General features: G+C 39.2%; 3 protein-coding genes across 3 annotated transcripts; 2 read left to right on the forward strand and 1 right to left on the reverse strand.

Moving 5' to 3' along the window:
* Window positions 1–2,130: 2,130 nt before the first annotated feature.
* Window positions 2,131–7,767, forward strand: LOC122640029 (ketol-acid reductoisomerase, chloroplastic-like). The gene is made up of 10 exons (XM_043833123.1): window positions 2,131–2,442; window positions 2,557–2,649; window positions 3,089–3,154; window positions 3,295–3,435; window positions 5,723–5,950; window positions 6,076–6,193; window positions 6,276–6,415; window positions 6,528–6,695; window positions 6,899–7,054; window positions 7,191–7,767. Exons 1-10 carry the CDS (start codon window positions 2,146–2,148, stop codon window positions 7,557–7,559), a joined length of 1,776 nt encoding a protein of 591 aa, XP_043689058.1. The 5' UTR covers window positions 2,131–2,145; the 3' UTR covers window positions 7,560–7,767.
* Window positions 7,768–56,742: 48,975 nt separating this feature from the next.
* LOC122638780 (LRR receptor-like serine/threonine-protein kinase EFR) lies at window positions 56,743–60,391 on the forward strand. Its single transcript, XM_043831629.1, has 2 exons — window positions 56,743–59,455; window positions 59,976–60,391. Exons 1-2 carry the CDS (start codon window positions 56,743–56,745, stop codon window positions 60,389–60,391), a joined length of 3,129 nt encoding a protein of 1,042 aa, XP_043687564.1.
* A 13,718-nt stretch (window positions 60,392–74,109) lies between these two features.
* LOC122640563 (putative DEAD-box ATP-dependent RNA helicase 29) lies at window positions 74,110–113,032 on the reverse strand. The gene is made up of 11 exons (XM_043833784.1): window positions 112,655–113,032; window positions 110,649–111,806; window positions 110,400–110,461; window positions 108,819–108,923; window positions 106,728–106,797; window positions 100,547–100,623; window positions 100,236–100,288; window positions 95,471–95,552; window positions 95,312–95,368; window positions 82,305–82,443; window positions 74,110–74,442 (listed from the first exon to the last, which is right to left on the reverse strand). Exons 1-11 carry the CDS (start codon window positions 113,028–113,030, stop codon window positions 74,222–74,224), a joined length of 2,400 nt encoding a protein of 799 aa, XP_043689719.1. The 5' UTR covers window positions 113,031–113,032; the 3' UTR covers window positions 74,110–74,221.
* Window positions 113,033–144,179: the final 31,147 nt, after the last annotated feature.

Raw genomic sequence — 144,179 nt, forward strand, 5'->3', positions numbered from 1 at the left:
GTAGATCAAAAGGGATCAACTTAGAAGCAATGGTTTTTCCCCTTACCCCGTCAGGACCATCATCCTCTAATTCTCCAACTTCTTATTGCACACTCTACCGCTTCCTACCGGCCGATGTCAACAATACCATTGCCACCAAAGCCATTGTAAGTCATAGTCTCACTACCTTCCATCAACTCCTAGGTTTAGTTATCCGCAAAAATGGAATCCAATATGACTTCCTCCATTGCCACCCAGACTTCCCATTCCTTACCCCCTATATCATTGATAAAGAGTTTATCTTTGAAAAGAAATATCTCTGCCTATTTTGGCATTTTCTATCAGTCTTTAGGATCACCATTGGATTTCATATTAATGATACTTACAACTACCTTAGCCGCCTCACCGAAGGCCTTGTCCAACCAAACTAGCAACATTTTGGCACTTTCCTCTCTTACTTTGGATCTCCGACATATTGGTTAACATTCCTTACTCCCCACTTCAACTCTCATCTAAATTCGTTCATTAACCTTGTGTTCTATAGGCCCCCTTCTCTCCTTCTCCACCCTAACTTTTACCGCACTGTCTAATATACCCCCTCCTTTGAAGTGTTATCTGTTTTAGAGTATCACCTGATCAAAAATTGAAATGACCATTCCAAAGAATGGATGAACCAGATGCTCCACATGTGCCAACTGAATAATGGTAGCCCAACTATAGTCCTTGCATGCTTACTCTATTCCAGCATGGGATCTACAAAACACTCTTCAAAATCCACGGCTAGACCATATCATCAAAGAAAACTATTATTGTGGCTTCCTCTTATTAGAGTTCGAACATCTTGGAGGAAGCAAGACCAGTTCGTCTGACGAGGATGACTGGTGATTACTATGGGTCCCACAAAGATGGAGGTATTACTTATGTTTACAGCATTTTCATTCCATGTTTAATTACTATCTCATATGTCATTTATTTCTTAACTTTGTACATGAAGAAAATCAATGATCTTAACAAGTGAAGTAGCATGGGAGGAGGGCATGAGATGGGGGTAATGGGCTTCTTATGCAATGTGGACCAGCAGATCGCAATGTACCAAGCTTAGCAGTTGAAGAAGCAGAGAAGAAGAAGAAGCAGAAAAGCAAAAGAAGCAGAGAAGGAGCAGAGAAGGAGTAGAGAAGGAGCAGAGAAGAAACAGAGAAGGAGAAGAGAAGAAAAAGAAGCAGAGAAGGAGCAGCGAAGAAGAAGGAACAGAGAAGGAGGAGCAGAGAAGGAGTAGAGAAGGAGCAGAGAAGAAACAGAGAAGGAGAAGAGAAGAAAAAGAAGCAGAGAAGGAGCAGCGAAGAAGGAGGAACAGAGAAGGAGGAGCAGAGAAGATACAGAGAAGAAACAGAGAAGTTACCTGGACAGGTGGTCGTTGCCGGAGCAAGAAGTGTTTGCCAGAGAAGAAAATCGTCATGGAGCTCCTGCACTCTTCGTTTTTGGTTTCTCTCTCCAACTAGGTATGCAACGGTCATATTGGTTTGGTTGGGTTTTAATACAAGTAGGGTAGGGCAAAATAGTCTTTTCACTTATGAACAAATATGTGAGGGCAATAAGGTGTTTTCAACATATAAGAGTGGTAAGATGAAGGGTTAGTTTGGTCAACAAAAAAAAGTTTTTAGCAGTTTCCGTTTAAAATTAACGGAATGGACTGAAATGACCTTATGTTGTAAAGTAGGGATGTATACTGAAATTTTGGGGGGTCCAGGTAGAATTGTCAAAAAATTAGTAGTGCATGTGTCATATTTGGTCCACTTAGGGAAGTATGCGTGTTTAACCCAAAAAAAAAAGTGTCTCAAGTTCCAATTCAATGGTCACACCGTGACTTAAATGCCTCATCATGGCCCAGGGAATTGGTATGAGTCATGCGGATCTTAGGCCTTCACTTATCTTTTCAGGAAGATAAGAGCCAAGAGGCAAGAAGAATGAGGGACTCGGGTTCAGTTTCGAGTTCGAGTTCGGGTTCGGTGTCGGTCTCGGGTTCGGGTAGAGAATCAACGAAAAAAATCAGCGGACAAGATACCATCTCTTCTCCTTATAAGCTGTCATCGCCACTCGCTTCATCTCACTCCCTCTCTTCCTCTCTCTCCAATCGCTTACAGGTTTGGAGCTCTTGTGTTGTCCGTAATGGCGGCTGCAACTTCTTTCTCCCACACTGTGGCTTCTCCTTCTTCCTCTTCATCTAAAGCCTTGAAGGCAGCCTCCACCACCCCAAGTCTCAGGTTGGGTTTTCTCTCATCGGCTTCTAAGACCTTAAAACCTCTCTTAGCTCGTGTCTCCACAAGCAATAGCTCCTCCTCGACCGGAGGATCTGCCTATGGAGCTCGTATGGTGTCCATGCCTTTGATTAAACCTTCTACAACTCTTGATTTTGAGACCTCCGTGTTTAAGAAGGAGAAGATTACGCTTGCTGGTCATGACGAGGTAAACCCCCCCCCCCCCCCCCTTTTTTTTTTTTTTTTCCTTTTCTCCTGTTTATTCCAGTGCTTATTTGCATTTCTTCGGTTTAATTTGTAAATCATGGTCTTTTTTTTGCAGTATATTGTTAGAGGTGGGAGGGATTTATTCCCTTTGCTGCCTGATGCATTCAAGGGCATTAAGCAAATTGGTGTCATTGGGTGGGGTTCTCAGGTGAATTATTGTTCCTTGATTCATATCCAACATGATTTTGGTTGTTCTTTTTATCTTTAAATATTCGATTACATGATTTTTTGTTTTAATCGATTCTCAATATTTATTTTTTTACTTGGATCGTCTTGTGTTGACGTTAGAGCCTTCTGTTGTTTCCCTCTTTGTTAGTGATTCTGTTTCCTTCTTCTCTTTTTATGCTGCAACTCTGTTAGGAAGCTCTACTACCGTGCATGACATTCATTCTTTACCGTGAGCTTGTTTTCTTATCTGACTTGTGTGCAGGCTGGATTATTCTGTTCTCTGCTTTGATATCCTCTGTCTTTTCCATCTTCATTTCTAATTTATGCTATGTTTTGCTAGTTTTGATGTCTCATCTAGAGACGATCCAATATGCAGTCAACATTTTTAAGCAATTAACATCTCTTTATATTCTATCCAGGGGCCTGCTCAGGCTCAGAACTTGAGGGATTCTCTTGCTGTAGTAAAGTCTAACATAGTGGTGAAGGTAATCTTCTCTGCTTTCCAGTAATTTTGTTGCCTTTAGAATTGTTTACAGGTTTTTATCTGTTCATGTATTGATTTTGTATGACCAGCCTTGGACTCTCTAAGGTTTGTTTTGGTGGTTTATTTCCTGGTGTTATACAGGTTGGACTGAGGAAAGGTTCCCGTTCTTTTGCCGAAGCTCGGGCTGCTGGATTTGCTGAAGAGAATGGAACTCTAGGTGATATATGGGAAACCATCTCAGGCAGTGATCTTGTGTTACTATTGATTTCTGACGCAGCACAGGTTGGCAGATTGTGCACCTCTTTTTTTTTTTTTTTTTTTGTTCCTCATAGTTTCTATAAGGTTTTTTTTAATGTTTTATTTAATTGTTTCTTTGATGTGCCTATTCTAGCTTCTAGGTTAATCTCAAATTCTTTTACCTTAAAATGTCAGTAGTCCTTCTATTCAAAATGCAAAAAGCAAGACAGTAATCCATTTGGGGGGCAAATAGTTTGAAAAGGTTATATGCTATTCTCTCATCTATCCCCCCCCCCCCCCTGCGCCCAAAAATAAAATAAATAAGACAAGCTGATTAGCTTGCAGACTGGAGTTCATTAGCTTGCAATCTGAAACTATACATCACACACAATGGTTTCAATTGTTGCTTGTTTTGAGAGCAAGCAATGAAAGGGTATCTTGCTCTCTTTCCTGCGCTCTAGCAAGGGCATTAACATTGAAAATGCAGGTGTTGGACCGTATATGTAACAACCCAAGTGGGGTAAATTGAATTTCGATGATGTTGCCAGTTTTTTCGTTCTTTTCCGTTTATCACTCAAGGAACAAATAGATTAATGAAAATAACAATGCAAACGCAAAGAAGAGTAGAAGACACAGTCTTTAGAGTGGTTTGGTTTCCTAGGCCTAGTCAAGCAAACTCCTGCACTTGGATTTCAACAAACTGTATTGGTCTTCCAATGGTGCAAATAAAACCTTACACATTTTCGCGGGTTCACAACTGACCCAAATGTTTTTTCACGAGGTTCACACTCAAATCCCTTAACGGAGTTGTTTTTACGGGTTCACAACTCAACCCAACCCTATCTCGAAGGATCAGTCCTTCACACTTTCACTAAGTGAGTGATTGAAATTTTCAATTCACAATTACAGCACCTTTTTATAGGTAAATAAGAAAATGAAGCTCGAACAATAAACGCCCTCAAATCTAGGGTAGATATACAAATGAAGAACACTTACTTTATTCCCATGACAATGGCCTTTGGATACTCAATTTTAGCACATCAGTGACCTTCTCAGGAATGGATTTGCTTTTCTCTCAAAAACTCTCTTTTTTTGGGTCTCTTGAAAGACTACAATTTTTAACCTTTTTGATCATCGTTGTAAATCCAAGATTTAAACCTCTATTTATAGGCTTTAGACACAACGGACAAATTTAGAGCCGTTGAGACTGTTGCAGTCAACATTTGAAGGTCATGTTTGACCTCGGTGAGGGAGCCATTATAAGATATACTTCTATATTTAAGAATATATGCTCTCACACGGTCGACCTTTTCATACTATGGTTAACCTCACCTGTCATGCGTGGTTTGCCATGCGATTTCGCGGTCAACCTTGACCACTGGGTTCGAGACACAACTCTTTGTCATGGTTCTTCTGCATCGTGCGGTTCACCTCCGCCATTCTGGGGTTGACCATAGGCTTCTTTTGCGTGCCTAAAATAGCCTTGAATTTGTCCAATTTTTTGGCTCAACTTTAGTTGCGAGACTAGGCCATCACACATAATGATATACATATGTTTTCTAGGCCTCTTTGACTTGATCAAAATTATAATTAAACATTCTAATTTCAAGATCAAGGACCACTATAGAAAAGTCAGGGTTAACACAGTTTGTCAGGTTTGGGTACGGATTAAGCCTTTGGTATAGTTTTTGAGGTCTGGTTAAACCATTGGTAACAATGTCTGTCACTGTCATGGACGAATCGATACAACTTGGGATTCTAAGAAATAAGCATATAAATGAAAATTTGAAGTCTAGAAACCTAATTCTAGTCTTCACAACCATAATGTTGTCGAAGTTTGTTGAAGATGTAGACTGTCAGCTTCCAAATCACGTGAGCTCTCCAAAATTCTTCGACACAAGGTGTCTTCTAAATGAACACGCTTGGATATAGATTGTTGTCGCTTGAAGGTGAACAATGATTGCTTGGCTTGACTTATCATGTACTCGATACTTCAAAGGAGTTTACCAGAAAGACCTTTCTTGTCAGAGTAAATCCTTTGAGTGACGTCCGGCATATCATACACAATAGAGATCAAACTTTTTCAATACTTAACAAGCATTTTAGTCAATTACTTCAACCCTTTTCCATTTCTGATGCTTCTAGTCGTTTAGGTCCAGTACAACTAAGATGTGTCAGTGATTCAGTGGTGATCGCAGTGTAATGTATCATGAGTTGTATGTTAATTATTTATTTTTCCTCGGACTGTATGTGATGTAATTCCATTTCTGGTTTTAAATTTTGAAAAATGTTCAGCTTGTAGTGGTTCTGAAGTTACATGATGGTTTTGCAGGCAGATAATTATGAGAAAATATTCTCCCACATGAAACCAAACAGCATACTAGGACTTTCCCATGGATTTCTTCTTGGACATCTGCAGTCGCTCGGTATTGATTTCCCTAAGAATATCAGTGTAGTTGCTGTATGCCCCAAGGGAATGGGCCCTTCTGTAAGGAGACTTTATGTTCAAGGCAAAGAGATAAATGGTGCTGGGATCAATTCAAGTTTTGGTGTCCATCAGGTTTCTCTCTTCTCAGTCACTTGAGCTTTCAGTGTACTTTCCTGTATACATATAGTAGTTATGTTACTCAATCATTGTTTACCAAACCAGATTTTGTAGTCTATTCAATGCTTGCTGTTGTGCAGGACGTTGATGGTAGGGCTACAGATGTTGCTTTAGGATGGTCAGTTGCCCTTGGCTCTCCTTTTACATTTGTTACTACTCTAGAACAAGAATATAAGAGCGATATTTTTGGGGAACGAGGTGAGATCATTGGTATCCTGTCTCCACAGTTCATGGTTCACATACTATACTATCTCCTTCTGACTGCCTGTTTCATCTATAGGCATTTTACTTGGTGCCGTCCATGGAATTGTGGAGGCCTTGTTTAGAAAGTACACCGAAAATGGAATGACTGAAGATCTTGCTTACAAAAACACTGTTGAGTGCGTCACAGGAATAATATCAAAGACCATCTCAACAAAGGTTTCATTCTTGCCTTTGGGCTCCAAAACTCATGTTTGTTCTCTCTCCTTGCTGTTACTGTTTTTTGGGAATGTGCAATAAATGGATTTTTTTTTCTTTTATCTTTTGACAGGGTATGGTGGCTGTTTACAACTCATTGTCAGAGGATGGTAAAAAGGAATTTGAGGCTGCCTACAGTGCTTCATTTTATCCTTGTATGGATATCTTGTATGAGTGCTACGAAGATGTAGCCAGTGGGAGTGAAATCCGGAGTGTTGTGTTGGCTGGGAGTCGATTTTATGTAAGTATCTCTTATGCTTATCAGAATTTGGTTGAAGGTTAAAATGTTGTAATTTATAGTAAGAATCTTTTGCCATTTATTTTATGTTGCCCTGAAGTTTATATATTCGTCTGTTATTTGTAATTATCTTAATATCATTTGTTTAAAGCCAAGTATATTTGATTGAAGTGTTGAGTTGTTCCTATTATTACTTTGCCTCACAGGAAAAGGAAGGTCTACCAGCATTCCCAATGGGCAAAATCGATCAAACGCGAATGTGGAAAGTCGGTGAGCGCGTACGAGCTGCACGACCAAAAGGTGACTTGGGTCCTTTGCATCCTTTCACAGCTGGAGTCTATGTGGCATTAATGATGGCTCAGGTATGAGGTCCTTACCGTTTTCGAGTTGTTCATTTTAGATGCTTATAGGTGGTGTTGATGATAAAACATACTGTAGGTACCTTCGCCTTGCATGTTTTGTGACTGACGTTTTACGGTTTAATTGCTGATCTTCCAGATTGAGATATTGAGGAAAAAGGGGCACTCATACTCAGAGATCATCAACGAAAGTCTGATTGAGGCTGTGGATTCTCTGAACCCTTTCATGCATGCAAGAGGAGTCTCGTTCATGGTCGATAACTGTTCCACGACTGCTCGATTGGGATCTAGGAAGTGGGCTCCACGGTTTGATTACATTCTGACCCAGCAGACTTTGGTAGCAATAGACAAGGGTGCTCCCATCAACAGAGACCTCATTAGCAACTTTCTATCAGACCCGGTGCATGAAGCTGTTGACGTCTGTGCCCAACTGAGGCCTTCTGTCGATATATCAGTGACAGCGGATGCCGATTTTGTCCGCCCAGAGCTGCGCCAATCCAGCAATTAAACACGAGATCTTTTCTAGCCAGTATTTATTTTGATGGGAATGCTTAAACACAGTTCATGAATTTAGGGATCTGATAGTCTGCCTACATGGTTTACCTTGTTGAGGTCATGTTGTCTAGTTAGTGTTTGGGTTTAAACTGCGAACAAAGTTTTGTATGATTGGGGAATCTGTGCTGTTTTGGTCTTCATCAACCTGGTTAATGCCTCTTTTATAATGAGAAGTTTTTCCTTCCGAGATTAATTAGACATAGAAAGCTTGCTGAACGTGCTTGTGTCAGAGATAGGTCTAAGGTTTTGGTGTTGTTATTTTTCCTTGAATAATTTTTCGCTTTGTGTTCCTCTACTGTTTTAGCATCTCTGGTTGCTTGTGTTCCTCTACTACTGTTTTGCTTGCCCTTTACATGCTTAGACGTCATATTTCTCTAGAGCAGCCTAATTTGGTCTTCCTTTGTGAGACTAAACTGTTGAACATTGAAGATCGTTATGCTCCCCACATTTCCTTCAAAAAATATAACTCTTTGGGTTCCTTAAAAAAATATAACTCTGTGGGTTTCTGCCCTAGTGAGGGAGAGAGCACGTTCTTAAGGGTGGATTTTGGTGCTTCAGTTCTATCTTGCTCTGCTCCGGATTTTATGGAAACAAAATTAAAATGTGACTGGTCCTGAGATGAATGCTCATCTGTTGGTACGTCCAGGAGATCCAGTCTTTGGTGTGTAGTTTTTGATTTATTCCCGTCTGGTAGGGATAAAATTTGATAGGTTGCAAATTTAAAACATTTCCTAATTTGTCTAATGGTCAGAATCATTACATCTTCTATGTGGTAGAAGATATGCCCCAGCCCACCTATCTTGCTCTGAGGTTACCCCGATCAAGAAAATATTCCCTGCCATAAAGGTGTCAATTTTGGATTAAACTGGGAATTGGATCAAAACCGATCTGCTAGGAATGGGAATCGGGATTGGATCTATCGATTAAGTTATTGGTTAGGTTCTGGATCAATCGATAATGTTATTGGTCTTTCAACGGTTTTAATATTTACAGACCAATTAGGATAGACCAATTAGGAACTGTTGGAACCATAACTGGTAGAATCGATACAAATCCACATCCTCATCCTATATATTATATAATTCTTTAGACTTAAAAGGTCATGATAGCTCAATTTGGACTAGTACCTCCTGTCATGTATACTATTTTATTAGAGATTTCATTGTTAATTTAAAAGTCTATTTGGGAATACTAACTTAAAACATACCTTATGAGGATGGTGTCGTTCCTCCGTAGTAATTGAATATAAAACAAGAGAGGTTTGTGATTTGAGAAAGAAAAAAAAAATTGATGGTGGGTTGCATATCTCATGTGATTGATATTAGTGTTATTAGTTTATCAAAAAAAAAAAGAATATTAGGTTTTATTATTATTGAAAATATGTAGTATGTGTTAGGAAATTTTTTTTTTAAAAAAAAAAATTTGAACTACTTGAAACCGAATAGGAACCGGAACCGGACTATGGTCCTAGATCTCAGGTTTGAAACCGATTAACTTATAAGTTCGGTTATATATATATATATATATATATATATATATATATATATATATATGCAAGTTAGCATGGCTTCCCTTCCCGATGATTGCAATACTATTACTCTTGATCCCAGGTGCTTATCGACATACGATTTCAATAGAAAGTGGTTGAAGCACACCATTGATTATTGCCATGGTGTCAAGAATATTACAGTAATGGCACTTCCAGAGCATATCATGATGATCAGTAGCAAGTTAGACTTGGTGGGCTTTCATTAATTGTTTTAGTGCAGTATGCAAGTCGTGGCAATCGATGGCCATTGCTAGCTGCATAAAAAATACGGGGGATCCACCTGCGACCGGATCTTTATCTCTTCCAGTTCCCTACACGGCCTAGTTCCCCAGTTCCTCTAACAAGGGGGGTTGGAATGATCATCCTACCCTTACCCGAACATTCTGCTCGAGTGGGGTCCACCACCCCCTTATTAGAGGAACTGGAGAATTGGGCCGGGCAGAGAACTGGAGGAGATAAATTTCCCCTACGACCTCAACTCCCATGGCTCTGATCGATGCTTTCTTCCTTAGAGGATCATCATCCTGGGTTTTTTAGTCTCTCCCATGGCAAAGTTTTTAGGTGGAGGACTTGGGTGATGAAATACCATTTATTGGCAAAAGTACTTCCATGTCTGTCATGGCACGCACGTGACTACCCTAGATTTAGAGGAAATTGCATATAACATTCCCTTTTAACGTAACCCTTTTACATCAACCAGAAAACCATACCATATATAGATATTAACATTGAAATCAGATGGAATAGAATAAGCCATCTCTTAGGAGAAGTCCGGCGTCCAAAACTCAGCCATGTAGGCTACGTTTGGTTGCAAGGGAAATGGGAAAGGGAAGGGAAGGGAAGGGAAGGGAATTTTTTTTTCCCTTTTAAGTTGTTTAGTTGTAACGGAAGTGAAGTGAAATATATTTACCTAAGTTGTCTGGTTGATTGTAAAAAATTGATCTAAATTCAATGTAAATTTCTTTTAAAAATTTATAATCCAACTTACTTTACTAATTTGCACTTATTAAGGCTCTTTCTTAATAATTTATTTAAAAAACAAATAAATATATGGCTTTGTTTGGTTGCAAGGGGAATGCAAATTTTTTATGTAAAGTTAAATTTTTTTCCCAAGGGAGATAGTTTTAGGTGTTTGTTTATCAGGGAAATAAAGTCTTACGTTTAGGGTGATATTTTCCTTTTCATTTCCCAACCAAAATCAGAAGTAAAATTAATACCTAACACTGAGAGACTCTCAAGCTGAAGCTTGGTCTCTAGTTTGCTCATCTTTCTCTGCTCGGAGCTCGATCTCTACGTTTGCACAGCTTTTTCTGCTCGAAAGCTCGATCTCTGCCTTTTCGTTTGCAACTCTACTTCATCGGTATTCATCAGGGAATCACAACCTGTTGCTTCAATTATCCAGATAAAAGTTAGGGATTCTTGCTTCAATTATCCTCCCTCCTCATTTGTTAATTTTCTTCTTTTTCTTCGCATCCTTCGCTCATACCCCTAGCCTAGGTTTTTTTTTTCTTTTTCTTGCAACTCATTTCATCTCCCACAATGAACCCTCTCAGATGTCATTGTTCTTTCTTGTGCTATGTTGTATGATTATATCTAACCATTTTGTATAAAGAGGAATTTTCGTCCTGTGGTAGAGAGGTCTTCATGGTGGGTGGGAATTGTTTTTAGGACATTCCTCATCTGTATCAATAGAAAGACGGAAGCGTCTCATCTTTCATTGCTTCTTTTCTTTCTTTTTTCCCCCCTTAATTAGGATTATTGCTACGTTTTGTTTCAGAAATGTATACTCCATTGCTGATAGTTAACAAACATTTGATATTCTGATTGATGGACTTCTTTTATTAAATTGATGTGATTTCAATAAAATCATTGTTGGAATTTTTTCAATAATTGTGTGGATGATTTTGGGTCATTCTTTGGTTCAATGTTGGCCTGGTTTTTTGGCTAAGGGACATGTATCTTCAAAGAAACATATCCATTTGTATAAGTGCATTCATAGCACTTGGATTTGAATATTTTAATCTAATCCATTGATCCAAGAGACACACCTACACCATGGGGTATCTTCAAGAGACACTTACATATAGGTGCTTAGATTAGAATCTTGTAATCCTATCTACTCATGTCAATGGACACACCCATTCTATGAGGTATCTTGAAGGGATACATCCACCACTATAGATAGAGGTGAAATGGATAGCCCAAATCATTCAATTTATGTGGGACGATTTCAGTCAGTCAGGCATTAACGAATTCTCAATTCTCTGATAGTTTCAAGTGATTACTGTCTCTGCAAATCAGTAATCAGTCCAACCTGTTTTATCTTGGGAGGCAGATTTACTACAACCCAGTGCAATAATAGGGTGCAAATACTATCTTAAAGACAGAGCATTCTCGTTCCACTCAGGCTATCTCTTTGTCCTCTTCTTTTGATATCAGTGTTTTTCTAATAATCATCAATTGAGACTGAGTTTCCTATCTCTTTTTTTATGAAATGCTTCTGTTACTTCTTTTTTTTTTTGTGGTGAAAGAGCAGACATCAAAAGATATGCACAATTTTTAATGTCAATGGTTTCCTAATGCTTTATATTCATTTTTTAGATTAGCTCTAGATGCACTTATTATTTGCTTATTGATACTACTACTGTATTGCACCCACTATGGTTTTGAAACTCAAGTTGGTGTTGAGCATCTCTCAACCCCTTGCCCACTAACTTTATATCCTATCCTGCTTGACGTCCTCTTGTCATCACTGGTTTGGAATTGTATATTTTTAATTGTAGCTTGGGATGTATAACCTTAGAACCATTCTTCCATATGCCTGGTAGTGCACTGCAAAATGACATAGAAAATTAGACATTTTATCAACTGCTCCATTCTCTACAACCCAAACCTTGTAATTGTTGTGTAGAAAAAGGGAAGGCAAGGGAAGGGAAGGGAAGGGAAGGGAAGGGAAGAGAGGGGGGTGGGGGAGGGGGAGTTAATTTAACATACTATTACCATAAAATTTGAAACTCATGCATATTAGATCTCATTAGAACTTTGTGCTTACTAATTCAAATCAAGAGAAAAAGAAGGAAGAAAGTGACATGTGATCATGGTTTAAGGGACGACATCTGGTATAGGATTGTAAAATTACAAACCAAAATATCAACCAGATGTTGCTATTTAAATTAAAACTCAAAAGGTTGAGGATCAAAATAGGAGATGCCTCTTTATTAAGTGGAGAAAATGAGACATCTCAAATATTTATTATTGAAATGATGTTAAAATCTTTTGAATCTAATTTTTCCAACAATTATCTGTTGAGCTCAGTTTCAGGTAGGTGTTACTCACAAGAGCAATGAACTGTTCAATGGAATAACATGTGAAGCAAAGATTAAGAGAAATAGAAAGAAAGAGGATAATATGGCCAAAACTATGTCAAAAGATCCATCTCATGGCATTATACCTATTATACTTACTTTATTTTATGATAATGCTAGTGGACAATAGATCCATATTAGAGTTAGATGATGTAGTTAGGTTGAAATTTGCAAATTCATGTGTTTAAATTTACATAAGTCTCATGATAAATGTATTTTGATACCATACTCTAATCAGTTTTATCTTTCCAAATATTTTCTCATTATAATCATTACACTTTGTTTTTTTCTTGTACCTTTTATTTGTCCATGGTTGTTGGGAGTTAATCTCTTAACAGGAAACCCAAAAAATTAGCATTTTTTAATGTGGATATTGGATTGTCTTTTTTTTTTTAAGATGTGAGACAATGGTGTAATTTTGCTTTTATTTTTTTTTTACCATGGTAGACATTAGGTTGAATGGTTTTTATGGAGGACTCACATGTAGAGGGAAATGGTGACTCAGAGGAGGAACTTATTATTGACATTGCAACCTCAGTAGGAACTTATTATTGACATTAATATAGTGTTATGTTATCTAAGAAGTAAATAGAAGTAGCAATTTATATGCTTGCTGTCCAGGTACTCCATGAAGTCTTAAGTTCTTCCTATTAACCAATTGCAACTTTGATTTCACGTATAGGACTGAATGCATAGAGATAGGAGTTTCTCTTTTTGATCATATGTAGTCAAACCATAGAATCTCCAAAGAGATAGGGTCTAGGGTTCTAGCTGAAATTAGAACTCTTTTTTATTTTTATTATTATTTTTTATAGTAGCAGCTACTCCAAATCAGATCTCCTTGCTGTCCATGCAACATTCCTTTTATTTTATATCAAGCTCCTTGTTGTACTATATCAAAAATAAATAAGTTTCTATTTTCGGACTTCTTGCTATGATAGTTTGATTTTTGTTTGTTATTCTTAATCGATTGAGATTCATGATTTTCATGCTCACACACATTCATATTGATCTCATTATTTTTTTCCCTCCACTCCCTTGCGGAGGAGGTATTTACATAACTTGAATTATTTTTTTTGAGTTTTTCTCTCTTAGCTCTAAGTTTATACTGTTTCTAGTTGCATACATTTCTTAGTGGCTGAACTTTGAGTTCTCATTGTTCTCTAGTCTAACTTGAATTAATTATTAGCTTTGTTTGTCGACATGAACATTATTGTTATGCTGGGGTTTGTGATGTTTAGCACACTAAAGAAACAACTGGGGGTTGATACAGTTGTAAACTCCGAGAACCTATCTATTTGGAGATTCTATGGTTTGACTACATGTGATAAAAAAAGGGAAACTCCTATCTCTATGCATTCAGTCCTATGCATGAAATCAAAGTTACAATTGGTTAATAGGAAGAACCCAAGACTTCATAGAGTACCTGGACAACAAGCACATAAATTGCTACTTCTATTTACTTCTTAGATAACATAACACCATATTAATGTCAATAATAAGTTCCTATTGAGGTTGCAATGTTAATAATAAGTTCCTCCTCTGAGTCACCATCTCCCTCTACATGTGAGTCCTCCATAAAAACTATTCAACCTAATGTCTACCATGGTAAAGAAATAAAAGCAAAATTACACCTTTGTTTCACATCTACTTTAGCAAAAAAAAAAAAAAAAAAAAAAAAGAAGACAAACCAACATCCATATTAAAAAATGCTAATTTTTTGGGTTTCCTGTTAAGAGATTAATTCCCAACGACCATGGACAAACAAAAAGTATATGAAAAAAATAGAGTATAATGATTATAATGGAAAAATATTTGGAAAGATAAAACTGATTAGAATATGGTATCAAAATGCATTTATCATGAGACTTATGTAAATGTAAACACATGAATTTATAAATTTCAACTTAATTACATCATCTAACTCTGCTATGGATCTATTGTCCACTAGCAGTATCATAAAATAAAGAAGTATAATAGGTATAATGCCATGAGATGGATCTTTTGACATAGTTCTGGCCATATAATCCTCTTTCTTACCCTTTCTTTTAATCTTTGCTTCACATTTTATTCCATTGGACAGTTCATTGCTCCTGTGAGCAATACCTATCTGAAACTGAGCTCAACACATAATTGTTGGGAAGATTAGATTCAAAAGATTTCAACATCATTTCAATAATAAATTTGAGATGTCCCATTTTCTCCACTTAATAAAGAGGCATCTCCTATTTTGATCCTCAACCTTTTGAGTTTTAATTTAAATAGCAATATCTGATTGACATTTTGTATTGTAATTTTACTGCCCTATACTAGATGCCGTCCCTTAAACCATAATCACATGTCACTTGCTTCCTTCTTTTCTTCTTGATTTGAATTAGTAAGCACAAAGTTCTAATGAGATCTAACAGGCATGGGTTTCAAATTTTATTTATGGTAATAGTATGCTAAATTAACTCCCCCTCCCCGCCTTCTCTCTCTCTCTTTCCTTCATTTTCCTTTCCTTCCCTTTTTCTACACAACAATTACAAGGCTTTGACTGTGGAGAATGGAGCAGCTGATAAAATGCCTGATTTCCCATGTCATTTTGCAATGCACTACCAAGCATATGGAAGAATGGTTCTAAGTTTATACATCCCAAGCTACAATTAAAAATACACAATTCCAAACCAGTGATGACAAGAGGATGCCAAGCAGGACAGGACATAAAGTTAGTGGGCAAGGGGTTGAGGAGCGCTCAACACCAACTTGAGTTTCAAAACCATAGTGGGTGCAGTACAGTAGTAGTATCAATAAGCAAATAAAAAGTGCATCCAGAGCTAAGCCAAAAAAGAAATATAGAGCATTAGGAAACTACTAACAAGTAAATTGTGCATATCCTTTGATGTCTGTTCTTTCACCATTAAAAAGAAAAAAAAACAGTAACAGAAGCAATTCACAAAAAAATGGATAGGAAACTCAGTCTCGATTGATGCTTTTATTGAAATCATATCAATTTGATAAAAGAAGTCCATCAATCAGAATATCAGATGTTTGTTAACTATCAGCAATGGAGTGTACATTTCTGAAACTAAACGTAGCAACAATCCTAATTAAGGGGGGGGGGGGGGGAAGGAAGAAAAGAAGCAATGAAAGATGAGATGCTTCTGGCTTTCTATTGATACAGATCAGGAATGCCTTGTAAACAAATCCCACCCACCATGAAGACCTCTCTACCACACGACGGAAATTCCTCTTTATACAAAATGGTTAGATACAATCATACAACATAGCAAAAGAAAGAACAATGACATCTGAGAGGGTTCATTGTGGGAGATGAAATGATGAAATAAGTTGCAGAAAAAAAAAAAAAAAAAAAAAACCTAGGCTAGGGGTATGAGCAAAGGATACGAAGAAGAAGAAGAAAATTAACAAATGAGGAGGGAGGAGAATCGAAGCAAGAATCCCTAACCTTTATCTGGATAATCGAAGCAATAGGTTGTGATTCCCTGATGAATACTGATGAAGTAGAGTCGCAAACGAAAAGGCAGAGATCGAGCTTTCGAGCAAAAAAAGATGTGCAAACTCAGAGATCGAGCTCTGAGCAAAGAAAGATGAGAAAACACAGCAGCGACCGAGCTTCAAGGGAGAAAGATGAGCAAACTAGAGACCAAGCTTCAGCTTGAGAGTCTCTCACCGTCAGATTTTCAAATTCAGAGAGCTTCAGCTTGAGAGTCTCTCACTGTCGGGTTTTAATTTTACTTCTGATTTTGGTCGGGAAATGAAAAGGGAAATATCACCCTAAACATAAAACTTATTTCACAGGTGAAATATTTCCCTGGTAAAGAAACGCCTAAAACTATTTCAGCTGGGGAAATATTTTAACTTTACATCAAAAATTTGCATTTCCTTTGCAACCAAACAAGTCCTTAGTAAATAGTAACATGTAAAACTGTGAAACAAAATCTTTTCTTGGAATTGCTTTAAAGGATTCTCAACTCAGTTGCTAAATCAAAATCCAACTTCCTTATAACTTGGCCAATAAAATGTTTTTTATTTCTTCGAATGTTAAGAATAAGCCGGGAACTAAGTTCCTCATAGAAACTGTAATTAAAAAAAACACAATTGTATGAAAGACTCAAAAGATTCACAAAGAGCAGATGCTGGCCAACTGCACACCCCGCATTCAGAAGTCCTAGGCTACACATGGTAATGGTTTTCATAAAGAATGGGTGTTTTTGCTCAGAAACTTTCTTTTCCGTTTTTGGTCTGGAACAGCGTTCTATGTATGTATATGACCATTTGGCAAATCCGTTCTAGAACTGTTCTCGGAACAAATTATAGAACAAATATGGCGTTTGGTAAAACATGTTCTTTCAAATTTGACATTAATTACAGTAATGTTATTTCCTTCTAAATTATACCAAAAAATACTTGGTATAATTACAATAATGTCATCTAAAAGTTTCTTATAAATGCATCACATTTTTTTAAGCCAGAATATTAACTGGGACACTGGGAGGCCCCTAAATTTTATTAAGATAAAAAACCAATAAGAACAAAGGGGGGGAGACATAACTCGCCTTACCCCAACCCATGGAGAAAACATCACTCTCCATTTGAAACCAAATCACCTCACCCTTTTCCATTATAAAACTAAAAAACAAAATTACATACGTAAAACTGGAAGTCCGGCTTTGTCCTACCGAATAATAAAAAAAAAGATATTGAGGAATGTCTTTATCTGCAAAGAAGGTAGAGGAAGTCAAAGAGATATAAGCAGAATTAACCAAGTAATCAGCTGCCCGTTTTCCTTCTCAAAACAAAAAGAAAAAGTTTGCTCCAAGGAAGTCAATCAAATAAAGAACCTCTTGGAACCAATACCAACGAGTCCATAAAAGGCAAAATCTCAGGGTGACAAAACACACTATGGTCTGGAAATCAAAACTGATATGACAACCTGTATAACCTAATTCGGTACACATACGAAGGCCATCTAGAAGCGCCCTCATTTCCGCCTCTGAGTTAGTGCAAACTCAATAATTAGCAAATGCCTTAACAAAGGAGCCATCTTGATTGCGAATAATCCCACCCTCTCCACTAATACTAGGATTTCCTTTACTTTCTCCATCAACATTAAGCTTTATCGTATTAAAGGGTGGGCTCCAATAAACTGGGCAGGGGGGCGATGTTTTATAGAAGGAAGCTTTAAATTAAGGATCTTCAATATCAACTCATCCTTTAAGGAAAGCTTTTTGATAAACATGAAAGGATAAGAAATTTCCCTAATCCATAATTTGAGTTTTCCAGTAACTGTTGAAGTCGTGCGCATACCATTACCATGCCTGTGATTATTTCTTTCCTTCAAAAGCTCCCACACTATCAACGAAGGGACAATACTTATAATGTATTCGTAAATACCATGAGAAACCGCTTGAGAATGCTAAAACAGAATTCTCTTTTTTTACTTTTTGAGATGGAAGAAACGCCACATCGAAATGCCTATCGAAGTACTCCCACACTTTTGAAGCAATCCCTCCCATTGCCAGAACGTGGGAAGTAGTCTCCCGCCAAGAATTTCTACAACAAATGCATTTAGATGCCAAAGGAACACCTACCTTCATTAACATATCATCTGTTTCAATATTCCCATTAAGGAGCTGCCAAGTAATAAAACCAATTTTGGTTGGTACCGACGAGTTCCAAAACCATTTTGCATTGGGGACCAACGATGATCGAGTGCGAACTACACTCCAGGTTGATTTAATAGAGAACAACCCATTACTAGCTGGAGTCCAAACAATATGGTCTTCCCTATTTGTGATTTTTATAGATAACCAGAAAATTCTTTCCCGAACAACACTGTTATCATTAGTGTCCAGCACTGCATGATCCCATGAACCATCTGGGTTGATAACATCTTTAACTCGAGTATTCAGTTCTACATGATGCGCACCATCGACATGATCAATCAAGGAACCTTCTCCACTCCAATCATCCAACAAAAGTCGAACGTTACCCTTTCCAATCAACCATTTCGAATTAGCGAGAATGATATGTTTGAGCCCCAATGATCGCCTCTAGGTTTTAGAACCAAAACTATTGGCTTTGCAAAGATGAGATGATCCTCCCTAAGGAATTTAGCCTTGAAAAAAAGAGCTCCAAAGAGAGCACTCAGAGAAAATTATCCATAGGCCTTTGAGTCTCATGGATAAATTGAAGTCCTCCAATGACCTAATACCCAAACCACCCTCCCTTATTGGTCTACAAAACTTTTTTCCAACTAACCCAATGGTGTCGCTTTCCAAACTCTGAGTCTCCCCATAAGAAATTGGAGCAAATGGAATAAAAACGAAACATAACCACTCGAGGAATATCAAGGCAAGTTAGAATGTGATTAGGCATGGAAGATAGAACATGCTTAAGAAGGATTACTCTCCCCCCAGATGACAGGAGTTTTCCTTTCCATCGCACCACTCTTTTCCTCTCTTTAGCCAAGATATCATCAAATACTTTCAGTTTGCCAGAATAAAGGGGAGCACCCAAATAGGTTATAGGCAGTTTTTTCCTAACAAAATCATGTTATTTCACCAACCACTATGCAACGATGGTTAAAGGCTTTCCGACTCATTATAAAACAGCTTTTTTGCCATTTACAAGTTGCCCAGAGAAATTTTCATAACGGGAAATAAAACCCATAATCTGTTTCAGAGATGATTTAGGATCTTTAATAAAAGGGAAAATTACACAGCGACCCCCTGAGGTTTATCCTAAATATAGAGTGACCCCTTGTGTTTCTAAATTATACAGCCTCACCCCCTGAGTGGACGGTGTTAAATAATACAATGTAAAATGCCAACTATACGGAAAAGTGCCTAAGGTTTTTACGTGGGGGGCTCTGGACGCGCATCGTAGCATCGCCGTTTTCGACTAGGGTTCATGGAGGATCCTCCCACTCGGGGGGATCTGCCGCTGGCACAACAGCGGCCTGTAGCCCCTTCCTTTGCTTCTGTGGCGGCTAGGACGTTTCAGGCTGCTTGCCCAGCCATTGCGCTGAAGCCTCCATCGGTGCACCTGGGGGCGCCTGTGGTCTTCTTTTCTGAGGAGGAGATCATGCTTTCGGAGGAGCCATTGTAGATGGCGCTTGTGGCCAAGTGCTCATACGGCAGACCTTCGATTTTCGACTTCAAACGAAATTTACAATCGTCATTCCACCTCGCTGCTGATGTGCAAGTATCAACATTGGATCCCAGACACCTGCTGCTTAGGTTTTCGAACCATGCGGATTTCACACGTGTTTGGCTGAAGGAACACGTTGTCATGCAGGGTTTTACAATCCGGTTTTTCAAGTGGACTCGCTATTTCAAGTCAGGGGTTGAAGCTTCGGTTGTTCCCCTATGGATCTCGTTCCCTAACCTGCCGATAAACCTCTATGACGGAAATTTCTTTCGCTCCATTACAGGGATGATAGGAAAAGTTTTAAAGGTAGATGGGGCAACTGCTGCGTGTTCTCAGACGAATGCAGCGAGGGCCTGCGTCGAGGTCGATCTCCTTTCTGATCTTCCCGAGAAGGTGTGGGTGGGCTGTGGTAAAGATGGTTTTTTCCAGCGGGTGGTATACAAAAAATTGCCACAATATTGTACTGGGTGTTTTAAATTGGGACATTGCCTTGAGACCTACAGAAAGCACCAGGGACAGCAGAGAGGGCCAAGGAAAGAGCAGGTCGACGTTTGGGTGGAGCTGCTTCAAAGCCCAGGGATGGAAAGAGGGACTGATGGTGAGGTTGTGGGGATCAGATCAAACCGAGGAAAAGTAGGGGGAGATAATACCCCCGAAGATTGTTCAAGGCAGTGGTGGGGAGGCCACAGGGGAGGGCGTTATTGCAGCCAATGCAGGTTTTGATGAAGAGCCTGTAAGGGCGGTTCAGGGGATTGGTAGGGTGTCACGTTGCGTTGCAGTGGTGGTATCTGACCAAGTGGAGGAGACCTTGCGGGGCAGACTGCAACCAGAGGGGAGGACCGGGTGTAGATCAGAGAATGGTGGGGAGGGTGTTAGCTCCGGTGAGGAGCCTGATGTCCAGTCATTGGAAAGTGTAGGGGATGTCGCCGACGATGGGGACGATATTTTTCGAGAGTGGATAGACTCTCCTGGGAAGTACCTTACTCACTTGAAGTCTCACAACAAGAGTGAGAATGCCCAGATGGTTAAAGCGACAGTGGACGACATGGTGTTGGTAGGGCGCCGGCGGCAACCCATGCATGGAGTATCTGTTGCAGAGATTAGGGCGTCAAGCCAGGCGTTCGAAGTACGGCTTCAAGCTTTGAAGCAGCGTGTGGAGGAGGAGAAGCAAGAACCTGGGGCGCCTAGGGAGGTTGTTAAACCTGCAGCCAAGAGGAGACCCAAGAAGAAAATTGCTCTAAGCTCTTCTCTCAGTCGGCCATTCACTAGGTCAATGGGACCTGATGCAACATGCCCCAAACCTTTGTCATGAATTTGTTGTTTTGGAATATTAGAGGAATGGGCAACAAGCCATCTGTGAGGCGGTTGAAGGCTCTTATTTTATCTGCTAAGGTGGATATGGTGGTTATCGCTGAACCAAAAATTTCTTTCCTCAAGGCTGGACGTTTAATGAAGAAGATTGGGATGGGTGGTGTTGTTTCTAATGGAGAGAATAATGGCCACAGATTATGGGTGTTCCGGCGACAAGATGCTCAGGTCAGGATGATGGACACCCATGAACAGTTTATCACTGTGGAATGCAGGGTTGGGGATGAGAAGGCAGTCCTTGTCTCCTTCGTACATGCGCTGTGCTCCATCTACGAGGGGCTCTCTAGAGTGCCTTGATTGACCAGGGGGTGGAAGCCTCAACCCCTTGGGCCATTTGTGGTGATTTTAATGCTATTTTGAGCCCCGGGGAAAAGGTGGGAGGAAGACAGGTGTGCCCTATCTCTTTGGAGGATTTTGGCGCTTTTGTGAATAATGCTGGTTTGGTGGATGGGGGTTTTCAAGGGAACGCTTACACCTAGTCTAATAACCAGGAGGGTGGTGGCAAGATACTTGCAAGGTTGGATCGGTTTTTGCTTAATGCTGTGTGGCTAGATTCCTTTGGTCACAACAGGGTTGAACATTTTAATCGTGAATGCTCGGATCATGCGCCAATCTTGCTGCACTCTGCAACCCAGACGACCTTTCAGGCTTCACCTTTCAAATTCCAACAAATGTGGATTTCTCACCCTGATTTTAAGGAATGCGTTCGTCTGTGTTGGGAAGTTCAAGTGTGCGGGTCCCCTTTACAGATCCTTTACTTAAAGTTGAAAGCACTGCGCATCAGGCTTAAGAGCTGGAATAAAGCTATGTTTGGGAACATCCACCAAAATGCAAGAAACGCCGAAGACATGGTTGCCAGGGCTGAAGTTGAAGCAGAACAGTCACCTAGTGATGATTCTAGAAGGGCGTTGATGGATGCTAGGAAGAAACTCCATGATGTCCTATTACAAGAAGAGATCTTTTGGAGACAGAAATCTAGGGTGCGATGGCTCAAGGAAGGTGAGAGGAATACCAAGTTTTTCCATACCGCAGTCAATGTCTGTAGGCGTATTGAAAGGGTGGATAAAGTCAGAGATGCGAATGGAGAGTGGGTACACAGCTCTGAGGGTGTTGCTATGGAGGCAACTAGGTTTTTTGCTGAGTTATTCTCGACTCAGGGGGTCAGGAACGATCAGGATCTCTTGGATTTTATTCCTAGAGTTGTTACGGATGATGACAATGTGGCCTTGTTGCATATACCACCTTTGGAGGAAGTTAAAAAGGCAGTATTTGCTCTATCAAAGGATAGTGCACCGGGCCCAGATGACTTTTCAGGCTATTTTTCACCTCTTGTTTATAGGGGAGGATGTCTGGAGGGTAGTAGAGGACTTCTTCTCTGGGGGTTTGCTGCCAAGGGGTTATACATCGGTGAATTTGGTGCTTATTCCAAAAAAGGAGAACCCAGAGGTAATTTTTGACTTTAGACCTATCAGCTTGTGTAATTTTGCTTATAAAATAAAAGCTAAGATTATTTCTTCTCGCCTGGTTGTTATTCTTCCTAATATTATCTCCGAGGAACAAGGAGCTTTTGTCCAGGGTAGATGCATTCATGATAATATTGCTCTAGTGCAAGAAGTGGTTTATGACATCAACAGAAACACTCGGGGAGGTAATGTGGTTCTTAAACTGGATATGGCCAAGGCGTATGATAGGCTGGAATGGGGTTTTCTATATGCAGTCTTGGAGAGGTTTGGTTTTGCAGCTGATTGGATTGATCTTATTAAGAAAACTATTGAGAACTGTTGGTTCTCGGTGGTGCTTAATGGGGGACCTGCGTTTTTCTTCAAGTCATCAACGGGGGTGAGACAAGGTGATCCCCTATCACTGGCGCTATTTATTATGGCTGAAGAGGTGATGAGTACAGGGCTGCAGTTTTTGTTTAGTGAAGGAAGGGCCAAATTCTTTCAAGTCCCAAGGGGGTGTCCAGGCATTTCGCATAGTTTGTTTGCGGATGATACTATCATTTTCGCAAAGGGCCTAAAAAAACTTTGAAACAAATTATTGGTTTATTGGAAGATATGAAGGAGCGTCTGGGCAGCTTGTAAACAAAGCAAAGAGTTGCTTCGTTGTGGGGATAAAATGCCAAAGCACAGATGTCGTATGATAGAAGAGATTACGGGGTACCAAAGGAAAAGGCTGCCATTAATTTACCTAGGAGCGCCTTTGTATGCAGGCCGGTTGAGTGTCAATTTCTTTGAAGATTTCCTGGCCAGAATGCGAAAGAAAATAGCGGGGTGGAAAAGAATATTCTTATCTTCAGGAGGGAGAATGGTTCTTCTCAGGCATGTTCTTTCATCAATGCCCATCCACATCATTGCTTCACTAGACATTCCAAGGACCATTATTCTCAAATTTCACAGCCTTTGTGCCAATTTCTTGTGGGGGGAATCGGAATGGGGAAACTGGCATCACTGGGTGAGTTAGGAGAAGGTGTGTCGGCCTCTAGCTGAGGGTGGTCTTGGTGTTAGGAGATTGGAGGATACAGGCCGTGCTTTACGGTTGAAGGGGTTATGGCGAGTACTGTCTACAGACTCCTTATGGTCAACTTTTTTCAAAGCAAAATTCCAGAGAAACCAACATATGGCGGTGGTAACTACTAGAGCAACAGGTTCTATTTCTTGGAGACGGGCTGTGGCGGTAAAGGATTTATTCTCTCCAACTCACGCTGGCTTGTGGGTAGAGGTGAGGTCTCTTTTTGGTTGGATAATTGGTCCGGTTTTGGTGCACTGCTGGACCAGGTCGATGGAGCTCATAACCTCAACCTTGACCTGCATGTGAGGGACGTCTGGAATTGTGATGGAACTTGGGATCAAAGGGAGTTGCAAAAAATTGATTCACGGCAGATACAGGATTGTGTACGGTCCAAGAAGATGTTTCTTTCAGAGATAGATGACAGGCTTGCCTGGACACCGAAAAGGACTGGAGTTTTCTCAACAAAGTCTGCCTGGAGAGCTATTAGGCCTGTTGACATGGAGAGGCCTTTTGCAACATGGATCTGGCACCAGGCAGTCCCAACTAAAATTGGTTTTTTTGCGTGGCAGATTTTATGTGGAAGGGTCCCTACTGATGATTCAATCATGAGGCTTGGCGTTCCTTTGGCTTCGAAATGCCTATGCTGTGGTGCACCCAAGGTTGAAACCGCTTCTCACTGTCTAGTGTGGGGGGGGGGACGGCTTCAAAAGTCTGGGATTTCTACTCTCGGTTGATGCAGGTAGAGAATGTTGTGTTACAAGAGGTGAGGAGCAGATTGTTGTTTTGGCAAGGCATTGCGAACAGGAGAAGCCTATGTGGTGTCATTACGGGCTTAATTCCGATGTTTGTTGTCTGGGAACTATGGAGGGAAAGGAATAATAGGAGAAATGGTGAGAAGGCCCAGTCTGCCGGAACCATTGTGGATGTTGTTAGAGGGTGGATCCATGAAATACCACTAGTCCAGGGATTTAAACCTCCACCTCTTCAAGAGTCGTTGGTGCTGCAATTTTTTGGCTTAGCGTCTCAACCTATCACGGGCAAAGCCCCCGTCCCGGTCTATTGGTGCCCACCGTTTAATTCAATGAAGCTTAATACAGATGGGGCGTGTAGGGGTAACCTAGGAATGGGAGGTGAAGGTGCAATTATTAGAGACGGAGAGGGGGGTGTGGTGGTGGCCTGTGCCAAGTTTTATGGTGAGTGCACCAACAACATATCAGAAATTAGAGCTCTAATTGATGGACTCAACCTTTGTAGGGAGAAGGGCTTCCAAAATGTGTATGTTAACTCAGACTCGGCTACAGTTGTCTGATGTGTGTCAAGCAAAAATTGCAATTCATGGAAGGCTTGGTAATGGTTTCAGGAGGTTTTGTGGTTGCTGCAGGAGATCCAGGCTGTTGTGACGTTCACATACAGGGAAGGTAATAGGGCTGTAGACTGGCTTGCGAATTACGCCTGTAACAGGAAGGAAGGGTTGGGGTAAGGCGGGAATGTCCCCCCCCAGTGTATTCTTTATTCTTATTTCTTGATTTTAATAAAATTCTAGGGGCTGCCCCGAGTCCCAGAGAATATTCGGGTTAAAAAAAAAAAAAAAAGTAGAATGCCAACTTTGCCCTCTTCTAATATCATTAACCAAAAACTGTTAAATAATACAATGTAAAAGGCCAACCTTGCCCTCTTCAAATCCTCTTTCCTCTCTAACCCTTTCTTCTTCTTTATTTTCGTCTTTTCTGGCTTCTTCTCCTCCTTCGTTGCCGTTGTTGCTTTCATCGCCACCATTCTGGCCACCCAGCAGCTCTAGGCCTCTTCCAGGTACAAAGAGTGGAGCTGCTTGAACCCAAGAGCAGATCTGAGATGAGCATAGGGCGATGTTGAAGAAGAAGAATCACTCATGTTATCTTTCTTAATAATCCCCATACCATATAGAGAGATACATTATTTTATACATAGAGAAATCGCAAATCGCCTTCCTTGATATGCTGCTGATCTCCTCAATTCAAACTCTCTACTCACAGATCCAGTTCTTGTTTCTCTACCCTGATCAGTGTTTACAATATTCAAAGCATAATCTCCAACTACTTGAGAATGAGCTTTTGTTCATTGGGGGGGGGGGGTTTGAGGGGTGGGACGACGACGGCGATGCGTTTGGGGTTAAGCTCGTATTAGTCATGGCCTCTTCTTCTTCAAATCGCCGTTTCTTTCTATTTCCTTTCAATTTTATCGGATCAATTAATTCAGGGGCTCAGGGGTCAAACAGGACCTAAAGTCCACCCAAGCATCCCTTCATTGTTTTTTAGCTTTAACACACCCGTCGCTGATTCAGAGGGATGTAGAATTCTGGTGAATGCCATTTAGTGAAGATGCAGTTTCAAAGGTGAAGAACATGCTTGACGAGCACACAGCTGGGTGGGGATTGAAGAAGGAAGAATATGATCTTGTGCTTACATGGAAAGGACACAATGTGGTGTTTTTTTTACTGCTTGGGTACCTGCCTAGCTAGAAATAGAAGACAGCCCTGTTACTCACCCACAACCACCCATCGTCGAAAATACTCTGCCCTGTTACACACCCCAGCCCTGCCACTAGCCCTCTGCTTACTACGCCGCCACAAATCCATTCTCTGAATCGCAAATCCTCTTTTCTACAATCACCCCTCTCTTAGCTTCTCTTCCTTTTCTTCTCTTTCCGCAAACCCTAAACTCTGATGAAAGAAAAAAAAAATTGCACCTTGATGCATAAAATGCTCTCTCCTAATTTCTCCTTGTTGAACAAATCATCTTTCCAAAATGCTAGGTGTCTCTGAATCATTGATCTCTAATGCCAGACCCAAACGATTCAGAGGCTTTTCCTCTTGCACAAAAACCTCCGCCAAGCTCAATGGGTGAGAGATGAGAAAACAAAACTAAAGATGACTCTCCGAGGTAAACTCCGGCGACGTCGGGGATGAACGAAATTTTTATTGTATCCGATGGACTCTCCGACGTAAACTCCGGTGATGTCTAGGATGAACGCGACCCCCCTTAGTCGTTGTGCCTTCCTGTTGCAGCCTCTCTGTCGCAGGTAACTTCGACTAACAGGGGAAGGGAAGGGGAAGGGGGAGTGAAGTTCGGGCTTCTGTAAGGGCAAAATGATAAGTTCACACCCCATTAGAGGTATATTTATCATTTTAATGTATCAAAGGCCAACACATCAGCAACTATCGGGAATACTATAACACATGGGGGCTGAGTATAAGAAGTACCCTAAACTCAGGGGTATTGGGTGTATATTTTCAAAACACAGGGGTTGTTCTGCATTTAGAACAAACCTTAGGGATCATAATGTAATTTATCCTAAATAATAATGTCATCAGCAAATAGGCTATGAGAAATACCTAGACATCCATGGGGGAGGTGAAAAAAGCTAGCTCGACCCTTTGCAAAAAGGTTTGTCAAATCCCTACTCAGAACCTCTTCAGCCAGAATAAATAAACTGGGAGATAACGGGTCTTCTTGACGCAGCTCCTTGTTGATTTGAAGAAACTAGAGGGACCAGAATGAGGAATTCATTACTATTGAACAACAATTCTGAAGAGTTTTCTCAATTAGTCCAATCCAAGTCTGGCAAAAACCGAATTTTTAAAACCTCAACCAGAAAATTCCACTCAAGGTGGTCATTAGCTTTAGCCATATACAACCTTAACATGACATTCTCACCTCTGGTCTTCCTGTGAAGATCTTGGATAACCTTTCACACCAAAGCAATATTGTCATGGATATACTAGCTTTTGACAAAAGCACCCTGTTCTTCTGAAATCAATTTAGGGAGAAGCACCACCAACCTACTAGAGTTGATTTTAACAATAATTTTGTAAGAGAAGTTGCATAGACTGATCGGTCTAAAATCTAACATAAACTCAGGTGACTCTTTTGTTGGAATAAGGACAAGGTGAGAAGAAGGGAAACTCCTAGATAAAATTCCTTCTGCAAAGAAATCTTTCACCGCCGCCCAGATATCATTGCTAATAATATCCCAACATGATGTCAAAAATTGCCCAGAGAAACCGTCCGACCCTAAGGCACTTTCTTTTGATCGATAGAAAAAACATTGCATCCCTAGCCTCCTCCAATGTTGGGATTGAAATAAGAAAAACATTGTCTTTTGCATTAACAAATGCAAGAATTGCCTCAAGCAAGGATGGGTCAGGTGAGGTAGGCCCAGAAGAAAAAATATCGCCAAAGAACTTCACCGCTTCAGAATTAACACCATCTGCTCTAAAAATCAACTCACCATGGCAGTCCTTAATTTTGTCTATACCGCAGTTCTTACACTTGACGTTAACCACAATATGGAAGAATTTAGTATTTCTCTCCCCTTCTTGAAGCCATTTAATTCTTGATTTTTCCTTCTAAAAAATTTCCTCTTGAAGAAGAGTTTGCTGCAAGTGGTCACGGGCAAGTTGAAGCTGGTTAAAAGAGTTTTTAGAGGAATACAAATCATATGCTACTTCAGCCCGGGTAACCTTATCTTCAATATCTTTGACATTTTGGTGGATGTCCCCGAAGACCTCTTTATTTCAAAACTTGAGTCTTATCAGAAGATATTTCAATTTTAAAAAGAGAACCTGGAGAGGAGTTCCCACAAAGGACGTAGACCATGCGCCTGAAACAAAATCTTTGAAGTCAGGATGGAAAAGCCACATCTATTGAAATTTAAAAAAATATGGTTTTTTTGAAATTGAAGTAAAATAGGGGAGTGATCCGAGCAAGATATATTCAAATGGCGAGCTTTGGAAAATTGATATGTGGACAGCCAAATGTGATTTAGGAAAGTCATGTCCAATCTAGCCTTTACCATTCCTCTCCCTGATTGTCCATTGGACCAGGTGAATAGACTGCCTTCATAATCTGCGTCAATGAGAGCAGCGCTATTAGTAAAATCATTGAACTCTTCCGATGATGTCGCACACGGTGGCCTTCCACCAGCCTTTTCCAACGGAGATAAAATAGCATTGAAGTCTCTCCACAAAAGGCCTAGGGAGAGGACACAATTGTAGAAAAAATTTTCAAGTCTTTCCCATAAAATACGCCTCATTGAAACCGCGCACAGAGCATGAACAAAGGTGACAATAAAGTCATTACATGAACCCACCATCCTACAAGAAAGAGTAATGAACTGAGAGTGACTCTCTAGCACCTCCACCTGTAAATGATCTTTCCTGAACACCCAAATCCTACTACCACCATTGTTACCATTGAAAGAGCACTAGTGCAGTCCAATCTTTCTCATAATAGGAGGAGCTTTACTAAAAGGGATTTTCAGTTCAGAAATCGCCACCAAATCCATATTAGAAGACTTCACAATAGAATTTAACCACCTACCAGTAGGCTTATTTCCCATACCACGGCAGTTCCAGAACAGAAAATTCATGGTAAACTTAATAAACCATAGACCTTGTGATACCTAACAGTAGGTTTGTTACCTAGGGTCATAGACCTTGTAATACGCCTTTGCATCATTCCTGACTTGGTAGGTTGCCTCTTACCTTCTTCGCCATGTTTTCTAGAAGTACCCACATGTAGACTCTTAATCACTCTTTCAATCCTACCTTGCAGAGTGGACCCAAACGCTTTAGGGTCCTTGACTGTGATTCTCCAATCCTGATACTAAGGTCTGTAACATTCTAGGAATAAATCATCTCGGGAATTACTTACAAAGGATTGACTTTGTCAATCCTAACTTTGACTTCACACCATATGACCTCCCTGTAGGTTTGCCCAAATCATCCATAGTGAAATGCTTCGAGGGAAACAGCCGGCTCAAACCCTCCTTACAACCCTCTAAAATGTATCACATTCATTATATCAAAATTTGATATTAATTATAGTAATGCCATTTCTTGTACTTATTTTATCAGAGGATACTAGATGTCATCTGTCCCCTTCTGGTCTTACTCCTTTATTTCCCACATATATATTCTACTAATAAGGCTCATAATCTCATTAATTTTTTTTAATAATTCCAGAAAAACTAATCATAATAAAATAAGAAGACACAGCAGTGAAAAGAGAAAAGGGGTCATCTTAAATTACATTGTATTAGGTAGTGCAACTGAATAATTTGATTCAATTCAGAAAAACTTACATAAGTGAGCATATGTATGAAGGTGGGAACCTTTGGCCTATTTATATTAAGAAGATTCATTGAGAAATTGGAGTTTTAGAGGGACTAGTGGAAGGTACCCAATCTCTTTCAGAGCAGAAAGTTCTCTCCCCCCCTGGGTCAACTGACAGTGGTGAACCAGCTCAATTTTCTAGCTTTTACACCTCATTGCTTAATCTACAAACCCCAATTATCTTACAAACCCAAAATCATCCTCTCTCTCTCGGCCTTGAATGATGCAATGAACTCAAAAGCAGCAGCCTTTTTTAAGAGACAGGGATCGAAACAGTCTTGGGCTTAGCTGTCTCGTGGTTTGCATCATGGGGCAACCTAAATTTCCTCAAATACCTTGCCATCCTTCTCTCAATTCTGATGGGCTTCACCTCTTTGCCCTCTGTGCCTACTGCATTCACTGTAGCAGCCCTCTTCTTCTTCCTTGCCACATGTAAAATCCCATTCTATACCTTCACTTGCCCATCACCACGACCATCCAAACCCAAAACCATCAATCCCATGGTTTTCAAGCAATTTGTAGACATTACAAGAAATATACCTTGATGTTGTTGACTTCATTACATACCTTTCTTGTAAGGATTTGGATAAACAGGGAAAATACAAACATAAGCAAGTTTTATGTTTTGAGATTGTGCCAGGAAAACATAGACCGAGAAAGAAATATATACTAACTCAAAACAAGAAGGAAACTTGACCTTGTTTTATTAATCAAGACGAAAAATATATGAACTAAAGTAGAGCTTTTTGGACAGAAATATATGAACTCAAAACAATCTCAAATCAACAAGAGGCTATGCTTCAATCAAACGGATTTTTATATATGAAATTTAAATAAAAACAAGCAGTATCTCAAATAGATTTAACAACAGGCATACAGAGACCGCGAGAGAGAGAGAGAGAGAGAGAGAGAGAGAGAGAGAGAGAGAGAGAGAGAGAGGGTAATGTAGTCCTAGATAACCAAGACCTTCCTAAACAGCTGGCCGGTTGGGGCGAATTGAGAAATTAGGTCAAAACTAGGGTTAGGTTTAGGGTAATGGGGTTGGATCTTATTTAGTAAAGCTAGATAGGTTTTGATGCAGCCAGCGTGGAAGATGACAAGGTGGAAGCCACAGCATCACACCCCAAGGCCCTGCGGAGATCGGCCCGAATCAGAGAGAGGATCGGCCAGTGTGGAGACCAATCTCCTAGTCCTCGCTAATAAGGAAAACCTGATTTCCTTAATGAAGATTTTATTTTGAATAAAATTCCAATTTATTGGGTGATTTGTAGTTTCCTTTTTTTTCTTTTCTTTCTTGTAATTCTGGTCTATATGAATCATACCAGGAGGGAAAGAAAAACAGATTTGGATTGAATGAAAGTTGCTCTATTGAGCTTGGAACTCCATTAGAGTTCTGCAAGTTTCTTCTTCTTCTTGTTCGATTAATCAACTCCTTGCGACTCGATTCTCCCGATCCTAGCCTTCACTAAGGCTGCGCCATTTCTGGTATCAGAGCTGCGTGCGGAGTACGAGCGACGGAATGCCACCCCGACGACATGGAGGTCACACCATCCCTGTTGAGAAAATTAATGCAAGAGATGAGGTCTTGCGCCTGCAGCAAGAAGTTGCAGCCCTGCGTCTTGAGAACGAAGCGTTGAAGACTGCCGTCCGACGTCCGATTCCGACTGAGGAGACTTCTGAGCAGCACTCACCTTTTTCTGATGATGCGTCACCTATGCGGGAGAGGAGGACTCACCACAACAGGTTGTCCCCCAGGAACGGTGAGAGCCTGAATGGGATAAAATTGTTCGTCGTGACATTCCCGAGTTCTCGGGCACGGCATCCCTTGACGAGATCATCGACTGGCATGCACTAGTCAACGAGGTTTTTCAATACAAGGAGGTCCTTGAGCATCGGCGCGTTGGGATCATCGCTACACGGCTTCGTGGGAAGGCCGTTGCATGGTGGAGGCATGACAAACAGCTTCGTGCCAATGCTGGTAAGGCACCCGTCACGCGTTGGAGTAAGATGGAAGAAAAATTCGAAAACACTTCCTTCCCCGCAGCTATCACCGCGATCTGTACCACAAGTTCCAACACTTGCAGCAGGGAACCCGCACGGTACAGCAATATACCTCTGATTTCAATGACTTGGTGGTTCATAACAACATCACTGACTCGGAGGAGACGCTAGTACACAAGCATTTTGGGGGATTACAGCCCTACATCCAGAGTGTTCTCGAAGTACTCGATATTTGGGACCTTGGAGATGCGCACCAGAGAGCCTTGAAGGTTGAACAGGCACGCTCCCGGAAACCCACGTTTCCAACTTCAAATCGGATTACTCCCACTACGAGCAGTCCTGGCAAGGGGGACGTGCCAACCTCCCAAACCCATCTGCTGAATTGTTCTACTTCGTCGGGGGGTACCAACCAGAACCCAATTCCTGGGCTGCGGTGCTATGCATGTGGAGAACTTGGGCATCGTTCCAATAGCTGCCCCAAGAAGAAAGCTAATGGGAAGGGTCTCTTGTTGGAATACGATTCAGAGGATCACGAGGAAGAACCATCCTATCACGAACCCACTGGAGATCCGTGGTATGATAGTGAAGGTGAGCATGCATTACAGTCTGATTTCGGAGAACTGTTAATGATCCGCAAGATTTATCTCACACCGAGACAAGAAACTGGTAACCAGTGGCTGCGCAACAACATCTTTTACTCAGCCTATACTATCTCAGGCAAGGTGTGCCAATTGATTGTCGACTCCGGCAGTTGCGAGAATGTGATCTCTGAGGAGGCGGTGCGCAAGCTACAATTGGAACAACAGAACCACCCGGTGCCTTACAAAATGACATGGTTAAAGCATGGGATTGAGGTAACAGTCAAGAAACGATGTCAGGTATCGTTATCCATCTCTAATACGTACTTTGACAAAGTTTGGTGTGACATCCTTCCCATGGATGCGAGTCATTTGATTTTGGGATGCCTGTGGCAGTTTGATATGAAGACAGTGCACGATGGGTATAAAAATACCTACTCCTTTGAATATAATGGCAAGAAAATTATTTGAGCCCCATCTAAGGAGCCTCTTAAGACTCCTATTACTGAATATTCTAACCTGTTGTCTCTGAAAGATCTGCGCAGCATGGTGAATGACACACAGGTGGTCAATATTTTGTTGAACAAATCTGAAGAGAAGGCACCCGTCCTACCCGTGCCCGAGTTGGTCAAGCCGTTATTGGAGGAGTTTGGAGATGTATTTCCTAAAGAGCTACTGCAAGCCCTCCCACCCATGCATGACATTCAGCATCGGATCGACCTGGTGCCTAGGGCGTCCCTCCCCAACTTGCCCCATTATCGCATGAGCACCTCCGAGCACGAGGAATTACAACGTCAGGTCACAGAGTTGATGGAGAAGGGTTTTGTGCGGGAAAGCATCAGCCCATGTGCAGTCCCGGCCTTGCTTGTTCCCAAGAGGAATGGCGCCTGGCACATGTACATTGATAGTCGGGCGATAAATAAAATCACGATTAAATATCGCTTCCTGATTCCGAGGTTGGACGATTTATTGGACTAGCTTTCCAGCACCAGCATTTTTTCAAAGCTTGATTTGAAGAGCGGGTATCATCAGATATGCATCCAGCCCGGGGACGAGTGGAAAACTGCTTTCAAGACACGCGGCGGATTATTTGAATGGTTGGTTATGCCATTTGGGTTATCAAACGCACCCTCCACCTTCATGCGGTTCATGACACAGATCTTGCGCCCCTACCTTGGAAGGTTTGCAGTAGTTTATTTTGATGATATTCTAATTTTTAGCAAATCCGATGACGACCATCTGAAGCACCTCCGGGAGATTATCTCTGTCTTGCGCAGGGAACATTTATTCGCTACAACCAATAAATGCTATTTCATGCAAGAATAGATTTTATTTTTGGGCTTCAACGTGTCATGAGAGGGCATCTCTATCGGTGACGCCAAAATCAAGGTGATTCAAGATTGGCCGGTCCTAAGAAATATTCATGAAGTCAAAAGTTTTCATGGGCTGGCGTCATTCTATCGACGGTTTATTGCCCACTTCAGCTCCATTGCAGCACCGCTGACCGCATGCATGAAGAAGGGTCAATTTGAGTGGATTGATATGGCACAACAAAGCTTTGAAACACTAAAGGACCGGTTAAGCACTGCCCCTGTTCTAGCCCTCCCTGATTTTGCAGTTTTATTTGAGGTGCATTGCGATGCATCCATCACCGGTATTGGTGTCGTTCTTAGTCAGGGAGGCCAACCTGTTGCTTATTTTAGTGAGAAGCTCATAGGTGCAAGGCAGCGTTATAGCACTTATGATCTAAAATTCTATGCACTTTACCGTAATCTAGAACATTGGCGCCATTATTTAATTCACAGGAAAATTGTGCTTTACACTGATCACAAAGCGCTTAAATACATTGCAGGGCAGCAGAAGTTAAATTCCAAGCACGCCAAGTGGGTAGAATATTTGCAAGAATTCAAGTTTATTATCAAGCACAAGTCTGGCGCACAGAACACGGCTGCCAATGCCCTGAGTCGCAAGTGCACCCTCCTCTACACCATACGCACCACCGTTCTGGGCTTTGAGTCATTCTAGGAGCTTTACTAGGAGGAAGTATTTTTTTCGACCATTCTAGAGGACGTGCGACATAACAGATGTGCTGATTTTACCCTATGTGAGGGGTTCATTTTTAAAGGGAATCGACTTTGCATCCCTGATTGCTCGTTACGCCTCAAAATAATTGCGGAGTTGCATAATGAAGCCACTTTGGACGTGACAAAACACTGCAGCTCATGTCATCTCGCTATTTTTGGCCTCATCTCAAGCATGACGTGGAACGATTTGTCATACTCTGCCGGGTTTCCCAAATGGCCAAGGGGATAGCCAAAAACGCAGGACTTTATTTGCCGCTGCCCATCCCTAAGGCCCCTTGGTTGGATATCTCTATGGATTTCATCTTGGGATTGCCTCGCACTCAGCGTGGAATGGACTCCATCTTTATGTGGGTGCTGCTTCCCCCTAAACGCTAGCCAGTTGGGAGTTATAGCAAGTTGAATGATAAGAAGGCGGGCCCATTTGAAGTTCTAGCACGCATTAATCCTAATGCCTATCGTGTGAAACTCCCCTCCCACATGTGGACCTCTGATGTGTTTAATGTTCGCCACCTCACCCCTTACTTGGGTGATTTCGACAATGGGATTTCAAATTCGAGGACAAATTCCTTTCAACTTGGGGAGAATGATGCAGCCAGCATGGAAGATGACAAGGTGGAAGCCGCAGCATCACACCCCAAGGCCTTGCGGAGATCGGCCCGAATCAAAGAGAGGATCGGCCAGCGTGGAGACCAATCTCCTAGTCCTCGCTAATAAGGAAAGCCTGATTTCCTTAATGAAGATTTTATTTTGAATAAAATTCCAATTTATTGGGTGATCTATAGTTTCCTTTTTTTTCTTTTCTTTCTTGTAATTCTGGTCTATATGAATCATACCAAGAGGGAAAGAAAAACAGATTTGGGTTGAATGAAAGTTGCTCTATTGAGCTTGGAACTCCATTAGAGTTCTTGCAAGTTTCTTCTCCTTCTTGTTCGATTAATCGACTCCTTGCAACTCGATTCTCCCGATCCTAGCCTTCACTAAGGTTGTGCCAGGTTTATAGGAAGCTAACAATGTAGGTTTAATGATGTTTGAATGCAAATTTAAAATTTAGAAAATTAGGGTTCCGGATTTTGGGTTTTGGGGAAACTAAGAGGGGTGAATTTTAGGGTTTAGGATGGGAAGGGATGGGCTTTGGGTCAAGGGTTAGGAATAGTGAGGAGAGGATTCAGCTGTAGTATGGATGGGTTTGGATGGCTAGATAGGCCTAGATGAGTTTTTACGAAGGGATGAGGGTAATTGGGGTTGCAATGATTGGGATGGTCTAAAACTGAGGTCAAGTGGAGGGTATGATCTAGAGAGGCTATAGTGTGAGTTTGGGAAGATTCTAATGGTGGAATTGTGCTGGACAAAGTTGTGAATGTCCTAGGGTTAGATGGGTCAATGGGGGGGGGTGATTATGGCTTAGGTTTGAGGATTAGAAGAAGAAGGTTGATTGCAGAAAATTGTAAAGTATTTACTGGATTTGTAGAACTTTAATGGCAGTAGCTTTGAAGGATAAAAGAGAGCCTCCCAATCTACAAGATGCAAGGAGTCGATTGGAGATCCACCAATCCCTTCACCTTGATAGAGTCTACAAGGCAACATTCACTAGGAGCAAAGCAACAGCAACAATGGCAGCAAAGCTAAAAGCATAATTTGAAAACTTGAATTGTGGGTGAGCCTCCCACGATCTCTTTATTTAAACTTGGCCAATTGGCCTCAAACCTATTCAGCCTAGGAATTGGAATCCTAGGGTTGAAATCTATTACATAAACAAGTCTTATCTCCTTTAGAAATCATGGAGGGGTAGACAATTTAAAATTAAAGCTAAGACAACTTAATAAAAGATTTCTTAAATTGAACCATGGTTATTAAACCGGTTCAATTTAAGCTTACAAAAATAAACTAAGTATGGAAAAAGAAATCACCATCCTCCTGAGCAGAACTTAAGTTGTTGTAGAAATATCGTACCAACTTGGGATAGCATAACTCATTGAGTTCTAGCATAGGACCTCATCCTAGATTCTCAAATCTCTCTAAGATCCTAAACTGATCCAAGTCTTGTGTGACCATTCTACGCTTTTGCTCAACTGGTTTACCAGCAAATTGAGCTTCGAACCGTTCTTCTTTCTCCGAACAAGTAAACCAATAGTTATAGTACAAAAGAAAGAGACCATCATTTTCGTAAGCCATTTCTTATAACCTACAGTAAGAAGAATAACAAGGAATTTAAATTCAGCAAAAAGAAGTGAAAAGCATCTATAATAGTTCATTTAGGATCTGTAAGAAAGAAATTTTGATTAAAAGCACTGTATAGAGTATAAAGAGAATGAAGAACTATAAACTCAACAAAAAAGGAAGTAATATGAACTCATAAGAATCCATGTAAATGCATAAAAGGAGAAAATCTAGTAATATAAATAAGCCTAAGACCATGGGTAGATTAATAATGAGGGATAATAATGAATAAAGATTCATATGCATTACTAGTATAAGTTGGACAGCATAGACTAAGCTTACACCCTATGATGATTGAAGAAAAACAGAAGTTTACTATATTTTAGGGAGCAACGCCTATTATAGTAAATCCATAGTTGATGATCTACAAGAGTAAAAAAAATAAATAAATATAATACATCAAGGGATCATGGAAGTTACATGAAAATGGATGATTTGCATAGGAAATCTTTAAGTTGGCATTGATCAACCTCAAAACAAGCCAAACATTATTAGAAAGAGAACTTCCTACACAAAACAAAGATTTTCACTTAAGAAAGCTTATGAACAATCTAAGTGTTAAAAAGTATAAAAATTTAGGAATTTCATAATGAAAGACCTAGGGGTGCTAATTCAAGCATTTTATCAAACACCTTATGTGCATTAGAACAATGGACTTTCCAAAAGTTGGATTTTTATCATTCCTAGCTCTACATGATGCAAGTTACTACAAGAGAGTAGTAAATCAAGCAAATGCATGGAGCATTGTTCAAATTTAGTAACTAAACCAGGAAACAAGTAAGATAAGAGAAATAATAGCAAGAGGATGGAAAGTGCAAGGAGGAAATGAAAATGATATTGGGGAAATATGAATTTTTTATTTAGAATGAGAATAAGTGAAAGAATCTTACCAAGAGATGGTTTGATCTTTAAAACTTGAGTTGCAAAGCCTTGGTGGTGTTTAGAGTGCTTTAGATTCGAGTTCCTCAAGCTTGGAGACCTATTGGAGTCCTTTGGAGTTGAAGACAAGAGAAGACAAGAGGCAAAAAGAAGAGAAAATGAGTCTTGGACTCGATTTTTAAACCCAACAAAGAAGGGTCGGATGTCCAGGTCATCTAGCCCAGAGCATCCGGGCCTCATCATCCAGATGGCCCAGGCTGGAAATCTAAGATTTTTTTTTTTAAAAAAATTTGGGTCCCTTTGATGTGGAGCCCACACCCATAAATACCTTCAATTACCTATCAAACAGAGAAAAAAACAATCATATTCAATCTCTCACATATTATTTTATTTTGATTTCCATCTTTTGTTTTCCCTATTTATGAGAGAAGTATAGGAATCATTTAAGTTACTAATGTAATATCGTGGATACTAATTATGGATTGAATGCTCTCTTCCATGTGAGACTACTAGTACACTAATGAGTGTCACACCCCCACCCTTCAACCTAGGAAAATGTGATGGGAATACCCCTGTATTCCACATCGACCTACAGGATCGACGCTTTGCTGTGTCATATACACTACCTGGGTTCTTATTCAAGACACAAGAACAAAAATCAGAGTTGCAGCGGAATAAATATGTAATAATCAATCCGAGTATAATAGGAATTCTAAATGATAATTTCAATATATAGATAACGATTTCATTTTCCAACTCATCAGCTTAATACCACATATAGTACATAATAATATCCAAGGAAAAGAAATAAAATCCCAAAGTTATCGGCTACAGTAATCCAAAATGTTAACCAATAAGAAAGAAGTAAAGTCCCAATTATAGGGCCCCTGGCCCGAGCTACGATACTTCATGAGCACACTCATCACATAGGTAGTCAGATGCATGCTCCATCTCTGGCTGACCACCCCAAGCCTCATAATCCTCACCACCCAGATAGGCTGAGTCAATCTCCACTAGACCCGCCATCCCTACATCCATATCTAAAAACAAAGGTTCTCGATGGATGAGCTTACACAAGCCCAGCGAGTGATCAAACCAACCACAATCATACAATAATAGGTACACCATCAATGCATGCTAAAGTATGCACATCACATATGATGCATGAATGTTTTTGTTTAATTTTTTCGCTCACAACAAGATTCTAAGTCGGGTCAAGTACTACAATAACACAGGCAGCATCATCGACAAATGCTACCATAAACGGATGACAATTAACAGTGCTATAAACGGATGACAAAGAACGGTGCCATAGAAATGGATGGTATTCCGACTATGTCGACCCCATGTTACCAAGGAAACCCGCGAGACCGGACTCACTCACCGAATTGTCTGTGAGCCCCCGATACAAACCCTGTCCTGGCGTCTACCGAAACATGGTCGATGACTTCTCGGTGGGCTACCCCGAAATATGGTCGGGACCCATGGGTTTGCCTGACACCTACACCCATGTCGGAAGGGTCGTAGTACTAGGTATGTTACATCCTAACCAACAAACAACTATCGAATGCACACACACACATATATATATATAATCTCATGCGTGTAGGTGTAGCTTGGAGATCGAGTCCATAGTGCCTTAGTCGGAGGCCAGCTATCCTCTCGTTTCTCCAGCTTACACCCATACTAAGTATCAATACGACAGGTGTGATGCCGAAGTAACAGTCAACCGGTCACCACTAGAATCAAATCCATCAATCAAACATTATAAAGAATTCCACATATAAAGTACCCTACACTGTCCACATTTCATTCTCATAAATAGTATCATGCATAACTAATCATATTCATCATGTTTAATATCCAGTCCTATCAATAGTCAAGATAAAGTTGCATCAACATACACAACACTCATACAAGTCAGTATGTACAACTGGTTTGATGCCTAATGATAAACACGTCGTAGAATAGTTCAAACGTTCGATCCAGTCACAAAGTCAAAGTATAGGTATCCTTAGCTCCCATATGATGCACGCTCCTCCCGTACATGTATGTTAGCCTAACATGTCAATATACAGGTGTACAACAGATGAGAAGGGGCATGGCCAAAGGTTTGGAGCCCAAACTCCAAATCAGTACAAATTGCACATGGCGGCTCATACATCAGTCGCCTATTGCATCAGCCGTCAGAGCCCGAGAATACAGTGATTGGCTTAGTTTGCTCCCAAATTTTGACCAATGGTCAAGGGGCCTTCAAGGTCAGTGTGAGGGGTATCAATGGCCTCCAGTGTAGCCATTAAACCAAAGAGTTTGACCCCAGATAGGGTCCAATAGGTTAGGATTTGATTCATAAACCCAAAATCTCCAAGATTGAAGGTCTACAATGGGGTCTCATAGCATCCAAGCCAAAGGGCTGGGGATGGTCTGTCCTAGGGTCTTAATTGATGCTCTAGGCATCCAATTAGATAGGTAAAACAGCTAGAGGTAAAAGCCCTTTGGTTTGCTATGAGATTGGATTGATTCCAATCGATTCCAAGTAGAGATTAATTAGGAATCGTTATAGGGTGAAGAGTTTAGCAAGTGTTTAGATAAAACAGCCAAGGGAGGACCTCCTATGGCTGGAATGGAGTCCAAGTCACTTCTCCCACGAATCCCAATCTCCAAGAGAGCTCACAATAGCAAGGGATGGGTTGTGTGAGCTTATGGGTAGCTCCAATGGAGGTTGGAACCTTTCTTTCCACTCCTTGTATCCCTTTTCTCCTTCTCCTTCCTCCTTCCTCTTCCTTAACTTGCTCTCCATGTTTTCAATCCTCTAAAGGGTTGTGAGATGAGTGAAATGAAGAGAGAGTAGGGTTTTGGCTGGGTTTAGCTAAGTGAGTTAGGATGTGTTTGGATTGGGACTAGTTTAGAGTCCAAAATGGGTTTGAGTCAAGGTAGAACCCAAATAGACCATAGGTTCATGGCCTTAGGGTTTAGATAAGTCATTTAGGTCCCAAATAGCCTAAAATAGGAAATGGTTAAGCCCCAGGCTAAGGTATGGTCAACCCAAGCAGATCTTAGTTTCACAGAGAAGCATTCTAACATCTGGCGGCTCATGCATCATCCACCAGTCATTTTGTTGTAAGAGCCGCCAGCCCCAAATGATAGCTTTGAAGGTCCTACAGGGTTAGGGCCTCTTGAGTGGTCCAAACAAGCGAGGTGGGTAATAATAGACATCAAATAAGAGGGTTGGCACACCCAATTTCCCAAGGGCATAATTAGAAATATAATAATGTAAAAAATGAACATACCTTCATTCCTCCAAGGAGGGTAGTCCCAGGGGAAGGTTGACATATGCAGAGTCATTGATGAACCTTCCTTGAACCCTATCGAGGAACTTCTCCTCAATAGGTTCGCCATCCGACATATTGAAGACCCTATAGGTTGGTTTCATTGTGATGTTGCAGAGGTCCCCAACATAATAGAGGTCCGCCCCTACACAAAATTTTAAATTAGTATAGGTTTGGTTATGGATGTAACAGTGAGAGTACTTGATTTAACCTTAAGAGGCTAATAGCCGCCATCCTGCAATAAGAAATGATCGTGGTACATGAGTCTAACCCATCCCCAGCATTATGAGGTATTTGAGGAGATTAAGAAAGAGGATAAATCAACTTGAGAGATCCAAAGTTGAAGCAAGAAGTCAGTTAAGACAATACCTAAAGTATAGGTTGGTTTCATGGTGATGTTGTAGAGGTCCCCAACATAATAGAGGTCCGCCCCTACACAAAATTTTAAATTAGTATAGGTTTGGTTACGGATGTAACAGTGAGAGTACTTGATTTAACCTTAAGAGGCTAATAGCCGCCATCCTGCAACAAGAAATGATCATGGTACATGAGTCTAACCCATCCCCAGCATTATGAGGTATTTGAGGAGATTAAGAAAGAGGATAAATCAACTTGAAAGATCCAAAGTTGAAGCAAGAAGTCAGTTAAGACAATACCTAAAGTATGTTGATGCCTGTGAATTTGGAGAAAGACAATATTTTCTTGATTTAGTAGAAGAAGTTAGGGACAAAATATTCGACATAAACTATAAGCTTTACATAAACAAAAGGAATCTTGAACGATTCACATTCTAGTATCATGAGATATATAAGTCAATTAAGAAGAAGAATTTTTGCATTGAGTATAATTATAGAAGTTGCAAAAGAAACACTAAAGGAAAGTGAGGAGTCATATAAAACATGTGAAGCCGGAGAACGAGCGAATAATTGTCAAGTGATGGAAGAACAATGGCAAATAATAATTTCGCATGACCAGGAGAAATACCACCTTGGGCTAGAACTTCAACACTTGGTCTTTTGAAGCTTTCAGGGAGTATCATAGTTAGAACAAGCTTCTTCCATGATTATTCTCACCTTACTCCTCCAAAACAATGGTTCTACCTCCTTTTGATCCTCATCCTCCTATGAACACACAGTCACGCTCAAATGTGGCCTCTACTCCAGAACCTAATGATGAAGGTCAACCAACAATGGACACTAATGCACCACCTATTCCTTCCGCCCATGAAGTTACCTCCATTGTGAGTAATATGTTGGATCAACAACAGCAGGGAATGGGGGGATTGCTACAAGATATGCAACAGTAGCAACAATAGTTCATGGCCTCAATTACAGCCCAATTACAAGCGATCATGCAAAACATGCATCCTCCACCTGTGAACCCTACTGCAAATGTTCCACCTAGAGCTGTAGCAGCTCCTCCAGAAATGGTAAATGATGCTACGCCTCGACTGATGGAGAGGTTCCTCAAGATTCAATCTCTCACTTTTGGTGGAATTTCCAGGGACCCTCTCCAATCGATGAAGTGGGTAAAATAGATGGAGAAGGACTTCGAGTTCCTAGGTTATACTGAAGCACAAAAGCTTCAATGTGCTAAGTATAAACTCCAACACAAGGTAGAAGCCTGGTGGCAAACCACTAGACCTATTTTGGCTGTTGCCCATCCCGAGATGACTTGGGATATTTTTAAAGAAGCATTTTTTGGGAACTATTTCCCAAGTTCTGTTAGAAGGAGGAAGGAAGTAGAGTTTATATAATTGACTCAAGGACCTAAATCAGTCCTAGAATACCAACAAACGTTCGAAGAACTCTTCTTATTTGCCCCTAAGCACCTGATGGCTGATGAAGCCAAAGCAAAGAAGTTAGAGGATGGTTTGAGACCTTCCCTCGGTGTTGTGATGGTAGTCCACAAGGCACATGGCTACTCTGAAGTTGTACAAATGGCCAAAGCGATAGAAGACAAGCAGAGAGATAATTTCATTGGGCAGCAAAGTTCAGGGAAGAGATCTATGTCATTTTCCGATCGAATATACGAAAAGTTCTCAAGGTGCCCATACTATAATTCATCTTCTTCGTAGTTTCGAAGAAGGGAAGTTGAATCGACAAGTCAGAATCCTAAACCAATGTATGCAAACTCAAAAGCTGGAGGAGCTTCAGCAGCATCAAACAGTCAGGAAAATAAGTGTTTTAATTATGACCAGACCGGCCACTTTGCAAGAGATTGCACCAGTTGGAAGCCTCCTATATATCTCCGACAACAACAAATAAGACAAAGTAACAAGGCTCAAGGTAGAGTGTATTTTGTGACCGCAGAAGAAGCCGAAGCAAGTTAGGGAGCAGTAACAGGTACTGTTCCTATCTATTCATCACCAGCATTTACATTATTTGACACGGGTGCTATGCATTCATTTGTATCTCCTTCCTTTGCAATAAAAGAAAGATCTTGTTCAAACCCAAAGGTGAAAGAGAATTCACTTTTGTTGGTGGCAAGAAGAATAAACCAAGAAGAATAATCATATCTACACTTCAGATGAAGAAGTTGCTTGATAAGAGATGTTAGGGATACCTTGTCTCAGTAAGGAACATTGAGGATGAGGTTAGGCCTTATAAATACACCAGCATAGGGAGGATGAAATTTTTCAGTTGCCAAGTATGACAATTTCGAGGACGAAATTTTTATAAGGAGGAGGAATGTGAAACCCACCTCTAAATCTGGTCTAATTCGAAATTGTGTAATGCCTAGTTCAAGTTCAACTACTATATATGCCCCCGCGATGTGGGCATTGTCTGTCTAGAAAATGGATCAATTCCCCGTCTTACTAACACCAAACTCTGAAGAAACATCTAATATAGCCCTTGTGGAATCCAAAGAAGCTCAAGCAAGCTCCCACACATTTCCCGTACGTGCGAGGAGTGTGGGACAGAGCACATAAAGAATCTGTCTATTTTAGATTTCGACCAATAGGTACAAATCCTCTCCAGTTATTAAAACCAAATTTCTATTTTTCGTAATCTGAGTCGATCGGCCGTGTTTATCGAACTACCACTATAGACCGGTCGTGCCAGCTCAATATTTAGTTTTACCCCGCGGGTTCCGCACGTTCTAATTTTGTTAAAAACCCCCGTGTCTTATATCATTATGATCCAAATCATGCATTTGCTAGCTCTTATGGCTCATAAGAACTTAAAATCACTTTTCAAGAACTCATTCTCTTTTTAGCTCTTAACCAAACATTCCCTAAGGGCCATTTATATAATGCATTTGCTAGCTCTTATGGCTCATTTCTTAGCCTTGTTAGAAACGAGATTTTGAAGAGGGAGAGAAGGAGCTAGAGAAGAAAGAGAGAGCTTGGATGCATGCAAGCTTGATCCCTACTACTAATCTACTCTAAACTCAGTGCTAATCAACTCTTAGTAAGAATCTAACCCTACACTATGTCATAATTCTGTTCTTGGACGTCCAAATCCTCCTACATGCTACTGTCCATGAGCTACCATAGCTCTTTCTTCCTTTTCCCTTCAACTTGATCCATTTCACTAAATAATCTTATGAATGCATGTGTAAATCTCTTTGATCTAACATACATTATGCCTATATTGGTCTAATGCTACAATTAATAAACCTTAGGCAAAGCTCTAACCCATTTCTCATGTTTTAAGTTCTATTTTGTTTCTCAAACCTCCTACATGATGTTGTCCATGAGCTACCATGGCTCAACCATCCATTTCTTCTTAAAATAACCTATTTTCCTATATAAATTCATTATTGCATGTATGATCATCTTGATCATACATGCATTAATTCCATATTAACCCAACCATGATCATACATGCATTAATTCCATATTAACCCAACCTTAATGCTAATGACCTTCCCTAAGCCATTTGTAAGGTTAGATCATGGTTTGGAGACCCAACCATGAAAATTCAGCAAAAATCTGGGTTCTGTCAGGGACCCGGATGTTCATGGTCGGACGTCCGGACCTTGATAGGGCCTAACCATCTAGACCCTTGCTGACTAGTGTTTTTACCTAGTTTGGGTTGTGTTTTGGATGCAAGCCCTGTGTAGCTTATTCTAACCAATTGCAATGTCTTACTAGAGGCTTCCTACTACCTTGAATTACCTCTTTGATTTGGGGAACTCTTCTATCTACTTGGCCCATTCCAAGGACTAAGGTGAGTTGAAGTTTGACTTAATTTCTTTGTTTCTCGTATATGTATGCTTGCATTTGTATGATCCTCATGGCATGCGTCATATACAACATTTAATTCATGTCTCTCACTTTATGAGTCATGCATCCTATTTTTAATCCTAGATTCCATTTATGATTAGTTAAAATATTGTTAGTACTATGTATTTATCATTGTTGTTGAATTTATGTATTATGAGGTGATGACCTCTTGTGGATGCTTTTGCCAAGAATGATAGTTATGAAATCAGAAGTATGTTATGGTTATTGTTTGGAAGTGTATTATGTCATGATGTTTATATAGCAATTCTTGTGTCCTTGAGTGGACGTGTATATGGAACACGGTACACTCTTGGATACAATATGTCATCATTTAATAAATGCATGGTTAGGTTGGAAACCCTAAGCTACAACCCTTACCAGCAAGGGCGTAGGCACTGGGTAATCAAGCTTCCACTTGAAGTCTTCAGGTATCTTTCCCCAAGTCATCTTCGGGTTTGTCCCTATTCTTACCCTTGACTACGACTTCGAGTTTCTTAAGTTTCTCCCTCATCTTCTTTTCTATTTCAGTCTTAGGGGGTTGTAGTGCATTAACCACAACATCTTGTTCTTCCTCAATTGCCAACCCAGTTGGTGCCCTGGATGCTGTTGGGGCAGCCCTAAGTTCTGGCTCTACAAAAGTTGGTGTTGTTTCTACTGTGACTGTCTTGGCATTGCTTGTAACATCTGTGTCATGAGCTGCCTCATTTCAACCATATCAGCCTACAACTGACCTACTAATGTTCTACCTGTGTCTCAAGTGAGTTGCTACTGGATGGATCCATGGTGTCTATTCTAGAAGATAGCCTGACTGGACTCTACCTTGAGAGGTTAAACGAGGAAAGGGAAATTCTGGAGCCTTGGGTGTATGGAGGAAGTGGGGAACGGAGCGGACTAACTCGGGCTAACCGGTTGCGATGGTGGATCCACGCAGGCATTAAGAAACTTTTCTAGTATGGAATCATGACTTACATAAGCAAGAAAGCTTATTTTAGGATATAAAGGACTTTCCTATTATATATATGAGTCTTTTTTATATATATGTATAGGGAAGCAGTTTTCTGTCCGGGAGTGTAGCCTACGCCAGCACTCCCATGTGTCTATCTCTCTCCTCCTTAGAACAAGGGGGCAGAGCTATCTTTTCATATGGGGAGGAGAGATAGACTTATGCCAGCACTCCCAGATAGAGTTCTTTTTCCCATATTTATATATATATATATATGTATAGTCATATATACATGGATATATATACAAACAGAGTCAGTTCATTTTACAACACATTGTTGACCTTTTGATTCCATCTTACTCAGGTAATTGATGGCATGGTTTCGTCTCGTATGAAACATCAGAATTCATGACAAGTTAGGAAAGATTCCTCTAGTCACGGAGACCAATACTCCCAAAGTGATTGGTGTAACCATACCATGAACCCTTTGTTGTTTAATGGTTTTGGGTCAAACTTGAATCATAACATGAGAACAAGCACAATGGCTCTATTGAGAATATCCCAATAGTTTACCCTACGCTAATGTAGAGTGCCATTCATTGTGGGACAATTAGAGCTCTCTCATTGACATGCTAAACTAGTTAGTGTGACTTTTTTTCAAGGGATAATCAGAGCTTCACTTTTGGTTTGCACAATATACTAGATAGACATATCCTTTTATCAATGTACTTTCATCGAGGGGTAAGCAGAGCTTTCTTATGATAGACACATCATATTAGGAGGGTTATTCCATTGAGAATCTCGATTTGAGCCTTAAACAAACTACAAAGTTAGCTTGTGGCGTATCCTAATCATATATGGTCTAATTTCCTGCAAGATGCATACAATAGGTAGGCTTAATAGGACATAAAAGGCCACCCTTGACAGAATCGATATACATATTGGTTATAGACACAAAGCAAGTCATGGGTATGTGATTCCTTTGATATACTTGGGGAGTAGATCAGTCAATCTCAGAATGGTCAACTAGTGCCTTTTTGAGTATTTGAACGTACTCCACAGCACACTAGTGACCACACTCGCTAGTGATTCTAAACCTGTAATGTAAAGATCAATGGTGTGTCTTTCTGCGAATTACCCATGACTACACATGGGGTCCAATGACTAACCATGGGGTTGAGTGTCTCCAATGTCGCGTGTGTGCATATGTCTGTGGTACAGGAAACGACTATCATCCAATCTCGGAGTACTTAGTATGATGTACCCCACCTCCTCGGTGGTAGAGGCACAACAAGGAGCACCCTCATCGTTTGATTTCACTTTGAACACTATACACGATGTAGATACAATAATGGGTTAGCCAAACATGTTATCATACAAACAATGCATAAGGGAGAATGTTCTTGCATTTAACAAGAGCATCTAGTGTAGAAAGTTTGACCATGATATTCCCTAACGGAGTTGCCATTGTGGGTACCGTGACCTCTGGGTGAACACGTACGTTCGATTCGCCCTAGGTATATGGGCGGGGACTAAAGAGTTGTTACTTAATTGAGGTCCCTTGGTGATGGGGGGTTTGGGATCATCTTATATGTACATACAAAATAAACGGAGTCGCCATTTAGGATTCAGACCTAGTACCCAATGGGTGGAAAGGGCTATGTGATTCCATATGGTCTGGTTAGTGAGTCCAGGTAAGTGGTCAGGTTACGAGAGTGGGAAGGTATTAGCAGCCCATCTCACCTAGTAAAACCGGTCTTTCTACTAGATGCTTGATTTCAAACATTCTCCCATAATGACATGTCCTATATCAATACATAAGGCTAATTTGATATGCATCAAGTATGTGAAAAGAAAATCAAACTAACTAATTGCAAATGAAAATACTAATCATGCATGATAAATTAAATTACTTTAATAAACAAATATTAAAATAAATTGAATATACTTAGAGGGATTAAAACATGCTACTTTTATGGATGAAACTTATTATGTACACTAATGCAAAATACTTTAATTATCTACATTATGCTAAAAATGGGAAGGTCATGCTTGGCGCGTCAGTTAAATGCTCACTTGCTGAATGCTTGGTTATGGGTTCAAGTCCTGGAAACAGCTTCTCTGGAAACATGGGTAAGGTTGCGTACAATTGACCCTCCCTAGACCCTACTTAATGCGGGAGCCTTTTGCATTGGGTATGGCTTTTTTTTGTGCTAAAAAAGGGAAAATAAGAAAATATACCTATACACAAAAAAAAATTTGAAAAAAAATGGAGTACTAATTGTCTCCCAGCTCAAGTGGAGACGGACGGTCGGCTCACTTTCCTTTTGTCGGACAAGGTGAGGGTATGAATAAGGATTTTGCTATTTAGATTTCAGGCAGAATAATGGCTGTAATAAAGGTTTAGTTACTCGAACTTTGGGCAGAGTAACGACTGACAATGGGACTTTCATTACTCGGATTTTGGGTAGAGTAATGGTAGGATAATGGCCTAATAGGACTTTCACTATTGGGATTTCGGGTAAAGTATGGCTGAACAATGGGAGTTTTTCTACTTGGACTTCGGGCAGAGTAACGACTGGAAATGAGACTTTCGCTACTTAAACTTTAGATAGAGTAATGGCTGGAAATAGGCTCAAATGTGGTCAATAATGATAAAAATTGGGATTCTAAATGATTCGGGTTACAGACAAGGTAGCGGGAGTATGGACTTCAAATGTGGATGGAAATGGCTCCAAAGAAGGCTCAAAATGGGGCTTTTGGCCATAAAAAGCAAGGGAAAAGGTAGGGAGAACACGAATCCCGAGGTAGGGGTCCTCCTCTTCAAAAAATGGGGGGAGACCCCTATTTATAGGGGTTCCTGATGTTGAACGGTGCCACGAATGTTCGATCGTGATGTCATGGTCTTGGCCTGGTTACGGTGTCCTGGTCACACTTTCATGGTATGGGAGGGACGTTTCTTTGGTTTTGTGATAGTTCTAACTTTCTTTAGGATTGGTCTAACTTCGAGTGAGGTGTCGATGATTGCACGTATTCTGTTATTGTAATCGTCGAGAGGGGTGGCAATTTCAATCGTCTACACTACCCCATCATTTAGTACTTAGATTTTTACAGTATATATAGATATGTTGTGAAAAACTCTGGTATTGTCTCTCATAATTGATCAACCCAGTAGTTGAGGTTTTCCATCTTCTATCTCCTTCTTTGCCAGTCTATGATCAAGATTTTGGCAAAATCCCAATTGAATATGGACGAGCTTACATTCAAAGGAATGCAAAGTTGTACATGTGTGTGGGACTCATTGCGAAAGGGTTAAGATCGCGTGGAAGCTTTGAGCTTGTGAAGTTTCAAGTAACGATCGAAACTCTAAGTTTCGTTATGAGATTTTGAATGGTTTTTTCCATCGGTTGCAACGATTCAAATTCGGTTCCGTTGAATCATACCCATGTTTCTAACAGCGGCTACTCCTTTACTTAGAATCAGAGACATCAGACCATTCCCTTCTTAGAAGATGCAAAAATATTGGTTGTTGGTGATGAATCCCATGGAGTTACAGTTATGCAAGAATGCAGAACCAAAAAAAAAAGAGTAGCAACAATGTTTTTGTCATGGCCCGTTTAGAGTTAAAATGTTCAATACCCATTTACGACCCGTTTAGCCCAATTAAACCTCAGAAACTAACAAACCGATTATAAACCATACCATGCCTACCCAATGTAAGCCCAATTAATTAAATGGGCGGTGACGATTCAAGGAGGAGAAATGGTAAAGCTCGATTAGACCCGACCGAACACAACCAGTTGACACCCCTACCTAAGCCCTTGACTCATAGACCCCTGCAAATAAAACGTTGGTTCCAATGCATTTTATGGCAAGAGCATTTAAGGATTTCTATAGCAAGTTTTTTTTATTTTTTTGGGCATGAAAAACCCTCAAGGGGGAAATTTCATTAAACCCAAGGGTATAGCAAGGATATATATTATTTTTTTAGGAGAAAGTTTTCTGTCTGGGAGTGTGGCCTATGCTAGCACTCCCATGAGTCTATCTCTCTCCTCCCCATTTGAAAAGACACCTCTGCCCCCTTGTTTTGAGGAGGAGAGAGATAGACACATGGGAGTGCTGGCGTAAGCTACACTCCCTGACAAAAATCTTCTTCCCCATTTTATTTTTGGGGTAATGCAGGGGTATGGCGAGTTACATGGGTTACATTGAATCGTTATCACCTCCAGTTCCTGCCCGTTCCAATTCCCTCCAATCCCTCACATAGGGGTGGAAATGGCACCTTACCCACTGTCCAAACACACTGTCTAAGATGGGGTAGGGTGGTCATTTCTACTCTTATATGAGGGATTAGAGGAAATTGAAGCGGGCAGCAAATTGGAGGTGATAAAAATTCAGATTACATTGCGCCTTATTAATTTTAGTCTAAAAATTTGACTAAAAAAAGAGGTAATTTTCACCGACTTGCTATCAACCACCAATTTTTGAGGAAATTGATGGATACAAAAATCAAATCCATATATACATCCAAATTGACTAGCACTGCACAAAAATCAAATCCATATATACATCCAAATTGACTAAAATTGCACAAAAATCAAATCCATATATACATTCAAATTGACTAGACCTGCTGGGGACGTACACTGCACGCCATGAAATAAATGGAAGGTGGACGTGACGTTGATGTATATATCCACTGGACCCCTTCAGCACGTACTTCCAAGTCAATGGGACTGCCTTATCACTTAAAACTGGTAAATGGCAACTTGTGATGGAAATACAACTCATCTTGTGATTAGGATGTCATGTGTCAGGTTTTGATTGGTTAATCAGTTTATGACAGGCACATTATGTTTGATAGTGCTAGAATAATGCTTAAGATAAGCAAGTGGAATGGATTTTACACACAAAAAAAATAAATAAATAAAGATGTGAGGTATGGAACCAAGTATTCAAAAGACAATGCATCTATGCAAGTAGGCAAATTGGAAAACTATTCAATGGGAAATAATTGAATCTTTATCTTCTCATGTTCCTACTCGGTATAGTTTGTCTGATTCCTCTCATAAGGGGTAGAAATTATCACCTTACCTCCTGCTCAGTATAGTTCCTTTGATTCCTCTCATAAGGGATAGAAATTATCACCTTACCCCCTATTGAACACACTACTCGAGTAGAGTCCACCCCTTCTTATTAGAGGTACTAAAGAACTATATCGGACAGAGAACCTGAGAGAATAATTTTCCAAAGTAATTGGATCATTTCAAGATTTTTTAGTTTCTCAACTCTTACTTCTGTCAGGTAGCCATGTAAACACATGCATCATTTGAATAAAATGAACTAATTGTATTGGCCAAAAAATATTTTCTTTTTTGATAGCGTAGACTTATGGTGACTATTGCATGAACATATTATCTTAGAGACTGACCACTTGAATGTCTAATTCAACCATACGATCTAGTATTAGACTCTCCCCTTGTACATTTCATGAATTAAAACATATTGTACTAAAACATCTAATTTCTCCACCAGTTTTCAGACGTTGGTCTCAACATTTGAAGGGATCATCTTTATTTCTTCATTGGGATAAAATCCCATGCACTATAATTTGTTCAAATGTTTGAAACACTAGACAAGCTCCTTCATTCCTAATGTAGTATCTTTTAAAGCCAATTCATCATGAGCAGTGGAGGATAATAGCATTGTCAAAGTTACATTCTATTGATTTCTTTACTTAAAAGAAAGGGTACCAAATATGCTAATTAAAAGAATTTCGATAAATTTTCAAGTTAATTTTAGAACACAAATTGTTGGTAGTGTTGCGTCAAGAAACCTCGGTTGGGTCCTCTAGGTGTGGAGACCTGCACAGAACAACAAACAGACAAGGGATATGAGAGCCGGCGGGATGCCGACGAGGGACTCTCCAATGCCTAAGTTAGGTCTCTTTAACAAACAAATGAAATAGTTTAGAGTTTCAAGAGTTCAATCTCCCCTTCTGTGGGGTGTTACCTTCCCATTTATTGGGTTTGATCCCTTTGGGGCATGGCATCAAGGTAGAGGTCCTGATGTAACCAATGATGGAACCCTCCTATCACAAGGTGTTTCTCTATTTATGATGTGGAGAGTCCCGTATGGAGAGCTTTTTATTGGCATGAGGTTCCCTATTTGTGTAGGAGCTCTCTTTGGCGGACATCACTAAATGCTCATAAATGTGATGGAGAGTTTGGAGAGTGGTTAATTTCTCTTGCTGGATCACCGTTTTGGACGACCGCTGATGTGGTTAGACTGTCTATAGAACGGCTACACCTAGTGAGAGGTGATGTTCTAGGATGTGTAGAGTTGGCGCTGATAGGCGGATTGACCTGATGGGTGCGCCAGCTTCTTCTTGCTTCCATGAGGGGACTTCTGGATTCATCAGTTGATCTTGGGTGCATATTTCTATTCCCGATAACCCAAGCCGACTGGCCTTGCCGATACCATGTGTCATGCTATTGTTGGGTGATCATTATATGGTATAGCATAAACCCTCCCGCTCCAACAAATTCCGTTGTGGTATATGTTGGAGTAGAACAGACTCAGGCACGCCTTGCTATTTTGTAGTATGTATTGGCCCCAGGTTCTTTTCTGGACCTTCTTGAGATTTGGGTGTTCCCCCATTGAGTGGTCTTGAGTTGTGCGCCCCCTTGTGGTACTTTCTAGCCCAGGGCTCGATTTTGGTAGTGCAGATTGTAACCGCCTCGTAACATAAAGCATAACGGTTATATCATTAAGGCAGGAGTGATAGTTCTTATTCCCTGTTTTTGCTCTTGCATGTATCCAAGTGTTGAATCTTTAGGGAGGCCTGACGTTTCACATGGAGTCACCACCCTCTTTAGTGAATCCTCATTAATGCCTTTTTTGAAAAAATGTGGCTATTTGAGGCATTCGAAGCATCATTATTGGAGGCTTACAATGGGAAACCGTTACTTTTATTTGGACAGTTATTCTTTCTGTAGTCTTCTCAGGTGTTGGTTTGTTTCTTCTATCTGGGTTGTTGTCTGCTTCTCATCTTAGCCGTTCCTTCTTCTTTATAAGGATGGCTCCTTCATCACCTAGTTTCATATCTTCATGTCTTCCTGTTTCTATAGACATCATGGAGTTTGCCGTCTCCTTTTGTGGCACCCATTGCTCTAACTTGGAATTCCTCATTCTGGAGTGGCACTATTTGAGACATTTGCTTGTCTGGGAGAGGGTGCTGTGTTTTACCTTCATGTATGTCTGCTATTCTTTCTCTAGGGGTTATTCCCCTATGATTTTTCTTTCGGACTTTATCTTTCAATGGCGAAGTAGTCTTGGATTTTATCTTCAGATGGCGCCTGGCGCGATAATCTATTGTTATGCCCAGGCTTGCGTCCTCCCCTAGTCGTTCCACGGTAGCTTCCGTGGATCACCTCTTTGGAGGGGGAGGAGTCGTGTGTCTGGGTCCTCTATCCTTGATGCCCTTCATGGTGATCATAGACACTCTAGGGAGCCCTAGGCTGCACTAGGAACTCTTGAGGAGCTGCCCTGGATGGTGATTCACTTAGGGGGTAGGACCTAGCCACGTGGTGGGGTTGGTTGATCGGGGCTATCACTATGGTTCCCGTGGGTGTTGGGTCAGCCGACGAATAGTCACATCTTCTCGTGGGAGGCCTAAACCTGGCCACTCTGAGTATCGAGCTTCCTGGAGTGCTGGAGTAAATGTGAGTGCATGTCGGGGGCACTGCTCGTGAAGATGATTGTAATTCTATTCACAATGCACGGCGTTCCCTCTCTTTGTCGGGCACATCTCTCTCTACAAGACTGGCGCCCAAGGTTTTCCAAGTTCAAGGACCTACTTGCTTAGGTTCTGGGGCTCTCAATCTTAACCATGCGGCAGCCAGTGCATTGGTAGGAGCAACTGGATTTTTTGCTTCATCTTCCCCGGTGGGTGAGCGACTTCCGTTCTTCAACAGGCTTCACACCTCTTTGTAATGTTTTATGGACCTGAGCCCCTTGGTAATTGTCACTGCCGTTTGGCGTAATAAAAAAGCTTCTTTCTTTATATCTTCTTTGTTGGCGATGCTTGCTTGTTTGTTGCCTTACTTCTTCTTGCCCGAGGTTGGGACTATCTTCAGAGTTTTTCTAGGATTTCTTCTTTCTTTTTTAACCTTTTGCTGGTTGGTGGGAGTAACTTCTTTCTCCCTTCTGGGAGCAGCTTCGTCTAGCGTTTGGAATTGTCGGTGCCTGAGTGCACTGCTTGTTTACTTTCATCGCCACTGCCTACTGAATGTAGAGTTGTGAATTTGCAAAGTGTTTTTAGCCTTTTCTAACCCTTCTTATCCCCTCCCCCCCGTAGTCTCAATCGAGTGGGAGAACGCTGTAGGCAAGTAATGGTTTGTTGGATGGCCCCTAAAATGCTTTTCTGAAAAGGCATCATTTCTGCAAGAGGGATTGTGCCCTAGGATGTCAACGTGTATCAGGGGACCGATCTCCTTTGTTCAGTAAAATTTTACCCCATCCACTCTCGTTCTGGCAGAGGAGGCTTTGTTTCTTTCTGTTAGGGTTATTGATTTATCTACATCATCTCCATTTGCCATTGTAAGCCTGGATTCTCTCAGCTAGATTTTGCTGATTCTCTGGCTCAGGTGCTCTTGGTTGTGGGGGATTTCCGCGGTGCCCTAGTTCTTGGTTGTTAGCCAAGGCTATCCGTAGCAGTTTGGGGTGTCCGGGGGGATCCATATTATTTCCTTGCTGTGGTTGGGGATTTCTCTCAGGCCCACTAGAGTCTGATTCATCGCCTTCCTCTGCATGGAGTTGGTTTTGTTGGCATTCATGATGATGAGTTTGGTTCCCTTGTTGGCCCGCGCCCTATAGAAGCATTTGCATCACTTCCTCCAGCCTTTCTCCTATGACAGTGAATTGTTTCTGCATCACCAGAGCATCAAGATCCATCCCCCATTGTGTTGAGGAATGATTTCCTCAAGATGGTCGTGACGGTTGTCACTATGGTTGGGGGAAACAATCGATGGTTGGGGATTTAGCTATAGGTCAGTTGTTTCTGAGTTGAGATTTTCATTTCTCAACTGTAGTCTGGTTCTTCTTCCATCAGTCTTGCTTGCCATAGTTTCCTCAAGGTTTTTCCTCTGTTTACTGAATCTCCGATCTTGGCCCCACGGTGGGTGCCAATCTGTTGATGCCGGGATCTTCCTTCCTTGGTTTGGTCCGGTCTAGTGCAATCCTACAAAATAATAGAACCATCAAATAGGGAGAGTTTGCACCCCTGGAGTGTATACCCAGGGGAGGTCTCTTTGATGCCTAAGTCAGATCTCAGGTTCAAACAGCAGTTACGGGGCCAGAGATGGAGGCTTTGGTTCCGGAGTCTCCCTTCCTCTTGTGGCAAGAAAAATTGTCTAATTCCTTCAATCCCCTTTCGCTCCTTTTGTTATCCGTTATATGTCTTTGGTCATGTTCCCCGAAATGCCCCTTTACTCCTTTAGGGTTACGTAGTCTCCAAGGCAGGTTGTTCATCCGATCAGGGACCAGTAACTAAGTTGTTAGCATTTGTCAGTGATTGTGCCTCTGGTGATCAATGTGTACAGTTTGCTTGCGCATGCCTTTGGGGTGAGATTGTGGCTGAGAACCCAGGTGGGTCGTGGATGTTTCTTTCTTTGAGCCGGTTTCTCGGTTTGGCTTTGTTACACGTGTCTGGCTGGCATTGAAGATTGAATATGACCTGTATCAGGAGGTCAGTGAGTCGTTCTCTATGGGTGGAAGGAAACTTTGTCCAATTTTTAAAATCCATTAATTAATCCTTTCAATTTTGGACCTTAATTAGTTACAAATTTCAATTCGTTTAAGTCGAAAAATACAATTTTTTTAGCGTCCAGACATTCATAAACCAGTAAAAAAAATTTCCTTTTTGTTTTGATAATTTCGGCCAAAAAGCATAAAACTATAGACTTGCAAGATACTTTTCCTTTATATGTTGATCCCGTATCGGTGGATCAATGCGAACCAAGGGTAAAAAACGTATAGAAATCAGATTTTGAAAAAAAAAATAGAGGTAAATTCATCCTATCCAGATCAGTACAGGGTGATCGAGATCGATATTGGATTGATAACGGTCAAGACCGATACCACATAACAACAGCTGTCTAGCGCAGTTGGTGAGCTGTGGTGCGCTTCATGCCCATGCTCACCAGGAGGTCTCGAGTTCGAGTCTCATGGCTGTTACCTTTACCCCCTCCCCAGTCCCAACCCCCCCCCCCTCCCTAAGGCTCCCAATTCCCAAAAAAAAGACTGATACCACATCCGATACCGATTACTAAATCCCTGGCTCACAGAGGTCTGCAAATAAAACGTAGGTACCAATGTGTTTCTTTCCCCTGGTTTTATACCAAAAAACATGTAAGGGTTTCTTTAGCAAGTTTCATGAGTTACACGGCCCCTTGTTGATTTTAGTCTAAAGATTGATTTGACTCAAAAGAGAGGTAATTTTCACCGACCTGCTATCAACCACCAATTTCAAAGGTAAGTAATGCATACAAAAATAAAATCCATATATGTCCAAATTGACTAGACCTGCAGGGTACACTACATGCCATGCAACAAATGGCACAAATGGCTGGTGGAATGTTAAGGTCGTTTCTTAGCTCTATCTATAAATATGATACTTTTTCTCTCAAAGACATCAACAGAGTAGCTACCTACCCTACAGCAACTCAAAATTGTAAGCTTTGGTTCTTCATTGGCGTCCCAAAATTTGATTCTTGATGGCACTACTTCAGCTTATTTTAGTTTTCATTCTCCTCTTTGCTGGGAGCTCATCACTGAGGCTAGTAGAATCAGTCATTGGCAGTGGAACTGGAAGGATGATGATCCTAGATCGACAGAACGAGACGGATCGACTTTCTTTGTTGGAGTTCAAGAAACAAACTTATGACCCGTATGAAGCACTAAGTTCTTGGAACGATTCCATCCATTTCTGCAACTGGGAAGGTATCACATGTGGTCATCGTCATCAACAACGGGTTATCCGTTTGGATTTACAAGGTAAGGGCTTGGGAGGTAATATATCTCGTTCCATTGGAAATCTCACTTTTCTTCATTTCCTCAACATTGCAAACAATAGCTTTCATGGCAAAATCCCCCAAGAGGTCGGCAATCTGATTCGACTACAGTACATTGTTTTCCACAACAACACTCTCGAAGGAGAACTTCCTACCAGCTTGGCCAATTGCACTCGTCTGAGAGAAATTCGTTTCTCCTATAACAATCTTATGGGGAAGATTCCGGTTGAACTATTTAGATCTTTGTTGAAGCTGGAGATCATTTATATTACTAAAAACGGCTTTACAGGAGAAATACCAGCTTCTTTGGGGAACATCTCCTCCCTCCGAGTTATCCATTTGAGTGAGAATGGACTGCAGGGGAGCATTCCAGAATCCTTTGGTCAGCTAACAAATTTGTACTTTCTAGCACTTTCTCTGAACAAGCTAGTTGGTATGATCCCTGTCTCACTATATAATCTCTCATCTCTTGAAATGATTTCTCTTCCATTTAACCAACTCCATGGGAGCCTTCCAAGGGACATTGGCCTCACTCTTCCAAATCTCAAAAAACTAGCAATTGCACATAACCTTTTCTTAGGGAGCATTCCGAGTTCAATCTCCAATATTTCAACATTTGAATTAATTGATCTTGGTGCAAACAGTTTTGTTGGGCCCATCCCTAACAACTTAGGAAATCTTCAAAACCTTCAATGGTTCAGTATTAGTGAAAATCAATGTGGAACAGGGGAAGCTGATGATTTAGATTTTGTAAAGTCTTTGGTCAATTGTACAAATCTAGAGATTTTGGACCTAACAGACAATGGTTTTAAGGGTCCCATTCCCAATTTCAAAGCCAATCTCTCAACACAACTCTCAATGATTTTCTTGGGAGGGAATCAAATATCTGGAATCATTCCTACTAGGATTGAGAATCTCGTCAACTTAACCTTCTTGTCCATGGAAAATAACTTTCTCGAAGGTAATATTCCATCTAGTGTAGGGAAACTTCCAAAGCTTCAAAGATTATCCTTGGATGGAAATAGACTTTCAGGACATATACCTTCTTCTATAGGCAATCTCACTGTTTTGTACGAACTCTATTTAGATGCCAACAACTTGAATGGAAGCATTCCTTCCAGCATTGGAAATTGTCAACAGTTACAGTACCTAACCTTTTCTAATAATAACCTCCAAGGCCCAGTACCTAAACAACTCTTCCTTATCCCTTCCTTATCTATATCTCTCAATTTATCTTCTAATTCTCTTGTTGGTTCCCTACCAATTGAAATTGGTAACTTGAAGAGTCTTTCTACAATAGATATCTCCAAAAATAGACTATCTGGAGAAATCCCCTCCTCCATTGGTGATTGTAATAGTTTGGAACATCTTTATATGGGGGGTAATTTCTTTGAAGGAACCGTTCCTCAATCTTTGACTCTTTTGAAGGGGCTTCGAGATTTAGATCTCTCACACAACAATTTATCAGGGCAAATCCCGAAAGATCTACAAAATCTTTTAGCATTGTGGAGTTTGAATTTATCCTTCAATAGTCTTGAGGGGGAGGTACCAACAAAAGGAATCTTTGGAAATAAAAGTGCAATTTTGGTGAACGGAAATGATAAGCTTTGTGGAGGAATTGCGGAGTTACATCTTCCTGCATGCAAAAAACATAGATCTACAAAACGAGAAAAGTCCAATGCTATTAGAATAGGTTTGGCGATAATCGTTGTGGTTCTTGCTTTTCTTTTGATATTTTCCTTTCTTACTTTTTATTGGATAAGAAGATCAAAAAGTAAACCACAATCCACATCATTAATCGGTGAACAATTCTTAAAGCTTTCTTACAAAGAGCTCTTCCAAGCTACTGGAGGATTTGCTTCAGCTAATTTCATTGGTTCTGGTAGTTTTGGTTCTGTATACAAAGGGATTATCAACCAAGATGAAACCATTGTTGCAGTCAAAGTACTCAACCTTCAAAATCCAATAGCTTACAAGAGCTTTTTGGCTGAGTGCGAAGCATTAAGAAACATTCGGCATCGTAATCTTGTCAAGATTTTAACTTCCTGTTCAAGTCTTGATTCAAAAGGCAAAGATTTCAAAGCCCTTGTTTATGAGTTCATGCCCAATGAGAGTCTGGATGATTGGTTGCATTTGCCGATGGAGTCAAACAATCATTCAAGGAGTTTAAGCCTTCTTCAAAGATTAAACATTGCAATTGATGTGGCTTCTGCATTGGATTACCTTCATTACCACTGTTATGCGACAATTGTTCATTGTGACTTGAAGCCAAGCAATATTCTACTTGACAGTGATATGGCTGCACATGTCAGTGATTTTGGTTTGATGAGGCTACTTTTAGAACCCGACGACAATTCATCCCAAAATCGAACTAGTACTATTGGGATAAAAGGATCGATTGGCTACACTGCTCCAGGTAACAAATAAACTACACAATTTTATTTTGAGTTATCAATATATCAAACTTTGATTTGTAGATCTAATTACCTTTTACTAAATTGTTGTTATCTAATCTAATCAGAATCTGGTGTAGGGTGTTAGACATGACCCGATTGATGATTTATAAAAAGGGTCCAAAGTTAAAGATCTTATTTATGAGGGTTAATATTTCAATCCAACTATTATTGGATATTCAGATCTTGTTCTATATTTGACTGAGTTTATCAACACACTTTTCTATCATAATTAGATTGGATCATGCTTTTATCAATATTCATTTCAAATAGGAATTGGTTATACTATGAGTCCATTGGACCCTGGAATCTAATTGACTGAATTTAGATCATGTCACATATTGAAGAAATGACCATGTAACTTGCTACTTTTGAATAAGGCATTCTTAATTTCCATATTTCATACAGTAGTTTCTTAATTATATGAAAAAATATGCAATTCTCTTATGTTTATACTAATAGCAAGAGGTTTCTAAATTTTAGAATATGGCATGGGTGGAAGAGCAAGTATACAAGGGGACATGTTTAGCTATGGGATCCTTTTATTGGAGATGTTCACTGGGAAAAGGCCAACATATCAAATGTTTACTGATGACTTAAATCTCCATAACTTTGCAAAGGCAGCTTTACCCACACACGTGATGCAAATTTTAGATCCAACACTGCTACCCAAGGAAGAACAAATTGAAGAGGATGTTATCAACAAAACTGAAGGTCCTAGTCATATGACAGATAACTTGCAAGATTGCATAACATCAATAATTGAAATTGCAGTCAAGTGCTCCATGGAATTGCCAAGAGAACGTATGAACATGAACGATGTTTTGAGAGGACTACATTTAATCAAAGGAAAAATTTCTAGAAACAAGAATATATCAATAGAGAGCAACCATGCCTGATTAGAAGGTGATTATGAATTTACTACCTTTATAGTTATTGTATTGCCTTGGTCGTTTAATGTTTATGAAAAATTTGGGGGAAAGAAAATCCTTCACGATCCAACAGAGGTAGGATGATCTAGAGTTATTCACATAATGGTTTTAAAAATTGTATCATTATCGATACCAATACCAATACAAATCGGCTGTATTGGACTGAATTGGATGGTTTTGCTCTCAATTTTGATTAGAAAATCAACTTTTGGGCAGATTTACCCTAGTTAGAACCATTCTACCAATACAAGATCGGGCAAGTATCAGTATCAGGCACGGTTGATACTAATACGGATCGGCCGATACGTCTGATCCGATACCAGTTTTTAAATCTTTGATTCACCATATGATAGTTAAGGTGGCTATTCAAAGAATTTAATACTCAATTTCTACCTTACTTGAGCTGAATCTGTATCAAGGTTGTATCAGTTTTAGACAAGTAACTATATTCCAAACTCTCTATTTTTTGTTTTCTTTTTTTTTGGGGGTGGGGAGGGGGGGGAGAGGGCTGGCTTAAGAAGTCAATATTCTAACTAGAGGCATGGCCTTGAAATTAGGTTGGACACTCCTTGCAGAGGGACACTCTCTCTGGATTCAAAGGATCTAAGAGAGAAACACTTTCTAATTTCAATCCTCTAAGGCTATATTCCCCTTTAATGCCTCTCAGTCACTGTAAAGTAGAAAAAATTGTGATTGAAGTATGCTTAGTTATGTTGCAATTGGATGTTATTAAATATGGAGAACTAGGAATAGTGTTTGCTTTTAGAAAAATAGGTTTTTATCCTAAGAATTCTATAAGCAACATGCCTGATTTTTGCCGTCCTTGGGAGCCCCTCAAACAGACTGATTTAAGCTGAACTTCAATGGAGATTTTGAAGCATTTGACAAACTAAGGCTGGTATGCATTCTCAGAATAGATTCTGGGTATAAAACACAATCTGAATAGAGAAAATTTCTGTTTTTCTAGCTTTAGGAATGCGTTTTAGACCCATGATCTATTTCAAGAATGCATACCAAACACAGCCTATGGCATCATAAGTTGGATCACAAAAATTCACTTAAATTTTTTTTATCTGTGCAGTTTTTAGATTTTATTGTGTGAGTTCAAGATCAGCTGTCAGAATGGAAATTAGGGCTCTTAAATAAGGATTACAACAAGCCAAAAGCGTGAAATTGATGAGCAACTGGTGGTGTCTGATACAAAGCAAACAATGACCAATTTGTTTATTGGAAGACATTAATACAAACCGACCATGCCTCTACTTCAACCTCGTCACTTAGATGTCAAAGAGCTTGCTATATAGAACTTTTATTTGTGATTTTTGACATAATATGTAATTAAACAAGGAGTATTTTGGATATAAATGATGGGGATTTCATTGAAGTCACGACACAATAAAGAGAATGTATACCTTGGGGAGTGATACAATGAAAGTTAAAGTTGATGTTGTGTGACTAGGGAGTTCTGAAATGAAAATTTTAATATATCAATTATGTGATATTTGAATTATCAGTTACTACCAAGTAGTTAAAAGTTTAAATTATCCACTATACTACGTATATGATTTTAGTTTCTATTGTAGTAGAATGTATAAGAAATGGAAGACCAGTCATTATCACGGGCCTCCTCCCATACCTTTTACTCGGGTTTGGGGCGTGACATTGGGTTTCATAAACCCTTTCTCTCAAGAGCACTATCAAGGAGATGGAAAGAGAAGACAAGCTAAAGGGGGAGGGGGGGGGGGCAAGATGTGAATGTCTCATCCCCCTTTGCTTGCTTTTATATAAACCCATAAAGGGTTGCCTTGTTTGACTGAAATTGGGATTTCCTAATTCCATGTGCCTTACGTGTACAAGCAATGGTAGTTTTTATTCCTCGCTTGATACTAAAGAGGGAAAAGGTAGAATAAAAAAAGAAACATTATCTAGCATAATTATCTTTTATTTAATTTATTCCAATTAAAAATATGGAAGGATAATTCTTTAGCTAGATAATTTAAACCATTAAATTCCCAAAAGTTGTTCTCAAATTGTCACTAAGGTGGGGATGAATCACTGAGCACAAAAACACTTCTAAAATCCAACCTTAATTTTGACCGAGTATACTTGACACTGAAATTAATTAATGATGCAGACTGTTAAGCTATCAACCCAATTGGTCAACATGCGCAGCAGATACCGATCACATTCAATTCGTGTGCATCCCAACATTGCTAGCACAAAGTGGCATGGTTTGCCAGGCTATGCACATCTGTCCTCCAGAACCAAACACTCCAAAAAGTAAAAGAAATGTAATCACACAAAAGACACAATTTTTTACGTGGTTCGGCCAAGATGCCTACGTCCATGGAGCAATGCCTTGATTAAGCTTCTTATATTGCTCAATACTCTTACAATGTTTCAATTGCTACAATGATCTAGGAGCATCCACCCCTACTTCAATCCTTGCTACAGAAAAGGCTAGGGCTACAACCCCAATCTACTAATAGGCACCCACTTGGTAGGAAATACAAAATGAATAGGATTACAAACCCACCCCTAATACATCAATGGAGACTAGGGATTTCAGCAATTAACTATCCCAATGCGGTATGAAACTGGGTTTGTGAAGTGTTGTGTTATCTTCTTTGATGTAACCACATTTGAGAAGAATAAGCAGACGAGTTCCTCTCATTTACTCACTTCTCAGATAGTGTAGCATCAGCATTCAACACATTAATCTTCTTTCTTGTTCAATTTTCTGCAACTCCTTCACAGAGAAATCAGAAATATGAGCACTACAGCATATAACTCATCTTCACCTTCTATCTTCTGCTTCCTTCTTCAAAAGATCATCAATGTATACAAGAAGAATGTAGCGCAAATACAGCAGCCATAAATTATGTATCTCCTTTGCTTGCTTGTTTGTATTTTTGTTTTTCTATCTCATTTTTAAATTTACAGCCTCCCCCCCCCCCCCTCCCCCTCCTTATATTTTTGAGCATTTCCCATTTTTAAACTCCAAAATCTTCAAACTTGGGCAATAAGGAATCACATTTAAGTGGGAAGAGCATAATAGCAGAGATATCATTAATGATCACATTTTGGAGGAAAGAACCCATTCTCAGCTTTACTTGTAAGACTTCAACCTTGCTTGGTCCAATCTACCAGTTTAGACATGGTCTGGCAGACTGACCTCAGCTTAGTCCGGAAAGGCAGAAATCTCTCTATATAACTCCAATTGAGCTGATTCTTTTTTCATATAATAGAATACTCAAAATGCGACAAGTTTCATAAAGAGCCTTCCTCTAATTCTGCCCGGAACATGCTCAACAATTGATCCAAAGACAGATGGACCAAAACATCGTATGTTGAAAATATTACCTTATAACACTCCTAATACGGAATTCCGTCCGATCCTAATACCATGGAAGTCCTTCATATATGTGTCTCAGGTGTATTATACACTAACTATGATGGAAGCAACTCATAGACATGTTGGATTTATGTGTCCATCAAACCCGGTTTGTTTCGGTTCAGTCCGGTTTACTTTGTATTGAACCTTTTATATATTTTAGTTTAATATTATCACATGCGATATAAACTTTTTGAGCATTATATGTCCATAAGTTTTATTTAAAATAGTAGTCACGACTAGGGTTTGGGCGGGGCACCCTTATCATATGGTCGTCGCATTGGGTATGCCTAGACATGTTGATGTCAGGATACGAATACGAGTGCACATCATAATGTGCATTGGAGAAGACTCTTATTCAACGATTCCCTCATGTATTACTGTTAGATGTAGGATGAGATAGACATGTGTCACCGAGACCCTGTACCCAAGAGGACCTCATCATTGCGAAATGTGAACACATTCTGTAGATCATCAATGATTGAGATTCAAGAGAATCAAAGCCGGTGTTCTGGGAATGCGCAAACATTTCGTGAGTGAGAGAGTTACTCAACACGGTCACCACTACTCGATTGGGGAACATCAAGATAGAGATTGTTTGTGGATGGTCGGATCGAAATCTAGATCCAGTGCCGTTTTAGAATTGATTTTTGCAAAACATATTTTACATATAAGGATAGATTATATGTAGTTTTCATTTAAAATATTGTACCGTGTTTTGTGGGATCCAATCACATACACAGACGCTCTCATATGGACATGTTCTATGGAATGGGGTTTGGCAGTACATGTGTACATGCCCTAGATTCGATAATGATGATATTGATTGGTGGTGAGTTGATACATGGTAATTAATTATTATGTGAGGGTATAAATGGAATTCACTAATTAATTATTTATTTATTTAATTTATTGGATAAGGTGTTATTTTTATTTATCCATTAAATATAAAATAATTAATTAATTAACCATTCCCTATTAGATTCTGCTTCTTCACCAATTAGAAGCCCATCAAGTTTAAATAGGTTCAAGTCAAAGAGGAGAGAGAGAAACAGACTCTCCTTGGGTTTATTCAAACTAGGGTTTTAAATAAATAAAAAAACTTATTATAAAAACAATCTAAAACATGGAGGGGGAGACCACGTTTTGAACCTTGGACGGTTTCGGGTGCTCCCCCTCTCTCCCACATTTTTGGCTCTCTCTTTCTCTCTCTCTTGATCGCTTCCCTCTCATTCTTCTTGCTCTCTAGCTTTTGAGAGTTAGGGTTTTGAAAACCCAGGATTGCTCTTGAAGATTTGAAGAAGAAGATCTGGTTTTGACTTGGAGAACCTTGGCTGCACCATTGGAGGTTCAAATCTGTTTACTTGGTGTGCTCGTTGGAGGAAGAACCACTGTCTATTGGAGTAGCAACACTTGAGGCTCATCAGGTTAGCAAGTTTCTGTTAATTTTTCTTGTTTTAAGTATATGATTATTCATGGGATGTAAAAGAAACCCAAATCGATCTCTTTCCGCTGCGCATTCGGATATGGGATGGATCCTTTTTTTCATGGGATGTAAAAGAGATGAATTTTCTCTCTTTTAGGGATCTAATTTTATGGGACAAGAAAGAGAAGGATTGGGTTACACCAGGATTTCCATGGGCAACCATGGGCAACCCTAAATTTAAATACGGTCACAGTAGGGCACCCATGGGCAACCATAGGAAACCCTAAATTTTAAATAGGATGCCCTAGGGCAGCCCAGACTTTTCAATTCTTGTGAACCCAAGATGATGGTTCTTATTGGTTTCCCAGGGGAACCATGGAGATGATCCTATGGACTACTATTTGACTAACAGTATGGTACCAGAACCACCTTTCTCACCCATGGATATCACATAATTAAATTTTGATGCAAATATTATGTATAGGATGCAAGTTGTTAAAGTTTTTTTGAGTTTGGTAAGGTTGCGCATGGGTGGTTAATTGGTTATTGTAACAACCTTCCCATGTGTACATTGGTATTTACAAGGTTGTTAAAAGTTTTAGCAACTTATCCATGTGTGTTGGTTATGGTTAATCTTATGTTTTTGTAAAAACCATGTTTAATTTCAATTATTGAAAATTGTACCCAATTAGGAGCGCATGTTTCCAAGCACCCTTGCACGCTCCTCCCCTAGACCTTGCCCATAACCCATGACCGCAACCTATGGTAGTGTACGGTCGGCAGAATTTTTTTTCCTGCAATATTTTTTCCTCCAGTATTAAAAAAAAATTTACAAAACAGAATTTAGTTTTTAAACATAGTTTTGTGGTTGGAGGAAGATGGGTGAAGAGATACTTCTCTCCACCCATTTGAAATTAAAATTGGATTTTAATTTTTATGGGCTTGGGTACATGTTATCACATGTATGTGGTGGTTTCAATATTTGATTAAATCCATATGTGTTTCTTTACTTACATGGGTATTCCCATACATGATTTGCATTGGCTATGTGATTATGGGATTGGCTATCTAATAATGTGGATGGTTATTTTTTGGCATAAATTAATTTCATGGGGTTAATGAGTGGATGTGATGCTTCTCCCTCTCTCTCTCTCTCTCTCTCTCTCTCTCCCCCTCTCTCTCTCTCCTATCTTTTTTATAAACAATTGTACTCCACCCCATGGACAGCCCAAATGGTGGGTTGGTTCCTCCATGGAGGTTTCTTTATTATGGAAAAAAAAGTTTATAGAATTTTTCCTAGGTTTTCATTATAATTATAGAGGAGATGTGATTTTCGATGCATGTTGATGATGATCCACGTGTGTTCAAAGTTTATGGAGATGATGATCGCCAACTTTGAAGGAAGGATGCATGGAGGAGATGATGGAGTTGAAGCAAGCTACATCCTTGTCATGATGATGCGCCCATAAAGATTATTAGATTTTAATTTTTTAATGAGAGGGAATTAATTTATCAGTTCTATTAAAATGCATAATCACTTTCATTAATGTTGACTAATTATTATATGTATTGCCATCCATGATATTTTGTGAGAGTTTATCATTATCCCTCTTTGATTACAATACATGTATGTTATGGATTAGTCTAGGTTAGTAGTATATCCATGGCCTCCTATTAAAAGTAAGTGTAGAGGTTGTATGATGTGACCCCGCATACACTGACAGGACATTGCCAAGCTCATTATCACTTCATCATCTATATTTATCTCTATCTAGATACGTTAGGGTATAGATAGTGAGAGGTTGCTGCGACAGTGGGCCATCATTAATGATTATATGATTCTAACTAACGCAATAAGTGTATACATGACTTGGGTGTATGTCAGTCGACAGATCTGGACATGACACCTAGGCGATCGAAAATATTGGAAGCCCATAAGGTAGACAGATTAGTCCACACGACCATGGTATGTATAATGACTCCCGACAGGGTAAGTTATGCATACAAGGGTGGTAGATATCCAATTCATTTTTTGGGTCATGAGAGAGACCTAAATTATGAGAAACCATTGATATGTATGTTCAATTTTTATCGATGATTATTAATATGCATGTGGTTAACTTATACATGTTTAGATTCTAATCCAATGGTTGTCGTTAATTCCAATCTATTAGCAGTCATTAGCGAATACAAATTAAATGGAACGAATTATGTTGACTGATACCAGAGCATTAAATTGCTCTTGATTGCAGAAGGTCTCTTTTCTGTTTTTGATGAACAAATTCCTCCTGACCCCCACCATGAAGATTTTGAGGAACATGGGAGAATGTAGGATTTCCTTATGAGGTATTCCAAGGCTTCTCTCTACATTCTTGGAACATTGGAAAAGTCAGTATTGAACTCAGTGAAGGATATACGTACTGCAGACGGTAAAATGGATAAGCTTGCTGAATTATTCAGCAGACAGCTGACACATGTGCATTAAGACGTAATGAGTCAGATCAATAATTACAAAATGGCCCAAGGGACTCCAGTGATGGAATACGTCATGAAAATGATTAATCTGTTTGAAAAACTGGAATCCATGGAGACCAAGTTTGACCTGCGGTACAAGACTAGTGTGATCATGTCATCACTACCTTCTACCTTTGCTCCTGTCTGGATGTCCTACAAGATGTCAAATAAGGAGTTGGAGCTCACCGAGCTTGCTAATGCACTGGTAGAGGCAGAAACTACCTTGAAAAAGGATAAGGCTAAGGTTAATGCAACTGATGTGAATCCTTCATCAAATGGGAAGAAGAAAAAAAAAGTAAAACCCTAAAGCCCAAGGGTGGAAAGTCTGGCAATAAGAAGGCTAAAAGCAAGTGTTTTTATTGCAAGAAGGAGGGTCATTGAAAAAGAAACTATCGTGCATTCCTGACAACTATGAAAGACAAGAAGCCAGATGATAAAGAGGTTGATAAAGAAGGTACATGTGATGTAAACATTCTTTATGAGTCTAATTTGTCCTTTGAACTGACCAATTCTTGGTTGGTCGATAGTGGTTCCACTGTTCACATTTACAATGTATTATAGGGGTTCAAGGAGACAAGAAAATTCGAAAAAAATGAGGTGCGTCTTCGGGTGGGCACCTGGAGCTGAAGTCGTGGCATTGGCTATAGGAACATTTTATTTAAAATTTGATTATGTTGATTTAGTTTTACAAGATTGTTATTATGTACCCTCTTTTAAGAGGAAGGTACTCTTTGTTTCTAAACTAGTTATGGAAGGGTATAATTTTTCTTTCATTCTAAATTGATCATTCGTATAAATAATGTTTTTGTGGCATCTGCATATTTGCAAAGTGGATTGTATTTCCTAAATTACCCGATTAGAACGAATGTAATATTAAATGTTGATTTGAAACGTAAAGCAGCTCCAGTGAACTCAACATATTTGTAGCATCTAAGATTAGGTCACATTTATTTGGACCGTATTAGTATATTGGTAAGGGATGGGCCTTTAAAGAGTCTAGGAGTCGAACCATTTGCTACCTGCAACTCATGCCTTCAAGGTAAAATGACCAAGAAACCCTTTAACAATAAGGTGCTAGAGCAACTAATGTGTTAGAGTTGATACATACTGATGTGTGTGGACCAATAAATATACAAGTAAGGTATGGATTTGAGTATTTCATAACATTCACCGATGATTACTCTAGATATGGTTATAACTACTTGATGCATAAAAAATCGAAAGCCTTCGATAAATTTAAAGAATTTCAAGTCAAGGTTGAAAGACTGCTCGATAAACGCATCAAGTCCTTACGATCAAATCATAAAGGAGAATATCTATTGGATGAATTTAGGGATTACCTCACTTCACAAGAGATAGTTAATCAATTAACTAATCCAGGTACACCACAACAAAATGGTGTATCCAAAAGATGCGATCAGACTCTACTGGATATGGTCCGGATAATGCTCACTTATAGTGAATTACCTTTTTATTTCTAGGGGTTCGCCTTAGAAGCAGCTATCTACATATTGAATAGGGTTCCAACTAAAAGTCTATAGCTAAGACACCTTTTGAGTTGTGGAAAGGGGGTAAGCCTAGCATACAACACCTTCGGGCATGGGATTGCATAGCACACATGCAAAAGCAACATATAGATAAATTGGAATCCAAGACTTCAAGGTGTTATTTCTTAGGCTATCCCAAAGGCACAATTGGTTACTATTTCTATGACCTGGTTGACTAAAAAGGTCATCATTAGCAAACATGTTACGTTTTTTGAGGAAGATATATGGACCAAGAAATCTGAACTTGTAGTTTTTGAAGAATTATTGAATAACTCAGAAACTTCACTTCCAGAAGTGAGACCAATCAACATACCCACTGAAAATCTAACACCTCAAGAACCTGAACGTAGTGGGAGGACTATTAAACCACCCACCAGGTTTACTCTTCTCACCGCAGAAAAGAAAACAGCGGAAGAGTTTCACATGGTGTCAATTGAATCGAATGATGATCCGATAACATATTCAGAAGCTCTTAAGGATGTTGATGCCACTAGGTGGCTGAAAGCAATGCGCTCTAAAATCGATTCGATGCATTCCAACAAGGTCTGGACTCTAGTTGATCAACCACTTGGGGTTAAGCCAATTGGGTGTAAATGGATCTTCTAGTGGAAGAAGGGCGCTGATGGAAATGTTGAACAATTCAAAGCGAGACTGGTGATAAAAGGTTATACCTAGCAGGAGGATATAAATTATGAGGGAACCGTTTCCCCAACGACAATGATGAAATCCATTAGGATTTTATTGGCAATCGCCGCATACTATAATTATGAGATCTGGCAAATGGATGTGCAGACTACATTCCTAAATAGATTTCTTCAAGAAAAAATTTACATGCAACAGTCAGAAGGGTTCTCTTCCTTGGAGGAAGAAAGAAAAGTATGCAAATTGCAGAGGTCCATCTATAGACCGAAGCAAGCTTCCAGAAGCTGGAACATCAGATCAAAACATGGATGAGTCATGCGTTTACAAGAAAATCAGTGGGAGCGCAATATGTTTTCTAGTTTTATACATAGATGAGATATTGTTCATTGGTAACGATGTAGGGTTTCTCTCATCAGTTAACTAGTGGTTATCCACTACTTTTTCAATGAAAAACCTTGGTAAAGCCAGTTATATCCTTGGGATCAAACTCGTAAAAGATCGTCAGAAAAGAATATTAGGTTTGTCATAGGCTACCTATATAGATAAAGTGCTGGCCAAATATAATATGGAGAACTCCAAACGAGAAAATGTCCCTTTCCGACATAGAGTCAGTCTTTCCAAATCTCAACATCCTCAGTCTCAGACGGACATTGAAGAGATGAAGAAGATTCCCTATGCCTCAGCAGTAGGGAGTCTTATGTATGCTATGTTGTGTATGAGGCTGCATATTTGCTTTGTAATAGGTATTGTGAGTTGTTACCAGTCTAATGGGTGGAGGTGTCATTTTGTGGTAAAGTGCAAAACAAAAAATTACAGCCAATCCCAATTTTTAAGAACACTTTGCATCATGTGATGCGGCTAATAAGGTGTTTGGGTTAGGAAATTCCTAATGTTTCTGGAGTAATCCCTGATCTTGTCAAAGGCCCTATTCCCCTGTTATGTGACAACAGAGGGGCCATTGCACAAGCTAAGGAGCCTAGGGCTCATCAGAAAAACAAGCACGTGCAGCGGAAGTATCATCTCATCAGAGAGATTATCCAGCAGGGCGACGTGAGTATCTCCAAAGTGGACACTACTGAAAATGTGTCTGATGCCATGACAAAAGGTTTGTCTCCTGGAGTATTAGAAAAACACATTAAGGGCATGGGTTTAAAATGTATGGAAAATTGGCTTTGATGTAGAAGTGGGAGATTGTTGGATTTATGTGTCCATCAAACCCGGTTTGTTCCGATTCGATCCGGTTACTTTGTATTGAACCTTTTATGCATTTTGGTTTAATATTATCATATGCGATATAAATTTTTTGAGCATTATGTGTCTGTAAGTTTTACTTAAAATGGTAGTCACGACTAGGGTTTGGGTTGGGCACCCTTATCATATGATCATCACATTGGGTATGCCTAGACATGATGTCAGAGTACGAATGCAAGTGCACATCAGTATGTGCATTGGCAAAGAATCTTATTTGTCGATTCCCTCATGTATTACTGTCAAATGTAGGATGAGATAGACATGTATCATTGAGACCCTGTACCTGAGAGGACCTTGTCACTGCGAAATGTGAACGCATTCTTTGGATCATCAATGACTGAGATTCAATAGAGTCAAAGTCGATGTTCTGGGAATATGCAAACATTTCGTGACTGAAAGAGTTACTCACCACGGTCACCATTGTCCGATTGGGGAACATCAAGATAGAGATTGTTTGTGGATGGTCGGATCGGAATTTGGATCTAGTGCGGTTTTAGAAATGGTTTTTGCAAAACCTATTTTACATAAAATTAGTTTTTATTTAAAATATTTTATCATGTTTTGTGGGATCCGATCACGTACACAGACGTTCTCGTATGGACATGTTCTATGGAATGGGGTTTGGCAGTACATGTGTACATGCCCTAGATTCCATAATGATGTTGCTGATTAGTGGTGAGGGTATAAATGGAATTTACTAATTAATTAATTGTTTATTTAATTTATTGGATAAGGTGCTATTTTTATTTATCCATTAAATATAAAATAAATAAATAATTAAACATTCTCTATTAGATTCTGCTTCTTCATCAATTAGAAGCCCATTAGGTTTAAACAGGTTCAAGTCAAAGAGGAGAGAGAGAAACAGACTCTCACTGGGTTTTTTCGAAATATGGTTTTAAATTTTTTTTTAAAAAAAACTTATTATAAAAGCAATCTAAATCATGGAGGGGGAGACCACGTTTTGAACCTTGGACGGTTTTGAGTGCTCCCCCTCTCTCCCACGTGTTTGGCTCTCTCTCTTGATCTCTTCTCTCTCATTCTTCTTGCTCTCTAGCTTTTGAGAGTTAGGGTATTGGAAACCCAGGATTGCTCTTGAAGATTTGAAGAAGAAGATCTAGTTTTGACTTGGAGAACCTTGGCTGCACCATTGGAGGTTTAGATCTGTTTACCTGGTATGCTCGTTGGAGGAAGAACCACTGTTTATTGGAGGAGCAACACTTGAGGCTCATCAGGTTAGTAAGTTTTTGTTAATTCCTCCTGTTTTAATTATATGATTATTCATGGGATGTGAAAGAAACCTGAATTGATCTCTTTCCGCTGCGCATTTGGGTATGGGAAGGATTCCTCTTTCCATGGAATGGAAAAGAGATGAATTTTCTCTCTTAGGGATCCCATAATTTTATGGGACAAGAAAGAAAATGATTGAGTTACACCAGGGTTCCCATGGGCAAGCATGGACAACCCTAAATTTAAATAGGGTCACAGTAAGGCACCCATGGGCGACCATGGGAAACCCTTAAATTTAAATAGGGTGCTCTAGGGCAACCCAAACTTTCCAAGATAATGCTTCTTATTGGTTTCCCAAAGAATCATGGAGATGATCCCATGGACTGCTATTTGACTAACAAGACATTCATTATTATCTCACGAACATCCACCATATGACTCACGAAAGTCTAAGAGCGTTTGAAACTGGGCAGAATGTGCATCTTTCACGGAAATAGTCATCTCTTCCTCGTTCGAACTACGATTGAGCTCATTTAAATTGCGTAGGAAATAAGACTCAAAGAGCTATAACAATGCTTTGAGATTCAACAGAATCAACCACTATGATAACCCAAAAATTACCCTAAGCTGCTGCTGCAACAAAGAGTCTTCTCACACAATGTATGATATTGCCAATAATGACTTGGCTAGCAACACACCAATCATGATCAACAATCTCCCTTACTGCCCTTGTCACTGTCATAATTCACTTTTCCCCCAACCAGAGCAATTCTCCAGCACCATCCATGTGAAAATAACATGTCATCATATCAACTGTGATGTCTCTTTATGAGATTTGTTGCTTCAGTTGGGTTCTCTACTGATCGGATAGAATGTAGCACCTTCTTTTTGGGATCTTTGATCCTTCTCCACCATCTTGTGAAGTGAAATCCAAAAGTGCAATAGCTTTTAAGGGGAAAGAATACTTTGGTGATTGATACAGATTTCAATTTCTGCAAACAGACTGAATCTTATTTCACATTATTCAAGATCTGATCTGATCTAGAGGGAATCTTTGCCCAGGGGTTTGAACTTAAACAGCTTACAAGTCGATCTAAGTAGTTATTGATTTCATTAATAAAAAAAAATTAGATGAACAGATTAAAAGTAGTACCCACATCCTTCAACAGTGTCCCCTTTTTAATCTTGGTCTTCACCAGAGAAAGAAGGGTTTGACATTACTTATTAATTTACAAACCACTTCAGTAACATCAGTCTTTCCTTTTTTTTTTTTTTTTCACTTCTTGTTATTATTGACGCTGTCTGTATTATCAGAATAAATTATCTCAACACCGAATAGATTTGAAACACAGAAATGTCTGTAAAGTCTAAATATGCATCTTAGGGACAGATCATAGCTCCTTCGAAAAACCTATGGAAGAATGAAAATATGAAAATTATCTTGGATGAAAATAAATCTTGGCTTGCTTGGAAGAAGACCAAGCAAGATTAGAGGCAAAATGGATTTGGTGTGGAGAACATACAAATAAAACATAATTATTTTGTTTGCCAACCCGAATCTGAATCTGCCTGTTCTTCGCTTGCCAGAGTACCTAGGAAAGTTCATCTTAACGGAAAACTCTGGTCCCTTGGCAAAGAACTGACTAACTCAAGATTTGAATAAAACCCCAACTGGAAGCTGGAGGGGGTGGGGGGGTCAAAAATATTGGGCCTCTTCTTTTGGTGCTTTTTGAGACTCCCATCTTCCTCCTTACTTGCTCTAATCCTAAACGGCTCTATAGATCAGAATTTGCCTATAATTTTCTCACTTTGCTTTTCCTCTTTGCATTTTTTCCAAACTTCTTCCCCTTTGCAGATTTGTTCTTGGCATGAGACATTCTGCTTGCATTCTTTTGCCTTTCTTTTCGAATTTGTTCAGGATTTTTTAATTCTGAGCGGACATGAGCATTTGGCAATGAATGATGATTCTTCCCACCTTTGAACATTCTGTTATATCCTTGCATCCGATGGTCCCCTGGAAAATAGGAACACATGCAACAAACAATGTTATTGAATTTCATTCGCTAAACGGGAGATGGGTAAGAACTTTATATTTATGTTTTAATTCATACAATAATTTTTTCGAAATATTATTAACTTTAATTGAAGGTGATACAATAAGATAAGTATCAAGAGCATCCACCACACTAAAGATGCAGATCTGTAATAAGTAATGATTTTCGATCTGCATGTTGAGATTGTTGAACATTAAGAGCTAAGCAAAATAAAACAAATAACTTAGATCTACAAGCAGGCAGGACAAATGCCACAACAGTTGCTCTTAATGCCTTGAAACAAAATAATCAAAATTCAAAACAAATAACCTCATAATTACAAATAAATGTAAAAAGGACATGAAGTATGAGCAATACATATGCAAAATAACAGATTGGACCTCCAGCATTCCATAAAATACAGCAAAACTTTAGATTTGCCTTTTTTGCCCCTTTTTTTCGGGGATAGGGGGATTTTATTTTGGGGGGAGGACAGGCTGTCTTGATAGGCTGGCAGCTTTATTTGCCTGTGAGGGCTGATTTGGCCAATCCAGACCATTGGTAATGGATCAATAGGAACCCCTCTTCATGAGAAATCAAATTTCATGCCCTAGCTCAATCATATTTTCCACCAGTTATTTGACTCTTCCCTAGTATTTTCAGTGGTCCAGATGTAGCCTTTTTAGGTCAAAACAGATTAACAAAAAGAGTCACGCCACATGGCAGTCCTTATGAACTCAAGCTTGATGCATGCGTAGGGGAGGGTGCCTTACCTACTACCAGTAAGGCAAATGTTGTCTGGGTGCCAACTAAGCTACCATGAGGCAGATATGTAGCTGGTCCCGCCAAGCCCAGTGGGACTGGAAATTCCACTAACCTTGTTCTATCTTAAAATGCTACCATAACTTAAAAGTAGGTATCTGAAAGCATAGACATAGCCACGCTAATAGTGGAATCTAATGAAAGTCAATGACATACAGATTCAATTCCAGCAATTTTCATATCATTTTTATTCTAGAGAGCAAAGAGCTATTATTGGGGCTGATTTTGTTACAGGTTTTGTTCACCCAAATTTAAGTTCTGCTTTTAAAATTTTATATTATGTTTTTGTTAATTGATATGTAAGTCTCGGTATTAGCGCCAGGCTAGTAAGGGTAATTTTATCTAAGGTTTATTTTCTTTTTTTATTATTATTTTTCCTGTTTTTCCCTTAGTTAACTTATATATTAAATAGAAAAGGAGATCCAATAATATATTATATTGTGACTCCCAAGTTGCACAGCCATTGTCTCTCTCTCTCTCTCTTTTTCTCTCTTCTTCTTTTCTACTTTTATTTACATGGTATCAGAGCTATAGGCACTGTTACAGCTCTCTTTGATTATTTTCTTCTCATTTCTCAAGACGTCTATGGGTATTGAAGTGTTCGTTTCAGATTGAAGCTTTGCGCCTTCTCCTGTCTTTCGTTTGAAGGGGTGCCGCACTCTATGCTGTGTTTTGGGACTGTTTCGAGTCTAGTTCATGTTCTAAATTAAGAACTAGGTCTCTTTTTTCGTTGTTTGGTGATTTATGGAGTGAAGATTACGCTGGAACTTGAAGAATATATATCGGCAGCACCCTGTCAGGGTATTGAGATCGATTTTTTGGTGGAGTTTTTGGAATGAGTTTTTGAGTTTGCTGAATTTTTCGGAAGCTACTGCAGAGGTTATTTTTCTGTTTTGTTCAACCTATAGAGATCAATTTTAGTCAGGGTGCTTCTGGAAAAATCAATATTGGTCAGGTTTTTGGGAATCGATTTTTTTTTCAGAATTTTTTACTTCTTGCTGCAACTTCACTCCGTCCTCTGGCGGTGAATAATGTCTAAGCACTTGAAGAATGTGGTGACTGAGGTATTATCTTCATCATCAAATCGTATCACTGAAAAGAAGCTGGAGGGGATTACCAACTTTCAATAATGGAAGAAAATTGTTAAGTTGGTTCTAACCGGACGTGATCAGCAGGATCACTTGTTGAAAAATAAACCAGATTATGACCCCTTATGGGATACTATTGACGCAAGAATCTTGGGATAACCAAATTGTTGACTTGGTGACTCACATTGACACTGTCAAGGAGCTATGGGAGTATCTTAATGTTCTGTATTCTGGACAGAACAATATTTCTCGTATTTATGATCTGTTTCAAGAGTTTTATCGATCTAATCGAACGGGTCGCCCTTTGACCCAGTATTTTGCTAACTTTAAGAGGATGTACGAGGAGTTGAATTCCCTACTTCCTATCACTTTTAATGTGGAACAAATGCAAAGTCAGCGGGAACACTTCGCTGTCATGGGATTTTTGGGAGGAATCGGGAAAGAGTTTGATTCTATCCGTTCTCAAATTCTTGGTGATGACAAGGTAGCCACACTATTAGAAACATTTTCCCGAGTTCTACGTGTCTCTCGTGAGAGTTCTACTTCAGTGGATAAATCAGCCTTGGCTTCTTTTCCACCTAACCATGGACCTAATAGTGGGGCTGGTCATGGTGGTAATGGTAATAGTGGTGATGGTCGTGGTCATGGGGCTGGTTATGGTAAACCTCCTACTTCAGGTACTCAGGCTGCTTCTGAAAATTCAGGTTTGGTGAAGACTTATCACCATTGTGGTAGCCTAGGACATATCCAACGTTATTGTTGAAAACTTCATGGCAAACCACCTCAACAACAATTTGCCAATTCCATTGCTACTATTGAGTTTGTTATTTCTTCATCTCCATAGTCTGAGGGTAAGACTATGAAGATGTCTGATGAGGAGTATACTCGTTTTACACAGTTTCGGATTTCACAGTCATCCCAACCTCCAACTGCCACTTTTGTTCATACAGGTAATGCCACAGCATGTCTTTCGACTGCTACTTCTCGTCCCTGGATCATTGATTCAGGGGCTTCGGATCGTATGACTGGTGTCTCAGGTATATTTTCCTCCTTCAAAAAATAATCATCTAATGTTACTGTAGTTGATGGTTCCATAGCTTAAGTGACTGGTACTGGCACTGGTCATGTTACATCTTCTTTGTCCTTATATTCCGTTCTTTATTTACCTGACTTTCCTTTTAATCTCTTGTCCGTTAATAGGTTTACCAAAACTTATAATTGTTCTGCAACCTTTTTCTCCGACTCTTATTTATTTCAAGATCTTACGACGAAGAAGATGATTGGTAGAAGTTGTGAATCCCGCAGGGAGGGGCTTTATATACTTGAGGATATTTCATCCGTAGCATGTTCCAATGTGGCGTCACCTCACCAGATTCATTGTCGTTCGGGTCATCTTTTGTTGGAGAGTTTGAAACTTTTAGATACTCGTTTTCGATCCCTTTCTAGTTTAAATTGTGAGTTCTGACAGTTTGGGAAACTTCACCGTGTGAATTATCCTCCTAAAGTCAAGAAACAGTTTGACCAACCTTTTCTTTGTTCATTCTGATGTATGGGGTCCTTATCCAGTCGTTTCTAAGGTGGATTTTTGTTATTTTGTTACTTTTGTTGATGACTATTCCAGAGTTACCTGGATTTATTTAATGAAAAAGTGTTCAGAATTATTTTCCATCTTTTGTGCACTTGTGAATGAGATTCATACTCAATTTCAGACTCTTTTGTGTGTTCTTCGTAGTGATAATGCTAAGGAGTAGTTTTCTACCCCCTTTTCTGAATTTATGATTCAAGTGGTATTATTCATCAGTCCTCTTGTGCTGACACTCCATAACAAAATGGTGTGTCCGAGAGGAAGAATAGACATTTAATGAAGGACACCGATCTCTTTTGTTTGAGATGAAGGTGGCTAAACCTTTTTGGGCAGATGCTGTTTTGACTGCATTATACCTTATTAACTACATGCCTTCCTTTGTTCTAAGTGGTGGTATTCCTCATTCTTTGTTGTTTCCTTCTATGCCTTTGTTTTACCACCATAGGTATTTGGTAGTGTTTGTTTCACTCGTGATCATCGTCATAGCGTTTCAAAGTTGGATCCTAAAGCTCTTAAGTGTCTTTTTGTTGGTTATTCTCGCACCCAAAAAGGTTATCATTGTTACTCTTTTGAGTTACAGAAATACTTTGTCATTGCTGATGTTTCCTTCTTTGAATCCACCCATTATGATGCATCTTCTTTTACTGTTTCTGAGTTAGATGATGATCTTCCTGTCTATGTTGTTCAGTCTCTTGTTCACCCTATTCCACAGGATGCCTCATCACCGACACCTCCTATTTTGTACAAACGTCACCTACGGAAAGTATGGGCTCCCTTGGTTCGGCTGCCTCTGCTCCATCTACTTCTTTGTCTGCTGATCCTACAATAGGTACTTCTTCCTTGGAACCTTCTTCTGATCTTGATATTCCTATTGCTCATCATAAGGGTGTTCGGAGTTGTACCCAACACCCCATTTCTAACTTTGTGTCCTATTCTGGTTTGTCTTCTACTTTCCATTCGTGTTTGACTACTGATGAAAATCATCCTATCCCTAAGTCTGTTGCAGAGGCATTATCTATTCCTGGTCTTAGTTAGTAAGTTCATATATTATATGCGTATTATACGCATATCTGAACGCTTAATTCAAAAAAACGTATTTTACCATATATTTCTATTTATATGGTAAAAAACTCGTTTTTTTAAGTGCACCTATTAAACACGAATTAAACGCGTTTAATACTTTTTAAGTTAAGTTTAATTTTGTTTAAAAGAAAAACTCAAAATTTAAAGAAGAAAAAAGGCAAAACAAAACCCTCGCATAATACGATTTTGGTCTTCTTCTCTTCAAACCCTACCCGCCGACTGCCCTCATTCCATTCATCTTCTTCATCTCCGTTCTCATTTTAGTTCAGGTGGTCAGCTAGACTTCCTTTGAGGCTGAATACCCCCTTGCCCCTTCCTATTATCCGTTCCCATTTCAGTTCAGGTGGTTGGTTAATTGCAGCTGGGTAAATTAGTGATTGCAAAGGCGGGCAAGCTCTGTTCCTCTTCTTCTTTTCCGTCTCCGTTCGCCAAACGGTTGCAGCAATAATTGTAGCGGTGGCCTGGTGGGAACACTCAATCTGAGGCTCTCTCTTCTTCGTCTCTATAAGTCGTTCCTCATCTTTTTCCCTGTTTGTTTTTTTTTTTTTTCTGCTTCATCTTTGTGTGGTTTAATTCACGGAACAAAATTTTCATAAACAAATATGATTCGAGTAACATGAGTTGACAAAACTGCTATTTGATGCAATTGATCATTAACTAAATTCTAATGCCATTGGAAGACCATTACGCACAAGCTTGGCAACAGGTCATCTGAGCTCTACATATGACTATATAAATATTTAACCTGCTACTAAGGTACATGAACTTCCATTGGTGATGTTAGTTAATCTTAGAGATGAGTTCATTGATGTCAGCACATCTTAGAGATGTGTTCTAGAACACATTATGTCTTTTTTTTAATGTCTGATGAGATACTTTTATTGACATTTTGATTTGTTAAATGATAATCTTATGAGATGTAATAGGGGATATTATATTGTGTTTATTTTAGTTGTGAGGTTTCTTTTTGATAAAATCATTGTCTATATGCTATTATTTTGTTTATTAGGTGGTGCACATCTATTACATAGTGAATGTATGCCGATTTTTGCTTATAGAGCGGCCGTATTAAACACGTATTGTATTATTGCCGTATGCGCTTTATTACACTGAATTTTTGAAAAGTAATATTGCCGTCTAGTCCATTTAATTGTTGAATGTATCCGTTCCCGTTCAATTTTCGTTTCCGAACTTACTAAGTTCCTGGTTGGAGGGCTGCTATGAATGAGGAACTGTTGGCATTGGAGGAAAATCAGACTTGGGATCTTGTTCCAGTACCCTCACGTAAATCTCCTATTGGTTGTCGTTGGGTGTATGTGGTGAAGGTAAACCCTGATGGTTCCTTGGCACATTTGAAGGCCCATCTTGTGGCAAAGGGCTATGCCCAAGTATATGGTGTGGACTATTTGGATACTTTTTCTCATGTGCCTAAACTAACTTATGTTCCTATTTTGATTTCTCTTGTTGCTACTTGTCATTGGCCTTTATTTCAATTAGATATTAAGAATGCCTTTTTACATGGGGATCTTAATGAGGAGGTTTATATGGAGCAACCTCCTGGGTTTGTAGCTCAGGGGGAGTCTGGTCTAGTGTATAATTCAAGAAGTAGTTGTATGAGCTGAAACAGTCCCCTTAGGCTTGGTTTGGCCGGTTCACTGAGGTTATGTTAGAATTTGGGCTGACACGGTGTGGTAGTGATTATTCAGTGTTTTTTCGACGTTCTGAAGCAGGGAACATATTCCTTGTTGTTTATGTAAACGACATTGTTATTACAGGAGATGATGCTTCTGGTATTGAGAATTTGAAGGTACATTTGCAGCAAAATTTCAAACCAAGGATCTGGGAAAGTTGAAGTATTTCTTGGGTGTGGAAGTGGCTCAGTCAAGAAAAGGGATTTTGCTTTCACAGCGAAAATATGTTATAGATCTTCTCTCGGAGACAGGGATGTTGGGCTCTAAACCTATAGATACTCCCATGGATCCCAATGTAAAGCTTACAGCTGATGATGGTGATGTTTTAGGTGATCCTGAGAAGTATCGGAGACTAGTTGGGAAGTTGAATTATCTGGCAGTGACTCGGCCTGACATTGCCTTTCCTGTTAGTGTGGTGAGTCAGTTTTTGTCTACTCCTTGGACATCTCACTGGGATACAGTTGTACAGATCTTGCGTTACCTAAAAAAGGCTCCTAGACGTGGTCTCCTCTATAGTGATCATGGTCATGGACAGATAGAGGGTCTTTCGGATGCTGACAGCCATCGTCTCTCTCTTCTTCTTTTCTATTATTATTTACAGTTTTTAAGTTCCCCAAAAAATTTTCTAAAATGAATGACACAGACATGAGATTATTTACATATATGCAAATTTTATCCTAATTCCTAATTTGGTCCTGTTTGAAATTGAACTGCAATGTGCTCAAAATTCAGTTAAAATAAGGAAAACAAGGTTACAGCATAGTTCATATCCATCAAAAGTTTGAAATGCTCAGTTTAGAAGCAGTTCAAAAAATTGAAACCAAATCTCAAAATTCTCAAAATTGTGCTTCTCTAAAGTCTTGGTCTTACAGTCCTTGTTATGTCCAAAACGCCTCCATCTGCTTGAATACAAACAGAAATCTAGATGGGTTGGGAGAGAGAGATTATTGAGGATTCTAGACCTACTTATCTGCCTCATACCCTGCAACAAATACTGACATTTCCAGGGATAATATCCAGTCTCCCAATTGTAACCCATTTCATGGGAACACAGTAAGAGAGAGATTACTATGGTTACCCTGGTGGTAAGTTAGGCAACTGAACACTGAGATAGGTTACATTTATCTCCCCCCTACCCAAAAAAAAACAAAAAAGAAGAAGCTGGTGCCATAAGTAAACTAAATCACCATAGAAAGAAGCTCTAGTGTGGAATATTTTTAGTACTCAAAACCAAGAAAATGCCCTGGACAGAAAACAATCTACACTAGTGGTAAATTCCCATGAGGCTGAAATCCTTATCCCAAGGATCAACAACTAAGCAATGTAAGATTATTAAAAGAATCAACAAGCCATCCAGAAGGCGTTAAATGAATAAATAATACATAGTTCCAAGAGTATGGAGTCTAATAAGTCTAAAATAAAACTGGTGTGATGAGAATTTACAAGGGAAAATGTAGGGAAAGAGATGTATTTGGTAACTGTAACTTGTTATGCGTGTATAGAGTAGTTCAGTAAAACTTGAAGTAAACAAATCAAGAACTGCTTAACAAACAATAGAAGATTCCAAACATCACCTGTTGAACCAGTAGCCTCTCCAGAACCAGGTTCAGTACTCATTCCTTTGAGAGATATCTTCTTGTGTGACCTTTCTTTCCACTTCTTGTATATACCTGTCTTGGTGGCTTTCACTTTAGAGCCGCCCTCGGTCTTTACCTATACACCATTTTAGGAACAAAGAGTCAGAAGGGAATATTACGCAGACATTGACCAGCTAACCTCTGAAAATTTTTGGATTTTAGAACAATAATTCATTAGCAAAACCATTGGTTTACCCAAGGAAGTCAATATAAATAGGGAAGGAGAACAAAAAAAAGTAAGATGATGAGAATGTTCGAACTAGCAGAGTTCAAAATCATCTACAATAGTGCAATAGGGAAAATTGCAGAAGTAACCAAATTGACATAGTAGAAATGGCATGTGAGGTATCGATTGGGAACCATGGCATTACCGTAGACCAGAACAAAATTCAGAGACTTAACCAATGACAGATTTGCTGCATTCTGTGGCTTTTTATGTATTTTAATGGGAAAGCAATCTTCCATTAATAAGATTAACTTTTTTATTAGAATTTTTTATATATGATCACAAATACCTTCATACACTTGAAGATATAACTGTGCAAAAAAATTTGGTGAAACCTCATTTCTGTATCTGATGTAGATCCCAGAACTGACCAGAAGAAGAAGAACCAAGACCCATTGAACCAGCTCCAGAAGGACCAGAACTGGACCAGATGGAGCCAGCCCAGCAGGTCTTCTAGAAGGGCCAAGAAAAAGAGGCCAAAACACTGTTCATGTGACCAGTGTCACAGCCCATATTTGCCTTGTGTAGGGATGTTTTTTAGAAGATCTTGTGGGCCCATCAAGTGGAGAAAGCTTCTATCCTAATGCTGTCATAATTTTGTTTCTATTTTCAGTTTATATTAGGTAGTTTCTAATTTATATTAGTTTCTAATTTGGTTATATTTGCATGTTTAGAAGGCTGAGTTATAAAGCCTTTAGTAGTTTCTATTTTCATTAAGTTTCTATTTTCATTAAGTTTCTAATTTCCATTAGTTGCTAAGTTAGTCAAGTTGCTATTTTTTTAAGTTTCTAATTTTGTAAGCTAGCCTATTAAATAGGCACCCCCTTGTTGTAATAGTGAAGACAGAATTAATGAATGAAGTTTTGAGGCATTTTTGCACTCAATTATGGGAGTAAAACCCCTGTTCAAACAGCTGAGATAGCTGTGGGTGAGAGACCCAAGGCTGAGATAGCCCATCCCCCCTACCCCCTCCATATTCTATCTTCTCTTCTCCCAACTCGATCAACACTGCTGTGCTGTTCTGTGACTGTAATTAATCACTGTGAGAGTATACTTTGAAAACCTGAATCAAACCCCTGTCAAGTTTTAATTAGTTACTGCTGTTGTACAACCTGAGGAGGCTCTAGAACACCTGCGGCTCTGCTGTTCCTACTTTGTTTCTCCAGCAGATTTCAGACTTGAATATCTCTTCAACCAGCTATCGAAATCAGTTGAGTTTTGAAGCACAAAACACACCTACCAGGGCCTCCACTCGATCCAAGTTTCAGACTCTATTGCTGGCTGGATTGTTCTACTGAACTTACCTTCTAATTCTGAATTTTACCTTCTATTTTCAAGACCAACTCAGACCTCCACTTCTGATCAGCAGAATTGGACCAAACTTGGAGCACATATTCACCCCACCAACGCTAGCCGTCGATCAGATTTCGAGTCCATTCCCACTGCTGGTTTGCTCAGATTTGATTACTTTCTAATTCTGATTTGCTTCCATTATTGATGATCTGCTGCAACTATCAACGATCCTACTGTAGAGTGGTTCTTAGTTGAACCCCTTCTACAATAGTATTTTTCCCTCAAATAAAACACAGAGCCACTAATTAGGAGGAAAGGAGGATTTTTTACTTTTTTCTTTTCTGGATGGATAATGATTTGAGAACATCTGAATGCTGAAGGATAACAATATAGAGAAGTACAAAATCACCATAATTGAGCCTGATAATATAGAGGCCAAAACATAGCCCCAAACCTCTATGAGAGAAACAGCGAGGAAGATAGTTGATATACCTCAAGAATGTTGTCAAATCATTACGGCATAGTTATCAGAACTAAGCCATAGTAATGGCTCAGAAGAAGCTCAGGCTTCTGGGAAACCCTTGGTGAGGGAAGGGAAGGAATTGAAATACTCATGGACTACTAGTAGCGTGATCAAGAAATAATGAGACAGCTGCTGGAAACATTGTGACAGATCACAATCTTGGGGAATATTAAAAGGCCTCGACTACAATAAAGCAAGAATTTACTGGGAATTGGGAACTCAAACAAAACAGCAGAACTAATAGAATGAAAACTCTTCACAGGATGCCATGAGTAGAATTGTTGCGGTCATTTTGCACCCTATAGATTCAATAATTCTATCCTGGAAGATAATGCATTCAAGGATTCTATAAGAAATCTAGAAGCAAGAACTACAATTTTTAACAAGTATCAGTAATGAAACCAATAGGATCAAAACAGGTACAGAATTGATAGTACTTGGGAGAATTTAGAAACTCAAAAATCAAGAGTCTGATTAAATCTAAAATTCTGGTGAAACATAAAGGTTTAGCAGACCTATTAATTGACACAAGAATCATGAAAATCAGATAGGTGTTGATAGATGATTCTCTATTTCCAAGCTAAGGTCCAGAACTAAGGAATCTCAGCAAAATCTGATTAACAGTTCATTAATTATGTAATAGATCTCTACTAACCAGATTTGAAAGAATAAATTTATTTTTCCAGCAGATATATAATCAAGTCAAGAAATAGATGCATCGAGACAGAAGAAAATAGAAGGAAACAGAGTAGAGGTAGAGGAAATAGAAGAAGATTTCAAAATTAGAGAATAAGACGAACTGAAAAGGAGAGGATCAAATACACCTGATCAGAAGAAGGAGATCAAATCTGGAATAACAGTTGCATATGCATAGCTCAACAGCTTAAGAATTCTTGAAATACACTCAATTCTATTATTCAAATCATTTCTAGTCAATGTGTGTGTGTCGGTACAAGTATAAAGACCTTTTGAAAATTCCTAATTAGTCTCACAATTGGACTCCTAATCTAATGCAGGACTGGTTTGAGTTGGTTTGGTCCAGATCCAAACTTTTTTTTTAATTCAAAATCTGGTTCCATCGATTGGGTGACCACGTTCAATGAAACAGCCTTATCTAGTCAAATCATGGGTTGTTTAAGACAGGTTCAATGAACCAGTCTTATCTAGTCTAATCTTGGGTTGTTTAGGACACTTAGTTTCCTATTTTAGTTATTACTCTACTTTTTAAGAAAGGTTAGGATATTATTCCTAATTTCCAGCTTTATTTTATAAGTCATATAGGGGAACGAGCATGGAAAGAGAACTCGGTCGAAACCGCAAGATATCTCGGTTTCGCAGGTTTCTGAGACGAGTTGGCCAAGCACTTGAACAAATGCATGGTTTCGACCGAGATGTTGGTAATTTCGCAAATTTCAACATTTATGCCCATCGAAACTTGGGGGAACCTGGCTCGAAACCAGTACAGATACTTATGTATGCCAGTAACCAGGACAGACACTTATTTATGCCTAATATCATTTAAGTAAATGTTTTTGTATAACATTTACTTAAGATATTATTCATAAATAAGTAAATACCCCCTATTTGAATCCAATAAAAATACTTTAAAAAATCAAACTCCACAAGGAAAAAAGGTCAACCCCCCAATTCAAGAACAAAAAATTGGATTTTTGGCGGTAAGTGCAATTTTCAACTTTCTAATGTTGGGACTTTTCTCAAATCTAAAAATTCGATAAATCTTAATATGCTAAAACATTGCTATCAACCAAAAGTGCGGGACAATATTCATTTGTTTTGATGTCCAAAAAGTATTTTCATTCAAAGTGATTTTGACAGCATACACACACCAAATTAAGTTTAACGGGTACATAACTCCTTCAATATAAATCAGATTTAAGCAATCTTGGTCTTGTTGGAAAGCTATCAAAAGATTTGTTAGATCTGATTTATATTGAAGGAGTTATGTTCAGGTCAAAGTTAATTTGACGTGCGTGAATGCTGTCAAAATCGCTCTGAATGAAAATATTTTTTTGGACATCAAAACAAATGAATATTTTACCGCACTTTTGGTTTATAGCAATGTTTTACCATATTAAGATTTATGGAATTTTTAGATTTGAGAAAAACCCCAGCATTAGAAAGTTGGAACATTGCACCTATCGCCGAAATCCAGTTTTTGTTCTTGAACTGAGGGGTTGACTTTTTATCCTTTTGGAAGTTGATTTTTTAACTATTTTTATTGGATTCAAAACATAGAATATTTGCTTATTTATGAATAATATCTTAAGTAAATCAAATACACATTTACTTAAATGATATTTGGCATAAATAAGTGCCCTGACAACTCTCAGTACATTGTGCGTACACTAGTAAACTTGGGTCAAAATGAGTGTTTTTTTTGTGAAAATAGTTCATGCATTGTGTTTAGAATGTCAAAAATAGGCTGTATACAAAAAATCATATCAAAAAAAAACATTTCTAGGCCTCGAAACCACCAACTCGAGTTGGGTGGGAAATAATCACTAGTTTCGACCTGGTTTCAACCAAGTTTCGACCATATCTCGGTTTCTAGCTGGTCGAAACCCGAGATCTTGAACCTTGGGAACAAGAAAAACATTAATTTCTGGAATGATAGGTGGCTGTCTTCTTCAACTATTGTTGAACTATCAAGGCTGGATTTTTCCTTCTTCTAGAATTTTAAAAGCAAAGTTTCAGACTTCATTCTTAATGGTCAGTGGCTGTTTCCTACCGCCAATTTGACTTTCCTTACAGGTACTTTCAATGAGATTTCAAAGATCTCTATTCCAAGGCAGGAAATAGAGGATTATTGTGTTTGGAATCTTTCTTCTTCAGGCTCCTTTACAATCTCATCAGCTTGGAACAATCTAAGGAAACTTAGCCCAAAGGTGTCTTGGTCTTCCATTGTTTGGAATAATTATCTCCTTCCAAGGCACTCTGTCTTTGGTTGGAGATTTCTAAACCTCAAGCTGCCTACAGATGATTCCATTACAATCAAAGGAATCCCTTTGGTCTCCCGCTGTGAGCTTTGTAATCAATCATCTATTCCTGGAGTGTTGCTTTTCAAAGTCGGTATGGAGCAAGTTCCTGAAATTTTTGGGGATTAATTGGCCCATGACTCCATTGGAGATCTTCTATGGTGGAAATCTAAGACCAATTCAATTAATTTAAAAGAGCCTTGGCTGGTGGGGTTCATTCTAATCCCATTATTCATTTGGTTAGAAAGAAATACTCGACAATTTGAATGAAGAAAATCTTCAGCAACTCAAATTGTTAGATCAGTTGTTAAATCAATCTCTGAGCTTAGTTCTTCAATGAAGATTTCGGTTAGATCCTCTACTGAATTAATTTGTTCAAGAAGCCTCAGCCTATTTATGCGTCTTTACTTACCACAGCGTATCCTGGAAGTCCACTGGTACAAGCCGAATTCTAATTGGATTGAACTCATTGTAAACGGTTGTTCTATAGGCAATCCAGGAAGAGTAGGCTTTGAAGGAGTATTCATAAATAACTTGGGACAGGTTATAGTAGCTTTCAATGAGTTCATGGGAAACTCTACAAACTTCAAAGCAGAATTTGCAGGTCTTGTGAAAGGCATAATCAAAGCAAAGGAATTAAATATTGATAGATTATGGATTGAATGTGATTATGCTTCTGTCATTGTCTCCTTTCAAACAGGTTCCCTACAATGGTTTGTTCGACAGGATTGGCACTTCATTCAACCATACCTAAAAACCATTACTTGGAAGATCAATCACTGCTATAGAGAAGCCAACATAGTTACTGACTTTCTAGCAAAAGAGGCAACAAAGCATTCGATTTCGTCATCCAATATAGTTTTTCTTTCACAAATAAAGGAAGAACTTTTCTTCGATGCTACAAATAGACCAAGATTTTGATTTTGATAGTTTTTAGCTGGATTCAAGAAGAGTGTGCTGATGGCATTGCCGAAGGTGGACTCTTCTTAATCTTTTGTTCTTGTAATCAGGCAGGGTATGCCCTCGTTTCCTTGTAATAATTTTTGTTTTCAATACAAATTGACCTTTAGCGGAAAAAAATGGCTAGCAGTTATTTCTTTTATTTTGTTTTATGGCCTGTTTATGACACCCCACATAGCATGTGTATGGGAGAGTTTGGTTGTTATTAGTCAGCATTACTTTTAGGATGTTTAAGTCAACCAAGGAGGACTCTCCCAACATAGCCTACGATTGGAAGAGTTTGCCTAGTTAGTTTAGCTTGTTTATTTAATAATTATTACGAGTCCTAGTGGTCTGGGTTTTTTTTTTTTTTAATCTTTATAAATACAATGTAAAGGGTCAAAGCCCCCATTGATTTGAATGAATGGAATAGTATTTGGCTGGCTTTGTCTCTCTCTTCTACCATGTTCTCTTCTTTCCCACCACAAGCACATTATCCCTCTTTCGATCTTTGCATCCACCACGAGCACATTTTCCCTCTTCCGATCTTGCATCATAATAACTCTCTCATTCTAAGTTAAACTAAGACACTATGGCCGTATGCCAACCTAATCCCAAATATGGGATTATATAGATTAGGCCCACCATAATAAAAATATGAAACCTATTTATAAAAAAAAAAAGCCTAACCTATATTTTTTGGGTGAATAAAGAATTCATTACCAAAGAGAGAAAAGAAACAAGGAGCCCCCAAAGACAGGAAGAGGGAAAATTACAAGAAAACCAAAAACAAACAAAGCACCACCCAACTATCAAGGGGGAGGGATGGGGGGCTGCAGTAAGGACAAGGACAAACCCTAGGAACATGGTATAAAATTTCGCGATATATCGGCAATATATCGCCATATTTCGTGAATCTCGACATGTCCGATATACGAAACACTTCCGAAACAAAAAAATACAGTATCTCGTCGATATATCACGATATATCATGGATCTCACGATATATCGCGAGATCTCACGATATATCGCGAGATATTGTAAAAGTGACAAATAGTGTCACACTAGGGGCCTTATAATTCCATATTTCTCAGCTCTTGGTCAATATTTCGACCGAGAGCTGCTGAAAATCAAATTTTCTCTCTTCTTCCTCATTTTTTGCTTTTCTTCCTCCCTTCCAAGCCTCATCCAAGCATTGTTGAAGCTCCTTGTCGCCGAGAAGACGTCAGAGGGTCATCTAAGCTCATCATCCAAGCCTATTTTCATTATTTAAGGTAAATTCTATTTCTCTAAAACTATTTTTTTTAAAAAAACTTTGTACAAATGTTGTTGGATGTTGATGATATTAATATATGTTAGACACCGGAGGCCGATCTACAGTCTCACGGTGTCGAAATTTTTTTTCCATATATAATTTTTTTATTTTTTTTCTGGTTTTAAAAATTCATTTTCCTACAACTAAAATAGGAAATAATTAGGGGTAATATGACTTAGATGGTAATGAATTAAATATATGTTAGACACCAATGGCCGATCTACGGCTTCACAGTGTCGGATTTATTTTTCTGCTCTTAAATAATTCTTTTAATTTTCAAAAATTAAGAAAAATATATAAAAAATTAAAAAAACAGAAATAAATAAGAAAAAATATGAGTTTTAAGTTTAAAAAATAATGAAAAAATATGAAAGTTATTTCTATATGTTTTGAGATGCATTACATGTATATTATGTTTACTAATTTTTTGTTTTGTTATGTTAGGTCAATACTTATATTAACATTATATATAAAAAATTGGTTTTAATTATGTGAAAAATATAAAGGTTAGGGGAAAAATATTAAATAACTATACAAGTGTATTAGTAATCTAAAAGTGTCAATTGAAGTGCATCCACATTAAGTTTTTTAATTATTTGTGTTACTTACATTGCAGTAAACAAGTATCATTATGGCGGATCGTGATAGACAACGTGCGAAGGGCAAGCAAAAGGTGGGGGAAAGTAGTCAACAAAGGGGGCGGAGGGAACAAAGAGAACAGAGGGAACAAGAGAGACCAGCCAGCCAACATAGGGGTGACATTGCATGGTTACATGGTACTCCCATTGATGGGGATAAGAGAAAATCTATATGTAACTATTGTCACATGCAATTTATGGGAGGTGGGTTCAGTAGACTTAAACAACATCTGACTGGAGGATCTAAAGATGTTGTAGGTTGTCATATGGTCCCTACTGAAGTAGCCAGGGAGATTGGTGATAGTTTGAGGGGAAGAAAGAAGAGGAAGGCTGACAAGCAAAGGATAAGAGAACAACTTGAGGATACAGTGAGGAGTTCGATGGGAGGAGGAAGACGATACAATGATGATGATGATGATGATGATGATGATGATGATGATGACAGCGACTGATGACATACAAACAACGAGAGGAGGGTAGGGATTTTAGGCGGATTGTTTCAAGGAGTAAGTAAGTTTTCAAGATGATCGCGAGAGACAAAGAGTAGGGGGTAGTGGAGGAGTGGCGTTCTGGAGGTCCTAGAACTTTGAATCCTTTTAAAAGATCACAAAGTGTGAGGACAGCCCCAACACCTCTACCAAGATCCAGTACCACCTATCAACATCGATCCTAAATTGCATAAGAAGAAAGGAAGCGATCAACCCGAATCAAAGGAGCATGGAAGGGGATGAAGGGATTGGTTAAAGAATCAATAGCTAAGTGGATGCTATACCATACCATCCCAAAGAACATCGCACAAGGCCCCCATTATGATACCATGATAGATACCATTGCAGAGGTGGCCCAGGATTCAAGGGCCCCACCCCATATGAGGTAATGAATGTTTATCTACCTCAACAAAAGAGTGAGATTGATGAGTACATTAGTGAGATGAGGAATATGTGGGAGACATATGGGGTGACTATAATGGCGAGATGGATGGTGGGCCTACAAGAAAGTCCATCATCAATTTCATGGTTTATTGTGATGGGAGGACAGTGTTCCTCAAATCTGTGGATGCATCCAAAGAGATAAAGGATGCAAAATATATTTACAGATTGTTAAAGAAAGTAAGTGGAAAAAGATGTGGGTGTTGAGAATCTTGTCCAGATTGTAAGCGACAATGGAAGTAACTTAGTGGCGGTGAGAAGATGATGAACAATAGTAAGTACCGGCTCTTCGGACTCCTTGTGCAGCCCATTGCATTGACTTAATGCTAAAAGATATGGGAAAGTTAAAGTTGGTGAAGACTGTGGTTGAAAGTGCAAGACAAGTCACCAACTTTGTATACAACCACTCCTATGCACTCAATCTATTGAGGGAAAAATGTGGGGGTGACTTGGTTAGGTCTGGCATCACAAGATTTTCCATCAACTACATTGCTCTCAAAAGCATTGAGACAAAGAAGGCCGGGCTGAGAAGCATGTTTGCTTCTGTGGAGTGGTTTGAATGGAAGGGTTCCAAGACTGCAAATGGGAGGGAAGCACAAACAACGATGTCATCTAAGGACTTCTGGACCAAAATAAGCAAAGTGGTGAAAGTTTTAGAGCCAGTAGTTAAAGTTCTACATGTTGCTGACTCCGCTCTGAAGGGCCCAACCATGCCAGTCCTATATGCTGCAATAGACTTGATGAAAGATAGTGTCTATAGTGTGGCTCCTCGCAGTAGCAAACACTTCTTAGATATCATAAATGCTCACTGGGAGAATCAACTTATGCATCCACTGCATAAGGCTGGTGAGTAAATTTGTTTTATGTTTACTAATTTATAGTATTATTATTTACTAATTACCTATGCATTTGACAATACCTCTATTCTATATGTCATATTTCAGCATACTACTTGAACCCTAAGTATCAATATAACAATAGGCTTGGGTTGGAAACTCAACTTATTGATGCTGTGAAACAAGTAGTGAAGAAGTTGGAGCCAGATGGTGCACTACAAGCAATTTGCAACAATGAAGTGAGTTCATTTGGAAACTCAACTTATTGATGCTTTCACTAATAAGTAGTGAAGAAGTATTTACTAATTTTCCACAAGGGTGTAGATCAAGGTATTTAGGGATGCATTGGGAAGTTTTGGAACTGAGGCTGCGATACAAGGCAGAGCACGTGGTGATGCTGGTAATTCTTTTAAGTTTTAAATTACATATGTATTGAAATTTGAAAGTTGAAAGTTAAAACAACATTTGACACATGTCTTTTTTGTTGTAAACTTGTAATGCAGCTGAATGGTGGGTGTTGTATGGGGAATCGGCTGAAAAATTAAGAAGAATAGCAATTAAAGTCCTTGCCCAAACATGTTCTGCATCTGGTTGTGAGAGGAACTGGAGTACCTTTGCACTCATCCACTCCAAGAGGCGCAACAGATTGGGGTCTCAACGTTTATCTGACATAGTGTATGTGAACTACAACTTGAGGCTGAAACTGCAACACATACGCATGGGACATGAGGGACAAAGGAACACCATTGATCTAGCTGACATCTTTCAAGTTGACTCAGACGATGAGGACCCTATTGTGGATTGGGTGAGGGATAGAGGTAAGCCAGTGTTGGATGAGGAGGGAGGTAGGCCCGACCCTATGATAGCTTCTGAGATTGGTGCTGATGTGGACGAGTATATGGCTGACGAGGGTCAGATACATGCAAGGGAAGCCTCACCCATACCATTCCAGCCCACTGGTGGCAATGTTGCTGATGATGAAGACTGGTCTAAGTCCTCAAATGATGATGATGGTGATGATGGTGATGCTGGTGGTGGTGATGGTGATCTCTGGTGGTGGTAATGCTGGTGGTGGTGATGTTGGTGGTGGCGATGCTGGTGAAGAATTTGACGGCATGCGAGAGCGTTATGTGGTAGGCCAGGAGGCCCAGGATACGGCACCTGTAGAGCCACTCCGATTCACTGGAGAGACACAGTTTGATCATGCCACACAAGATACGGACCACGGAGCACGTGCCCCCGCACCCCCACCCTCAAGAGGCCCCCTACATACATACAACAGGAAGCGTAGGGGTCGACAAACACAGTTGCAACCTGATCACATGGATATTGATAACCTATCTAGCTCTGTTGGTGGTTTGAGTATGGGTGATAGGGAGGGAGGACCGACTGGACATTGGTGTGCCCCATCTTTTGACGCACATGCCACTCCATTGGCATCGGATTATGGTGCATCACAACCTTACGGTGGATATGGATATGGATCATCATCATATGGGCATTAGTGGGGTAGGGGACTATGACTACGATCCCGATCCCAGGACATACTTGGATCATCTTTTGTAGATAACATCTTTGCATACCCTAGCGGACCTAGCTACCAACCTCACGCCATACATGCAGCCAATGCCATCGCCTCTTGGCGGCGCCAACATCATATCACAGTGGATCATCTTCTTCACTTGATGGATCGATTGGTAACCCTAGTTTATATCCTAGGATAGGTTACCTACAGTATGTTGATGATTCCATTTACGTGACACTTGTGGATGACTACACTCGTTTCTTCTCCGATTCTATACCGTGGTCCACATATGTCCTTCAAACAGAGAGCAATGGACGTCGACTCAGAGGCATGAGTGGGATTGATCCAGGGAGGCACAAAGAACTACTATTAGCGATTTAGCACTTGTAATTTGTAACTTAAGTTGTGATTTCATTAATCTATGTGTATTTAACTATTTATACATTAGGGTCGGCGACCGTATGTCAATCAAGGGTGCAAGCCCAAAACACCAATTTGAATTCACATTTTTACAATTTTATGGTTTAAATGTGTTAATTAAGCTTAAATAAGGCTGTCCATGAAGTTTCAGGCCTAGATATGGCCAAATACCCCCCGAGATGGACCCCCGAAATATTGGTGAAAAAATACAATATTTCGGGCATATTTCGCGATATCTCGGATATTTCGGATATCTCGGTAGGCCCGAGATACCGATATATCGCGAGATATAGTACTATGCCTAGGAGACGACAATAAGCTTGTTCCTTGGGGAGTTAATAACATTATGGGAGGGTAAAAAGGAGAGCTAAGGGCTCATATCAATTGAGATGGACTTCCAAATCTTATCAAAGGATCGGGAGTTGAAGGACCATCTGCAGAGATTGCGCTCCATCCATATATGGTTGATAGCAGCACCAAAGGCAAGCTTGCCGATGACATCACATATAGAATTCCCAGCATAAGTCATATACACCCAAATCCATTCTCTCACAAAAGGGAGAATTCTTCTATTGCTTGGCCAGCATTTGCCTAAGACTCTTTTCCAAACTGCAGAGGAGAAGGGACAGGCGAAGAAAAGATGGTAAACATCTTCTGCACCATTCCAACATAAATAGCAGGATGGGGAGACGTGAATCTGCAATGAAGGAGAAATGACTACGTTGGGAGGCAGTTGGATAGGGCCCTCCAGACAGTGAAACTGTGGCAGAGGATGTGACCTTTAAACCACACAATCTTATGCCAACGAGACAGAGGCCCACAATCTCTAACAAAATCCCAAGTAGAGAAGAAGCTGAAGAGACCATTAAGAGGATGGAAGGCAAACAACCACATCACTCCCACAAGGCCTAGAGGGGAGGGGAGGCAAAGCATCCCAGATGACAAATAATGCAGGCAAGGAGAGAAATGGAGAAGCCCAATCACCTTGGAAGATAATGGAAGCAACTGATGACTACTTTACAAATGCCCGAAGGGTAGACAGCTCTTGCACCCACAACAAAAAAGAGAACACCCATAGGATACCAGTCTAATGTAATTACAAGCCCAATCTATATTATAACCTGAACTTACGTGTAGACCTCCATATGGGAACATATTGATCCAACCAGTCTAATGCAACTGCATCAGAAGAATAATTCCTCATGGGGCTACACCGTTTCATTTCAAATTACATTACACTCTCTCATTCTTCTGCACTCAATAAATGTAAAACAAAGGGATGAAGTAGGATTTCAACATCATACCTTTCCACTGGCTGTCACACGTTCACCATTGTTTAACTTGATGTACTTTTTACCCCTCTGTAACCAACATTAAAAAAACAACAACACACAACATGATTCCAGAAAAAAATTTAAAATAAAAAGAATAATGGGAAATAAACATTTGATTCTTGAAAATACCTTATCCCAATGATACACAGATTTTTGTTTCTGCATTCCACTATCGTCATCTGCAACTAAATCAAGGACAGCAGATTCCAACCTATAGAGATAGATGGAATCAATAGATGCCAATTTCCGAAAACAAAACTGAGTAGTTTTTAAATCAAAAGAATAGCAGACACAGAAGGCAAAATCAAAAGAATATCAGAAACAAATCACAAACTCCATGTCCTAAACACTGTATTAAAAGAAGCAATGTTATGTTAAAGCATTTTGGCCTCCCAAATTATCACCTACATGATTACATGTACTACTAGTTGACTAAATTTCAAATAAAATTTACCAAGTTTTCATACCTATATATTTTTACAACTGCAAGTGTAAGTAAAACTGAAGTAGTGCCACATATAATATTAAGCTTTTCAAAAACCTAAATGAAATGAACATTCACCGACTCTGGAACAAATCACCTTCAGATTCCCATTCTCTAATGTAAGGTGGGAGTAACACCCATGTGATTGACTTAATGATTAGCAATAGTCAACCAAGCACCATGTAATCCACCACCTAGTAATAAATTTGTTACAATATCAAGACCTTGCAATCAGATTAGAGAGAGAGAGAGAGAGAGAGAGAGAAGAGAAGAAGAAGAAGAAGCAAACTATCCAAGAGGAGACGACAGCCTGTGGCTTGAACAGAATCTATAGCCGCATACCCTCACCCTTATATTTATAATATCGCAACATGAAGGAAGAAAGAGATAAAAGGACAATACTACCCCTGTTCATGTGAATAGTGTCACAGCCCATAAGACCAAAATACCCCTAGAAACTCAACAGTCTCACTCAAGTTGGAGCATATACATCAACCATGCTCAGCTTGTTACAACAAGTATGAAAACTAGGAGCAAACAAGGACTTTGTGAACTCGTCAGCTAGCTGATCTAACGAAGGAACAAAAGGAGTCTCGATCAGCTTCTTCAAGACTGCACCCCAAACAAAGTGACAATCCAGTTCAATATGTTTGGTCCTCTCGTGACAGACAGGATTACTAGCAATGTAGACAGCTACTTGGTTGTCACAATACATCTTCATAGGTGTTGGCACAAGAAAACCCATCTCAAGAAGTAACGACCAAATCCACCATCAACTCAGCAATAGTATGAGCCATGGCTTTGTACTCTGCCTCAACACTGGACCTAACAATGGTGGTATGTTTCTTGCTACGCCATGTAACCAGGTTACCTCCAACAAAAGTAGAATACCCTGTAGTAAAACGACAATCACTAGCCAATCCTGCCCAATCTGCATCAGAGAATGCCACCAACTCCATATGCCTATTGGGATGATAAATAAGCCCTTTACCAGGAGCACTCTTCATGTACTGAAGGATCCAAACAGTAGCGTCCCAATGGGCTTTACAAGGAGACTGCATGAACTGACTAAGAACTCCAACAACAAATGATATATTTGGCCTTGTGACAATCAGATATATCAACTTCCCAAATAGGCTTTTGTAAGAATGCACATCCTTGAGAAGTTCACCATCATTAACCCCAAATTTCTAATGACGGTCCATAGGAATATCCACCGGCTTTGATGCAAGCATGCCAATGTCATTCGCAAGAATTATAGGTGGTGAATGTGAACTAGAAGAAAATGAATTAAATAATGATGACTTCCTAGTCATATGGGCAGAAGCCCCTGAATCAATAACCCAGGGTGTAGAAGTGGTGGTAAGGAAAGCAAGTGTACCTACATGAGCTAAAGTAGCAGCGAAAGTGAAAGCCCAGAAGATGTAGAAGTAGATGTCTCAAGACTCTGCATTCGGGGCATCAATTGATGAACCTTATCACGAAGGATGGAAGAAGAATCTCCTGAAGATGGATCAGATTTAGTGTCACCGAAGGTTACAACATAAGAACCATCATCAGGCGCTGCATGATTGGCCAAATGTTGAGCCCATTCTGGCTTTCCGTACTTGGCCCAGCAAGTCTCAACTGTATGATTGGATTTTCCACAATAAGAGCACTGTCTATTAGCACGATCAGTAGGCTAACCACCATAACCACGACTCGACCAGTAGTAAATGCAGAATTTTCTTTAGTGTTGGAATCAGACTTGTAAGGGAAGCAATATGCTGAAGTCTGGAATAGGTGTCACTGAGAGTAGGAACTGACTCACCAGCAAGCAAATGACCATTTACAGCCTTCAAATTAGAGTTCAGACCAACAAGAACTTTAGAGACAAAAACTCATTTCGTTGGGCTTTAAGCTTCTCAATGCCTGTAGTAAGTGGCTGAAACACATTCAGCTCTTCAACCATACCTTTGAAAGTACTGCAGTATTCCTGTAGAGACTTGTCAGATTGTTGAAATTGCAAATACAGGTCATAGATTCGGGTCATACTCTCCTCTTGAGAATATGTCTCCTTCAAATCATCCCACACTCCCTTTGCAGTAGTGTGAAACATGAAATAGACAGCAATATCAGGCTCCATACCATTCCATAACTAGATGAGAATGATCGTTTGACCCATTCATTATAACCTTTATAATCAGATGCAGGAGGACTTGAAGTAATATAACGGAGCTTATCCTTGGCCATGATGTAAACCTGAACAGCTTGAGCCATGATGTAAACCCGAACAGCTTGAGCCCAAAGCAGGTAATTGGAGCACCCTTTGAGCTTGATAGAAGTAATCTAGACATGAACATTGTCCAGAGTTTTCTTATTCTCAGCCATGTCATAAGAAAAATATTAAAACCAAAAAATCGATAGCAAGGAGAGTTATGACAAACCCAAAAATCAATTTGGATTGAAAAGGAACAGGAGCAGTCCAAAAGCACCAAAAAAAGAGGCTGGAATACACAACCAACAATGGGGAAGGCTTCACCACGACACCACTATAAAGGAATGCCAAAAAACCAACCAGGAAGAAATCGATTTGTCAGGGTTTTGGAAGTAGCCAAATCAATGTCAGAAGTAGTACAGAACCATGAAGACCAAAATAGATTCAGTAACAATCAGCAACTAGGAGCCACGAGCCCATAAGCTTCATAAAGAAAAACACCAAAACCAGCAGCACAAGAGAGATCGATTTTATCAGGGTTTTGCCTGAGATTGATACATCAAGTTTGGATACGAATTCGATGTAGACTTCAATCAGCAGTAGAATACTCTAATAGAAACAGGTACAGTGTGTTAAGAAAACAACGCCCAAAATGGTGATCTGTAGAAGAAAATCCAAAGAGAAAGAGAAACACACACACAAGACAAGATTTACATGGTTCACCCCCAAGAAAGAAGGCTACATCCACCCGAAAGTACATACATGCCCCCCTAAAAACCACCCGGTTCGGATCTGAGCCGAAATAGGTTGAAATACATATCAAAACGAAGCTCTCGACGAGCTCTTCAGGGGTTAGTGCCTACGTCGCTGATGTATGCACTTTTTGGCCATTCTGGCGCGTTTCGAAGGTGAAACGGCAAGCCGAAGAATTACCACAACACTTTCTGGACTGAGATCAGGCCTCACCAATAACACAGTGCACTCCATATATGAGAGGAGTGATTACTTCATACTAGATGCAACATTAGGTGCCTGCACACCCCAAGGTGAGAATCGAAAAAAAGAAACCACTAGAAAATGATTGGAAAAAGTCTCAGATCTGATTACAAGTGCTCTGATACCATGTTACAATATCAAGACCTTGCAATCAGATTAGAGAGAAAGAGAAGAGAAGAAGAAGAAGCAAACTATCCAAGAGGAGAGAACAGCCTATGGCTTGAACAGAATCCATAGCCGCATACCCTCCCCCTTATATATATAATATCGCAACATGAAGGAAAAAAAAGATACAAGGACTATACTAACCTTGTTCACATCATTGTGCACGTGAACAATGTCACAGCCCATAAGACCAAAATATCCCTAGAAACTCAACAAAATTGAACTTCAGCTGAATAATCAATATGCCATTGGCTAAACAAGACTATCTACAAGTCATTGCCCTGGGAACACATTGCCTATACTGGTCCTACATCCTAAGAGTATGCATAACTTTTTTGTATTTCTACTTCCAACCTAACGAGAACACCAAAGATACACCCACAAGATCATCTTAATTGGCTTGAATAAGTATTTGATGACAAGGCACAAGGCATTGAAAATTTGAAACACAACCCACCAAACCTAAGAAACCAGAACAAAGCTACCATCAAATTACCCCCAAAAAACCAACCAAACCTATCAACCCGAATTTTAAAAAAAGGGCCCAACTTTACCTCTAGGGAAAGACAGCCCCCACTTTTAGAAACCAAACACCCCCCCTCCCAGGGGACAGGCAAAGAGAAAAGGCATTTCCCTCAATTAAAGGAATGGTTCATACAGAAGTATCAGAAAATAGCCAACCAATTACAACACTTATAGTCAGAAATTGTTGGATTAATATTTATTTTTTATTTCTTTCTATTTTTCTTCTTAGCTTCTGAGAGAAAAGCAAAGAGGTGATTGAATCTAAAAATCAAATTGGCAGAATATAAGAGTAGGAGAAGCTCCCAGAGATCATGAATGGGAAAATGGGAATGTAGAGACATGGAAGATTTCTAACTAATAAAACATGAATAGAGATTAGAAGTGCCAGGAAAGAGGATGAAAGAATAATAGCTAGCTTATAGTTCAGGTATCGTTCTAAAGGCAGTGGAACAGAGAAACAGGATTCATGTAGACAACCCAGTAAGTTGAAACAAGACCTTGTATAGTTTAGCCAGTTTATCTTTTACCTGCTTGATCCAAAGCCCTGGTTAGCTCTTACTGAGAGTCCCGCCTCCAAATGCTGAAAGCAATACCAGAATGTAAGAAAATTACTTATATTAACCTCACCAATATCTTCAAAATGGTAAACAGAAGGTCAACTTAAAGAACAAGTCAAGAAGAAACTGCAGATATACAAAATTACACCTAAAAATGTAGTCAATGAAAAAAATAATTGTGGTAAATGGCCATGAACAAGAGAAGAAACAATCTGTGATATTGCACAGGGCAAAATTAACATTATTCATTAGGTGGAAAAAAGAAAGGATGATAAACCTACTTGATTTGTAGGTACTAAACTAATGTAGTACTCCTCATCTTTAAAGCTCTTTGCCTTTTTTTTAGAACACCGATCTTCTATGAGGATTCAAAACATCAAAAATGGAGAATCAGGAAACAAGATCAGGCCTGATCATATAGCCATCTTCCAGTTTCAAAAGAGAGAATGATGGGGGAGGGGGTAAAACACAACGAAATAGCTTTTGACAAAGCATGCTAAAGTAATTGTTGAGAGAACAACTCTTAATCAAAGTAGGAGTGCTAATAAAAGAAATAGAAACAACTAGGAATGCACACTCCTAGTCAAACTAGGAGTGCTCCCCTTGTCTATTCTAATAGAGATCGACAAGGGGAAAAATACAGAAATAAAAGGCAAATTACAGAATAATAAAAACAGAAAATAAAGAGGGAGAAAGTGGGAGATAAAGTGGGAAAAAGGACCAGAATACCCCTACGGTATTCTGGCCCATATATTCTAACACTCCCCCTCAAGTTGGTGCAAAGATGTCGCACATGCCCAACTTGGCTAGAAAAGGACGAAACACTTTGCCACTCAGACCCTTTGTGAACACATCAGCCAGTTGATCAGTAGACTTCACATAGGGAACACAGATTAGTCCAGCTTCAAGTTTCTCCTTGATGAAATGTCGGTCTACCTCCACATGTTTTGTACGATTATGTTGGACAGGATTATGGGCGATGCTTATGGCAGCCTTATTGTCACAATATAACATCATTGGAAGTTGGACAACAACCCCAATATCTTGCAACAACCCTTTAAGCCACAACAATTCACAAATGCCATGCGCCATTGCACGGAATTCAGCCTCAGCACTGGACCTAGCCACCACATTCTGTTTCTTACTACGCCAGGTGACGAGGTTACCTCCTACAAAAGAGTAATATCCAGAGATGGACTTCCGATCACATGAACCAGCCCAATCTGCATCAATGTATGCTTCAACCTTCAGATGACCATTAGAAGATAAAAGAATTCCTTGTCCCAGAGCAGACTTCAAGTATCGTAAGATGCGAAGAACCACCTCCATATGAGAAGAATAAGAGTCAAGCATAAACTGGCTGACCATACTAACTGCAATGGCAATGTCTGACCGAGTGTGAGATAGGTTGATAAGTTTGCCGACCAACCGCTGATAACGAACTTTGTCAACTGGTGTGCCTTCTTTCTCCTTGAGTCTTGTCGTAGCTTCTATGGGAGTGTCTGAAGGATGACACCCTAGCAGCCCAGTTTCAGATAGTAGATCCAGGACATACTTTCTCTGAGACAGAAATATGCCCTTTGAAGAGCGAGCAACCTCTATCCCTAGAAAATATTTTAGAGTCCCCAGATCCTTAATTTCAAACTCACGGCCAAGAAACAGCTTCAACCTTTTTATCTCATCACCATCATTGCCGATCACTACAATATCATCAACATAAACTATGAGGAGAGTAACCCTATCACCCATACGTTTGATGAACAAGGTATGATCAGCATTGCTTTGCTGGTAGCCCACTGAAAGCATAGCCCTGTGAAATCTACCGAACCAAGCTCTTGGTGACTGCTTCAAGCCATAGAGTGCACGCTTCAGTTGACAAACCTTACCCTTGGTAGCAGGACTTGAAAAACCTGGAGGAATGTCCATATATACCTCTTCTCTTAGTTCACCATGGAGGAAGGCATTCTTCACATCCAACTGCTGAAGATCCCATCCAAGGTTCACAGCACAGGATAGCAATACCCTGACAGTATTGAGTTTTGCTATTGGTGCGAAAGTCTCCTTGTAGTCAATGTCATATGTCTGAGTGAGGCCTTTAGCAACTAGACGTGCCTTGAACCGATCTACTGTACCTCTCTGCCTTCTGCTTGACCACAAACACCCATTTACAACCCACTGATTTTTTCCCTGGAGGAAGAGCTACAAGATCCCACGTATTGTTTTTGTTCAATGCTCTCATTTCTTCCAACATTGTTGCCTTCCACTTCCCATCTGTAGATGCTTCCTACCAATTTTTAGGAATGGAAACAGAAGAAAGGGAGGAAACAAAAGTACGAAAAGAAGGAGAAAGAGAACTATAAGAAACAAAACGGGAAATAGGATGTAAAGTGCAGGTCCTGGTACTTTTGCGATGTGCGATGGGTAGATCAGAAGAGGAGGGCTCACCAGGAGGAGGATCTGGATCCTGAGGTGGCAACTGGATGGGTATCGGTGCTGCAGTAGACTGATTCTGCCCTTTGTTAGCACATCTCCGGTTATAAGTGAGAATGGTGGAATTATCAATGGTCCTCTGAAAGTTACGAATGGTCCTCTGTACTGGAGTCAGCTCCCCCTGAGTAGGAACATTACCACCACCTATTTCCAAGGTCTCCCCTTGTATTGGAATCCCCCCAGGTGAAGGGACAGCAGCCTAGGGAGGCTGGGCAGCAGCCTCGGGAGGCTGGGCAGCAGCCATGGGAGGCTGGACAGCAGCCTCGGGAGGCTGGACAGCAGCCTCGGGAGGCTGGACAGCAGCCTCGGGAGGCTGGACAGCAGTTATGGGAGGCTGGTTGGTGGCTATAGGTGATGCTGGGAAGGGAAACCCAAGAGGATGAACCACATCTTCACTAGAGTGCTCCCCCTGAAGAGGCAGGGAAGAATAATAGGAAAGGGTTTCATGGAAAACCACATCCATACTGACCATAGTACGGCGGGTAGGAGGGCGGTAACACTTGTAACCTTTCTGGGTTGGAGAATAACCCAAAAAAATACACCTCAACCCCCGGGGTCCAAGTTTGCCAGGGGAATGAGTATCCCTAGCACAACAGACACAACCAAAGACCTTGGGAGGGACCACAAAAGAGGAATCACCAAGTAAAAGGTCAGCGGAACTACGGGAATCCAGAACCCGCGAAGGTAACCTATTAATAAGGTAAGCTGCAGTGAGAACAGCATCACCCCAATATTGGGATGGAACATGGCGAGCAAACATTAAAGCTCTGGCCACTTCCAACAAGTGGCGATTCTTTCTTTCAGCCCCACCATTTTGGGCTGGGGTATCAACACAACTAGTCTGATGTATAATCCCATGATCAGCAAGGTACTGTTGAAATTGGGATTCTTTATATTCAGTGCCATTATCACTCCGTAAAACCTTAAGAGTGGCCTGAAATTAGGTCTGGATCATTTTATGAAAATGTTGAAAGCAAGAAAAAACTTGGTTTTTAGACTGAAGAAGATAAATCCAAGTATTACGAGAATGACAATCAATAAATGAGACAAACCAACGGTGGCCAGAAATAGAGGTCTTACGACTAGGTCCCCAAACATCCGAATGCACCAAATTAAAACAAGAAGAACTCCTTTTATTTGATAAAGAAAAAGTTGCACGTGTCTGTTTGGCCAGAACACAAGCCTCACAAAAAAAGTTATCCTTATTACATTTGGTGACTAAAGAAGGAAATAAATGTGCTAAAATTCCTAATGGAGGGTGACCTAATCTAGAGTGCCATTGGTAAAGTTCAGAAGAGACCAAGGAGTTCTGATGTAGTGGAGAAGTTACCGGTGGAGAGAGATGACCATCATCAAGCAGATACAGCCCACCGTGAACTTTACCCAATCCAATCGTCTTCCCAGACGCCAGATCCTGAAAAACACAATGGGAAGGAAAAAAGGTTACCTTGCAGTAAAGATCACGAGTAATACTACTAATGGAAAGGAGGTTAGTAGTAAAATTAGGAATATGTAAAACGAAAGACAAAGGGAGGTTTGAAGTGCAATTGATGATCCCTTTTCCAGAGATAGAGGAAAGGGAACCATCAGCCACTTTGACCTTGTCTTTCCCAGAAGTGGGAGAGTATCTATAAAATAAGCTAGAAGAGCCAGTCATGTGATCCGTAGCTCCGATTCAATTATCCAAGGATGGGAAGCTACAGAAGCACAATGACCACCAAAAGGGATACCTGACCGGGCAAAATAAGAACCTGAAGGAGCCGAGGAATTGGCAGTAGCAGCGGAAGTAGTAGAGGCCGCAGCAGCGGAAGACCTCAGTACACGCAGGAAAGCCTGTAGATTGTCCTGGGATAGACCAATGTCCATAGCTGGGGCTGTAGCAACAAATTCAGATTGATGTGCCTTGCTCTTAGGTTTTTTCTTGGCAGCCCGCTTGGCTTCAAAGTCAGCCGGTTTCCCATGAAGCTTCCAACATTTGTCCTTGGTGTGATAAGGCTTGTGACAGTGGTCACATGTAATAGGACTAAAAGTAGAACTACCAACAGATAACGTACCAATAGGGGCAGCAGTAGCCGGGGCAGCCGTCTGGAGAGCGGATCTGTCCGAAACAGGAGGATGTAACATAGCAGCCCTGCGGTTTTCTTCTGAAGAGACTAGGGCATAGGATTGTTCAAGTGTGGGAAAAGGTGAATGGCCCAACACCTGAACACGTATCTGGTCATATTCAACATTCAACCCAGCCAAGAAGTCATAAACCCGAATCTTGTCAACATGCTTCTTATATGTAACTATGTTGGCAGCTGTATCAGGGTGATAATCTGAAAAAATGATCCAATTGCTGCCAGAGGCTGCGGAGAGTGGCATAATATTTAGACACAGTTAGGTCCCCTTGAGTAGTATGAAGAACCTTCTTGCGAAGCTCATAAACCCGAGCATCATTACCAAGCTGCCCATATGTCTCCTTACATGCTGCCCAAATCGAGAAGCCGTATCAAGTAAAAGAAAACCCCGTGCAAGATCCGAAGTCATAGAACCAACCAAATAGGACATAAGAAGACCATTGTGGGCTAGCCATTTAGTCCGGGCAGCACCAGGGGTAGTCGGCATAGGAATAATCCCATCAATATAATTAGTGAGGCCACGACCAGCAATAGCAAAAGAGGCTGATCGAGACCATAGAAGTTAGTTGCTGCCGTCTAACTTGATAGGGTTAGGGTGGAGATCACGAAAATCAGACTTGTCATTGGTTAACTGATTAGATGTGGCAGTGGAGATACCAGTGGAGTCACCCATAGTGCAGAGAGGAGCTGATCAGCAGAGAAAGCCACTGAAGAAGCCAAACCAGGGATGGAAAACACACCACCCAAAAAACCAGCAGCAAACAAGGAGCGCCCCCCCCAATATTGATTAAGTTAGGGTTTGGAAGAAACCCAAAAAAAAGAGCAATCGATGGGGGGAGAGTAAACCAAAACTATGCTGCAGATGAAGCCAGGTGAATCAATCCAAGAGCCTGCAGGGTATGCCTTTGTTGAAGAATAAAACCAAAAACAAACAGCAACTGTAGTCAGCCCTAATCCCAATATCGATAAGGCTCAGGGTTTTGTTGTAGGAAAACCCTGAAAATAAGAGATCGAGTGGGAGAAGGGGTCTTCAGTACCAATATGAGGCTGGAAAACAGCAGTCCAGTGTCGCAAAGTGCTCCAATATAGGGAGAAGCAGTCCCAATAAACTCAGGCCTGATCTGCAATAAAATTTGGAAGCTCCAATTTCCGCAAGAGGGAACCAGCAGCAGCCATCGAACAGGAAAATTAGGTCATGAATTAGGAAAAAAAAAAAAGAGGTGAGAAGGGGCAGCAACTAGATCATAAGATCACCTCTGTAGTGCTGCCCTTAGAGAAGGAGAAGAAGCAAGGAGAAGGAAGAGAAAAGAGATCGAGAGAGAGGGGAAAGAGAAGAGAACACGATGGGAGGGTGGGAAAAAAAAAATTTAGGTTAGATCAATCGTAGCTGTGATACCATGTTGAGAGAACAACTAGTTGATTAATGCTTAAGTGATTAATCCTATCACTTAGCCCTTTATTTATAGTAATAGAATCAAAGAGTACAACTCCTAATCAAAGTAGGAGTGCTAATAACAGAAATAGAAACAACTAGGAATGCACACTCCTAGTCAAACTAGGAGTGCTCCCCTTGTCTATTCTAATAGAGATCGACAAGGGGAAAAATACAGAAATAAAAGGCAAATTACAGAATAATAAAAACAGAAAATAAAGAGGGAGAAAGTGGGAGACAAAGTGGGAAAAAGGACCAGAATACCCCTACGGTATTCTGGCCCATATATTCTAACAATAATTAACAAGTCATAGTGAACAATGTAAGAAAGAATGGAAATCCAATGGTAAGCACATTAAGATGAAAATATGACTTCATGAGCTAATGGAAATCCTCAAAAAAAGGGGGGGAGGACAAAACCTTTTATCTCCTTGTCCTTTGAAACTGTTCTCTCCTCCTCCACTGAAAAAGAGCTTTCAGATTGACCGTCCTGTATTGAGTAGTATGTGACAGCAAAGAGTTTGTTAAGCTCCACATAAAGGGAAAAAACTTAAGAATCCAAATTAAATTTCCCATACCAACTCAAAACAAATTTGATCCTGCATTTTTAATGATCTAATCATAGTTTAAAATCTCGTTTCGTTTTGGTGTTTCGGTCTGACCGAAATTTCCAAGATACCGAAATTTCGTCGAAATATGGTATTTTTCTGTGGGTGTAAAATGCCAAAAATAACCGAGATTTCCAAAATTTCCTAAACGAGATGACCGAGATTTCCGAAATTTCCAAAACGAGATGACCGAAATTTCCGATATTTCATCGAAATATTCGAAATATTGCATTTTTTCAATTCGATGTTGCATTTCGTTTCGACTTGACTGAGATACTCAAAATCTCGACCAAGACAAAATGAGTTTTACTACTATGATTCTAATGCACCAAGATACTTGAGTTGGTTATATTTAAAGAAACCAAAAAATGTTACCACCCCCAAAAAAAAAAAAAAGCAGAAACAGTTATGGAAAAGTTATTCCAATTAACAGTAAGTCCACTTAGATTTAACGGGAGCATTTACTACACAAACACAACAATAACTCAGTACTTCTAGTATCAAGATGGGAAAAAAAAAGAGACGTTAGAAATCGAAAACAATCCATATAATAGATAAATCTTCATTAAGAACAAAGAAACTGGAAGTGATACATAAGAAGCTGAACATAACATCAAAAGCAGCCAGTGTAGGTGTACTATAAAACAAAACAAGTTGACAAACATTAGAACCCACCAGAAAAAGAATAATTGAGAGCATTTAGAAAAGAAACCACCAACTACTCAGATGTGGACAGGTTCTCTGCATTAAGTATTTTAGATGATTCAGCAGGGTTTACTCAGAAAGGGAAATATGGTCTTTAGATCAATGAGGTAAGACTATAAGGGAAGGATTAATCCACAATGTGCATTATGAGAAGTCTCAGTTGAAGATCAGGACATCATGTCCAGCACAGAGGTGCCATATCTCATTGGTCACTAAAATGCAGGAGAGTTTGACAAGAGAAAAACCTTTGTCAAACCTATCAAACCCTTTGTAGGGGAGCTCCAGATAGGATCTGAAGACCACTAGCTGACTATCATACTTCAAATTTTAAATGGCAATTCAAATTCAGATCAGCTGGGATTGACCAATTTACATAAATGCCAGCCGATCCAGTAAAATAAAACATCAACATTCCAGTGGACAGCATGAACCACTGTTTATTACAGATGTGATCAGTTCCATATAATCCTGAGCTATCTGGACTAGGATCAGGTAAGCCTTCAAACCAAGCTCACAAAAATACAAGATTAAAGAAACCCAACTATTAACTTATGATAGGTATTCTAACTAACTCACTCTTGTGAGCATGGTTCGAAGGCTTACTATAGTAATTACTATGTTCCCTAGTTTTTTTTTTTTTTTTTTTTTTTTATGGGAACAGAAAATATATATTAAACTAAAGATAAAAGAGTTTGTAAAATATTGTTTGAGAGCATTATCTGCTCTTGGTTGATACATACATAATTCGTCAAAACATTAAGGGTAAGGATTAAAACAGAGGGAAAACAAAGACACTGAACTTAACACCCAAGATAAGCTCTTTGGGCAACTCTCTTTCCTGATATTCAAATACAGCTGACCACGAGATTTAGTGTGTTAGGGAAAAGCAACTTACCCAGAACATTCAATGGATGGAACAAACGAAAGACAGAACTTAAAAAAAAAAACAAAAAAATAAAATAAAATAAAAAAAGGAAAAGGAACTCAATATATAAAGGGTCCAGTTTCTCTCAACACGTCTCAGAAAAAAAGGGTGCCACATGGCAGGCCAGATGGGGCTGAAATTGTGGACTGGTAGGCCCCAAAGATCCCCTGCTGACAAGCTGAGCTTCAGCTTAAAAGGAGTTAGCCAACTGGCAAACCCAAGCATTGAAAAATTTAAGGCTCGGACTACTGCAGGATGCATGGAAAGATCTACCTTTGATGCCTGATTGATAGAGCGTTGGTGATGAACGAAGTTGATGATCCCTTCATGAACAGATCTTTTCTTCTTCATGACATCAACCCATTGGCTGGCAGGACCCTGCAAATTCATATGATAATTTTAATATAAATCAGTGGCAGGGAAAAATAAAAAAATAAGATAAAGATCCCACATAAGCCTGCAATTAAGAGAATAATCCTATATAAAATTATTGAAGGGAGAAAAGAATGCCTTCAAGAAAATTATCAGCAAAAAAGGGAGCCCACATCATTGGGGGCTGGAAACTCCACACAGACCAAGGTTTATACATGTGGTGAGATGAGAACATGAGCTTTCACCCATTTGTACGTACATTATTCATTTCCTTCTAATGTGGGACCAAAGTATATATAACTATGTACTGCTTTCAGATTCTGGAAGCCTATTTCAGAGCAATTTAATATGGTTATCTAATGTTTATTATTGCACTGGTTAGGCATGCTAACATTTTGAGCATCAATCATGGAACTAAATTATTGTCTTCACAATTTCCATGAAAAAGTACTTGGCTTTAGTTCACCCCCTCATAAAGTTTGCATAACCATGCTCCACTCTAAAATTTATGCCTTTTTGCTTGGCAGCTTGGTATATGACACTCATTATAGATCATCCTGTGTATGGGAAACACTTCTTAATAACTTGCTACCTTTTACTTTGGTTGGACATGTGGAAGGAAATACAGAAGCATCACTTCTTGATATCTTTCAAAGGGGTTAAGGTGTTAACACAATTTCTATGACACAGTCTGAAACAAATCGAATTAAGTTTTCTAAAATATAGAGTATAGACTTAAATAAAGAGACACCAAACCCTATGAAGTCATCTCTTCATTAAATATATATGTTGAGGAGTAAATTTGACGCACAATTTTGTATCTGAAAGTGTTTTAGAAGATTTACTATGTTGGTTATCATTAGTTCTAGGTATGTTACAAATAAACTAGTAAAGGGGAAATTCAAATCATTGGTATAAACAACGGAAAAATTGTGTCCTAGATGATATATTCAAAGTCACTTAAATGGATCAGATATGCAAGGTTCAGGAATTTCAGTTACTTTTCATATAAATAAAGTTTTATATTATTTTCCAATCCCAAGAAACAAAGGCATACTACAAAGCCTTTATTTGGAACATTAAGGGTTATTTGGCCACAAGAATAGGGGAGATGCCTTGATACAAGACTGGTTTAGCATGATCAATGGTGAGAAACTAGAATAGTTATCTACATGTCTAATATAATCTTTCCTTTTATTTCTTTTTCTTCTTCTTCTTTTAGAGGGGGATGAATCTCTCCTAAAATCGGTTAACTTCAGATATGGTTGAAGTAATCAATAAAGCTTGAAGTCTTGAAGATGCATGATGCATCTATTGTTTCATTAGTAATAATACTATGAATCAAAAAGCAAAAGAGTTAAAGTATGTACCAGAAACAGCTATATAAGCCAAAAGCAAATACGCAACTATAGATGAGCATCAAATAAATAAGAAACCATCCAAAGCATCTCAAGGTACAAGAAACCTTATGAAGAAAATTACTTGTAGGTGTTTCGATTTAGCAGCTTCACCTTCTGCTTCCAAAATGGTCTGCTTTGGTCTAGTGCACACCACCGATCAAATAATCATACATTAGCTCTAAAACTTTTATTTTTTTAAAAAAACCCGGAAGCAGACATAACATTACCAAAAAAGACTTAGATAAGAAAAGCATAATTTAGAAGAGAATGCATATTAATTCAGGCTGCAAAAAAGACCATCCAGATATTTAGCTGACAGAGCACTCACCTGAAGTTTTCAAGCGTTCAGAGAAGGCCAGCGCTGTCAACTCACTGCCTCCTAAAACATTTTTAAAAATTGGATGCAGTCCTTCACGAGGCAGAACCTTCGCTCTTCTAATGGACTCCTTTGAGGGTAAGGGCTTTGTCTTTGAATACAAGCGAAATGCATTATTACAAGTTTTTTGCAAAGTAACCAGTTCTGTGCATGAATCAATAACTTCCCGAACTCTATCCGAAACAAGATCTATAACTGTCTGGGAAAAACGCCCATAAACTGTTTCGCCATTTGCAACTGCTTGGTCAATTTTAGATAATACTCTATCTATGTCTTGAAGAACCTCCTCCTCAGTAGGAGCAGGTCTAACTGGCTTTGAGAGGAACAGATGAAGATCTAAAAGGTAAGGCAAATCTTCTGATGTGACAAAAGAGAACGCCATCCCAGTCCGACCTGCTCGAGCAGCCCGGCCCACTCTATGGATAAAAAGTTTAGGTTTTGAAGAAAAGTCCCAGTTGATAACATTATCAAGCAATGGGATATCAATACCTCTGGCCGCAACATCTGTCACAATTAGAAACATTGTCTTTCTTGCCCTAAACTTTGATATATGAATCTTTCGAGCATCTTGATCCATATCACCATAACATACAGAAGGCTCAATACCCTCTTCTCTAAAAAGAATATTCAGAAACTCCACATGATGCTTTGTAGAAACAAAAATCAAAGTCTGCTGATCAGAACTGATATGTTCCCTAATCAAATACAAGAGTGCAGCCGCTTTTTCTTCCTGCCGTAAAGTGAAAAAAGCAAGCTTCAGGTCAGGGCTAATTCTTGTCTCTAAATCAAGCCGTACAAGTTGAGGATCTCGCAATCCCGCTTTGGCAAACTCAGCAAGAGCGCTAGGTAATGTTGCACTGAAAAGCAATGTCTGACGGGTTTCACTCAGCTGTCCAAGGATTTTATGCAACTGCTCAGCAAAGCCCATGCCAAAGAGGGAGTCAGCTTCATCGAACACCACGTATTCCACAATACGCAATGACATATCATCAACCTCAGACAAATGATGCATGAGCCTACCAGGAGTTGCAATAATGATATCAGGATTCAGTGCTAATTCTTCAAACTGGCTTTCCATGCTGTCACCGCCAACCAATAAACTAATACGAAGATCTGTGTGAAGATAATCAAAATTTTGAATGATTTTCCACTGAGACAACTAATAAGGTAATAGTATTGTATCTTTTTTGACAATGAAATCAAAACATAAAAAACAAATTATACAGGAGTTTCAAGCAGGACCAGAAAACCACCAATAGACAAACAGAGTTCTCTTCTTCGACCATATTAATTATCTGAAGTGAGTGAAATGAGAGAACATTTCACAAGCTTTTCGGTTCAGCCCACACTTAAGAAAAAGAATAGTCTCTCTAGGTAAGCCCTATTATAAACAGGACGATATCTGAGAGACAAAATGGATAATTGATGATCTTCATTGAGTGGACTGTTTCTTTTTAGGTTAAAATTCTTCAGCAAAATGGCACTTCACCGCTACAAAGAGGTTAGATAGGAATTCCCCAAAGAAAAACCAAATCTTTTCAACCCAAGAACAGGTAATTACTAGTGTTATCAGTCAAACCCTCTCCAAATAAGCTGAATCACTGATTGGACAGTGGCACAAGGGATAGAATGAAAATTGTGCATCTAGACAAGCCGATAATGTTTTTGAAAGTATTGTTAGGACTTGTGAGATGTTGATTATCACAAGTTGCATTGAAACCAAGAGCAGAATATTAAGTTCTCCAATAGTTTCTTTTACCTTGAGTTGATTAATAGCTTCCATTATCCTTACCATAAGAAAACCCCATCCATCTGAAGCTTTAGACAACATATTAGGTTTTTCAAGATTTTTTCACAAGCAGGTTTGACAGTGAAGTAACTTCAAAAATCGTTTCAAAGCAAAAAAAAATAATTCAAGATATTGTTTTGCAAAGAACAACTGAACATTCCCGAGAACTAACCTGTAAATCGACCAAGCTCTTTGGTGAACTTTAAAGTCTGAAGCGCCAAGTCTCTAGTGGGAGAAAGAATGAGAGCCCTAACCCCACCTTGAGGGACATGCTGCTTTAACCGCTCGAGCATCGGTACAAGGAAAGCAGCAGTCTTACCAGAGCCAGTCCTGGCCATGGCAACAACGTCTGCACCGGCGAGTATGAGTGGCATCGTCTTCCGCTGTATGGGCGTGGGGACCCTATAACCCTTGCGTTTGATGCCTCGGAAGACATTATGGCTTAGACCCAGAGACTCGAATCCCCCAGACTTGGCTTTCTTCTTCTGTTTCTCCCTTCTTTTCAGTTCTGCTTTGGAGCTTACATTAATATTTTCTTCCTCCGCCATGCTCTCTCTCTCTCTCTCTCTCGGGTCAACAAGAAAGGAAGGACCAGAAAAGAGAGCCGCCAAGGCTACTTTTCCATTGCAGGTTCAGACTTGAGACAGTGTCCTGAGAGTTGAGACGAGACGAGACGAGAGTCCGAGACGACATGAAGGAAGCCGCGGGCTCAGGGGTAGTCCTCTCGTCAGTCTCCGCTTCAAGCTTTAGGTTGTGTTTGCCAACATTGATAAACTACGTTTTGTAATAAAATCATGTTTGCGAGTGTTTTTTTATTTTTATTTTTTTTGGGTAAATTATATACGATGTGCCCAATATTTAATTAAAGTACTTAGGAGGTATCTCAAATTTCAAAACTGACATATGAGGTTCCTTGTGAACTTTAGTCCTACTCCAAACCGAATTTATTTTAAATTTTACCCTCTCAACCCCACTCCTGGCCTCACCTTCACCTTCACGTTCACCTTCGCCACTGCTTCTACCCTGCTCCAACCACCCACTTCCATCGATTCCTCTAGCGTCTTTGCATACTCCAATCTTTGATCTGGACTTGAGCAACCATCGGAGCAGATATCAACAAAATCTGAATATGAGATGCAGTTTTTTGGAAAGTTTCTCAATATCGTTTTCAACATCTCCAAATGCAACAGACTCAACAACTTCGCTGTGTCCTCAACTAAAATTGAACTTTGGTGGTTGAGAGTATCTGATCTCGTCGGAGGAGGATTCAGTCCACCCAATCAGAGACGATCTCTGCTGGAGTTCATCCTTTCAACTTCTCCATCAACTCAGACAGAGACTGGAGCTCCAGCATTTCAATCACCGACTTAATAATCGCTCTCTTATCAAGTGATCTCCTGATAAGGTTATCCTTACCGGTGTCAAAGTCGGTGCAAAAATCTCGATGGAATATTATTTTTGCAGGATCGGGTGGGATTAACGATTGTTTAGACAATGGAAAAGAAAAAGGAGAATATGATAGGAGGGTGTTGCTTGGTGATGGGATTTTGGTTAAGTTGTAGAGACACTGTGTTAGGGTTCTTCGTAGCGCCATTGTTGAACAGGTAACCTTAGCTTGAATTGCACATGGAATGAACATGGAGTTGCGTTCTTATCATATATAGCCCCCAAGAACAAGCAAGGGAGAGAGAGAGAGACCTAGTAAGATGTTGAATATATCGTGAGAATTCGAGTTGGGGCGGGGGGGAGTGGGGGTAAGTGGTGATGGTGGGGGCAGTGGGGATGGAGCGGGTGGTTGCAACAAGGTGGAAGTGGTGGCGGAGGTGAAGGTGAAGGTGAGGCCAGGAGTGGGTTGAGAGGGTAAAATTGGAAATATCTTTGGTTTGAAGTAGGACTAAGTTTAGAAGGAACCTCATATGTCACTTTTAGAATTTGAGGTACTTCCCAAGTACTTTAATTAAATATTGGGCATCTCATATGTAATTTACCCTTTTTTTTTTTAACAAATCATGTTTAGGAATTCAAGACTATGGTTGGAAGGTAAGGGAAAAAAAAAATAAATGAAAAGAGCAGAAAAAATACGCATAAACTAATTATCATTGTCATAAAAAAAATTAATTTTGAATATTATATTTTATTTTTAAAAAAATTACATGCACCCCTATAGTTTGAAACAATAACAAATCACCCCCTTAGTTTCACCTCTTACGTGCATCCCATTTATGATTAGGAAGCTTACAAATAAACCCTTATTGTTAAGTTTAAACCATTAGGTATAGTTAAACTTTTGAAAATAGTTATATTACCCTTGTACTTTTTGCCATGCACCAATTATAAAATGACCATATTACCCTTCTGCTGCCATCTTCTTGTTCTCCATCTCCTTCGTTTTGTCTTGTTCTTATTCTTCTTCCACTCAAATCCATTCCTCACTTGACCTACAACTTAATCACCGCCATTCCAGACCAGCCTTGCATCGGAGAAGAAGAAGAAGTCTTGGGTTGGTTGCTCGGTTGAACTAAAATAAAATCAAATCCTTATGAAAATTTGAAGATTCTCCTCCTGCCATTTATCGTTATTCAAGCATACCAGGCCTGCGATTGCTAATTCTGGAGTGATTCCAGAATTTTGGAATCTTAAATTACTTCTCATTAAACCAGCTGATTTGGATCAATTTTTTAGGATCATTAAGCTCAACATACAGCAGACTCAATCCAAGTTTTAAATCCTTCCGGTGGTTTAATCTCCTGCAATCCAAGTTCTCCTATTGGTTCTTGCGGTAATCTGTTTTCTGGAAAATTTTCAGATCTGGTATTTTTCAAATTAAATTTTACCTACTTATTTGTTCATCCAAATCTTGAACCTAAAGTTGCGGCTTTGGACGGTGACTTTTTCTGGTTTGCTCCTCATCTCCTCTGCAACCCCTCCCCAGTCCCCAACCTCTGTTCTTAGAACAATGAACATTCCATTTCCGCAGGAATAGAAATTTGCAAACAGATGAAGGAGGACACGAGGAAGGAAGAAAGATGAAGCAAATATGGCTAACTTCGCTGGAGCTGGAGCTTCACAAGGGCAAAACCCTAAATCAATTTAGGGAGGTGGAGAATCCCAATGCCGGATGGAAGCTATGGCTACCATCGCCGGAGTTGGAGCTTCACCAGAGCAAAATCCTAAATCAATTTAGGGGTTTCTCAGTTGAAGGAGAAGAAGGTAAATAAGGGTAAAATGGAAATTTAAAATAGGTCACCGAACTAAAAGGGTAAAATGGTCTTTTACTTTTAAAACTAACAGTTTAATAATATCGTGAATCATTAGGGGGTTTTTTGAAATAGTGAAACTAAGGAGTGGTTTGATATTGTTTCAAACTACAAGTGGGTGCATATAATTTGCTCTTTATTTTTCTTTTATTACCTTTCAAACATAGCTAAGAGTTGTTACATGGAAAAAATTGGTGGGTCCATGTTATATAGGTGGTCCTGATCGAGGCTAATCCCTCGATCCTTGCTTCAAAATGAAAGAAAATTGGTTTAATTCAAGTAATGGTCGTTGCTCCTTCATGGAACCTCTAACATCTCCTCCCTTGTCTTCCATATCCATCGCATCTGACCCCCGTTTTGTTGTTTCTCCTCTATCCAACCATGTCTCCCCTAGCACATTGGTGATGCCCTGTTTCTTGTACAATCCCTACGTATACTTCTCCTTCGGCAGCTTTCTTTAAAGACAAACTTCTCAATTCGCCCTACTCTCCTTCTTGGGTTAACAACGTTTAAGTTGAAGTAGACCATGAGGAGATGGACCTCTCCTAGACTTCGGACCCTGTGGCTGCTCCCCTTGATGAGTCGTCATTGACCCAAAACTTCAAGGTCTACTATAGTAACCTTGCTGTTTCACCCTCATGAGCAAACTTCAGGGTTTGCACTTTTCTTCTCATATGCTTAAATCTCATATTCATGCTCTATGGAAGTTACAGCAACCCCTCACCCTGACTATAAACCTCTCACCCCCTATTCAGTTTCTCTTAAGAAAATTGTCTGTAGACATCACATTATGGGGTTTATTTCCATTGGCTCCACCTATCATCGGCTACCTACAAGCATCACCAAACAACATCTTTTTATTCTTTCAACCGGGACTGTTGTATTGGGGCCACAACAACACCAATGAAATGAAGACTTTTTAATTACTGATTGACTTAATTGCATGTCTCTCTTGCTTAACAACTTTGTTTTTACCCTTTATCCAATGATTTTCAAGTTGTGTTTTTGAATTCTTCTATACTTAGGCTCTTTAAACTCCCACTTTTACATACTATTTAAGTAATACAGATTACCTTTCTCTTGCTAAAAAAATGAGAAAAAAAAATCATGAAATACATCAATGAAAGGACATTGTTGAAATTTTATGTAGCTTAAAAATCACATTTATTTATATTTTTTCACCACTTCTAATTCTAATATTTTTTTTAGGTTGACATTTGAGCAATAGAACAGTTGAAAGGTCTTTCATCACATTCCATTCATTTATTCTTGAGTATTAATAAAACAAAGGAAACAAAAACCATGTCCATCCATGTATCTCATTTAGCAAGTGCCAATTTAAGATTCCACTCTCATTTTATTTTTATTGAATAGGAATCAATAGAGTCAAGAATCAGGATTGTTATCAATTGGGGCTTAAAGGTCTCACTCCATTGTTTTTGTTTTTTTTATGATAGTTGGCCCCCAAGGAGAGTTGAACTCATGACCTCTTCTTTATGAGGTGTTGGTCCTTGCCAACTGAGCAACCCCCTTGGGGTGTCTGACCCCATTGTTGTTAAAAAGTTTAACACAAAAAAGGATCAGTATCCACCACTACTTCATTATCAACTCTACTTGAGAATGCTTCCTTAGCTAGTAGGTGTCCTCGAGTCTGATTCCATTGAATACTTGAATGTACGCTTAGTTGTAGACACATCTTTCTTTTGTTTTCAAAATTGCCTCCTTTTGTGCCCTAAAAAGTAGTGGGTGGGACATGTACCTGCCACTAAATGTATGTGCAATAGAACCAGACTCGAGAACATTTACCAACTAAGGGAAACAATACTTCACAAATTGGTCGAAGTTGAAAAATTTATCAAACACGAAAAACCACCCAAAAACTACACATGAGGCCTGAGGGACAAGCTTCAATCTAGGATCAATCTTGTTTCTTAGTTAGAACAGTAAATGAGTATGAATTTAATTTTTCATCTCACAAGCTAGGCTTTTCAACCTACAGGCTAAGATAGGGTTGGGATTTTCAAGCCCAATTTTGGGTCGGGCTAGACTCGAGCTGTGACATAGAGTTGAACCAGGCTCGACCCTTTTTTTATATCATTTATAAAAATATATATTATAATGTATACAATATAAGGGTCATGATTAAGTATCATAACTTACATTAGGGAAAAAAAACTTTGTCCAGGAGTGTGGCCTACGCCAGCACTCCCATGAGTCTATCTCTCTCCTCCCATATGAAAAGACCCATGGGAATGCTGGTGTAAGACACACTCCCGGACATAAAACTAATTTCCTTTACATTAATATTCTCCACATTTAATATATTAAACATATACATATTGTAATTGTTGTTCTTATTGTAAAATAATTTAAAAATAATAAAAACAGTGCCAAGCATGTGCCTAGATTGAGATATGTTAGCCTAACCTCAGATGGGCCGCGCCTAGGTTGAACCGCAGGTGCACCCATGATAATTAAGGGTATCAGAAATTAGATCGGTATTGAGCTTGCTTGATACCGATACTGATACAGATTATAAGATTGTATTGAGCCCGATTGATACTGATACAAATTGGTCATATTAGGCTGTATCAGATTGATTTTGATGGAGCAATCCACTTTTGGGGATCTACAAGTGTAATGACCATAAAAATATATTTTTTTTAAATCCAAAGAATGCATAAAAATGTATATCATTGTAGACAAATAAATAAATAAAATTTGTAGAATATAACACAAAATGCAACTTAATTTACAATATATTGTTCTGCTCAGATCCAGATTTCCAGACGTTGAAATTCTGATCACCATTGTTGTATAGATCGTTCAAAAAACAACAGGTGAGCAAAACATTCAGTTCAAGTCTACCTGTTTGAAGTTCGGATGGAAAAGACATATTGAGCTTTAGCTTCTAAATGGGTGTTGGGTTGAATCGGCTGATCCAGGAACCAATTCGATAGCCAACCGATACTATGATGGCATCACACTAGTATTAATACCAACTGATACACCCAATACGATATCAATACTTAGAACCATGATTTTATGCATAGATCGGATCATAATTAATAAATACACATATTATACTTGTAATATGTAATACTCCGCACCTTGATTTATTGATTTAATAATTGTTGAATTGACAGAATAACTAGACTGGATGAAAGGGTATTAATCTTTATGTATGATATTACTAGATTATGGAAAGTTTTCAATGTATTTAAGATTTTCCATGATTTATCATGATTATTGGGTATATGTATGAATGATTATCCTATATGAACATTTATGTTGATTTATAGTCCATGTTTCTATTTTATAGACTATGATGTCATTTTATACACTATGGTTCTAATTCATAGACTATGGTTCATGAGGGATATATGTATTTGTGTGATCTAGTATATATGATATATTATTGGATTTACTTATGACAATGGTTTAATGTTGGTTCATGTTGGTCTTCTAGTTTGGTTCAATTTGAATGGTATTGGTTTTTACTAATAGCCTAAAGATTCAAGCATTATAGGAAAAATATTTACTAGATATTCTATAGTGGATTATTATTGGTTGAGGAATTTAGAGTGATGATTATTAGCATGGTTTTATGGGTATTCCTTTGGGAAGTCATTATTATTATAAGTTTGCCACTAGATATCAATATTCCTTATTGAGATTCTTCACAACTTTACCAAATTAGGGTAAGAGAGTGAGAAGAGAGAAAAATGACTTGAAGATGAAAAAAACAAACTGGAATCAATGGATTGAAGGTTTATAATCAAATATTGAAGTGATTATTGAAGGATTGAATCAATGGAGTGAAGGATTGAAGAGATGGATTGAACAAATGAATTCAAACATGGATTTTAAGGTAAGGAAACCTTGATTTTCATTTGATTGCATTGTGATTTCATAAACTTATGATAAAATAATATATTAGTGATGATTAATGGTTGTATTTGATAGGTAATACAAATCATTTAAAGTTAACCTCGTTTTGAAAAGATTTTGGGATATTTTCATGGTAAGAAGGCTTAAAACTGAATTGATTTTGAATTTAAGCTAAGATTTATGTTTCTAATAGTTTAGATACCTTGTATATGTTGTTTTTAGAGTTAGAACCATGAAGGTTTGAGGAGAATTCGTGATTCAAGAACTCAGTCATAGAGTTTTAGCCAAGAACAAGGTATAAAGAAGTGATCTCGATATGGTTTCAAATCCACATATTTTAGGTATTATTTGAATGCATGTGCAATGTTAGAATGATGTTTCAAGCATGATTGAATGTTGGCTTTAATGAGATTTGATCTAGGGATGGAAGCCCCAAATTTTGGCAGGAACCAAAGCAGAAATCTGCTCATTCGAGCAGCAATTTTACAGTGATCGGACGATCAAATCAGTTGATTGGTAGCACCTATCGGATGATCATTCTAGAATGAATTTTATAGCATCGGACGATGCAACCGGTTGATCGATAGTATCATCCGGTGGATAATAAAAACAACACTTTTTAAGAATTGTTTTGGGGGTTTTATCCTATATTTTAGTTAATCATTGAACACCAAAAAGCACCCTATAATATGAAGTTTTGGTTATGTGTAGGACCACTCAAAGTTAGCTTAAGTTGAAGGTTTAAAGCACAAGTAAAAGGTGATTGAAAAATGATCGATAGGTGAATAACGATACTCAATTATGTTAGGATATGATAGATAGGTTATGCATGTGTAAATGATGAATGGTATGAATGACAATTATGACTATAGATGCTTAATAGTGAAATGATATGCTAACTATGAACTATACACGTATGATAGGTAAAAAGGATTAGATAAAAGACTGTGAGTACAAATACTTAACTATGATAAGATATGTTACATATGCATTATATGTATGGTGATTGGTTAGAATGAATGGAATGTACGTTAACGTTGATAGACTATGAGTGAGATTCCAAATGTAAAGCTTATGATTGATAAAGATGCTATGATTGTGTGTATGGAATGTTACGAATGATTGAATGAATGTATGATTACATAGGAACCATGTATGGATTAAAGAATGGATAATATAATATATTCATATTGTGTAAGCGACTATGACTATGCTCCCTATGTAACATATAAATGCTCATAATGATATGAATACTTAAGTGAGATTACTAAGAGGTTGTTTGAGTTCCTTTGAAGCATCTAGGAGATCAGTTTGATGGAAATAGCGAAAAACAACCTCCTAGCTTGATTGTCTTTTTATTTATCAATTTGAAAATTTTATGTATTTTTATTGTAAATGACATATTTTTATTGTAAATGACATGTTTTTTGAAATTTCAAGTTGTTAGAACAAAATTTATGGATGATGTGGTTTGTTTGTTACTCCTGATTTCTATAGTGTATGATATTTTCTATTTCTGTCACACTTGACTCTTGCATCCTGAATTTTTTTCAACCAAACTATATCATAATTCTATAGGTGAAAAAACCCAGGATATATGAACCAAGTGTGACAGAAATAGAAAATGTCATATATTACAGAAATCAAAAGTAACAAGCAAACCATATCATCCACAAATTTTGGTTGAGTAACTTGAAATTTCAAAAAATAGATCATATACAGTTAAAATATATGAGTCTCAAATTCATAAATAAAGAGGAAATCAAGCTAGGAAGTCATTTTTAGTCATTTCCATCAAACTGGTCTCCTAAATACTTCCAAGGAGCTCAGATAGTTTTTTGCTAATTTCACTGAACTCCGGACGGGTGATAGGTTCAATTACCCAACATCTCTTCAAGTGGGATGATTCCTTCCAGATTGCCCTCCACACATGTCAATTCTATATATTAAGGTAATTTTGTTTCGATTAGGATTCAAGAAATCATATGTACAAAGGAAAAGATATGTAAATAAAATAGATACTTCGTGTAGAACATGATCGATCATATACACCAAACTCGTACTCACAAATGGCTTTCCATTTTTTAGTAGCTCCCAAAAGATGATGGAAAAATCATAGATATCAGCCTTATGATCATAATATATATCCTTGATTCTAAGTTTTGTTTTCCTTAAGAGCTGATCAACATTCTCGTAATCAACTATTAAATTTCAATGAAAAAATATGTTCAAAGAGGTTTAGTGGAGGAAATGGTTACCTAAGGAGCCATATACAAGAATACACCATATTTTGTATTCCGTGATTTAATTCAAATAAAGAACCATTAGACTTAATTTTTCACCTCAACAAATTATAGGACAACAGTAAAAAAATTGTATTATCAGTTTTCAAATCCTTATGGAGTATATTATTTCTGTGTACATGCTCCATTGATTTACTAATGTCTAGGGCAAAGCATACACTTTTTTTCAAATTTACAGTTCTATTATTTTCTAAATAGTCCTCAAGCATTCCTCCTCCTATAAACTCTGTTAAAATAATAACACATGCTTTATGTATAAAAGCATCAATGAACTATTCCATCAAAATAAGTCATTCTCAAAAATTAATTCAGAGCATGGATTAGTTTAGAAAACTATCAACCATGAGTGAATTACAAAAGTTGTAATATGAGAAGCTAGAACAATCAAATGAAAAGTATACATTCTTTAATGATAATACTCATATATCTACTCATAAGTAATCGAATAAGCTAAAAGCCTATGACATGCAGAATAATAGTAATTTAATGAATAACTTTTATCTTAATTCATGGCTTTAAAGTTTGATTTTAGTATAAAGTTCATATGAGATATCTAAAACCAATATATATTGAAACAATTAAATAAAAGTTGTTCCATAAAAGGTAAGCAAGTCCATTAAGGTTACATAGCAAATAAGAGAAAGTTCAAAATCTATAAAAGAAGGAAAAAAAAAAAACCATACCTTCATTATATTTTCTTGCTTCATTTCAGATAGAATATTTGTCTCTCTTTCAATCATCCTCTGATTGTCTTTATTTTTTTTTTTTGTTCTTTATCCATTTTATCATGACAACATCATCATTGTACCTAGAAATGAAATTAATTGGTTTAAACCCAAGGGATGATCAGGTTTATAATAGAATAATTAATAGAAAAGACAGGGATAGAATCCTTGAACAAACAAAGCCACTGCTGTTTAAAGTGTAAACTCTCAACTTTAACCAAGAAATTAAAAGAAATGGGTCACCTAGTCATAGGGCTTGCTAGTTGAATGCACATTCTATTCCTAGGGCAATACAACTTGTTGGTCCTTCAAGTAAAGAATATGACATTGTTTTTATGAATGAAGGTTTAACACCCTCAATTTGATTAGTCCCACGAGAGATCAGTTTCTCAAAAGTTATTACTTCTCATATATCTTAACTTGTTTATTAATTCCTAATTTGTTTGTTTGGAAAGGAGAAGATGGACCGTTGAAAAAAAAATAATGAAAATAAATAAAACTAAAATCTGAGTTTGAATGATGCACTACCCTTGACAAGTTAACAAGGCAAGGTTGAATATTGATAGCATAGGAAGAACTATGTAAAAGAAAGAATATAGTCATGGATCTACTGAAAGAGAAGCCTATGAAAGACATAGGATATAGTCAACCACAAGCTTCGATTGTAGGTAGAGCATTTCAATAATATATTGAATAAAACTGCTTTCATAGAGATTTAAGGGTCAGAAAGTATTGACCGATACATATCGATATTGATAAAACATTCGATATGATACGTACCTGATACAATATATATTTTTTTTAAAAAGTCTCATTCTGTATCCGGTCGTAGTCGATACAAATTGATACTTATGTTTAACTCTTGTAGAAAACAGAGAGACACGTAGAGAAGAAACCAAGGCAGAAGAAGAAAAAATTCCACCAGATGAAACTAAAATATGAGTTTGAAAAGAACTCCGAATGGTACATCAAATCTGAGTCTGAAAAGAACTCTGACATGGTACATTGTTAGCTCCATTTGAGAAGCTAGAAAAAAATCAATGCTGAAAAATAAATAAATACTTAACCTCCTCTGTATACATCTGCATATCCACCCTCTTCAAACTCTTCTCCACCCTCGTTAAACTTGGGATAAAAGGAGAGATGATCAGTATCGATGAGCCATGATGGATGGAGTTGAATATCAAATGAGAGAAAATCAGGATCATGAGAGTTCTGAGTTATGTTATGTAAGTGGTATCGAATGATTTCAAAACCATTTATAAGAGTTTGAGTTGAAATGAGTTTTCTCACTCATCTCATGTGAGTTCCCGTATGTATTTATAATTGAACAATGGATTACAACTTGATATTTGTTACAGGTTAAAAAAAAAAATAATAGATAAGATCAAAGGGATCACTGATCTTGACTTTGTTATGGAGGTTGCTTGACCAAGTCTTCATTTATCTGATGTGATTCAGTTCCAAACCTAAACCGTTGGTGATGCGAACCTGGTCAGGTCTCAGGACTAGTGTATTCATATCATTTGGTGAGATTTACCATATCAGAGGTCAAATGATGTGTCACCACAGAGTCGGGGTACCAATTTGGATCGGTAACCATGGACAGGACAACATAGAGACCAGTGGGTTGCTGATAAGTAGACGAAGGCAGGGGCCAACATACATAGTAGTTATTGAGTAAGGCGGCACATGAGAGGATGACGGAGGAGCACCCTTGTAGTTTGGGTTGAACAGTTTTTAGCATTGGAGAGTAGAATGGCCATGGCGGTTGCAGGCTTGACATATGAGATGAGGCCGATTATCATGAGATCGAAAAGATGAATGTCCTCGGCCAACACCACGACCTCAGCCAAAACCCCTACCACGACGAGGAGGAGCATCATGAGAATGAAGCACAACATGGCAGAGCTAGAGTCAGTAGTGCGACTCTGTATAAAAATTTCCTGATTAAAGAGCAGTCCAATGAGATCGTCAAGCTCGACAAGGTCAATCCGAGTTGCCACAGTAGTAACAAAGGCATCATATTCAAGTCCTAGACCACTGAGTATGTTGAGCACCAATTGGGAATCAAAGATAGGTTTGGTGATGGCTGCAAGTTGATTGGCCAAAGTCTTGTCCTTCTAGACAAAATCAGAACGAGATAAAGCACCTTTCTTTAGGGAACACAACTATAGTTAGAGCTGCATAACACTTGCTTGGGACAACGGCGTATAGAGCTTCTCAAGCTTGCCCTAAACGGTGTGAGAGGAATCAAGTCCTACGACATTGGAGAAGACATCTTCAGATAGAGTGAAAAGGATACAATAGAGAATAAGCTGATCCTGGTGCTTCTAAACAAGAAAGTTAGGGTTGGCCATGGTTTCAATAGAGGAGGAAAGAATGGTGGGGGAGGGAGTAGGATAAGAGCTGTCAACACATTTAAAGTAGCTATGAAGGTGAAAAATGGGTAGAAATTGAATATGCGATAGAATGTAGTTACCTTGGTCAAGTTTAATCTAGAGAATGTGAGAGATATTGCCCAAGGCAAAGGGTGTGGAGATGGTGGATTCAGATTAAGGAGAGGAGAGGGTGGTAGGAGAAGATGAGTCAGTAGCGGTAGAGGAAGAAGACATGGTGAAAAAAAAATATCAAATTGGCAAGAATCATAAGTTGTGCTCTAATACCATATAAGAGTTTGAGTTGAAATAGATTTTCTCACTTATCTCATGTGAGTTCTTGGATATATTTATAATTGAGTAATGGATTACAACTTGATGTTTGTTACAAGATATTACAATAGATAAGATCAAAGGATCACTAATCTCGACTTTGTTATGGAGGTTGCTTGACCAGGTCTTCATTTATCTGAAATGATGAGGTGCATTGCTGATTTGGCCTATTACCATTGATAGAAGCAGTCGACAGGGGCGAGATGTGGAGCTTAAATCAAGAAACCTAGGGTTATGATTAGTGCTTTGGCCACTATTGACTGAATGAGAATGAGCTTAACTGAGTCTTTGATATGGAGATTAACTCAAGAGAGCAAGAGTGGCGCTTTGTAATGTTTTCTACTAAGAACCACTGCTTTAAGAAGAAGGTTTATCACAGATATCTTATGGTCTTGTGGGAAGGTACACATCCCATCCAAATGGGTGGGTACGTAATGGTCATTTAAGGGCTATGTAGTTTAATCAAATGGAGTGTTCACTAACAATTGGGATGGAATCTCCCACGCTCCTAGTTTATTAGCTGTCAGATCTTTCATTATAGTGTCTACCTTTCTGTCGTAGCCCTTACTGCTGGGCAGAACAACCCCCTTCTCTAGTCTCCAACTCTTGTCATTTTTGCAACAACCTAGTTCTACCCACTTCGGTGTCTCCCTTCAATCACTGTTGCTGGGCAGAATGCCTCTTCCAGTTTCCAGGCTCTTGTCTTTTTTGTAACAGCTTGCTACTACCGATTTTGGTGTCTCCCTTTCTGTCGTAGCCCATGCTTCAGGCTCCTGTCTTCTCTGCAACAACCTTTTACTATCTCTGATGCATATAGCATGGCTTTCAATAAAAACTCATTTCAAACTCTTTGTTTTGACCCTGATTTTGACACAATAGTTTTTTAGCTATCGGTCTAGGCACCAATTAAGTTTAAAAAATAATAATGTATTAGTAAACATGTGTTCCTGGATGATATTGATATAAATCGAATCACCTGATTCAGACATACTTAACGTAGCCATGAAGACAGGAAGGGGTAGGAACTGAGCACGCCATAGAATGTAGTTACCCCAATCAAGTTTAATCTGGAGAATGTGAGAGATATTACCCAAGGAAATATACTTAATGTTAGAAATCTGTAACAAAAAAAAAAAGGAGAGGACAGAAAGATGGCCTGAGTCGAACGAAATCGTTCTGTCCTTAAGACAGTATTTGCACCCTCCTAATCCTGCAAAGGGTTGCAGCAAACCTGCCTCCCAAGATAAATCAGGCGGACTGTTACTGGTTGCAGAGACAGTAATACTGTGAAGCTATCAGAGATTTTTTGATATCTAGACTGAGAGAATTCGTAGCCCATTTATAGGCCCACAAGGCCTGTTTGGATGGGTCACACCCATTGGCTCATATGGCTTGACCTGACAGGTCATGACTATTGGGTTGGGCTCTCTTGGCTGTTCGTGTGGGCTGCAACTCTTGGGGTCAATGTTAAACCAAAGGTTGCACTCCCTCTTTGATTAGCCACTAATGCGCACGTGTGAAGTGCAAAGGTTGCACTCCCTCACGCACCCGCACGCACGTGCACACGCGTACGCGTACGCGCTTGGACGGTTATCGTCCTCGCTCGCAAGTGCACCGTACAATCTCTTCTAGCATTACATGTGATAATAATAACTACTAACTACTAACACATATAACCCAATGAGCTTTCCTTTCATAGCCGATGTGGGACTAAAAATCCACATCAATATTTTGAAAAAATTCCAACACTTAAGGTAGCCATGAAGGCGGAAAGGGGTAGGAACTGAGCATGTTATAGAATATAGTTACACCGGTCAAGTTTAATCTAGAGAATGTGAGAGATATTACCCAAGGCAAAGGGTGTGGAGATGGTGGATTGAGAGAAAGGAGAGGAGAGGGTGGTAGGAGAAGATGAGTTAGTAGCGGCAGAGGAAGAAGACATGGCAAAAAAAAATATCAAATTGGCGAGAATCCTAGGTGTAGACATTGCATTTTTGCCACCCGGCCACCCCTGGTGATGACGAGAACAGGACAAGGACAGACCTTGGTACCTATCTTGAGAAGAACTCTTATCCATGTACCCAAACTCTATTACCCTCATACCCCTAAAAATAATTTAAAGACCCTTTTACCAAATACTGAAGGAGGTACTACTCACTTTCCCTGCTCTCCCTCATTCAAGAAGTTCTACTTTCTTGGGAAGTGTGCCTCTGCTGACCTCTTTGCCTATTTCAGTACCCAAGACACTCCTTTCACCCATTTTAGGATTCTTCCCTACTCTTACGTTGAAACCTGAGCTCCTATTACTCTGTCTGTAACTCGAGTTCCTCAAAATCCTACTTTTACATCATCCTCGACCATATCAAGTTCCGTTTTCAGCTGTTACTTTGCCCGAAGTCTTAGTAGCGAAAGTTCCATTTCCAACCATTACTCTGTCTGAAGTCTTAGTTATGAAAAGTTTCATTTTCAGCCGTTACTTTGCCCGAAATCTAAGTAATGAAATCCACCTCATATAGCCTTTATCTTGTCCGATAAGAGGAAAGTGAGTCCACTACCTGTCTCCACCTGAGGTGGGAGATAACCGGCATTTTGTGTAGTTCCATATTCTTACACACAGGTATATATTTCCACTTTTCCTTGTATTACGGTACAATATAGATCATTAAGGTAGTCCATTTTAGTGTACATAGTAAATAACGTTTATTCTTTTTCTTTCATATGTTTGGTGCATCATAATCTTGACCTGCATGTTGATACAGGACATTATTTTGGGAGACTATTCGAAATCTAGCATCTAGTAGAAAGATTGGTTTAATCGGGCGAGATGGGATGCTAATACCTTCCCATTCTCGTAACCTAACCACTTACCCAGACTCTCTGACCAGACCATATGGAATCAGGTGATCCTTTCGACTCACCCTGGATAGGGCTACCACTCATTGGGTTCTAGGCCCGAATCCTAGGTGGTGACTCCTTTTATTTTTGGCATGATCCCAAACCCCCATCTTAATAATTAATCTCAACATTAAACACCCATAACTCTCGTTGCCAAGGGACCCCGAAAACCCGTACATGGAACGTGGTACCCACAACAAGAAAGTAGAAAAGTTACCCCCTTTTAATCAACCTCGAGCTTTCTGTTGCTCTTCATGCTGGTTAGTTTATCTTCCCTGAACCTTATAAAATTTTGGTCTCCTGTGTCGACTGCTACCAAACTGAATATTATGTGAACCCATTACCTCTAAAGTCGAGGATAGAAAATTATATGAGATGCATCTATCTATGAAAACCCACTTAAAAAGCTAAAGGTGTGTATGGCAACAATTAAAAAAAAATTTCTAGTGTTTTTTTTTGGAATAGAACATATATGTGATGTCCGGTCCTTTTTTTTTTGGAATAAATCCGATAAAACAAAAACATATTTTTCTATCATTTGATAAATAAATTGATAATGGTTTTCAAATAACAAAAACGAAAATCCATCAATATAAAGACCCAACTCCAATATTTGAAACAGCTTGGAGTGCACTTTACCTATTTTTAGTTACAAATATAACCAGATAGCTTTGATCTTTAGAGGAAGCAGAGGGCTAGGTTGTTGGATATGGTGTCCATCAATTCCAGATAAATGATTTATTTAATTAATTCGCATGTACTTTTATATAGGCGATTGTGTGTCCAAAGGTATGACCTTAAAGTGTTCGCGACTAGGGACGAAATTGGGCTCTCCATTTATATGGTTGCTGCATTGTGTGTGTTTGGGAATGGAGATTCCAAACACAGATGCAGTCATGCATGTACACTTTAATTTGTGTCAGCCTCGATTATTCAAGAACTCAACATGGTCTATTGTCGGATGTTTATGTGCAAATGGGTTCTCGCGATAGTTGTGTGGTCCCTAGACCTGAGTGATTCCTACAGTTGACTGGCTATATATCACTATATTGGGTCAATTGTGTCTTCCAGTGGATGAAAGTGACGCTTAATAAGAAATCCACTTCCCATGTAGGGAGAATATCTCAAGAAAGAATCATGAACTTGATTGGATAGGGCTTCTTAGCTCGATGGTTTGTAAAGTGTTTACCAAATCCAATTCTCTCTGGTTATGTTCTTGCAAATTCTTCTCGTTGTTTATCATCCAATCAGTAGTCAAAGATGTTTTATACTAGTTGTTCAATGGACAAGGGTAGTGACATTAACTTAATTCCATGTCATGAGGTCCATTGTGAGAGTTGTAAAGTGGAGGGACCTACACGTAATGTTTTCTATCAAATATGGGTTTTGTGATTATTACCAAAACTAAGGTGCAATTGTGCAATTAATTTAATTTGCTGATTGTGTATGATTCATTGTAGACTACTTTGGTGTACGACCCAATAGGATTGCACCTTTTGGCACTAGTACTCCCAATTAGGAGAAATGTGTGTAGCTCATAGATTTTGAGAGAAAGAGTTTCTCCCAAAATTGCAACTCTCTCTCTCTCTCTTCTTCTCTTTCTCTCTATCTTTCCAAGAGTTGGTGATTGTCATTGTTAGAGGAAAAATTCTACTGTGTTCTTCTCAGTCAAAGCGTTGAATGGAGATTGATTCCTACATTTGCAGGTTTGGTGTTCAAGTGCTGTGAATCGTTGGAGGTGCTTCACTTGCAAAACCAAAGAGGTAACCATAAACCTATATTGATATATTGTTTCAAATACCTTGTACTGTGTGAGGATCGATTCCTCATATCGGATCTAAAAAGTTTCGTTTTGGTACCATTTCCTCCTTCATAGGTATTAGTTCATTAATTGTTGCAGAACAATTTTCGCATGTTTTATCCATATCCAAGGCATCTCATATTCAATTTGGACAGCCAGATGGGATGGTAATGTAGAAATATCTCCCACTACTCACACTTGATACTCATCTGTCATTCTAGGAATTGCATTGGTAAAATTTCATCTTAGCTGTTTGGTTGCAATAAAAATCAAGGGAAATTGGTGAAATTACCATTTTTTATAAGAGTTTAAGGTAATCACATAATAATAATGAAAAAAATTTTCATTTTCATTTAAAAATTGATTTCATATCCCTTTCGTTCCCTTTACTTGCACCCAAACAGAGCTTTCACCATGAACAACAAATTTTAAAACGTTCAAAGTTCAAACTACATGGGGAAGAGAAGACCATAAACAATAGGTCCTATGATTCAAAGATTGTTACAGCTATTGCCTTGGTGCATGCACCAACCACAGTTGTCTGCTCTAATGCGTGAAGCTACTGCTTGTGGCAAAGGATACAGTAGCTTACACAGAGTAACCATGTAGCCCATTCACCAGCAAAAATTTAGGCTTGATTAGTGGAGATAAGGTTTGCTGTGATCGTTGGAGATAAGCATGGTGATATCAATCCTTAATATCGTTACCTTATGTGTACATTTGTATTGTTGCGCTTTCCTTATCTGTATAGATTCACGTTTATTCATTGAGAATAAAACCAATCAATTGTATATAAATTTACTGAATAGAGAGAAGAGATATACTTCCACTCTACTTCTTCTTGTTTTGATTTAATACATTGCGATGTTTGGGTTCCTTATTTTCTCCCTTCTATTTGTGGTGCTAAATATTTTTTGATAATTGTCGACCATTTTTCTCGTTGTACTTGGGTTTCTCTCATGAACTCTAAATTTGACACTTGGTCTCATTTGCATGATTTCTTTGCAATGGTCACAACCCAATTCCATTGTCAAATTAAATATATCCGCACCGATAACGGTTGAGAATTTTTTAATAACCACACCACCACCTTTTTCAGCAACCATTGTGTTATACATCAGCATAGTTGCATCGACACACCACAACAAAATGGTGTCATTAAACGCAAACACCGGCATCTCCTCAACGTTGCTCGTGCTCTCTTATTTCAGGATAATCTTCCCCAAGAATTTTGGGTCGATTGCATTCTCACTGCCACACACATTATTAATAGATTGCCTACCAAACTCTTACCAAACTCTTACAAGGAAAAACTCCTTTTGAACTCCTTTTTAATAAAGCCCCAACCTATGACCATCTCCGTCCTTTTGGATGTCTATGTTATTCATTCTACCATCAAACACAAATTTGACTCGTGCTACTCCAAGTATTTTCATCGGGTACCCTTATGCTTATACCTCATTTCTCGCAAAGTTTATACTAGCTGTGATGTTGTTTTACTGAGCACGTCTTTCCTAAGGACCTTCGTACTTCCAACGCCCCTGTCCTCCCTACGCCCATTCCTGATCTTGTGTCCTCCTCAATACCGACCACTCCCATCCCGCCATTACCAACCACACCACCACCCTCCACCTCACCCGCCCACTCCACACCATTGCCTGCCTAACCTCTCCACCCTCCATCTCCACCACTACCATTGGGCACATCCTTGCCGTGTCGCTCCACCAGGTCCCATAATCCTCCTTATTTGTAGGATTACATATGCTCTGCTACCCACACCACACCCTCTTCTTTTGACATAGGTACGCTTGTTCCCCTTGGTTCCTCATTATTTGCATAAGCTCTCACCCTCTCATATTAAGTTTTTCAGGTCTCTTTCCTCATGATGAGCCCACTAGCTTCCAAAGCAATGTTGCCACCCGATGGGAAGGATGCCAAGCAAGCTAAGATTGCGGCTCTTGAAGCAAGCTACACTTGGTCACTTGTTCTTTTGCTGCCTCACAAAAAACCCATCAGCAGAAAATGGGTCTACAAAATTAAACAGCATTCAGATGGTTCTATTGAGCGCTACAAGGCTCGATTAGTTGCCAAGGGGTACACCCAAATTGAGGGCATAGACTTTCATAAGACCTATGCTCCAGTTGTTAAACTTGTTATTGTGCATGTCCTCCTTGCTCTTGCTTTAATAAAAAATTTGTCACTTCACCAACTTGATGTCAATAACACCTTCCTACATGACAATCTTGATGAAGAAGTATGTATGATTTTGCCTCCTAGTTATAGTAGTAAGGGGGAGAAAGTTGTCCGTCGCCTCCACAAATCACTCAACGGTTTAAAGAAAGCATCTCGTAATTGGTTCTCCATATTTCTAATGCTCTATTGGATGTTGTGCATACTGTCGGTTGATTGGATGCTTGATTTATCTCACTATCACTTGTTTGGATATTGTGCATACCATCCACATCTTGAGCAAATTTATGCACCAACCTCGGAAACCACATATGGATGCTGCCACTTGTCTTTGTCGGTACCTTCATAGCTCGCCTGGCTAGGGCATTTTGCTCCCTACTGGTAGTACCTTATCACTTTGTGCTTTTGTGATTCCGATTAGGCCAGTTGTCCCATGACTCGACGCTCTACCACCAGTTATTGTGTCTTTCTTGGCTCCAGCCCCATCTCTTAGAAGACGGAGAAGCAGCATACGGTTTCTCGGTCCTCTATTGAGGCCGAATATAGAGCCATGGCAATGGCCACTTGCGAGCTGGTTTGGTTAACTTCTCTCCTTCATGATCTCGGTGTTCATCTTGATCAATCGATTCCTCTCTTCTGTGACAATCAGGCGGCTATGCACATTGCCACCAACCCTGTGTTCCAAAAGTGCACCAAACAATTCAAAACTAATTGTCATGTTGTTCATGACAAGCTGCGATTTGGCCTCATTCGTACTGCGTACACTCCTAGTGCTGCCTTGTTTGCTAATATTTTCACTAAATCACTCGGCAAAGATTCCTTTTTCTCACTCAAGGGAAAGTTGGGAGTTTTTGACATTCACTCTCCAACTTGAGGGGGAGTATTAGGCGTGATTAGTGGAGACAAGGTTGGTTGTGATCATTGGAGATAAACATGGCGATATCAATCCTTATCACCGTTACCTTAAGTGTACATTCCTGTTGTAGCTCTTTCCTTATATGCATAAATTCACGTTTATTCATTGGGAATCAAGCCAATCAATTGTGTATAAATATACTGAATAGAGAGAAGAAATATACTTCCACTCAAATACATTCTTCACAATTATCTTTCAATCTTCGAAGCCTTCAATCCTTGAACTCAGCAAACAATGGGTCCATTGTGTCATCAGTCTCAATTAGGTCTGGTTTTGTTTCTGGCTATTTGTTTGTATCTGGTGAAAAATGAGGCATACCATATAGAGCTGATGGTTTCATTTTCATATGAACTCCATCCAAATATGCAGAAGTTGCAACTATACATTTGTAATCAACCTATTCTTAATGGGTTAATTTTTGGAAAAATTACCCGATTAACCTGTCACACCCCAAACCACCCCTGGGAGGATTAGGTAGGTGACCTGAATTGCACAGTAGCAATCCGCCAAACCACAAGGATCTAGAAGCTGTTAATCCATTCACAAACACACACACACATCTACGATAATGCAAGATGTAAAACACAGAGTGCTGCATAAAAACTAATATTTACATTAAGCTTTTAAGGAAACAAAAGGGAAAGCATATATACAACGATCATTGTTTTAGTTCTCTCTCTCTCTCTCTCTCTCTCTCAACAACAGCAGTCCCAACCTTATCCAACCAAGCTTTACAAAAGAATATAATTAGAGCAAGACAACCCAAGCCCCAAAATAAAGCTATACAAAAGAGGGATCCCTAATATGACCAAAAAGAATCCTAAGGTCAAGAATAGAGTCAACTGCCCACCCATCACGGGTCCTCCTCAACTATCACCGAAAAGACTCGCACCAGAGGTATGACCTCCGTCCGGGTCCATACTAATACTGTCATAATAACCATGGCCCATCTTCGCAAGACGAGCCTCCCCGCCACAGAGACATCCACCTGTAGGATTGTCTAACAAAAACATATACAAAAGAGTGTGAGCTCCACCGAGCCCGTGAATGAAATAATAACCATGCATGCACATGCAAGCACAACCATATGAGTCCTACATGAGATGCAGTTCATTTTATTTATTAGCCACCTAGCATCACAACTAAGGCAGGTAAGAGTGCTACTACAATCCCCAATATATGTATCCCTGGTGCGGGCTTTTAACCCCTTCTTGCGATACACTCATTGAGTTGTCGAAGAGGACCGACAGCTCCCGCATCAGTCACCAAGGTTAGCCCGACCAGCACTCTGGGATTAACCTGTGAGGCACCCATCCTCATTTCATCAAAACATATTTCTTTTGCTGGCATATAGCCACATAATCACCTTTTTGGTGCAAAACATTTCTATTTCCTTTTCTCTTTTTTCTTTTTCTCTTTCATATGGGTACTCCCACAGGCATCCAACACCTTAACCCCGTTGGCAAGGGTGCGTAGCACAGGTGATGATACACTAGCCCAATGCATTCTATATGGCATAGTATAAGTCGGGTGGTGTCAACTGCATCCCACTCTACGGGCTACCACAGGCCTCATTTTCAAGTCGGCTACGGCATCTAGTCTAGCAGTTCACATACAAGCATTCATTGTTCATTCTCAGTATTCACCAGTCAAGCATTCCATATTTAACAGAGCATAAAACAATTGAAATAAGTGAACAGAGTAAATAACATTATTTTAATTGTCATGACTTGTTGGTCATGTTACATTTACACACACAGTGTAATTTCACTCACCTTGCTCTAGTCCTACTGGCTCAGCTGTTGGCTCGGTCCCGGCTGGTAACTGGCACTGCACCTCGAGTTCGGGATCAAAACCTAGTTTATCGGATCATAAAAGTGTGTCAAACAAAGTTTAAGATTACATTAGTGTCCTAGAGTTGGTCTAGGTTTAATTATACTGACTCTGTATTTATAAAGGTATTACTAGATTTCTCTGGGTCTTGCACTAGGCTTTCGGGTCCATCTCCTGGTGCATCATCTAGAGATGAAGGATTCACTTACCTTAGTATTTCCATAGCATGGCTTGCCTATGCATGGCCCTATCAACTTCATAAACCAATGCAAAGGTTTACAGTCCAGCTGAAACCAGTTCTGGGCATGGTTACTTGGCCCTGTGGGACCCACTTAAGCATCTGAGGTATGGATGACAGCAAAGACTAATGGGGAAGGGTATTTTGGTCATTTACATCCTCTGCATGTTGTCCTAGGTCCATTGGTGAAGGTCCAAAAAGCAGAAATCATATTTGAGTCCAAATACCATCTCTGGGCATTTCATTGGGCGTTTGGGTCAATCGCCTAGCGCATCCCCCAAAGCCTGTTTAACACGAGTTTCAGCTCCATTTTTTGAATTCTACAGGAGGGCTAGACATGAATTCGATCAGGGAAACAAGTAGGATGGTCATGAACCCAAATTGAAGCTAAATGCATTGGTCCAAATGGATTCAAGCTTGGTTTACCCATTGAAAGCTGGGGTGAGCTCTGACAGCACAGAGAATAGCTGTCCAGGCTGAGCTCAGGCTTTGGATCCAACTTTGGCTGCATGCAAGGCTTGATTTACATAAATTTACACAAAACAAATCTGGTTTCATGCCAAGGTGTGTAGAGATCTCTTTGCATGCAGAGATTCATGCCCAGACAGCATCATCTGGGTGCAAGTCTGCAGTGCAGCTCTTCTCAGAGACTAACTTCAGTCTCAACTGTAGTAGCAGCATCAGATCAGCCCATTTGATGGTCAGATCTTGCATGCAATGCTCATGCATGCAAGATCCCAAGCTTCCCCAGGCATCCAAGTAGTGCTCTGAGCATTACTGGTCAGAGACATACCAGTTTGATATGAGAACTGGGATCTAACATAGATCTCAACAGTGTATAGGGACTAAAACCTTACCATTGATCTTGTATGGAGGCTGAGATTAATGTCCATGGCAACCTTGGCTTCTTCTTCCTCCCTGCTCCTTCTCTTTCTTTCTCTTCTTCTTCCTTCTCCTTTTCTTTCTTTCTTTCTATTTCAGTGCAGCAGTAGGAACGAATGGGAGGCTGGTCCCTTCCTATTTATAGTTTAAGGACAATTAAGGCTTATTTGGCTATAGGTCCCTACTCCCAAGAATGCATTTTTGAGTGCATTCTGGGCCATTCTGGCTACACAGGTGGGGTCCACATGATTCTAGAGGTGGGTAATGGTTTCTAAAATTCCCATCTATCCCTAGAGGGTGTTCACAGGCTATATGCATGGTTCCCAGGTGCCTGGAGTCCAAAAAGTCAGTTTCAGACACTCTGGGCCTTTGGGCCAATAGCCCAGTGCATCGCCCAGAGAATGCAATTTTGTTGTTTTTGCCTTGGGCTTGTATAGGTGTTAGGCCTATCACTTGGGCACTACACCAACACCCCTTCCAAGACCAAATACATATCTGAACAAGTGTGGGCCCCACATATTTGGGTAGGAGAGAGATTACCTGGAGCTGGAGCTGTACATCAGGCTGTGAGCAGAGCAGCTGCATGGGTCTGCAACTGACCTTCTCATAGGTATACTGGATGACATCCTCGGAGGTTTTCCACTGAATTCAACCACTGGGGTGATGCTCCACAGTGTGTTTGGGTGACTGGTCACATGTTCTTGTCCTTCATTCAAAAACCCAGTTAGTGTGGGGCAGGTTTGACCTAACCACTTTTGGGTTTACCTTTACAAAATTACAAAATTACCTTGAAATAAGTTTGGGCTTACAAAACTGATCAAAACTAAGGATGTAAACGGATCAAATTCGGTCGGATAGTGGCATTTTCATATTCGTATCCGATTATATTCGTTAGGATTTGGATAATATCCTATTAGTTTTCGGACGAATTCGGATAGTTTCCGAATAGTGATATTTTTGAATACGGATTCTCCAAAATGGATATGAATGTAGATCAAATACAAATTTTTGACTATCCGTTGACATCTTTACCATTTTGTTGATGAAGGTTAAGGTTGAGACTTGGAGTTCAACAACTACCCTTTTTTCTATTCTTCTTAGTCTTTTGATTTCTTATGCTTTTTTACTTTTGATTTTATCTTGTAAAATTTCATAGACACCATTGACACGGATCTGGACACCACAGCGCACATCGTGTAGTTGGGGGGCTCCGATCCACACCACCGCACGTATCCCAGTGTAGTAGCGTGTGGATCGAGGCTTCCCAGTGGGACGATGTGCGTTGATCGTCGTCCTGCGTGGAAGCGGAGCTCAATCCCACAGACACCCCCTTACTTTATGACTTTATTTCGACTTAGTCCACCCCCGTAAACCTTTCATGTTCTCTGGTTTTGGAACCCTCGCCCCTTCCTCCCCTCTTCTCCATTTGAACTATGAAGTCTGAAGACTCTGAGTGTCCAAACTCCCAATCGAGTGCAGCGGTGGCCGGCGAGTTCCCAAATATCGAGTCTATTGAATGTGGAAACGAAGAGCATCTTAGATTTTCAGTTTTTTCTGGTTTTAGCACAGTAGCCCCTACCCCCTTTTCTTCTTCTCCGTTTGAACATCCCGATTGAGTGCAGCGGCGGCTGAAGAGTTCCCAACTGAGTGTCTTCTCCATTCTCAAAATGCATTGACAACTCACTGGTGACTGAAGGGCGCGAAGGCAACCTTGGAGTTTAAGCCTTTTTAGGTACGTTTTCCTGTTTTGCTCTTCTTCCCCCCCCATCCTCTTCTCTATTCTGTTCTTCCTTCTATTATTCTCATTCCCTCTCTGGTAATTATTTGGACAGATTCTCACATTGCCTTAGCTGCGTTGCCCTGACTGTCCCATTAGTCCTTCTTCTATGTTCTCTCTGATAGAATAAAACACGCGGAATATTCATGGAGATCAATGAGCATACAAAATTACAAAGGTGTTCCTGGCGTACCTGGATCCATGTTTGTGGAAGCCGAACTCTTAACGTTTTCTGTCGCACACGGACTGTGCTGGTCTGGTCTGCCCTCTTCCACTCAACTTTAGGTTTTCTCAGAGAGGTCACTTAATGGGCCAGTGACAACTATTTATAGTGGTGAAGGCAGGGACCAACCCTGCATAAAAATAGGGTTTCCTTCCCATTAAAGAAACAATACTTAGGTCCACACATAGTAACTGGACTCATACCATTAAGGCAGCTCCCATCAACACTACTAAACCGGTTTTGTTAAAATAAAGTGGGACTATGGTAGGCCACCTTTATGTAAATCTTACAATCTCCCACTTGGGCTGCATATGTCACAAGTTTTGATTTTGAAAACCTTTTAAAATGACTCTCCGGTTTAGACAAACTGATTGTGGCCACAAAAGATAGTGTTGACTGGAGTACACCTTAAAACCTGATGCCTTAGTCCGAATGAAACTACAAACACCCAACAGTGCAGATCATCACATCTAAAGAGACATGGGACCTAACACGTCAAAGTGCTTATGGCCTCACCGATTTGGACTGTACAGTATGAGAGTGTGGTATGAAAAATGCATGATACAATGATCAATATGCCAATTTCCAAATTGGTCTAGGCTCGAAAACCGAATGAGCCGCATCAGACAAAAGCTGAAGGTCTCATTTACTATAAGCGTTGCCCAAACGCAAACACTTCACATAAGGAAGCTCGTTGGGACTGGGTCCGAATATCCCAACATACTAGTAGATGTCCTCGAAATAGAATGAGACTCTTTTAGTGAACAAAATGTGCATGTATTTACTGGAGGTTCAAATACCATAGGAGACAAATACACCACATATCCTCAAATATCTGAAGGAGGCAAATAACCAAGTATACACAATAGAATCTGTATGCATTTACTTAACAACTGGATGTGCGTGTATTGACTGGAACCTCGTACACCGAATGAGGTAAATACACCACATATAACCTCAATTAATTCTCTATGAGACTAATTAATCAAGGATGCATGTATATTCTCGAGAATAAAATGTCACAAAAAGACATGAATCTAAAATTAGTTGCAACTGTATACACGAGCAAAACTCCCACTAATAAAATGCATAAAAAGAAATAATAAGTTCCATATTACTGTCATACTCCTGAAAACTTTTCGAGTCAAGTCCTTAGTGAGAGGACCAACAATCATACTGTCTATAGTAATGTACCATACTGAGTTTTGTAACTCACATATTTTCTCTCTAATAGGGAAGCATAAATATCAAATTCCTTGAGTTGACAATGTCTCAGCCATAAAGTCTAAACAGTGACATCACAATAAGACACAAAACCCTGCTTGCATAGAGAAAAATAGTCGGTGTCCGTAAGACACCCTCTTAACATATAGCACCATCTGTCATCCCAAACAGATATTCACATATGGTCTTTTAGGTCATCTTGACAGTTACCTAATATGCTACTCCAAGATAATAAAATAAGCAATATCAATCCATATGTATTCTTGAGTTTACATTAAACTACCAACATTAGATGCACAAAGAGTATTATTCACCTGAGCTCACTAAGTGTTGGTAAATCTGTTTTCTTTCATAAGAGGTCTTTTGAAATAACCCAAGAAAGCACATAGTTCTACTACGGTGAATCGTAATGCCTAAACATAAGAGGCTTCACCAAGATTTTCTTATAAAAAAAAATTATTACTTGCAGTAAGAATATCATCACTATAAAATACAAAAAAAGATTATTTAACTCCCACTGATCCTCAGATAAATATTGTCAAACTAAGACAAGAATAACTGAATAATTTACCATACAAGAAAACATATCAAGTATTTTATCTCTATTTAACCCAACTTGCACGACATAATTAGTAATTTATAATGTACTCACAAACACGTTCACACTATTATAAGAACTAGGTGTAAACAACACAAAATCCATGTAAGTATTTTTTAAAGCTCATCATGAACAATGAATCTTCTGTTTACAGGCTAATGAGTTTCTGTTCTTTAGCACTCTCAATCAAAATGATATTTTTCTTGATGGTCATGTATATCATGATTATCAGACATAATCGATTTGACTCCTCCCATTTTTCATAAAGACCTATATCTTCAACGAAACTGTCAGCCAATGGCTTGGAAAGTTTGTCAACTCTAAAATGACAAAATCCATACTCACTATAGCTACAGAAGACATTAAAAAATCCGTTCCATTTCCTAAATTGGAACCATTCAAGATTTTGATGGAAGATAATTGGGAACTTAAAGCTGGTAAACATGATCACACAAAATTTATCAAAACATAGAATATGCAATAACTGAAGGCATATCTATATCCCAATAATATGACTGAAACTGATCAATTAGGGCTTATTAATCAGATTTATCCTAGTTTTATTTTCAGTAACTGTAGGAAAACATAAATTGGAGAAAGATCCGGCGTCATCAGGGTCACACCTAGGGTGGTAAGATCGCCTAACACGCAATGAAATCTCTCACATGTAAGGCGAGATGCTTGCAACAACACCACTATAAGGATTCCGTCACCTGTGGTGACAAGACAAGAATCTCTAGAGCTGCGAAGCCCAAAACGTCACCCTCACACCATCAAGCGAAACTGACCAAACGATGACTCACTTGTGGTGGCAAGAGCACATCATTTGCCATATGGTTTCCTTGACTGCAATCCATCCAAATAGTCAATGATGATCTCACAATCCAAGTAACTAGTCCACTGAGTGGAAGCATAGTCACTTAAATCATGAACCCCATAGACTTGGATTGCTACTGAATGCCCATTTTATTTCAATAATTTTCATCAATATTATTTTTATCATAAAACACACATAGCCAACATATTTAAAGAAATGTCACATAAATTGATCTTTTTGTGACGTATAGAATTATCGCAGGATATCAATGTCATGAATAGGCTACATGCAATTCCACGTGACAAAATCGAATGTCACAGACTGTATGACACCGATGAGTAAGTCAAAATAAATTAAATTGACTAAAAACTGCATGAAAGGCCAGTGTAATGCATATAAATCAATGTGTAATGCATCCATCACCCATAGTAGGATGGAATTCTATCTTTCCCACCGGTGACACCCTAAGAAAGCTTCATATAAGATCAAAAACCTGTTCACTTTTGAACTAAACAACCTTGTTCAAATCTGTCATAAACTGAAAGACCAAAATCGGTCAAAATCAAAAGACCATACTGACGATGAACCTACTGACCCAAAATAAGTCGACGGACCGGATTATTGAGTCGACCCAACCAAGTGGAATACGATGACAGAAAAACCAGTGCACAATAGTAGAACTAACAGGTCAATAGATTCATAATTACGACATCGTAGAGGTTCCGAAATAATAACTATAAGCACAGAAAGTAATCCATAAATGTTTTTTGATAAATGATTTTCAAGATCAGAAAAGATATATGAAACCAATCAATAGAAGCGATTTCTAGAAATGAAGTCAAACTCAATAATCATAAGGTCAAATCTAGAATTATTTTAATAGAACAAACTTAAAACCGTATGATTTCTGATTCACTTTCATAAGCAATTTATGGCCAATCCATTTATAAGACTTTTCAAGTAGATTTCATTAAAACTATGATGGAAGTGTTTAATCCGTAACTTTATAAGTCCAAGTTTATTACTTAAATAATCCAAAAACATCAATTCTATGCGGACATCATCATGTTCATCTTGTACGCAAGTTTCAACAAATTAAAATTTTAATGTCTTCACATATTTATAGGATTGCCTAAAATAACTTTATGAGATATGAAACGATGGAACATGTGACAATAATATCCCCTCAATGGCAAACTTATAAATATCAGACATTAAAGATTGTGTTTTCTTAAATGTCACAAATAACCAAAAGCATACATCACTGATTATAATACCTCATGACATTACAAAATGTCACGAGTTCCTTATGTATTATAATACACGTGATTTTATTTGCCGCCTTGTGACTTACTTAGATGTTATAACCTTAATGGCACTGAATCTACACTCAGAATAATCTTAAATATGATGTTACAAAAGTACATGTGTGTGACATAGTATGAGGAAAAACAAGGTGATTAACCATTTAAAACAATCGGCTTTGAATTTTTTTTTTCTTTGCAAAACCGTCATTAGAAGCTGCGGCCATGCTCTCGGCCATGGCTGCAGCAGAAATTGGTTTTTTTTTTTTTTTTTAAATTTTTTTTATTTATCCATCGGATGCATTCACACACAATCAAACTAAAAATAAAAAAAAAATTGCTGCCCCATTGATCAACCATGGTCAGCTCTGATATCATTGATAGAATAAAACACGCAGAATATTCATGGAGATCAATGAGCATACAAATTTACAGAGGTGTTCTTGGCGTACCTGGATCCATGTTTGTGGAAGCCGAATTCTTGACGATTCCTGTCGCACACGGATTGTGTTGGTCTGGTCTGCCCTTTTCCGCCCAACTTTAGGTTTTCTCAGACAGGTCACTTAATGGGCCAGTGACAACTATTTATAGTGGTGAGGGCAGGGACCAACCCTGCATAAAAATAGGGTTTCCTTCCCATTAAGGAAACAATACTTTAGATCCACACATAGTAATTGGACTCATACCATTAAGGCAGCTCCCATCAACACTGCTAAACCGATTTTGTTAAAATAAAGTGGGACTATGCTAGCCCACCTTTATGAAAATCTTACACTCTCTCACTGAGTTTTGTGTAGATTAAAACTGGAGACATCAGGGTTTGACTTTAGTGTATTTTGGGTAATGAATCTGGTCCATTGCTTGAAGAGAGCAATTTGATTAGACTTTATACATTTTATCTGGCAATCAGAAGATTTACACTATGGATTTTTATGCTTTGGGTTGCTCTCACTTTGTATGTATTTATTTTCAGCTTTGATTTTTTGAGGGTAATTGGATTTTTCACCCTAACCATTAGAGTGGATCATTAACCGATCCTTACAGGGCAATGGTAAGCACTAAGCACCCCTCAATCAATTAGAGGGTGTCCAATGGATGCTAGGGTGGTTTCTAATTTCTTTGCTAATCAAGGCAGCTGTACCTAATGAAATCCACACACTTTTTTTTCCCATCCAGATTTGATTAATTCTGTGTTTAAATGTAGATTTTGACATTAGGTTGAAAATCTACTTGAAAAGCTTGAAATCGAGGAGAAGTAAGTTTTTCGTTGCAGGCTTTTAGAAAGTTGAAGAAGATGGGAGGATGGGATTCCATCCTTTATTTTATTTATTTAAATAAGTATTAGGGGTTAAAATGGACATTTCAACTTTGGGTGCTAAATGTGTTTAAAGTCAGGGAGAAGGTTGATATTTTGAGATTTTTTGGGATGTCCGTGATATACGATATACTTATAGGGGGTGTTCGTGAAATTTTCCCTTTATTTTAATAGTGATGCCATGTAACACAATGCATAAAACAATATATATAAATTAATAAAAAATCTAGAAAAAGAATCATATTATCTTAACTTATAAAATTATAAAATAAGAAAATGAAATCCAATAAGGTAACTTAATCGGATAGATAGACACAAAAATATATTTTAGACATTATATTACCGTCGGATTACTAAACGAATAAGATAATAATCAATCGAATACGGATTTTCGAATATCCGTTGAAATCCTTAATAAAAACAGAGTTAATAATATAGTTACTAAACGAATAAGATAATAATCAATCGAATACGAATTTTCGAATATCCGTTGAAATCCTTAATAAAAACAGAGTTAATAATATAGTTTTGAACGATTTACCCTTTCAGCTCCACTTCCCGTCTCGTCTTCCTCCTGCCCATTAGTGCTGAAGAATGTGGAGAAATCAAATGAAGGGTGGATAGAGAGAGGGGGGTGGTGAGTTGGGGCGGTGCCTCTATTGTTCATATTAAGGAGTATGGAGTGGTGAAGTAAAGGTGGCTGAAGAGTTACAGCGAGAGAAGATGATGGGTGGAGGGGGAGCCCTTGTTTTTAGTATCGAAGAGAGGATAGGGAGAGAGAGATTCCAATAGGAGCT

This window comes from Telopea speciosissima, chromosome 9 (genome assembly GCF_018873765.1).
Source record: "Telopea speciosissima isolate NSW1024214 ecotype Mountain lineage chromosome 9, Tspe_v1, whole genome shotgun sequence".
Lineage (NCBI taxonomy): Eukaryota > Viridiplantae > Streptophyta > Magnoliopsida > Proteales > Proteaceae > Telopea > Telopea speciosissima.

Coding starts and splice junctions, on each gene's coding strand:
- LOC122640563 (XM_043833784.1), bottom strand. CDS start 113,030: ATGGCGGAGGAAGAAAATATTAATGTAAGCTCCAAAGCAGAACTGAAA. Junction 110,462..110,648: donor CTCTGAACGCTTGAAAACTT/CAGGTGAGTGCT, acceptor CGGTGGTGTGCA/CTAGACCAAAGCAGACCATT. Junction 82,444..95,311: donor GTGTGACAGCCAGTGGAAAG/GTATGATGTTGA, acceptor AATGGTGTATAG/GTAAAGACCGAGGGCGGCTC.
- LOC122640029 (XM_043833123.1), top strand. CDS start 2,146: ATGGCGGCTGCAACTTCTTTCTCCCACACTGTGGCTTCTCCTTCTTCC. Junction 5,951..6,075: donor CAAGTTTTGGTGTCCATCAG/GTTTCTCTCTTC, acceptor GCTGTTGTGCAG/GACGTTGATGGTAGGGCTAC. Junction 6,194..6,275: donor CGATATTTTTGGGGAACGAG/GTGAGATCATTG, acceptor TTTCATCTATAG/GCATTTTACTTGGTGCCGTC.
- LOC122638780 (XM_043831629.1), top strand. CDS start 56,743: ATGGCACTACTTCAGCTTATTTTAGTTTTCATTCTCCTCTTTGCTGGG. Junction 59,456..59,975: donor GATTGGCTACACTGCTCCAG/GTAACAAATAAA, acceptor TCTAAATTTTAG/AATATGGCATGGGTGGAAGA.